This window comes from Tachypleus tridentatus, chromosome 12 (assembly GCF_004210375.1).
Source record: "Tachypleus tridentatus isolate NWPU-2018 chromosome 12, ASM421037v1, whole genome shotgun sequence".
NCBI classification, from domain to species: Eukaryota; Metazoa; Arthropoda; class Merostomata; order Xiphosura; family Limulidae; genus Tachypleus; species Tachypleus tridentatus.
The window spans coordinates 100,009,346-100,153,524 of record NC_134836.1 but is presented as its reverse complement, the minus strand read 5'-3'; the positions used below and the strand labels follow the sequence as shown (position 1 = coordinate 100,153,524).

Below are 144,179 nucleotides of genomic sequence, written 5' to 3'. Positions count from 1 at the left end.
ATCTTTTTTTTTCAACAATATAATGGTTACTTTATGATAATATCTTTTTTAAAAAAATCATCGTTTTATGTGTGAGTATTGTACTGTGTAAGTAGTATGAACTACTCCAAAGTGTATGCTTTCAGAAGTTGTATGTTAAAGGATACTTGTTTTTGCGTTAAAACATTTAAATTTTGAGTGTTTTTTGTTTGTTTGTTTGGGAATTTCGCACAAAGCTACTCGAGGGCTATCTGTGCTAGCCGTCCTTAATTTAGCAGTGTAAGACTAGAGGAAAGGCAGCTAGTCATCACCACCCACCGCCAACTCTTGGGCTACTCTTTTACCAACGAATAGTGGAATTGACCGTCACATTATACACCCCCACGGCTGGGAGGGCGAGCATGTTTAGCGCGATGCGGGCGCGAACCCGCGACCCAAGCTACTCGAGGACTATCTGCGCTAGCCGTCTCTAATTTAGCAGTGAAAGACTAGAGGGAAGGCAGCTAGTCATCACCACCCACCGCTAACTCTTGCGCTACTCTTCTACCAATGAAGAGTGGAATTGACCACGCTTTAGAACGCCTCCACGGCTAAAAGGACGAGCATGTTTTTAACAAGGATTCGAACCCGCGACCCTCAAATTACGAATCGATCGCCTTAACCATTTGACCATGCCTTAAAACAAAATAAAAACACTGTCTTCTTCATTTTTGCCAGTAGAATGAATAAGTGACGTGTGAATAAAAGCATTCTGTTTCGCCTTTTGTATCCTTCATAATATATTATATACTTGTTGGGCTCTTTGTGAGTTATGAAATTTTTCCTCCTTTAATATCTTGGCTTATTTTTATACATTTTATGATGTGGGTGCGTGTGTGTGTGTGTGAGCGTGCTCACGTGTGTGTATAATCAAAAACACCTCAGACGTGAAAAAGGTGCAGCCAAAACAGGATTTAGCGTGAGGCTTAAAGTGATGAAATCAGAATTGTCGACCAAATTGGTAGCTACATTTATAGCACCGATAAGTTGTAGTTGTTTGTTACTAAGCACAAAGCTTCAAAAGGGGTTATCTGTGTACTGCTCACTGCAGGTATCGAAACTCGGTTTCTAATGGTTAAGTCCGAAGACATACCACTGTACCACTGATAAGAATTCTACAGCATGTGTTCATTCATTAGTTATTCAGGCCGCGTGTTGTGTTCAACTTGGGACACGATGGTGGGTAAAACAAAATACCCGGCCTAGTTAAATAATAAATGAATATTTTATGTAAAGTTATTATCAATTCATCAGGTGTAGCTACCAGTTTGACCGCCAATTTTGGTTTCATTTCTTTAAGTCTTACACTCAATCTTGTTTGGCAACACTTTTGTTTTCACACCTGAGATATTTTTGATTACATATTATGATATTTTGTCGACACACACCAACAAACCACAGCAAGTAAGAAAGTGACACCCGTTATTAACCAACATTAGCTTGTTATTCGGAATAGACCTTTATTTTACAGAACAAACTATTAGCTTCCACTTGCTATCATAGTTATTTCATTTTATCTCTTCCGATCGTTTTTGTGCAGTTTTTGTTGTGAATGTTTGTTATGGGTTATAGTGTCTAACTGATACAGACGATCGCTTAGTTACGTAAGGAGAGAATGAGAATATTACGAGTATTCGATTTTTGAAAGGTAGACACACTTTTCTTCGTAAGCTCAGCGTAATGAGGAACACATACTGTATACGGTTGTAGTTTCCTCTGTAAAACAGTGTTAATGGTTTACTTGAAGTAACGCCATGAAATTTAGATTAACAGTTTCTTGTCATCACCCTCATGCAATCGGTACAGCCGTATCAAGCATCATTATTTATGCTAATTGCTTAAGTTAATATCATGTGAAGCTAACTGATCTTTAATTAGTATAATTTCATAAAATTTCGTGAATTTGCGCTAAAAAGTCCGCAATGAATAATCAACAATAATCGTTCACCTGTTTTTCTTTTGAAAACTTGAACTATAAACTGCTAATTTAGTTTAATTGGTCTAACCAATGGGTTATTTCACCTCATATTTTTGCTGTTCTAAATCGACTGTCTTTAATTCAAGTGGCACAGTACTAAAAATACTAAAAAATTATGTTGTTAGTTGAAGCTGTTGTAAAAAATGTCAGACTGTTAGCAAATCTGAAATTTTGTAGACGTGCGCAAAATGTTTGGTTAAATATGTGCAATTTTTATCGAATAACTTTGTGCGTGTGGCTGAAATTTACACCAAATGGGACTCCTAACTGTTGGTTGGAAAGCACGTGACGTTTTGCGTAGGTGTGTGCAAAGCGCTTTTTGTTGAATAACCTTTCATATGTCGCTTACATTTAAACCAAATGAGATTCCTAATTGTAGTTCGTAAAGATCTATCGGTGTATGAACTTAAAAGTCCACTGAAGTATGTTTCGTTATCAAATACATTTCCGCACTATTGGTGCGAAGATAAAATAAGGAAAGAAACTCAAACATAATTGTAGATAATATATCTCAGGTATTTTATAATGGATAGCTTTAAATTTGGATTGTGATGTAAGAGTTATGTAGAACACGTCCAGTGAAAATGTACAATACATTGGATAAGTACAGTCCGAAAAACAGAATGTGAAAAATCTCTAAACTGTTAATTACACACAGTGTAACCTGCGGGCTGGTCGTTTTTGCCACACGACACACTATCTTGTGTCTTCATATACGAGGTCTGTTCAAAAAAATACGCGGACTGTTTGAATTGCGCGGCTCCAGTTGGTTCCAGGGGAATCCGCTTGGTGTCGCTAGGTTTGCACAGATCAGCTGATTACGACGCCATTTCCCGATTGCAGATATCTTCATTTGTGTATTAGCTACGCGGTTTTAAAAGAAGTGCGATTTTTTCGTTTGGCGGATTTCAGAATGAATGACCTGAAGGAGCAACGACTTGCTGTGAAATTTTGTGTTAAACTTGGAAAATCTGCGACTGAAACTTTTGGTATGCTTAACACGGCTTACGGTGATGTTGCTATGAAGCGTACGGCATGTTTCAAGTGGCATGAACGTTTTAAGGATGGTCGACAGTCCATTGAAGATGATGAGCGTCCTGGACGTCCTTCCACGTCAACTGACGACCCACACGTCGACAAAATCAACACCCTGGTGCGGGCAAATCGACGTCTGACTGTCAGGGAGCTTGCTGAAGAGTGTAGAATATCAGTTGGATCTTATTACGAGAATTTGACCGAAAAATTGAAGATGCACCGCGTTGCTGCGAAATTTGTGCCTCAGAACTCGTGAGTTAATGGCCAAACACTCGATCACTGTTCTTTCCCACCCACCCCTACTCACCTGACCTTGCTCCTTGTGATTGTTTCTTGTTCCCCAAACTCAAAAAACCCTTGAAAGGAAGAAGATTTAAGACGATTCCCGAGATTAAGGCAAATGCGACGAAGGAGCTGGAGGACATTACAAAAGAAGCGTACCAGGACTGTTTCAACAAGTGGAAACACCGTTGGGATAAGTGTGTGCGTTGGGGAGGAGAGTACTTTGAAGAAATCCCAGACCTGTAACTTCTAAATAAAGTACATTTTGTTTTATGACGTCATTCCGCGTATTTTTTGAACAGCCCTCGTATACGTTCTAAACTTTGCCCATAAAGACTTGTCGAATGTAAAACTGCAGGTGTCCGTTCAAATTATTTGCTAATAAGTTTGGCATTCTTTCGTGTGGTTCGGCATGACCAGGTGGTTATGACATTCGACTCGTAATCCGAGGATCGCGGATTCGAATCCCCGTCACACCAAACATGTTCGCCCTTTCGACCGTGGGGGTGTTATAATGTGATGGCCAATCCCACTATTCTTTGATAAAAGAGTAGCCCAAGAGTTGGAGGCGGGTCGTGATGACTAGCTGCCTTCTCTCCCGTCTTACACTGCAAAATTAGGGACGTCTAGCGCAGGTAACCCTCGTGTAGCTTTGCGCGAAATTCAAAACAATCCATTCTTAGGTGAACTGGTTTCCCAAGAGCGAGAATATTGGATCCGCTATCTAACAAGAAGTATATTACAAAATAAATCCAAAATGTCCGACCTTGCCTGAGTTTGGAAAAAGAAAGAGGCTGAACGCAGTGAGAGCAATCTATGTATTTATGGCGGTGGACAATACCTTTACTAAAAAAGAGGTATTTTTGAAAGTGTAGAAGTTGTTTTCTCTTATGCTGTTGTTGAAATTACATACACGACACAGCAAGGCTATATTCCTCCAGACCCGCTTGAGGTACTCATAGGACTGTTTGCCATTTCCATTGAAGCATAAGAAAAGTTATAGCCTCGAGACGTTATCTGTCCTGCTAATGGAAAGTCATTGCTTACTTTAATACATAATATATACAACTTTACATAAACCTTTCCCACAGGAAAACAAAATGTGATAATTTTGTTAAGTAACAGAAAAATGTGTAGCTGGACTACATATTGTATGCTCTATTTTCGAACTTTTTTCCAGTATTAACACATTACTTGCCGCAATGTATAATCCGCTCTAGATAACTGGCAAAAGCTTTCTTGTGTAATAGTATTTCAAACCGCTGCATAATAGCTCATAAAACGGATCTGATTTTTATTTGTTTTTTTTCCAAGTACAAAATTTCTTAGCTTACTGCCCCGAAATATTTAGACCGATATCAGATCTAATTTCAGGTTTGGACTCAGAAGACCAAACCCTTTCGATTGATGTATTTGCCCACGGTCTCATGTATTAATTTACACTAATACTGCCAAAAATAATTTCAGTTTGAGGGTTGGCTGGAAGAAATCCTTATGAGTAATCAAATCGGTTATACAAGCGTCTCACGCGTGGTATTAATGGCGCACAAAAATGTTTGTTTGTTTTATTATTTGAAATTTCGCAAAAAGCTACACGAGGGCTATTTGCGCTAGCCATCCCTAATTTAGTAGTGTAATGCTAGAGGGAAGGCAGCTAGTCATCACCACCCACCGCCAACTCTTGGGCTACTCTTATATCAATGAATAGTGGGATTGACCGCCCCCATGACTGAAAGGAGGAGTCTGTTTGGTGTGACGGGGATTTGAATCCGCGACCTTCTGATTACCAGTTGAACGTCTTAATCCACCTGGCCATGATGGGCCCACAAGAATGTAACTAATAAAAAGAAACAAAAAAGTATCGCAGATTAATTTACTCTAACCTTGCCTAAAACAATTTCAAGCACTACGGCTATTGAACATTCTCTATTATTTTAATTAGAAATGTTTCACTGAAAACCAACATAGCTGCAAGTTATATTGTTGTTATGTTGTTGTTTAACAACATGATAAAAATCTCAGAATAATAGTTGACTTTCAAATTGGTTCTTAATAACTAAATTTTAAACTATCTATTACAAATTCACATTCTGAGAATATTAGTAAAGTGTTTTTGTATATTTCATTTTTTATGGAACTCTCTCTTCCTCTGTTTCGCCCACTGATTAACTAGTTAGACTTACCTAATGTAACAATCTCCCATAGCAAAATTCCAAATGACCAAACATCAGACTTGACTGTGAACACGTTTAGATATAAAGACTCTGGTGCCATCCAACGAACAGGAAGGGCTCCCTGTAGAAAAAGAAAATGCTGTTTAATATATTACTTTATATAACCTTGATTTCAAGACATATCCAGACCCCTTTTTTATATTTTTCTACGTGTAACTTCAACATCGTATATCGTGAATAGCAGCACTATCGTTGAACACTTTCAATGTTTTTGTAAAAAATTCACTACCACTTTTTGTTAACTGTGCTCTAAACCCCGCCACTCTGTTAACTCTCAGAAGGCCCGGCATGGCCAGGTGGTTGAAGCACTCGACTCGTAATCTGAGGGTCGCGGGTTCGAATCCCCGTCACGCCAAGCATGCTCGCCCTTTCAGCCGTTGGGCGTTATAATGGTACGGTCAATCCCACTATTCGTTGGTAAACTTTGCATGAAATTCAAAACAAACCTCGGATATTGGCGTTGGAAACCCGGAAGCTTACTACTGATACACCAAAGAACATTATAAAATGATTGAAACTTTTGTCAAACTGTAGAAAAAAAGTGATAATAGAGGATTATTTAAGAAAACTATTATTTCAAATATGTTTTAATTAACATTATATTTGAAGAAAGTATATTGTTGTTATTGTTTTCGTAATGCAAAGCTACACAAAAGGCTATATCCCGGATTTAGCGTTGTGAGTCCATATACGTTCCGCTGTCCCACTGGGGACGAAGTAGACTGATTTGTCTTTCCTTCCTCAGTTTGGGGGTATCTGAATGGCGCTGCTGACACACGCATACAGCTGTATATGAAAATTAACTAGAGCGAATAAATATATCAATTCCTTCTATTTCAGACACTCTGACCTACATTAACACGCAACAGGTTTTTAACCACAATAAGCAGTCTGCTTCGCTGCTCAAAACTGGATCAATCTCCAACTAATAAGTTTTAAAACCAGTTTGGATATTTCGCTAAATAACAATCATAAAACCAAGAACATGATAACTGCCCGTGTTTCGTTTGTACGTGGGAAAAAAAATACATTTTGTATACATTGATACAAATTTCTTATTGTATGGATTTCAACAACTTTAGGTGGTAATCAACTCTGTTTCTCACGAATGACTTGCACGTTCATTAGTTTATACGTCAAGGCTTTGTAAATTTGTGTTGCTTTACATCTAGTTTTAAGACTGTTTTTTTACTTCCATTTTGTGTAATGAATATCTGGTGGTTGGAAATAGAGAATGAAAGGTGTTGTACGTTATAGCGTTGTAATTAGCTACTACAATATAATACATTGTTAATAATGCACTGAATAATTATATGAAAAGCGTATGATAAAAGGAAAGATTTTTCTCTATATAAAAACATTTTAACATTTAAACCCAGGAATAAATGTAAAATAATTCACAAAATAAGCCTTCTAATTTAAGCGCATAAAAATAAAATTGTTGTTGTTTTGAATTAAGCACAAAGCTACACAATGGACCATCTGTGCTCTGCCCACCACGGGTATCTAAACCCAGTTTATAGCGTTATAAGTCCACAGACATACAACTTAGCCACAAGGGGAAAAAATAAAACTGATTAAAGTACATTGAAAATAAATATTGTTTCAAACACTTGTATATATTGAAATAGTATTGTATTTAAAGTCGTTTTTAATACTCATACGCTGGAAAAGCGTTAGATTTACGAACCTACAACACTAAAATACTGGGTTCGAGTCCCCGCGGTGGACAAAGCAGATAACTCAAAGTGGCTTTGATCTAAAACCACCAAACCAATCATTACTCATAGAAAGAATGAGTGTAATATTGTTGTAGGGCAATGTGTTCTTGTTGCTCTAACATTTGAACATACCTTTGTTTTCTGTTCATACATTTCACTGTCCTTATCACGAATGCTCCTGGAGAGACCAAAATCAGCCACCTTACACACCTTGTTATGGTCAACGAGGACGTTCCGGGCAGCCAGGTCTCTGTGAATCACCTACATATTCAGGTACGAAATGAGAAGTCGATTTTATGGTCATTAACTTATATACTTAAGGACTAGAATCAGAACTTTAAATCTGAACGACATCGTGAACCAGATGGCCACGTCAGAGGACCCACAGAGTTCACTTATAGTTTTCCATAGTTATGAGCTGCTGGCAACTGGTCAGCAATATACGCTACCACAAGGACTCTCTACAGCTCTTTATACCGCATAACGAGTATGACTGCCACTTTTATAACTCACCCATAACTGAAAGTACTGGGCATGTTTAGTGGCATCGCATCTTGAACGTAAGATATCTCAATCCTGTTTCGACACATTAACCATGATGAACCTAGAAATATCTGTATCCACATAATTGTTTTTTACGGCATCATTATTCACTAATTTGTTCAACTTATGTAAAATTACTTTGATTCAGTCTCTTTCTTGCTAAAATATTTCGTAATTTGCAAAGTTTCAATACACTCGTTCTCTATCATTTTAAAATATTCATTACTTATCTGTTTAAGCATATAATCCTTTAAATATCTAGTTATTAGTTGAACAAAATACGTAATACGAAACAAAAGTAATCAATGAAGCAAACCATTTTGAGTAGCTACTGAGTTTTCCAAACGAACTGCCAATTAGATTCAATACTCAAACGTGCATTGTCGTTTCGAAACAATTGAGTAACAAATTGTTAGCCTGTTGGTGAAGCTGTCATCTTTCCGATTCAAAAAGATGAAAAAAAACTCGTTCAAACATTTTCTGCAGATAAAAGTTAAACAATTGAATTATTGATGTAAGTTGTGTTAATAGTTTTATGATCGTACTTTAAATTATAGAAAGCTTTATTCAGATTATCTATCTTTATTGCTGGATCCAGTATTGAATTTGTAAGCTAATGCGAACTTTTAAGTTATAAAATGAAATGTTTAGTTCACAGGGAATATAATTAAAACAATTAGTTTATTTCTTTTGAATCCTATTGGCTTAACAAGGCCGACGATAGAGTATAAATGTATACGTTTTACAAACACCACACCAACATTATTTATAAAATACAATGTGATAACTGCCGCGACTTCTATATTAGAGAAACAAGTAGAAAAATAGAAACCAGATTCAAATAAACAAAAAGTCACCTTCACAAGTTTTCAACAGTGGCGGCGCCAAGGGTGGTTGGGGGGTTAGGGGGGTTTGAGCCTCCCCAATATTGTTACCTACATATATTCATAAAATATGGAAAACACTTTCTCTTTCACATATACGCATATTTTCATAAACAGATTATTTCTATTTTGTAATAATGAATTATTAATCAGAGTCTGAGTTTCCAATGAGAACTGCATTGAAAACGCAGTTCAAAATAGCATACCTTTCTGAAATGTACCTTGGTATTTACATTATTATTTTGGGAAGCCCCTCCACAGTTTACCTCAGCCCCATCAACCTCCCCAACGAAATATCCTGGCGCCGCCACTGGTTTTCGAACACTGCAAATCAAATAAACACAACAAAACCATAGAAAACACCCAAGTACTAAACAAAGAAACAAACCTAAACAAACGAAAAATTAAAGAAGCCTTACTTATACAATAACTCAAGCCCAAAATAAATCAATACAAAAGAACACCTTTATACCTATATTAATAAATATAATCAAACATCAAAGAACGCTCTCTACATTCCTACATTCAGTTACACAACCCCCTTCAAACGTATGATCAGCTATCGGTCAGTTACCTCTTTTTTTCTTTGTGAACCTGACGATGACCGAAGAACGTCGAAACGTTGTTTGCTCCTCTACATAACAAATTTCCTCAATCCATACCAGCCGTTTTTACATATATATATTTCTCTACAAGTGGGTTTTCTCGTCATCACTGATTATACGTTTTACAATGAAGAGAAATTTAATGTTCTGTTTAGTCGGATAAAATTAAACATTCTGGTTCAACGAAAAACAAACATAGGTGGACGAATAAACTTCAAAAATGAACTTGTATATCTTCAGAAATAAATACTATCGACCTATAGGTAGGTTTGTGCATGCTTAATAATGCTACACAATACTGTATACTGGCTATAATCTGCGTTCTTTCTAATGTGTATTTATATCACAACCTTGATTTTAGCTCTGGATATATTTGTTGATTTACTGTTTCTTATCTCCTTATCTGTTTGATATAAATACATATGGATTCATAAATTAAAAATATAGTTTCTGAAGTTGGTCGATGAAAAAAATATGAAAATAAAATACAGAATCGTACCCCTTTAGTGCTAACGTACTCCATTCCACGTGCTACATGGTAAGCAAACATGGTCAAGTCCCTGGAAGTAAGAGCTTGTGATGTGGGGGAACAGTTATAATAATCTCTTCTGGACCGATGGTCACGAAGAAAAGACAGAAGTTTCCCTCTCACGACGTATTCCATAATAACATAGTAAGGCTCTAGAAAAAAGAAAGGCTGCATCATTGACACAGTAAGTTTTAAGATACATTCAGATAGCTTTTCAACATGCACAAATGAAGGGTTATTGATTTAGACACAAGACCTGTCTCAGTATTTGGGGGGGGGCTGTTAACATTTTCTTTTAGTTCCTGTTTCAAGTATTCGAAGGTCCGACATGGCCAAGTAGTCAAGGCACTCGACTCGTAATCTGAGAGTCGCGGGTTCGAGTCCCCGTCCCACCGGACATGCTCGCTCTTTCAGCCGTGGGGGCGTTATAATATGACGGTCAGTCCCACTATCCGTTGGTAAAAGAGTAGCGCAAGAGTTCCCGGTCGATGGTGATGACTAGCTGCCTTCCCTCTAGTCTTACACTCCTAAATTAGAGATGGCTAGCACAGATAGCCCTCGTGTAGCTTTGCGCGAAATTCTATAACAAATAAACAAACACCAAGTACTCGACCGTGTTTCTGTTTTATAGGTTGAACAAGGATAATTAAAGGATAAGTAAAATGTTGCACATGAACGCAATGGAATTGCTGAACAAGGATTATTGTAAACAGTGTGTAATGAAATACTTTCGTTCTGGATTATCTTATTTAAATACTTAACTCTGATTAACGAATCTCAGTGAATGAACAAAGATCTCGTTAACGCGAAGATTGTTCCGGAAATTAATGTCTGTGATGTGTAACCAGAGCCACAAAACTAACTTTGACCTTCACCACTTCTTTAATTTATGCCTAAAATTCCATTGTTTTAGTTATATAAATTTCGGGTCCTCGCATTTGCCTGTGAATAATTAAAGGCAGACCTTTCTCAGAGGTTGTCTTAGAAGACATTTCAACCTTCATACTTAGATATTTGAATGTTCCGAATCCTAGAAACTTTAATACACAAAAGTACGTTATGCTATGGACAGTGCACCTAAGCCAGTATACGTGTAGTAAATGCGGCTAAATAATTTGGAGAAAAACTTAAAGCAGATGAATGTTTTCACATTAGCTTTCTGAACTTGTTTCACCTGACAATAAGAAGTATTTCACTTGACTTTATAACATTATACATCAGCTCAGCTGTTCTCTTGATTAAGTAGTCAGTTCCCACAAGGTGTCGTCTGATACACACATGACAATGTGAATTTAAATGAAAAAAATTTGGAAACGGTCAAAGAAATTTTTGATTTAGATGCTGATCACAAAATTTTAAGACTGTTATAGATTTTCGGTCTTACATTTGATGTGCAAAATGGGTGTTTGTTTTTAAACAATCACAAAGCTACAGAATAGACTTTCTGTGCTCTGTCCACCATGAGTATCAAAACCCTGTTTCTAGCATTGTAAGTCTATAGATATGCCGCTGTGTCACTGAAGGGCGTGCAAAATGAGATGTGTTAATTAAGGACGTCAAGCTTGTGTGTGTTTGTTTAGAATTGAGCACAAAGCTGTACAATGGGCTATCTGTGATCTGCCCACCATTGGTATGGAAACCCGGTTTCCAGAAATATGAGTCCGCAGGGGCGATGTAAAGTTATGGACGTTAAGAATACCATATGGTATATCTATATATAGATATTTATTTATTTTTGTTACATGGAGATTATTCTTAACTGTTGGGCTCGGCATGGCCAAGTGGGTTAAGGCGTTCGATTCGTCATCTGAGGATCGTGGGTTCGAATCCCAGTCGCACCAAACATGCTCGCCCTTTCAGCCGTGGGGGCATTATAATGTGACGGTCAGTCCTGCTATTCGTTGGTAACAGAGTAGCTCAAGAGTTGGCGGTGGGTGGTGATGACTAGCTGCCTTCCCTTTGAAATTCAAAACAAACCAATCTTAGCTATTGTTGAAAAGTACTTAAATATTTTATTTCCATCAAATCTAAAGGCTCTCATGTGACTTCAATATAGCATTAACATTACTATAATAATATGTTCAATTGATTAAAGTGACTTGTTTTAATCTCGAAAGAAGAATATATTTATTTTGCTCGATGAAGGGTCTAGCATGATCTGATGGCTTGGACACTCGACTCACCATCTGTGGTTCCGCATCCCATTTTCAACCATACGCGCACTTTCAGCCGTGAAGGCGGTTAATCCATTATTCGATTAAAGTATTCCAACTGCTGGCGGTAAGTGTCTATAGTCTATTACTCTTAAAGTAGGGCAGCGGGTGCAAATAACCTTCTACCAAACAGAGTAGACTAAGTAAAAAAAAAAAGAAATTACGTGCACACCGAAGAAGGTTATTTTAGCTGTGTGTTAATAATTGAGTCCACTATGGATAATATACAGTTGGGCAAAATCTCATTATTACAAATTCCAAATGTGTTACAACAGCACATTACTATAAAACGTTGGTGGTCACTAAACATGCTCTTTGTGCAAGAATTTAAGTGCATGTCTAAACATTGCTAAATCAAAGTCAGAATACCACCTACGTGAATCAGCAGAATGTGGATGAACGTAGAACAAATAACAACGTGGTGAATGACTCACAGGGAGTTACGAGTTGAGAGTCTGCTCAAACTAGGATGAATCATTTCTCAACAGCTGAGACATGTTTCGTTATCCGTGCTTTAAAATTCACGCAAAACTACACGAGCGTTATCTGCCCTAGCAGTCCATAATTTAACAGTAAAAGATCAGAGGGAAGGCAGCTAGTCACCACTACCCACCGCCAACTCTTGGGCTACTCTTTTAACAATGAATAGTGGTATTGACCGTAACATGAAAAACGCTCCCACAACAGAAAGGGCGAGCATGTTTGATGTGATGAGAATTCGAACCCGCACCCCCTCCGAATGCTAGACGAGCGCCCTAACCACCTGAAGTGGGGCGTGACATTACTCTAATTGTTATTTTAGTATTAGATACTTAGGTTATGATGACGGGACTCACCTTGCTCAGTACAACAACCTAGTATAGTAACAACATTTGGATGACGTCCAAGCTCTTGCATAATCTGGAGTTCTTTTAACAAATCTTTTTTGTCCTTTGAACTGGAACGTTCTGAAAAAAAATCGAAAGACTTCAATTTATTATAGTTTGGGATAAAAGAAACTTTAAACAACTGTAGAGAGTTTATTTTACTTAAGAACAACTCTTGACAACACGGGATCGCTGCCCAATATATTTCAAAGAAACTACATGTGCTTGGTGTTTTTTTTTAATTTCGCGCAAAGCTACACGAGGGCGATCCGCGCTAGCCGTCCCTAATTTAGCAGTGTAAGACTAGAGGGAAGGCAGATAGTCATCACCACTCACCGCCAACTCTTGGGCTACTCTTTTACTAAGGAATAGACTAACCGTCACATCATAACGCCTCCGCGGCTGAAAGAGCGAGCATGTTCGGTGCGATGGGGTTTTGAATCCACGACTCTCGGATTACGAGTCGAGTACCTTAACCACCTGGCCATAGCGGGCGGTGCCTGTTGTTAAGCGCTGAGCTGCACACTTCTGTACCAACTGTAGGAACTGAACTCCGAAATTGAGTATTATAGAAGTTTAGATAAAGTAATTATGAGTAATAAGTGTGGAAGTTATTTAGAATTTACACTGTAATTTAAATTTTCACTTCCTACAAGAATATTACTGTGATTTGAAAGTATAACATCTTATTATGAAAAAATATTTCACAATAAAATTCCATTTAATAAAATAACTTGTGAAGCAAATTTACAAAGGACTTACTTGGAAAATTGTACAGATAATCATAAATATCCTACTCTATCAAGTCTTAGAAGATTCTCATTTTCACATACTCAGGCGTTAAACATATTTCAACGAAATACTTTACTATATTCAACTTTTGTTAAAAGTACAGACAAGGATTGAAGGAATAATTATATGTGATATGTGGAGTTATGTGTGTCCTTTAAGGAAAGGAAGTTGGGTGATTAATTATTGTACTTCACCGCACATAAACAAAATTTAACGTACAATTAATTTTAGAAGACGCAGACTTTCTCTCGTTGCAAGAAATGTCCTTATCTTAATTGGACCTCGGTGAGTCAGTAAATATTTTCATAGCGCGAAAGCGTAATTTCAGTTTTCCTTCCCCACTCATTATCAGAACTTTTCCATAAACTAATTACTCGTGGTTTTCCTGTCCAAATTTTAAGCACTACTCTGTTAGATAAGATTATTTCCTTCAGAGTTTACTTATTCGTTTCTTCGTAAACGTCAGATGTCATCAAGTTTGTTGTTTGTTTTATTTCAACATTCACAGGCGAATATAAAGAAGCCCGTATCTAATATGATTAGTTTTTAAAACTATTCTCAGCAGGAGCGCATTTAGATTAATAAGGTTTATTCAGGAACTTTTGGGTAGGGTACGTAATGTTTTGTTTTTTTTAAATTTCGCACAAAGCTACTCGAGGGCTATCTGCGCTAGTCGTCTCTAATTTCGCAGCGTGAGAACAGAGAGAAGGCAGCTTGTCATCACCACCCACCGCCAACTCTTGGGCTCCTCTTTTACCAACAAATAGTGGGATTGACCATCACATTATAATGCCTCCACGGCTGAAAGGGCAAGCATGTTTGGTGCGTGCTGGATTCAAACCCGCGACCCTCGAATTATGAGTCGAACGTCTTAACATACTTGGCCATGCCGGGCCACGTAACGTTACAAAAGGTTTTAAAGACATTTTCTAACATTCTCAATCAGCATATCAAACTTATTCCTATGTGAAACTATTACAAGAATTATCTGTTCTTGGCTGGGTTAATTGATTTTCAGTTCCCTGTACCCTGATTTGTATTTTACGAAATTCGTCAATTTTGTACTTGTATTATTGAAACAAGATAAACAAAATGAATATTAGTTTGTCAGTAAAGGAAGTGATTTAGATATACAGACTGATTTCATTTCGCAGCATCCTGTACTGTGCCCAAACTTTTCTTAATAAAACTCGTAATTCGTAATGTGATTGTGTTATCTTGCGTTACGTAGTTTTAAAGTTTGTTCATTTTAAATATGGCCTTGTTTTATATTAATACTTCAGTTTTGATTACTTGATGAATATTGCAACACATGTTGCCTTTCTAGTGTATTTTTTCATTAGATCTCAAATTATTTGCACAATTTTAAGTGGACGATTTTTCTCTTTGTGTTGCAAGTAATCTTATTCGTATGGTAATACTGGAATAATAAATTAAAAGAACTGTCATTATCGTCGCTGTAACCAAAACTCACAAAAGGAAGCCATAACTTGCAAATTTTGGTATTTCAGTATCCAAGCCTAAACAGCACGAAATGAATGCAAAACAAACGTGATTATTGGAGCACGACATGATAACGTCACCTATAAAAAATATAAAACTGAAAGTTGGTTTAATATATTCAGCATATAATTTTCTCATACATTTCTTTTTTTTACCTTTTTAAAATTTGAAATAGGCCTAAAAATGTAAGACATAGCCTCTTATATCGTTCTTCTCATAGTTCTCGACTTAATATGAGAAACAGAAAAACTACAGCTGAGGAAAGCGATATAAGAGGATTTTTTTTTTGCCTATTTCAAATTTTGAAAATGTAAAATAATGAAATATATGAGAAAATTATATATTGAATATATTAAACCAACTTTCATTTTCCATTTTTTCACAGGTGACGTTATCATGTCGCGCTCCAATAATCATGTTTGTAATTTTCTCTTCCTTCTTTGCTGCTTCCTTACATGTATTCCTTACGTTCATTCACCCATTTTCAGGCTTGTAAGCGTTCTGGCAATTAGGAATTTTTAAGGTGGAGGCGTATTTTCAATTTACTAAAAAAGACCTCCATGAATACAGTTGACGAGAAAATAATATAATTTTCGTATTATATATTAAAATACTTATACCTTTCAATCATTATTATATTGTAATATATGAAATCATTTTTTATTTTTTATATATTTTTATTTATCTCATTTTTATTTATTTTACTTCGTAAAATATAGCACAAGCATATAGATGCATAACATGCATCTCATGGAAAACGTTTAACATACTAATGTAATGTACAGTAGTCTAGAATAAGGTTCGTGTTTTACGAAACCTAACATAAGCATATAATATGTATGAAAAATACTATTGTAGTTTTATAATAATTATTAATCGTGTGTAAAAAACGCTAAAAATTGCAGCATGTTAGCCAAACCGCTCTTTTTGTTGAACTTGAGATATGATGGTGGGAAAAACAAAGTACGTGGCATAGCTTAGCTACTTAATGAATGAATATTTGCTGTAACGTTGTTATCAATGCTTTAAGTATAGCTACCAGTTTGGCCGCCAATTTTGATTTCATTCCTTTAAATCACACTCAATCTTTCTTGGCTGCACCTTTTTACTTATCTAAAATGTTTTTGATTAGATATTATAGTATTTTGTCAATACACACATTAACCACAGCAAGAAAGAAACAAGCACTCGACAGTAATCCAAGTTACCTTTAGGATTATAACCCTATTATTCGGAACAGACCTCCACTCTACAGAATCATTTAGATTCTTTAAAATTTATTTTAGTAGTTTTTCCTCTCTGAAACAGTGTTAATAGCTTCTTTGTAATATCCGTCAGCGGGACAGCGGAAAGTCTTCGGATTTACAACGCTAAAATCAGAAGTTTGACTCCCCTTGGTGAACATAGCAGATATCTAGATGTAGCTTTGCTATTAGGAAACGCATTCCTTTATAGTAACGCCATGAAATTTAGATTAATAGTTTTTTATCATCACCCTCAAGCAATCGGCACAATGTTACCAAGCATAATTATTTATGATAATTGCTTAAACTAATATCACGTGACGCTAAACGCTTATTAATTAGTATAATTTCAAAACATTTAGTAAACTTGTACTGAAACGTTGGCAGTGAATAAACATTAATAACCTCTACCTATTGAGCTAGATACTGTTAATCTAATTTGCTTGGCTTAATCAATATTTATGTATCTGGACCTTATACGTTTGCTGCTCTACATCAGCCGTCTTTAATCCATATGACAAAAACTAAAATGGTTCACCTTTACTCTTAGGTGAAGCTGTAGTAAAAATGTTACACCGATAGTTCATCTGACTTTATGTAGATGTGTGAAAAAAAGCACCACCAAAACTTGGTTAAATTTGAGCGATTTGTATCAAATAATTTTTTATATGCGACTTATATTTACACTAAATGGAACTTCTTGGTTGGAGAGATTTATCGGAGTATCAAATTCGAATAAAAATTTATCAAATTTAAGGATGTTTTTCAATCGAATAAGATTTCCGGATTTTTTATTCGAAAAAAAAGGAATGATATACTTGGGTATTTCTTAATGGATTGCCTTGAAATATGATGCGTGAAAAAACAGACCAGTAGCGCACACCAACTGTAAAATATCGCCGAACTATAACTCGTGTTAATAACACACTCTGCTTTAAAACTAGTTGTTTTGGCCGCACGACACCTACCGTGTGTCTTGATATACTATACGCACCTTTGACCGTTTTCACGGCCACTAACCATGGTCTTGTTTCATCAGGATCGGAATGTAGAATCTCAGCTTTCCAAACACGTCCGAAGTTTCCCTCTCCTAGGACCTCAATCAGTTGGACGTTTGACCTGGGAACTTCCCATTGCGGATCATCCAACAAAGAATGAAGTGATGTGTTCTGGGTGCCTGTTTCTGTTATAGTCTTAACAAGAACAAAATGGAGGACGGAAATAAGTTACAGGAAAAGAAGTCATAATTTTGGCTAAAAAAAGAAGTCACGGGAAAAAAAGTTACAAATTTCTTAATACTCAAACGCAATGTAAAGTAACACATCCAAAACATTTTTAAATTAGTTATTTATTCTAATGATAGCATGATGCAATATATTTAACATTATATGAAAAATGCATGACAAACACACATTAATAATACAACTGAAATAACATTATGGCACCACATGTTTATTCAATTATTCAGTCTGTAATAAAGAGTCAAAAGCACTTTTCAAGTATGCATGAGATCAGTCATCACATGAATGATTAGAATAATTCAATAAATTAACTTTTATGAAGTTAAAAAAGATTATAAACAAAGATCTTAAAGTTAATTTTTTCCTGTGACTTGTCTCATACATTAGAAAAATAAATTATAATACACACACACATACACCCAGTGGCCATATCATTAGGTACACGTACTATTTAATGTAAATAGCCAAACAGCGTATCATGTGGTTGCAACTCAATATAGAAAGCAATCAGACATGGGCAAGATGTTCAACTGTTGTTCGTCCAAACATTAGAATGAAGAACATGCGTGATCTAAGAGACTTTCACCATGGAATGATTGTGGGTGTCAAACGTAATTATTCCAGCATTTCAGAAAATGCTGACCTTCTGGGGTTTTCACAAACTACAGTCTCTAGAGTTTACAGAGAATGATGCGAAAAACAAAAAATATTCAGTGAGCAGCAGTTTTGTGGGTGAAAACACCTTTTTAATGAGAGAGGTCAGAGAAGAATAGCCAGACTCATTCAAGCTGACAGGAAGACCACAAATATTCAAATAATCACTCTTTACAACAGTGGTGTGCAGAAGGTGATGTGTGTTATAGTGATTGCTTGTTTAATTACTAAAAATATACATAGTATGATAACTCTTCTACATATAATAATTTTTATACAGTTTCAGAAGAACCATTAGATTTTTGTACCTATCTGTCATTCATCGAGGTCAAATCTAAGCGCTTCCCCTTCCAGTGGTATGTGTGCAGACTGATGCTACTAGAAACCGGGTTTCGATACCCATGGGCAGAGCACAGATAGCCCTTGGTGTAGCTTTGTGTTTAATAACAAACATGCATACACAAACTTCACATTTTTAATTAACACATCTCATTTTGCACGCCTCTCGGTGACAATGCGGCATATGAGTGGACTTACAACGCTCGAAACCAGGTTTCGATACTTATGCAATATTACACTGCATTACAGAATAAGACAGAAGATATGCCTTTATATTGCAACTTAGAAGAAGTTTGTGAAATTGGGAAGAAAAACGGTGAGAAAGAGTACGAATGACGACACAATACCTCCAATGTAATAACCAAGTATTAGGCAGGTGGCAGCACAGACTATGTAGGGATGGCTCGGATTGTTCATCCAAATGGTATTTTAAATATCTCCTCAATATGTTATAAGAACTTTACAATAATATACAGTGTTTCCTTTATAATGATATCCGTATTGTAACCTAATAATGTACTCACCGAGTTACAGGTCATGGGAATGTCTGAAGATATCATAACAAAACGTTTTGGTAGAAATTATTCTTTGTTTGTCTTTGAATTTCGCGCAAAGCTATGCGAGGGCTATCTGTACTACCCATCTCTAGTTTAGCAATCTAAGACTAGAGGGAAGGAAGCTAGCTAATCATCACAACCCACCGGAAACTCTTGAGCTACTCTTTTACCAACGAATAGTGTGATTGACTATCACATTATAATCCCCCTCCAGGTTAATAGGGCAAGCATGTTTGATGTGACGGGAATTCGAACCAGCGACCCTCATAGTACGAGTTGAGTGTCCGAGCCATCTGGTGATACGGGGTTAAGAGAAATGAAATAAAAAACCATATAACCACAGCGCTTTCGGAAGGCGGACTTTTCTTCTTCAGGGGTAAACAGTTTATAGGTTTGTTTGTTTTTTTTCATTTATATTAAGACTTCTAAAATCTACGTGTTTTCTAACATCATGAAAAACAAAACGTTTCAATTTCTTGTTCTTCTGTTTCGGTTTCATCACATGATAATTAAAAACCAAACTAATGTTGTCGACCAGTTTTCACTGTAGTGACATAGTTTTAAATGTAAATGTTTTGTTAATAACTAGTAGTAATTAAAAGAACAAAAATAATTACGATGTGTGAACGATGTTATCATTACTTCTACAAATTAACTTTCTTACAGAATTTGGTGTTATTTAAAAAGCTTAAGTATAGGGTGAAACACGAATAGATAAACAATGAGTATTACAGCTGATACTTTACTGTATTTAAAACCTGTTCATAAGTACAACCTTTTTCCCATGACTACGTGACACACTGCATTAAAAAACAAGCAAACAAGTAATGAAAAACTTTTAAAAACGGAAAGAATACAGACAAAGTTAGCCAGGTGGTTGAGGCACTTGAATACAGACAAAGTTAGCCAGGTGGTTAAGGGATTCGAATACAGACAAAGTTAGCCAGGTGGTTAAGGCACTCGAATACAGACAAAGTTGGCCAGGTGGTTAAGGCACTCGACTCCTAGTCCGAGAGTCGCGTTTTTTAATTCCCGTCACACCAAACATGCTCGCCCTTTCAGCCGTGGGGGCGTTATAATGTGACGGTCAACCCCCACTATTCGTTGGTAAAAGGGTAGCCCAAGAGTTGGCGGTTGGTGGTGATGACTAGCTGCCTTCCCTTTAGTTTTACACTGCTAAATTAGGGACGGCTAGCGCAGATATCTCTCGCGTAGCCATGCGCAAAATTCAAAACAAACAAACAAATTTATGTAGGGACGGCGGAAATGCCATCTCTAGTTTTTGAATTTTTTACTTTTATTTTATCCAAACTATATAAGAATAGTTTATGTTTTCCTTTAGCTGAGTTTACCGCAGAATTCTGAGGTTTTATTATTGAAATAAAATAAAAAGCCCGTAAGGAGAATGTTTGTAACGGGGGTTCTAATTTGTGGCATCAAAACCAACACAATCAGCGTGTCAATACTACGAGAATCGGAGGACATGCTCCCCTCACAACAAATTTGTAAAAAAAAAAAAAGTGCTATGAGATTAAATCTGGAAGCGATTTTGCTTGAAATACAAGATAAACAATTGGATGGCAGTACACACAAAATCCACAAACGTCCAAAGATAAATTAGCAAATTGTCCTTCTGATGTAGCATTGAGTGGAAAGATAGACTTAAATGAGCATAAATATGTTGTGTTTTTTGCAGCAAAATACTGTACTAACTACATACGGAGCAGCTATTACTTGTAAAATGATATCATTAATTTAAACAACTCTATACAACAAGCATATCAGCTATATTAATCATTGGCTATGGTACGCGTACATGTATGCACTACTGAAATAGCATGTTAGCATGCTACATTCTTCTAGGGTGCTTTTCCATGAATAACTTTCATGGAATTTCAGTGTTGATAGCAGTGCCATAATGATTATTTATTAAGCACAGAGCACTGTGCATTGAGCATAGGTGATAATTATTCAGCCAATGTGGGATTTGACGAAGAAGTTCTGGATGCAACTATGATAACCAACCACCAAGAACGTTTGTATATATATTTAACTTGTTTTAGTACATTATTTCAAAACAGACTTGTAGTGTTGTTGCTTGTTTATTGTTGAAATTTATCGACAACAAGTCATAAACACCTACTGTAAAGAATCAGGCCAACAAAACCTTACAGAAGCAATACGGCTTCGGCTTCTAATTCTTACTTGAAGCCACAAAAGGCTAACGTAGACTAAATGAAAGCATTAATACCATAAGCAGCTGCGCTATACCTATACAAACTTAATTTTTACATCACAAAAATAGGGAGTTCGCCCACCCACCACCTGCTTGCTTGAGTGAATATCCACAAACAAACCTCATTTTCCACATTTTGCATCGTACAGTTACAAGATGTTGCCTGTATGGCTTATTAACGTTTTCAAGTGAAAATCAATACCTCTGTTGTCGTTGTTCCATCAGGGTTGTTCTGGTCAGATGACGTCACTCTTTCTCCTTCTTTTCTTTTGAATGTTGATTCTTGAATTTTAGGATTATCCGACGAAGAGTCTTCAGATTGCTTGTGTTTCTTCTAACAGCGCATAAAAATTGCCCTCATTACGTGATTAACGAGAAAATAATATTTTCCAAATGAATATGAAACTATACAGTTAGAATTAGGCTTTCGGGTTGTTTACAAAAAAATAATCTACAATTAAAAAACGACTATAATTTTTCTGATTCAACGCCTGTAATTCCTGAAACAAATATTGGGCATACGATAATTTTATTTTTATCTCCTTTCTTTATATCAAAATTTAGCTTTTTTTCTTTAAATTTCTGAACACATAAGATACAAACCAAAGCACAGTTTCATTAAATGTTTGATAACATTGTGGAAAACGTTCAGATACGTAGAGAGTTTCATTAAATGTTTGATAACATTGTGGAAAACGTTCAGATACGTAGACAGTTTCATTAAATGTTTGATAACATTGTGGAAAAAGTCCAAATACGTAGACAGTTTTATTAAATACTTTATAGCATTGTGGGAAAAGTCCAGTACGTAAACAGTTTCATTAAATGTTTGATAACATTGTGGAAAAAGTCCAGATACGTAGACAGTTTCATTAAATATTTTATAGCATTGTGGGAAAAGTCCAGATACGCAACCAGTTTCATTAAATGTTTGATAGCATTGTGGAAAAAGTCCAGATACGTAGACAGTTTCATTAAATATTTTATAGCATTGTGGGAAAAGTCCAGATACGTAAACAGTTTCATTAAATGTTTGATAGCATTGTGGAAAAAGTCCAGATACGTAGACAGTTTCATTAAATGTTTGATAACACTGTGGAAAAAGTCCAGATACGTAGACAGTTTCGTTTAAATATTTTATAACATTGTGGAAATAGTCCAGATACGTAGATAACCTTAATCCTTCAAAATATAATCTGATTCTGTTTAAATTATTATGGGAAAAATATATTTTTTTGTGAATAATAGTATGCATAGGTTTTTATTTACAACTTAAATAATAATTACAATATTAAGCGTGATAACAAATGCTGTGTTCGTTAGATTACTACCAGAAACAGTCGACATGTTGTTTACACGCAAAATATTCACCTTACAGAACCAGGGAAAAGTTCGCTTGAAACACCACAAGAGGGCCCCAGCAGCAGGAATAATACCGACAATCCCAATGATATACACTTGTGTTCGTCCAACTTCTTCTTCTTGGTTTTTCTCCGTGTTATTTGCTAAAAGCCGCCAATATTCCAAGAACAAAATGTTTTAGCACAAGGAAAGTCAGTTAACTATTCTATGAAGACAGTTTGACTATGTGTTAAAACCTCTTAACATTTTAAAGAGTTTTAGTAATAACATTGTATTTCTATCTTTAGTCCCGGACGCACAAAAACGCTCGCCCTTTCAGCCGTGGGGGCGTTATAATTTGACGGTCAATCCCACTATTTGTTGGTGAAAGAGTAGCCCAAAAGTTGGCGGTGGGTGGTGATGACTAGCTGCCTTCCCTCTAGCCTTACACTATTAAATTAGGGACGGCTAGCGTAGATAGCCCTCGTGTAGCTTTGGCGAAATTCAAAACAAACCAGAGAGTAATAGTCAATCCGGTTTTTTAGGTCACAGCTGGACAAATCCCTTGCACCGGTGGGTGTTGCTAACTGTCTGCCTTCTTTTTATCATTAGTTCAAAATCAAGGATAGTTATAACCTGGTTCTTTAACCTATTCGTCGCATAAGGCGCCGTTCAATTTGAAAATATTAATGCAAGTAATAAATCCTTCATTTGTACTAAACGTTATTCCTTTCCAGCTGACAATTATTTTGAACAAATAAAATTCCATTGCAAAATTAGACAACCATTTCTAATATCTTGATCATCCAAGACTGTAATATTCCAATTAATAAAGATATGTGGTTCAAGTATCTCTCAAGGTTGATCTCAGGTAAATATATTTAGCAATATATTATAATTTGTTTAAGTACAAGATACTTTAAAAATAACTATTCATTCATGAATTGTTATATGGTTGTTTATAAATATGGGTATATTGCAAATCACATGCGCAATACTTAGAGGTGAATCTACAGTGATAACTGTTTCAAAAAGCTTACACATTTCTGTTGGTTATTTTACAGGACTCAGATGATTGGTTGTAGAAGAATATTTGATAGACGTTTCGAAATGTAGACCAGAACGATGAAAACACACTGTTAGATGGCGCTATGTAAAACTTGTTTTGGTTTGTTTTGAATTTCTCGCGAAGCTACTCAAGGGCTATCTGCGCTAAACGTCCCTAATTTATTAGTGTAAGACTAGAGGAAAGGCAGCTAGTCATCACCACCCACCGTCAACTTTTGGGCTACTCTTTTACCAACGAATAGTGGGTTTGACCGTCACATTATAACGCCCCCACGACTGAAAGGGCAAGCATGTTTAGTGCGACCGGGATTCGAACCTGCGACCCTCAGATTACGAGGCAAGTGCCTTAACCACCTGGCCATGCTGGGCCCATAAAAGTGAGCATGTTTGGTGTGACGGGGATTTTAACCCGCGACCTTCAGATTACGAGTCCAGTGTAAAACTTGTAAAGGACTTTAAACAGATCAAACAATGAGTATTATAAGTGAAACAGCTGAAAGCCGTACTTGTCTTTTTATATAGCCAACCTACTCATGTTTCCTGAACACAAATGAATTGTAAAGATATCCTCAATGAATATTTATTAGATTTAGAAAATTTGAATTTCAACATCTATAATCATAACGGAGAAAAAAAACAGTGTAGTATGTGAATCTAGTAGAACATAATCAACACGTGAAGTAATAAAAGCTATGAACTATTTATATATACAATAACACTACTTAGATTTAATTACCTAAAAAACCTAATAACACTCACCCACAGAAACCTTACGTAGGTTTTCAACTGACGACAAAGTCTGATCTCCATTGAAGGTCACATAGATATATTTAACTCGTTCTTCGCTAGGTGGCGATTTAGAAGGCGATTCCCCGTTATTGTAGGCGTAGCCAAGGTCAAGCTTATCAGGAAAGAAGGTTGACGGTTCGGTGTTACCTTGTGTGTGAACTTCATCTACAGAATGCGATTTTCCAATAGAAGAGTGAAACAGATCGTCGGCTTCTGTGGTTACATCAGTAATCTCTGTGGTAAACGTGGATTGAATCTGGCTCTCGTTCTTGGTATCTTTGAACTCACTTTCGTGTTCAACTGAATTATAAAAAAAATGAACAATAATCACCAAACTTTTGTACCATGTATTATTATACAGAGCAGTTTATATTAATTATTCTTAATATGTCATGATTATGCACAAAACATTTGTACATAAACATTATGATGAAAACTTAAAGCTTGAAACACTTCTCTCTGAGACAGGATTTTCATTACGTTGTTCTGAGGTCGGTCAGATGCTCTCAATCTGTTTCCATACGTTATATTGGACAGCGTTCAGTAACGCGTGTATGTTTTGTAATATATACTTTAAAAAATAAATATTTAGTAACATATTTAAACTGGTTTTATTGTATACAAATTCTGGATCAAATTTAGTTGTTTTCATTGGTAGAGTTGTACTCAAACTCCTACGATGTTAAGCTCTGCTTAGCCAAACACATACCTTACTAGTATCAGTGTTGATTCGCGAAAAGCAAATCACTTAACACTCGTTCTCTTGAGGTAAGTCTCAAGACTGATGGCAGTTGGTTTAATGGTTTGCTAGTCCTAACCCGAAACGTAGACTTCTATCGAATAATAGTCTAGACTTTAAGCATTTGACTTTTCGCGGTCTTTATTTTTCTCTTGTGTTTAAAATACTTATATTGTATTCTTTGTTTTTAAACTCTCATAATGTTAACTGAAAACGAATATCAAATTTATAAATAATACAATCGATTCTCAGCTTACCTCATTCATCTGAATGTGCAGTCTTTACGAAATACAATGAAATGTACACAGCGGTGAAAGCACTATTTAAAATATTCTACTGGACACTCACTTCTTTTCAAAATTTCTTATTCGCCATATAAGAATTACAGTACTATGGTAAATCAGTTTATTGATGTTACATCTCCAGAGAAGTGATGTCTAACCGAAATACCTAATCATGACAAAATTGTACGTATAGACGAAACTCGAATGAGAAAATTGAATTGGGTAAAAGTAAACACGTGTGGAAATAAACCACAACAGAATTACAAGTCCTACGGTCCTAATGTGTCTGTTCAGGAAGTTTTTTTGATAAAAAAAAACCCAACTAGAATTAACGTTACGTGACATACATAATATTATTAAGCTAGAAATTGTTGAATAGAAGCAGCTTGTTGTTGTTTTGAATTAAGCACGAAGCTACACAATGGGTATTCAAGATAAAATTCAAAAGTAGATTTCTTGATTAAAGAAATATGACACAGTGAAACAGCCTTAGCAATAGGGTGTACAAGGGGCGAATTACCTTTTGACCACTGGCTCAGGAGACCGCTAAAGGCTGCTCCTAGAACCTAAAAAATTCTAAAAGCAATGGAATATTCGTATTTAGGACCTCCTTGCATCCGAGCTTCGAGATTTGTTGTCACAGCACTGAACAAGAAATCAAAAACTTGTAACGAATGTGGTCCTTACATCAAAATCTTTCATAGAAAACATTATGTCAGGATGCTTTCATCCATAAATGCATACACGATATTTGTACAAAGGTTTACCAAAACGTTACTTTGTGACTGTAATTGGCAGGACTTCCTACTATGTGGTTTAGTTTCCAGTGGTTGTAATAGGAATGGGCCTAGGTACCCTCTCAAACTGTTACCGACTTGCCATAATTTGTCGTTGAGGTACAGCTGAGGTGGTGCTATAACCGAAGGAGTATACATTGTTGCTAGATCCAGAGTAACTTATAGACAACAGATGCTATTAACTGGTCAGCAATTGATGCAGCTGAGCCTTGGTATCTATGTTCTGGTCGTAACGCAGAAGGTGGCATTTAGGTTGAGCTAAACCTTTGTATCTATGATTTGGTCGTAACGCAGAAGGTGACATTTAGGTTGAACTAAACCTTGGTATCTGTGATCTGGTCGCAACGCAGAAGGTGGCATTTAGATTGAACTAAATTTTGGTATCTATGATCTGGTCGTAACGCAGAAGGTGACATTTAGGTTGAACTAAACCTTGGTATCTATGATCTGGTCGTAACGCAGAAGGTGACATTTAGGTTGAACTAAACCTTTGTATCTATGATCTGGTCGTAACGCAGAAGGTGACATTTAGGTTGAACTAAACCTTTGTATCTATGATCTGGTCGTAACGCAGAAGGTGACATTTAGGTTGAACTAAACCTTGGTATCTATGATCTGGTCGTAACGCAGAAGGTGACATTTAGGTTGAACTAAACCTTTGTATCTATGATCTGGTCGTAACGCAGAAGGTGACATTTAGGTTGAACTAAACCTTTGTATCTATGATCTGGTCGTAACGCAGAAGGTGACATTTAGGTTGAACTAAACCTTTGTATCTATGATCTGGTCGTAACGCAGAAGGTGACATTTAGGTTGAACTAAACCTTTGTATCTATGATCTGGTCGTAACGCAGAAGGTGACATTTAGGTTGAACTAAACCTTGGTATCTATGATCTGGTCGTAACGCAGAAGGTGACATTCAGGTTGAACTAAACCTTTGTATCTATGATCTGGTCGTAACGCAGAAGGTGACATTCAGGTTGAACTAAACCTTGGTATCTATGATCTGGTCGTAACGCAGAAGGTGACATTTAGGTTGAACTAAACCTTTGTATCTATGATCTGGTCGTAACGCAGAAGGTGACATTTAGGTTGAACTAAACCTTTGTATCTATGATCTGGTCGTAACGCAGAAGGTGACATTTAGGTTGAACTAAACCTTTGTATCTATGATCTGGTCGTAACGCAGAAGGTGACATTTAGGTTGAACTAAACCTTTGTATCTATGATCTGGTCGTAACGCAGAAGGTGACATTTAGGTTGAACTAAACCTTTGTATCTATGATCTGGTCGTAACGCAGAAGGTGACATTTAGGTTGAACTAAACCTTGGTATCTATGATCTGGTCGTAACGCAGAAGGTGACATTTAGGTTGAACTAAACCTTTGTATCTATGATCTGGTCGTAACGCAGAAGGTGACATTTAGGTTGAACTAAACCTTTGTATCTATGATCTGGTCGTAACGCAGAAGGTGACATTTAGGTTGAACTAAACCTTGGTATCTATGATCTGATCGTAACGCAGAAGGTGACATTTAGGTTGAACTAAACCTTTGTATCTATGATCTGGTCGTAACGCAGAAGGTGACATTTAGGTTGAACTAAACCTTTGTATCTATGATCTGGTCGTAACGCAGAAGGTGACATTTAGGTTGAACTAAACCTTTGTATCTATGATCTGGTCGTAACGCAGAAGGTGACATTTAGGTTGAACTAAACCTTGGTATCTATGATCTGGTCGTAACGCAGAAGGTGACATTTAGGTTGAACTAAACCTTGGTATCTATGATCTGGTCGTAACGCAGAAGGTGACATTTAGGTTGAACTAAACCTTTGTATCTATGATCTGGTCGTAACGCAGAAGGTGACATTTAGGTTGAACTAAACCTTTGTATCTATGATCTGGTCGTAACGCAGAAGGTGACATTTAGGTTGAACTAAACCTTTGTATCTATGATCTGGTCGTAACGCAGAAGGTGACATTTAGGTTGAACTAAACCTTTGTATCTATGATCTGGTCGTAACGCAGAAGGTGACATTTAGGTTGAACTAAACCTTTGTATCTATGATCTGGTCGTAACGCAGAAGGTGACATTTAGGTTGAACTAAACCTTTGTATCTATGATCTGGTCGTAACGCAGAAGGTGACATTTAGGTTGAACTAAACCTTTGTATCTATGATCTGGTCGTAACGCAGAAGGTGACATTTAGGTTGAACTAAACCTTTGTATCTATGATCTGGTCGTAACGCAGAAGGTGACATTTAGGTTGAACTAAACCTTTGTATCTATGATCTGGTCGTAACGCAGAAGGTGACATTTAGGTTGAACTAAACCTTTGTATCTATGATCTGGTCGTAACGCAGAAGGTGACATTTAGGTTGAACTAAACCTTTGTATCTATGATCTGGTCGTAACGCAGAAGGTGACATTTAGGTTGAACTAAACCTTTGTATCTATGATCTGGTCGTAACGCAGAAGGTGACATTTAGGTTGAACTAAACCTTTGTATCTATGATCTGGTCGTAACGCAGAAGGTGACATTTAGGTTGAACTAAACCTTTGTATCTATGATCTGGTCGTAACGCAGAAGGTGACATTTAGGTTGAACTAAACCTTTGTATCTATGATCTGGTCGTAACGCAGAAGGTGACATTTAGGTTGAACTAAACCTTGGTATCTATGATCTGGTCGTAACGCAGAAGGTGACATTTAGGTTGAACTAAACCTTTGTATCTATGATCTGGTCGTAACGCAGAAGGTGACATTTAGGTTGAACTAAACCTTTGTATCTATGATCTGGTCGTAACGCAGAAGGTGACATTTAGGTTGAACTAAACCTTTGTATCTATGATCTGGTCGTAACGCAGAAGGTGACATTTAGGTTGAACTAAACCTTTGTATCTATGATCTGGTCGTAACGCAGAAGGTGACATTTAGGTTGAACTAAACCTTTGTATCTATGATCTGGTCGTAACGCAGAAGGTGACATTTAGGTTGAACTAAACCTTTGTATCTATGATCTGGTCGTAACGCAGAAGGTGACATTTAGGTTGAACTAAACCTTTGTATCTATGATCTGGTCGTAACGCAGAAGGTGACATTTAGGTTGAACTAAACCTTTGTATCTATGATCTGGTCGTAACGCAGAAGGTGACATTTAGGTTGAACTAAACCTTTGTATCTATGATCTGGTCGTAACGCAGAAGGTGACATTTAGGTTGAACTAAACCTTTGTATCTATGATCTGGTCGTAACGCAGAAGGTGACATTTAGGTTGAACTAAACCTTTGTATCTATGATTTGGTCGTAACGCAGAAGGTGACATTTAGGTTGAACTAAACCTTTGTATCTATGATCTGGTCGTAACGCAGAAGGTGACATTTAGGTTGAACTAAACCTTGGTATCTATGATCTGGTCGTAACGCAGAAGGTGACATTTAGGTTGAACTAAACCTTGGTATCTATGATCTGGTCGTAACGCAGAAGGTGACATTTAGGTTGAACTAAACCTTTGTATCTATGATCTGGTCGTAACGCAGAAGGTGACATTTAGGTTGAACTAAACCTTTGTATCTATGATCTGGTCGTAACGCAGAAGGTGACATTTAGGTTGAACTAAACCTTTGTATCTATGATCTGGTCGTAACGCAGAAGGTGACATTTAGGTTGAACTAAACCTTTGTATCTATGATCTGGTCGTAACGCAGAAGGTGACATTTAGGTTGAACTAAACCTTTGTATCTATGATCTGGTCGTAACGCAGAAGGTGACATTTAGGTTGAACTAAACCTTTGTATCTATGATCTGGTCGTAACGCAGAAGGTGACATTTAGGTTGAACTAAACCTTGGTATCTGTGATCTGGTCGTAACGCAGAAGGTGACATTTGGGTTGAACTAAACCTTGGTATCTATGATCTGGTCGTAACGCAGAAGGTGACATTTAGGTTGAACTAAACCTTGGTATCTATGATCTGGTCGTAACGCAGAAGGTGACATTTAGGTTGAACTAAACCTTGGTATCTGTGATCTGGTCGTAACGCAGAAGGTGACATTTAGGTTGAACTAAAACATTATGTTGTCGCTTTTTTCCAAGTTGAAATTACGTTTACACAGGGCCCGGCATGGCCAAGCGTGTTAAGGGGTTCGACTCGTAATCCGAGATGGCGCAGGTTCGAATCCCGGTCGCACCAAACATGCTCGCCCTTTCAGCCGTGGGGGCGTCATAATGTGACGGTCAGTTCCACTATTCATTGGTAAAAGAGTAGCCCAGGAGTTGGCGGAGGGTGGTGATGACTAACTGCCTTTCTTCTAGTCTTACACTGCTAAATTAGGGACGGCTAGCGCAGATAGTCCTCGAGTAGCTTTGCGCGAAATTAAAAAACAACAACAAACGTTTACACAACTTTAATCCTAAATTATAATAGTACACTAACATTTAGTAAGAAACTGCTAACGTGCAATTGACGAATTTTCTTCCGAAAAATAAATTGTTGTTGGTGAAAGCTTTGATAAGATATTTTATTATTTTCTACATACATATGTCTGAATCCTTTTTTTTTTTTTTTTTTCAAACATAAGCATTGGGCGCTTTTCTCATTGAAAAGTGTAATATATATAATTTCACGAAAGGGGACAGAAGGCCGCCTGGAAGGGTCACCCGTTTCAACCACTGGCACCACTTTACAGTAGTGTGTTGTCTGTCCGTTGATCAGTAGACACTAAAATGACGTCACATGGGGGAACGCTTGACGTCGCGATTTGCACTTTCGTGTAGTAAGTAAAACGTATGCATGCTATAAATCACGAGAAGAATTATGCACTCAGTAGTCTACACCACAGCTGTATGAAGTTCAAAAGCAAGAAATAAAAGTATTTTTACTCTTAATTTTGGTTTTATGTACTCCTCAAACAGGACACTTTGTGGGACCTTATGAAAGTACACATAGTATAAATAACAGGTATGTAGAAGTTTCCACTTCTGGTTACAATTAACAAAACAGTACAATCATTGCACTTTTCTTTTGTCGTTTTGGGCCTCGACATGGACATGTGGTTATGGTGCTTGACTCGTAATTTGAGGGTCGCGGGTTCGAATCCCCATCACACCAAACATGCTCGCACTTTCTGCTGTGGGGGCGTTATATGTACGATCAATCCACTATTCATTCGTAAAAGAGTAGCGCAAGAGCTTCCGGTGGCTGGTGATGACTAGCTGGCTTTCCTCTAGTCTTACACTGCTAAATAAGGGACGATTAGCGAAGACAGCTCTCGTGAACCTTTGCGCCAAATTCAAAAGAAGCAAACAAAATCTCTTCTTTGATTTTTACTGGTGGCATCAAAGTCACTCATCACGAATAATTTATAATGTCACGTTTGGAAATTTCTAATGATAACTATTTTAATACAATAAAATAAATTGATAGAGATATTTATAAACCTAGAGTTGTGAAAGAACTGCGGGTTAATATAATTTAAGTTATATTCAAAACGACTAAAATAATAAATATATTCTCTTTTTTCATTAACAAGTCATGTAATTGCGATCCTAGAAATGTAATATATATTTTATAATGTATAAATTGTGGTGACTTACATATTACCGAGGTAGGTAAATTAATATTAAGGATGTACATATAATAATATCCACCTAAATTTTCACACAAAAAAAAAAGCCAAACGTATATTAACAAACATTTTAATGGATGCATTTTGAATAAATTTAAAATTTTAAAAGAACCTTATTTTCACTTGTGCCATTTTTTGAGCATGCAATATGAAATATAAGATTAAATTTCGAAAAATATTACAATAATTTTTGGCGCCACTTTAAATAGTTAGAGGTAGGAAGGCATAAGTAAAATTTGTTTTATAAAATTAGTTAGAATCATGCAGCTGTACAAACCATTACCAGAAATCACAGAGAAGAAACTAAAGTGATTAACAGATAATTTGGTTTTGTTTTTGGTTTTTGATGTTTTGTTTATTTGTTTGAATTTTGCACAAAGCTACACGAGGGCCATCTGTGCTAGCCGTCCCTAATTTAGCAGTGTAAGACTAGAGCAGCTAATCATCACTACCCACCGCCAACTCTTGGGCTACTCTTTTATCAACGAATAGTGGGATTGACTGTCACATTATAACGCCCCCACGGCTGGGAGGGCGAGCATGTTTGGCACGACGGGGATGCGAACCCGCGACCCTCAGATTACGAGTCGCACGCCTTAACACGCTTGGCCATGCCAGGCCTTTGTTTTTGAATTTCGCACAAAGCTACTCTAGTGATATCTGTGCTAGCCGTCCCTAATTTAGCAGTGCAAGACTAGAGAGAAGGCAGCTGGTCATTACCATCCACAGCCAACTCTTGGGCTACTCTTTTACCAACGAATAGTAGGATTGATCGTCACATTGTAAAACCCCCCATGGCTGAAAGGGCGAGCATGTTTGGTGCGACCGGGATTCGAACTCGTAATCTGAGGGTCGCGGGTTCGAATTTCATTATACATATCTGTAATGACAAAAGAAAGTATAATGAAATATAGTTTTGATTAATTAAAAAGTAATAAAAAAGAGTGATCTGTGAAGTAACAAAACTGTTAGAGAACAATAAATAACAGAATAGCTTGAGGATTGAAATATCTTGTTACATATCTACATTATAATACAATTATTATAATAAAAAAACAACTAAAAACGTGTACTTGTTTTGACACGAAGGTTAAAGCACACTTGATAGTTATTTACATACCTAACAAAATAATACATATGTTATGATTCTACACATTTATGACGCTGGGGATACGTATACCACGAAAACACACAAACAAATAAAGCGGTATCAACTTTATACCCTACAAAAACATGTCAAACTTAAAGTAAATGTTTGACATTATGCGGATAACATCGTTGCTGAGCTGAATATCACTGTGTGTAAATTGTTATAGGTTAAAAGCCACGGAAAGGTCATACACATTATTTGAAATGGTGCACACTTACGCTTAAGTATTCTTACTGTTTGTAAAGGTTGTAAAATGTCCATGAAAGACTATTCGAAGTTCCTAGAGATAGAAATATCACACAAACCTGTGGCTCCAGCACCAGCAAGCAGAAATACAGTAAACGTTATCACTGCCAACATCTTAATATCTCACAACGTTGCATTTTCTTTTTTGTCGGCACCGTCATATGCAAAGCTCCATACTGTTACCCAGTTTCTAATGTTTTCTGTTGTTTTCTTAAGTATGGTTATAACACACACAAATCAAACAAAATTTGTAACCAGTCATCATTCGTTGATGTAGCAACAAAATCACCTGTTACGCTGAGTACAAAATGTCTTCTTTCGTACAGAAATAACCCGTCAGTTTTGCCACGAACCCACCGAACAAACAGGTTGATTCTGGCATTTACCTCGTTTAGTTTAGTTGCCTACCTACGTCAGACTCCTGTGAGCGCTCTTTCTTGATTGGTTGAATGTACTACCTCTGTATAGAAACTTTGGTAATATTAGTTTGAAAGAAAGCAAAAACTGTGCCAAACAAAATCAGTATTAACTTAGTAACACTTTCATAGAGATTTTTCATCAATATGCGATACTTTCTTGTTAATTAGCTTGTAACACACCGAAGTGGCCGAGTAATTAGCGAACTCGAAATTTTCGATTCATAATTTACGATCTGTTGTCACTAAACGGTACTTCAGGCTGTGAGTGTGGTATATAAAAGTTCAGAGCTCCCTATTCGATGGATTACAGTAGCCCAAGACGTGAGTGCTGCTCAGTTGTTGTAGTTCCCCTAGTCCAAAGTATTCCAAACACTCAGTTCATGGCCCCCTTAGTGTCTCAGCAATTTTTTTACGGCACCCTTAGGCAAAAAGAAAAACCTAACAGTTTCATTTATTGAGTAGTTAGTTCGAAACAACTTAATAAGTATTTATGTCCTAACAACTTAGTAACTGTTTGAAAGAATAATACAGGTAAATTGAAAGTAAAAACCAATATTTTTATTTCATTTTTAAATAATCACAATTACTAATGGGTTGTGTGCACCTGCTGGTCACGTGTACAGCTTCTCAAACCTTGGAATCAGGTTTGATACCACAACCCTCATTTCCTGTTCCACATTGATCTCTGTGTGGTACTTGCTTTTTATCACAGCAATCGCCGAAAACCCAGCTTTGCAGAGATATGACGTCGCATATGGAATTAGGATTCACTGAGCTTCAGCACTTAGGAGCAGATATTCATCTTTTACTTAAATCCAAAACTCAGTTAGTTCTATGCTGCCACATTTTGTTTTTAAAATCTTGTCACAAGACAGCTCAATAAAATTTTCTTTTTCTGCAAAGGTAAATCCAAATGGAATATCCCTTGGCGCCCCTGTGAATTCGTCGCAGCGCCCTGGGACGCCGCGGCGCACAGTTTGGGAACCATTGCCCTAGTCTATAAGTTCAAAATCTGAAGTGTCTTTATGTGCATATAACACTTGTGAAGATTGGTGTGAAATTCTGAAATAAATAACCATTAGCTAAGCATGAAATGTTGGTTGATTCTTTACAACCATACTTGCACACTGTAAGGGCTTTGTTATCACATGATACAGTGTTCAGAGCGTATATTAGACAAAGAGGACATTACATTTTAAACATTGACAAATAACTTGCCTTAAGAGTTTTAAACGCAAAGTAATAAAATTGGTTATCTGCGTCGAGTTACTGTAGGAATCGTACCTCAAGTTCGAGCGTTATAATTCTTCAAACTTACAGCCAATCCATTGAGATACTTTATTCTGAGAGATCAGGAACAATTTTGTTAATGAGTTCTAAATATCTAAGCTTTTCCAGTACACTTAAAAGTCACTTCGGCAAATAAAACAAACAACAGATATAATTGTTTATTAAAAAGATCGAAGAATTGTTTGTTTGGTTTGGTTTGAATTTCGCGCAAAGCCACACGAGGGCTATCTACGCTAGCCGTCCCTAATTTAGTAGTGTAAGACTAGAGGGAAGGCAGCTAGTCATCACCAGCCACCGCCAACTCTTGGGCTACTCTTTTACCAATGACTAGTGGGATTGACCGTCATATTATAACGCCCTCACGGCTGAAAGGGCGAATATGTCTGGGGTAACTGGGATTCGAACCTACGACCCTCAGATTACGAGCCGAGTACCTTAACCACCTGGCCATGCCGGGCTACTAAATTTAGTAATTGGTCATTTGATTCAGATTGTCGTTGATATACATAAAATGATAAGAAATTCGTGAATGGTTCATCAAAATCAACAAGTTATCAGAGTCGTTGGAGGTTAAATTAAAAAGATATGTGTTTATAAAAAGACGAAACGTGTGGAAAGTTAAATATACTTTTACGGATAGCAATCTATTTACATGCTTAACGAAGACGATTAAAAAATTCTGTTGCCTACGTTACCAGATTATGAAACCATTTTGACAGCAGTGACTACAAGTATGATGCAAATACAGTTAGTAGGTGCTAAAAATATGGCAAGAAAAGTTCTGTATTGAAAACAAAACAAAATGTGAATACTTTGAATTTTCAACAGCTAGGAGGAATAAATATACTGAATAAATATTAAGGGGTTAAGTTAAAATAACGAAAGTGGGCCCAGTTGTTGGAATATATATGAAAATTTGTGAACAAATGGAGAAGGTCCTGGGAAAGGGACACCAAACAAGCAGTGGGGAAATTTTACAGTAAAATAATTCTTATACAATTGGGCAATAGCAGGGAAACTGAAAATTTCGAGATTAAATGGGACACATCATCTAACAGAATCTAGATAAAGAAACTACGTCTATAAAATAGTGCAGCTGCTGTTTTTGTATAAAATGGGCTGTGTCACAAAAGTTTGCCTCCAAATAAACTTTTACACTTATATTAGAAATGTCTTTTTATATCAACTGATACCCGTAAGATATTTTCGGTCATATTAGCGTCTTTATTCCAACAGTACTTCTTTAAATACAGGATTTCCAACATAATATAAAATAATTTTAAGCGCAGATATTGAAATTTATAAGCCCACTTGTCTAAGGCTTAACGTTAGTTATCCCTATAAAGTGGCCCCACGCTAGTACAGCGGTATGTCTCCGGATTTACAACGCTAAAATCAGGGGTTCGATTCCCCTCGGGGGCTACGCAGATAGCCTTTGTGGCTTTGCTAAAAGAAAAACACAAACACACTTTATAAAGTGTGGCCTATATTCGATAAGGAGATATTTTAACACCGTAACATCTGTAAGATTATTGCATTCATTTAGTTCGGGCTGAATTTTACTATATAGACTTATAATGTATATTCTACGACCTATTTTTGGTTTAGAAACTTTGATAAGCTTTTAATATGTCGTTATACAAAATGTTTATTAGAACATATATACATACACCTTTTATTTACAGCCATTGTAACAAAATGCGTGCGCTTGCGCAATTAGATAGTATTGTGCGCGAGCATTTGGAGGACAAACAAAAACAGTGTTATTATCATTACAGTTACTATACACAACACACACGATCTGTCGCAGTGACTTAATACAAACGTCCTTTATCTCCCGTTTACGAAGGCGTCTTAACCATAATCAAGTAAAGGATCTCATTATTTATCCATAAATCGTTTACAAAGTATGTATGTATTTAGTATAGAAAACAATTTCATGCATCTATCTTCACGAAATCTACGTTTACATATTTTCTTGAAAACTAAATGTAAGCGATCGTAACTCAACAAAGTTGTTGCGTTGCCATGACATTTTCAGGTGGAACGACGATTATATCTGACTGGACTTTGCTATGTCCCATTTAATTAATACCGAATGAGGTTATTGAGTGTATGTATGCACGTTGCTCGTGCATGGCGTGCACGAGGCTGAGAAACCAAATCGTGAGGAATCCTTCCATTATCACTTTAGCGCTCGGAAGACTCTTTACACAACACACACAAACAACCATCAGAAGTAACAAGTTTCGGGGTACAACCATTAAAGCAATAAATTTCAGCATACGCTATCAGAAGTAAGAAGTTTCAACAAACAAACAAACGTCAAAAGCAATAACTTTTAGCAAACAACCAGAAGGAAAAGTTTCAGCAAGTAAACACCAGACGAAACAATACACAGGGAATAAACATCAGACGAAATAATATGTGTTAAATAAATAAATAAACACCAGACGCAGTAACCTTCAGCAAATAAACAACATAAGCAACACGTTTTCAGTAAACAGATTAGTTTCACTAAAGAACTTTGTAATGCCAGCTAATTTTTCAGTACTATATGAATTGGTATACAGCAACTGTTCACTGCCTCGTGCTCTTCTAGCTTAATAAATAAATATTAATTAAATAAAAAAATCATATAAAGAAACTAAATATTATTCTAAGACAACCAGTGACAACTTGGTTTGTTTGTTTTAAACACAAAGCTATACCTTAGGCTATCTGCACTATACCTACTGCGGTTGTCAAATTTAACTTTTTATCGTTATAAGTCCGAGAGGTGCCTCTAAGTGTATAGTTAACACATTCTTTTGGTTTATGTTATTGAAAAAAAACAGAACTAGTATACCAAACTATCTGAGCATACCTTCGATCAAATTAATTCCTTTTATGAATTTATAAGATATGAGAAAAATATTTTTTCACCTCCAAAGCTAATCTTAATGTATCGGATGTATCCCTTTGAGTTTAATATATTTAATATTGTAATATATATAAAATTCAACATTTACCCTTTTATTACGATGAACGTTTTTGTACCTTTCGAGTTTCTCAGGTAGATCCAACGCTGATGTTTCCTTTATTTTGAAGATTACAGCACAAAATATAAAGACTACATGAGGTAACTAACCAGATACCAAATAAGAACATCAATATCCCCTAGATTTTCCAGCTATATTCGACTTTAACGGGCACAGTTAAGCAAAATACAAACAAAATAGTATATATTTATCATATGGATATGATCTCATAGAGTTTATGTGTACTTAGATTGGTGAAATCTGCTAATTAATTTTTTTATAATCTTTACACAACTTTAATCACAAAAGAGTTTAGAGCTAGTGATATATCCATCTTCATCCAAGGTACTCCCGTTTCTTTAACGTTGAATTTTATAAAAAAAAAGCTGGTATAAATTATTATTGCTAACTATTTTAAATTTGATCGAACACAGTTTGGCTTCTGACAGACGTAATTGCTCAAAACGGCTGTATTTAGTTACTCATGGTCACAGGAGTATAGTGTGTAATACATTTCAATTGGTTATTCAAATCTGTATTTTTCAAATTAATTTACATGTATCTGCAACTGAAATTTAAAGCTGGATCTGAATGTCAAAGGCTTGAATCGTAATACTTCTTTAAAAGCTTCGTGTTTTATGTTTCGAGGGAACTATGAGATTGAAAACGAATAGTCAAACCCTTTATTCAGTTTCAAGACGAGGCAAAGACATTATGGAAGCAGGTTGTGCAAATTATATCCTTCGTCAGTAGTTCAAAATTACAAATAACTGAACCTGAATCTGTGAGAGCTGCTCTCTGACCTGGGCGTTTAGCCTAAGTGTGTGCAAAAGGTGCCATTAAGTTTTCTATTTCTAGTACTATATCACTTGAGTTTTTATTTTATTTATTTAAACATATTTTATAACAATAGTGATGTTATAGTGTGAAGGCATTTTACCGACACACGCCATTACAGTTGATAATATTGGTCACAAAACTTGTATTACGATTATTTTGTTTTTAAACACTACAGTCTTTATTTGGTCTTTTAGGGTTTTTTTCTGAGAAATCTGTTTGATTGATGTAAAGCACAATGCTACACACGATACTATCTGTGTTGTCTCCACCATGGGTATCGAAACACAATGTTTTGCAATAAAAGCCCTTAGATATGCCGATGAACCACCTGAGGGTTTTTCCAGACATATAAGAGTGGATATAACGGGCATAGTAAGATTGGAATCTGAGAGTTTACAAGATAACTCCTATCATTCCTTTAAAGATACAATTTGATTACAAATTATATATTTAATTTTAAGAGTTGTCATTTATTTTTAAAATATGATGGAATATGTTATGAGTAAAACTCATAATTTTTCCATCAATAATGTAATTTTAATAGGAAAAGGTAAATAAATCAAGTTTTTTATTTGAAAAAACACAAAAACGTTTTTACGTGGTTTTAGGCTCCTTTCAAGCCTTGTACCGCAGTAAGTCGAAAAATTTAAATCGTTTAATTGTATTTTTATAAATTAGCTGTTTTACTAAGGTATTTCATCTGAAATAAAGCGTAGCTATATAATTATTTTATCAGTTATATGCATGTATTTATTGTCTGTTTTTGAATTTCGCGCAAAGCTCCTCGAGGGCTATCTGCGCAAGCCATCCCTAATTTAGCAGTGGACGACTAGAGGGAAGGCAGCTAGTGATCACCACCCACCGCCAACTCTTGAACTACTCTTTTACCAACGAATAGAAGGATTGACCGTAACATTATAACGCCCCCACGGCTGGAAGGGCGAGCATGTTTGGTGTTACGTGGATTCGAACCCGCGACCCTCGTATTACGAGTCGAACGGGCTGCATGTATTTATATATATTTATACATACGTATTCACACATCCTTATATACAAAAATTAGTTCTCTCTCTTCCCCTCCCACCATTGATAGAGTGGTATATCTTCGGACATCCACCACTAGCAACCACGTTTCGATACCCCTCGTGGGCAGACCACAGATAGCTCATTATGTAACTTTATGTTTAATTACAAACAATCTTTCCAAACTTTTATAAATCGTATTAGGCACCTTTATTCATATTTCTCAGTTTATTTTGTGTCATTGTATGGTATACAGTTAAGGCATCAGTGAAAACAAAAAAACAAACAAACTTAGAAATATGAATAAAGGTGCCTAATACGATTCTTATTTTCGAAATAAGAATTTTTACTAAATTTTACTTGCTGTAAGTCCTGTGATTAAGAAGAACAACTGTTTGTTTGTTTTTGAATTTCGCGCAAAGCTACACGAGGGCTATCTGCGCTAGCCGTCCCTACTTTAGCAGTGGACGACTGGAGGGAAGGTAGCTAGTCATCACCACCCACCGCTAACTCTTGGGCTACTCTCTTACCAACGGATAGTGGGATTGACCGCCACATTATACACCCCCACGGTTGGGAGGGCGAGCATGTTTAGCGCGACGCGGGCGCGAACCCGCGACCCTCGGATTACGAGTCGCACGCCTTACGCGCTTGGCCAGGCATAAAGAAATCAGAGCTTAGATGCAGTTTTATTTGTTAACTTCAAAGTGTGCAAGTGGAAATAACAGTACCATAACTTTTAAAATGAAGGAACGGAAATAATAGTACTATAAATATAGAAAAAAATTATAGTCAAACTATATCTTAAATTGAACATTATTTCATCACTGTGAACTTCCGGTTGGTTGAATAAATAAATACAACTTTTTTTATTCAGCCTTATCAAGTTCATGCTATCCTTGTTAGTTGCTAATAAGTTATCCATCATCTTAGTTCAATAATTTGGAATGACAGATCTTTAGTTGCTCATCAAAGTAATTTGTAGCATTGTGTAACCATTTTCCATCTTTTGTGTTACAAACTTCAAAGATGATGTTATTTTGAGTCAGGGTAATGAAATGATAAAAATAAAATGAGATACGTTTAAGCCACTTTTATGCTTAGCACAAACTATTATGAACTCTTGAAATATGCAACATTCAACAAGAAACTGTTTTGAGGTTAAACGTCGTTACGTTACTCAAGGCCTTGTAGATTCTAATTGCTTAATAAATAAATTCGAAAATTTAACCTTCACGTAGTTTGTAGTAAAGCAGTCGTCCCTCATCACATGTTCAAGGAGAACTGGTCACACGACTTGAGCCCCGTAGGTGCCGACAAAAACCAGGATTCCGGAAGAAAGGCCTTCTTCACGTTACTTTAAAAAGAATAATTTCATAAAGACCAGAATGTAAAAAAGTGTTATAGTTCTTTATTCATTAAAGATTGAATGGAAGTCAAGTGCAAAAACGAAAGCCAATATCGTGACCTATTGTGTGTCTAAGAAATTTTTCAAACAACACAACATTGTAGTGAAACTTAAAATAATAAAATGATTTGCTGTAAGACTAATATGAACATATGTAAAATAAAATAAGACATTATAATGAACAAAATAAAAAATAAATGAAATGAAAGATGGAGGTTTATATTTATTTTAAGATCAAGGTTATGTGCCTGTCGTCACCGTTAAATGTTTATAAACGTTTTTAGATGTTGGTGAATAAATCTCTTTTATGGTGCCACTTACGGACTATGGCGATGAATATTAGTACCGAACTTCAGACTTAAAGTAGTTAAGATATCAAGTTATCAAATATACTATTTGTCTTAATACCTGGAAACTCCAACATATGTGAGAACATAGTGTTTTGGTCAAGATAAACAGGGTGGCCTATCGTTAATACAGGCAAATCATTTCTGTGGTGAGCAGAACACAACTTTTTTGTGTAGCTTGGCGTTTAACGACACATAAACAAACCTTCATGGAGAAACACTTAAACGATATGAAAGAAGCAAAATTACTAATTTGTTCGTGAGCGAGTACAAAAGACTGCATATTAAATATACAAAAATTATTTAAATAATATTTAAATTAGATTCATTTGAATATAAGGTTTTTAATGGAACGTCTACTGAACATAGACTCGCCCTGATGATTGTAACTGCGTTGTGAAAAATAGTCAACTGTAACTCATAATAAATACTTCACTCTTCATTATACTAAAAAACGTTGATTTGTGTGTGAGTGTTTAATGTATGTAGTAAATAGTAAAAACCTTCTGACGCCCGCATTAATACAAACAAGCACATCATTGTTTTTCAATTAACGTCTAGTTATCACTGTTAACTTCACAGGTTGGGGTCTCAATATCCTGATCAAATTCTCCTTTTCTCATTCAAAGATTGTCTTATGGATCTATATGTTTATGCGTAATATCGCATACATGTAGTAAAAAACATATCCTTTGTAGCGAATTAAATATAGGCAACATCAATAAAACAAAATTTATTTCTTGGAAAATCACTCGTTCTATTTTCTCTACCCTTGAAGAACACAGTTCTGTTACTGCACGTGGAAGAGTCACACACAATTAAATGAACATTAGAGTCGTTAATAAGGTGAAGCGCGCGTCTTAACTAGTTTTAACACTGTGCATAATAGCTGGTGTTCCCTTAGTAGGGGCACCAAAACTTGCTACCCATTGTTCTACCAACAAATCAGCAATGAGTATTCTAAAGTGTTAATCAGTGGGCGGGTGTTTTAACCCGATTAGAGAAGTAGTCAATGACGAACAGCAAATATCAATTACTTCACATGGCTTTGTGAAGGAAACAATAAAATATCCAGGATGTATTTTCTGGAGGGAAGGACTATTTATCCTGTCTTGTCCAGTTTTACCCGTGAATTACCATGTAGTATATTAGTGACACCAATGCTGAATGTTGAATTTCAAGTCTGATCAGTAGTTGTATTGTCAGATGCTGGGAGTAGTGTGAATAACACCCTAGCTTCAAATCCTTGTATCATACAAAGCCTGGAAAATTTGTTGCCCCATGGCTTGGATTACCACGAGCCGCAACACAGGCTGAGATACATGTCTAATAGGTCCATGAAATTGTACGATATAATGTTAAACATCTGTAACCGCTCATATATTTTCCACAGATTATGTTTTTCAACCTTTGCTGGCCATGTCTTTTCTCATTGCTTGACCAGAAGTGCCATGCTGCTTCTGGATCTCTCAGTGCTCTTATGGATGTGTTTAGTAATCAGTCATACGCAAAATCAGGTACTGCATAATTCTGCAATACAATAATTAAAATTTAGGATATTTAACAGGTGGCCATGCTGTAATTCTGCATTATTGTGATCCCTCATGTGATAATCCTCCTTAAATTTTAAAATTTACGAACCATTTAACTGATGCATGATCCACTCTTCGAGTAAATTTCCTGCTGTACAAGTAATGCTGATAGTGCTTAAGTACTGTAACTGCAAGCATTTTTTCTTCATTGTTTATTTTTCTGTATTCAGGAATTACTGTAATTCTACAGCTCCATCCTGTAAATACAACAGCACTGCTCTAATTTCGTTATTACTACTGGCATTGGTATCCAATAGGAAGCAACACATGTGCAAGTTCAAGTTTGAGCACTTACGCTAAAGTCCATTTCAATGGCAGAGATGTATTTTTACACTGCTTGGGCCATTTGAAATATGAATCAAATATAGTGAGAGTGGACACTGGTGTGGCTGTCTTTAAAAATGTCATCATAAAATACTGGCAATATGACATAAACCCAAGGAAATTTCATACTTTACTTTTCATGTTATTATGAGCTGTGTCAGTTTCAGACAGCTTTTAAACAAATTTTTAATCTAGGATATAAATAAAAAACCTCTTTGTATATGTTTAGATGCACATTTTCCAAGTTTTAACTTCAATTTTTGCATATTTATCTAACTATAAAACCCCTGACAGGCTTATATTGTAGGTTCAAATGTTTGGATAAATACCAAGACACCATCCACATATATCAGAAATTTATTCTTCTATATTTTACAACAGTATCTAGAGACTGAATGATATGATTTGTAACTAAAAACAATCATACTGTGTGATAAAGGCAGTTTTGATAATGCTGTAGTCATCAGGTTTGACTTGCTCGTAACCAAAGGCCTGGCCTAGAGTAGAGAACCATTGGACGACTTCAAATACATCGAAATATTTCGTATTAATACATCCCATCGCCATCACTCTCTATCAATCAACACAGAACTTATTATAATCCTTTTTATGTCAATCACTTCAGAATGCGACCATTCTCAGAAGATTCTGTGAACCAGTTACTTAATGTCCATTTTATTTCCATAATGACTAAACTCTTATTGCTTCACAGAAGTCTGTGGGGAGGGTTATTTTTATGAGATTCGCTACCTTAGTTTTATGTGGTTCTACGCTGGTACAGCAGTAAGTCTAAGGACTTAAAACAATAAAATCGTGAGTTAGATTTATCTCGGTGGACTCAGCAGATAGCCTGATGTGGCTTTACTATAAGAAACCGCACACAATTTTATGCAATGGTGATTAACTGTAGTTCTTCCTAGTTGGTTCAAGAAATATACTGACATAATTAGCACAGCAGGTCATTTATACTACTTTGTTGCTGTGTTGAGCCTGTACTGCTGCTGTAATTCTCAACTAGTTGTGTAAAGTGCACTTGGAGCCAAGTTTTTCAATTCTAAATGTTGTGTGACAAAAACAACACTAATGATAAAGCTAGTACTGTTCACCTGCACTTCAATAAACATTACAGCAGTAAGCGAGATTACCAATTTTCTGTAATTTAAGAGTGTAAAAAGAATTTTGTGCAACTTCTGCCGTTTTATGGACATAGGAGAGTTGCCTTGTGTATTGGCTAGATAGCCAAATTACATGTTACAAGTGCACTTTATTACGTCCGTAGTAAACCACATCATACCACTTACATGCATAGAGGCACTGTTCTTCTCTACACAATGTACTTTTGAATTGGCAACTATTTGTGTGTCAGTTCTGACTTGTACTAGATGGATTTTCCATTGAAACTCAGTTCATTGATGCATAGCTAAAGTTAACAAAGAGCTTCTGCATGTCCATCACAGGGATATTAATGCTAAACTGGAAGAGTATGATGATGATCTTCATTATATGGTATATATGCCCTAGAAGTAGGCTTAGACGTGCATCTCCATTCCTACTAAACATGCCACCATTTACCTGAATGAAGTGGATATTCACTTGTTGGAGTATTAGCTTTAAATGGAGTACCTGATTCTTAACAGTATTCGCCAGGATCATTGCAGCTTTTGTATTAATCAGAAACTCCATTGCCTTGCTGCATATTCTGGCTGGAATATACCAAGCACAATCCAACCCTGAAAGAGATGGGCTTACTAGCCACATGAATCAGCATAAAGTTTTTGTTGTGTTTCCTTGAGCCATACCCAAATTGGACCTCATTAGGTTGTTGAAGCCTAAGCATCAGCTTTCTGCTAACCTTCCTGCACTCGTTGGGAGCGAGAAATTCAACGATCGTGCTGTAAAGTAAGAAACAGAGACTTAGGTCAAGAATTCCCCTGCAGTATCATATTGTTGAATCCTTCGTTTTGGAGTGATATCCAGGTGTACTCACTGGTTAAATTTGTTGGGACAGAAACATCAGGGAAGGGCCTATAAAGCCCTGCCAAGGTTTTGAAAAACAGTTACTCTGTGCTTTAATACCATGAAGTGTTGACTGAGCCTCTGTTCATATAGCCCAAATTCATTGGGAAGCATTGGATTGTAAAAGTTGAACTTGGAAGAATAATGAAACTTGCTATCATTGGTTTTCTTTCCTTCTTTAACAATTATTTGAGCTCACCACCTTAAACTTCATTTTTACAGGTACCTACCATCAACGTACAAATATCTCACACTCGAGGTGGTGCTTCATGTTTTCATTTAGCTGTACATAACGAGAATATCCTCACAATTTCGCAATACCATTGCATAATAAGCTTTCCCACACAACGGCACAGATCATCAAACAGCCACCAATTGGAACTGAATCATTGGCAGGTGAGACAATATCACTTACAGATAGTAATCAATGTAATAGGAAATAACCTTTCTATGAAGAGAAGCATCCAGCTACCTCAAGAGTCAGGGATGAAGTATTGCTGATGAATAAACCCCACCAGTGCAAACTGTATCACTGGACAGTACTGAAGTCAGCACTTGTAGAAGAGGAGAATAGAGTGTGGGGTAACAGGGACCTTCGCTAAGAAGAAATGAGAGTTATATAGACAAATCCCTAAGACGATTAGGGGAGTGCATGATCCATGGATGACATTGAGCTAATATCTTGTCATTCTGAAAATAATTTAGGATCTGACACTCGCCAGAGTGTGAGACTTATAGATCTCACTCACTGAAAACCACCTCCATCAACCAGACCTCCTAGTCAAAAGTGAAACACGACTGTACCTCGATGATTTTTAACAAGAATATTACCACAATGTCACAATATTTGAACCAATAAGTTGTAGAGAGAGAGAGAGAAGGAGAGCTTCTTATTTGAGGGGAGGACCACTGGAATGGTGGAAGGCTTTCAGATCAGAAACGGCTTTTGAACATTGGTGAGAATTTAAAGAAATATCGACTAATTTGAAGTCAGTGGTGTTAGATAATATGGAACTGGCTAAGGAATTATCTAGTAGGAAGCACCACGTTAATGCAGGAGGGACAGTATATAACATAACAACTCATGTTTTTTTTACGAGAATACTTGAAATACCACTTTGTTATATCTATTACTGATGAGCTTAAATTTACTAAACAGTATGGTCATCACCAGAACAATAAACGTCTAATAGTGAAGTTATTAAAATTGAGCACCGTAATAGGTCAGTTTGATGTTATACTTGTAATCAAATAGGGCAGTTATTTATGTATTGTACCCAGAAAAAGAAAACATCTAAATCAAAAACAGCAGTCGGAAAACGAGAGCAGCTATGAGTATTAAAGAAGAAAGTTTTGGGTCACGTTAAAATAAAATCTTCCATTAACTATTCAACAATAACTAAAAATACATCTACCACACTTAACTCTAAAAATTAATGGTGTGAAAGTGGTAGGTTGTATAGATACTGGGTTAGATTATTCAATGGTAAATGAAATTATTTGGCAACAAATCAGAAAAAATAACCCAGCACTTCAACTGATAACTTAAAATAAAGAAAACATGTACCTTGTGGATGGAATGACAAAGTGTCGAATGTTATGATATTTTGAAGCAAAACTATTAGTACGAATACTACTGTGGGCCAATTTTTTGCTGTCAAAGATTTAGCTGTAACTTGTCTTATTGTGTTATGTTTCTTTCAATAAATCCAAGCAACCCTTAACTTTTTCACAAATGTTCTTGAATTAAATGTGTCTTGTCATTAGGTATTACTTTGAGACTTAAAAGAAGTAGAATTTTCACATTTAAAGAGTAAAAACTGTGAATAATTAAAGCAACTTGTGTTATAATTGCTGATATTTTTAACAATACACCTGACCTTACAGATTTTTTTTTAATATAGTATTGTAATAACGACAGAAAAGTCGGTGTTTGGTAAACCTTATCATCACTTCTACTAAATTACAAGTGCTACATGATCAAGCGGATGAAATGCTTCGTAATGGGTCAACTGAACCTTCCACTTCTTTTGGGCTTCTCCACTAGTTACAATCCAGAATAAGACTAATGATTTTAGGTGCTGTATGGACTACAGGAAGTTAAATAAAGTATCAGAATCTGACCATTATCCACTGCTTCATATAAATAAGCCCCCCTGTGGCTCAGCGGTATGTCAACGGACTTATAACGCTAAAAACCAGGTTTCGATACCCGTTGTGGGCAAAACACAGACAGCCCATTGTGTAGCTTTGTGCTTAATTAAAAATAACAACAACATATAAATAATATTTTGAATGCTTTGTCAATATACTCTTATTTGGAAATGGACAATTACCAGATGATTCTATTTTAAATACAGTGATTGTAAGTAAATCCAAACATTATATTTTAAATGATAATGTTCTTTATTACACAAAAATGGTCATTATCAAAGGTGAATTCAGACAAGTTATGCTAAAGACACTTGGACTAGCAATTTTAATCAAAATACACGATCATTCTGTGAATGCTCATCTGGGTGTCCGACAAACAATATACAAAGTGTCCAGACATTGTTATTGTCCTGGTATAAGGAAAACATTTAAAAATTATGTGTTGTCAAGTTATATTTATCAAATCACTAAACTGGATCAGAAGAAGCCATCTAGATTTATGCAAAATAGTAAACTAATGGAACTTGGTGAGATAATATGAGTAAATATCATAAAACCTTATCCTAAGTCCAGGATAGGAAATAGTTGTTTGTTTGTTATGACATATAATATTTTAGTAAATACGTTGAATGATATCCTCTCAAACAAATAACTGCGAAGGCGATTGGCAAATTAATTAATAAATACTTGTGTCAATATGGTAAACACATCTTTACAACTCCATGTCGTCCTCAGTTTAACATTACTTAAAAACTAAATAGAAATATTGGTAAAACGATATCTGCTTATATTTAAAACATAATAATGAAACATGGAATAATTATTTATCTGGATTTTCTCTAGCCATTATTCACGAGTTGACAGTTAAACTTTACTTGGGATGTGAGATCTTCCTTTCTTAAGCCTGACTGACAAAATACCTAACAGTATATCAAACTATTGATGAAAAAACAGCAGAACTGTACGATGGCATGCAAAAGGAAATATCCAATATTGAAGAGGCTCAGAAGTGACAACAATAAGCCTGTAATCGTAAGACGTGTCGAGACATATTTAAAATAGTAATTTTAGTATTATTTAGAACACATACTTTATATTCTGTAATAAATAATTTTACTGCTGAAACTAGTTCCGAGGTGCAACGGACCTTTTAAAATTACGAACTTTATTACTCCATTAGTGTATGAATTAAAAAGTCCTTGATGAGATGCAGTTATAGGACAATTTCATAATTCTAATATAAAAAATATATATATATAATAATTCAATACAGTTTCTGGTTTGGTAATTTATAATCATAACAGATTAATTGATAATTACTGAGCTATCTATATATATATATTTTCCCACTGACAATTTTCTCGACAGTAAAGAAGACAGTTATTCTGGACAGTTGCAGTAAAATGGCAATGTTGACCGCGTAAGAGTTGATGGTTATTTTCATCCTTCAATGAATCCTGCTGATCAGGTACCTCTATTTCTTTTTTGAAAAACATTGTGACCACATCACACAATTAATTTTCGTAATTAGCTGATCTTCAAAGTACTAAACTTTCAGTAAGCCAAATCAGAACCAGAATATAGAGGACCTGGCTGAAGATTCAAAAACATGAATTGTATTTTTGTAAGCTATTTGTACTTTAGCTAATTGCAGTGACGTGATCATTTTGTACTATTATACTAGATATATAGGATTAAAACCAATATTTATTGATTAGTGTGGCATCTGTACGAACACCCAGGTAAATGACAACTTTCTGTGCATCAACAGCGATAAAATTAATAATTTCACTTTAACAAAGAAATGACAGAAAATGAAAACTTTCTGACAAAGATTCAATGTTACAACAAACAAAATGCTACATAACTCGGACAGGAATTCAATAAACATTGAAATACCTTTTAACACCGATACAAAGTCATTTAAGCATGAGAGAAATACGACACAAAATAAACGATGGTAAAGTATATAATTTCAGTTAACATGGATGTGACACATAATAAAAATATTTTAACAAAGATGCAGTGCAACAAAAATTACATTTAACAGAAGTTTTGTTTGTTCGTTTTGGGGCTACTTGCTGTGTCCACTATCTCGGGGTCGTCAGGTTTTGATTACCTCTGCATTAAGCTGATGAACTTCTTTCAACTAAGAAGGTGGTGTTGAATGTTGGAACAACTGATTTTCTTCCCACTTGGATATAGTCGAGGCCCTGACAACTTTGAAGCCATCTCCGAGAATGATACTTTAACAATTCAATCTAGAGTTAAATGCTCTTCATTCACTGAGGGCTCCTTGCAGCTAAAAATAGTGGAAGATTTACAGACCCCTAAAGGAAATGTTATTTTAATAAGCTGAGTGATGGTTGCATTCAACTCTTTGGCTACTTTTTACCAACGAATAACGGGATTGACTATCACATTATAAAGCCTCCACGGCTGAAAGGGGATCATGTTTGGTGTGACGAGGATTCGAACCCGTGGCTCTCAGATTGAGTGTCGAGTGCCCTAACCACTTGGTCATGCCGGGCCAATTGATGTTGATCTAAAAAGTTCCACGGATGCTAAGGAATGGAATCTCTGACTGCTGACATTTGACAACTTCCTGCAATCAATAGCCAAGCTCTCTATGGACGAATTAGCAGTCTTAGTGAACTATGTTGCACCAGTTGTATATGTATTCATAGCTGATTGTGATGCTTATGGAGATGCACCCCTCAGTAGCACAGCGGTATATCTACAGACTTACAATGTTAAAAATCAGGTTTCGATACCCGTGATAGGCAGAGCAAAGATAGCCCATTTAGCAACTTTGTACTTAATTATAAACAAAACAACCAGCTAACCAAACTATGGAGATGCTATATCAGCACTCCAAGACTCATACATAAGCAGCTCAGAAAGGACTGCAACTTCCACGATTGTTCAACTGCACAATGCCATGAGGATTAAATCTGGGATTCTTTTATTAGTAGACTTCAGTCATCAGTGATCCAACAGCAACAATCAGAGAACAAGACATTAGACCTTCAAAGTGCATATCATGAGGCACACATTCTAGAACCTGCACAACAGCAGGCACAGTCGTATCAAAGTGATCCATCTTCAGTGGCTGCTCATATGAAACTGAAAATAATACAAGATACTCTAACGTCAAAGTAACGAGGTTTAAGCCAAACCACTGATACAAGCCCTTCAGAAAACTCAACAGAAATCTTTGGGATCACCACTAAACTAGCTCGAAGTCCTCGGAGTAAATAGTCAGCAAGAGATGTTTGTAATTGCTGCGACAAAAAGGGACACTTCGCTCAGGAATGTGGATAATCAGTCTCTAGACTTATCTCTGGTGCCACACCATTTCTGGCTGTAGTGTTTGCATCAACCCAAACTAGCTTGTCTAGAGCTCTTATATAGGTCCATTTTAATGATATTGAACAAGGTTCCTGTTGATACTGTTAGGGTAGTTCTGAAAGCTTCGTCAATAGAAACTACTGTATGCATAGTTATATACATTTAATTTCGCATTCTGTTAAGATCTTCATGACCTTTACATATTTTTTCGCTCTCCTCCCCCGCCCAATGCCACAACGGTACGCCTACGGACTCCTATCGCTAGAAAACAGTTTTCGATACCTATGGTGGGCAGAGCATAGATAGACCTTTGTGTAGCTAGCTCTGTGCTTAGTTCCAAACAAACAAACATCTTTTTTTTTTTGTCCAAAGGTTGATGGGATTTGCCACGTTCAACTAGAATATAATAATTGTGGTTTTTAGAAACTCATCCTTTTGAAGGACTTATGTGCAGATGTGATACTTTGCCAATCATGTGATGGAGACTAACCATCACTCAAATTATGTGAACTAACGACTGCTTCTTCAATACCACTCTTACTGTTTTCTCATTTAACTCCCAACTGCCGAACTAGTGGAGATAAAATTAGGCAGTACTCTAAACCAGGTATTTATTAGTAAATTCTGAGGTAAGAAGAGTCTTGAAAGAGTATATTATTGAATCTAACAATTTTCCGCGGCAAGATCAGGTGCTTGTTACAACCACTGAATGTATATGCTGTTTGGCTTGAAATTGAGCAGGTAAATCACGGGCCAGTTAACAATAGGTTAGATGGCAATAAGGGATGTCTAATATGAATATAATGTTTATATCACCAACATTATATCCTTCATCCCCCCTTCATTTTAGGTGGGGGTTATGGTTCATACAATCATCCCCCTCTACAGTTTGGTCTGTTGAATTGTTTTATTGCATCACAGGCCTACAGATTGTGTGTTTGTTCTTGTGATTCTCGTGTTCTTACCAATCGAATTACATAATTAAGCCTAGACGTAGGCTTTTTCAGTAGCCGAAATGTACATCTTTAATATAGGCGTGCTTCTAAGCTTTTCGATCTAAGCGATAGTTCGTAAGTATCAGTCAGTAGGCCTAAGTAAACATGCAAGTATCGTGGCAACAAGATTACTCTGTGACTGCATGTTTACAGCTTTCAGGTTCACGTAATCAGAGATTACCAATTTGCAAATTAAATAGTTTACATAAGTGGTTGCAAAAATCATCCCCCCATCGGGTGTAAAAAATCTACGTCCCTGACCACGTATAAATGATATGATTAAGAACATCTCACATTATAATGTCTATAGTATGCTGGATCTACGAAATGCATATCACAAAATTCCTCTAAAGGAAGAAGAGAATATGAACACTGTTTTTGAGGTCAATCAAAGACTCTGTTAGCTTCGATGGATTCCCTTTGGCATGACAAATGGCCCAGCTAATTTTCAACGTGCCATGGACAAGAGCAACACTAAAGAAAACCATAACGGCGCTTTTGCCTATATTGATAATGTTACCCTTATCAATGTAGTGTCACTCAAGAAGAACACGACACAAATTACAAAAAATACTTGAAGTTGCTGAAAAGTATCATTTTACCTTCAATTATGAGAAACGTTTATTTTCATGAGACTTCTTGGCTGTAGCTTTAGTGGTGGAATGATAAAGCCAGATCCTGAATAATTTTTCCTACTACTGGAGTTACTACTGCCAATGGATCTTCCGTCGTGCAATTAGAATTTTCTCATATTACTCTAAGACGAATTTTCTTAGAGAATCGGAAAATTCATCTGCTTACTCAATGCAGGCAATTTCCACTACCATCTGCTGCTCAAACATCTTTCTAATCTCTGAAAAAAAAATATATATAGAAGAAGCACAATTCTTGAAACAGATCATGCAGTCATGGCGCTGTTTAATCAGATGACCAGTCCAGTGGTGTTTTTGTAACGAACACATTCACTATCTGGACAATGCCACGCTGAGATAAAGGCAGAAGCCTATGCAAAAGCAGAAACACTGCGTGAATGGAAACAATACCTTATTGAACATCATTTTCAGTTAATTACAGACCAAAAATCAGTTGCATTCACGTTTAATAATAAACGTAAAGAATGAGAAAATCATGGGATTTCATCTTGAGCTGTCATCATACAGTCACTACATCGCCCATCGACCTGGTAAGTGCAACGTGGCTCCTGATACACTTTCACGGGGTCATTACTCAACTATTAACACTAGCTTACTGCACGAACTTCATGATTCTCTGTGTCATCCTGGCGTAAGGAGAATGAATCACTTCATCTGTTGCAGGAGCTCCCATTATCTGCAGATGAAATCAAGATAATGATTAACTCTTGTTCAATATATGCTAAGATCAAGCATAATTTCGGTAAGTCTCCACAAACTGAGCTGATTAAAGATATTCAGCCCTTTAAAAGACCTAATTTTAATTTTAAAGGTCTTTTAACACCTGCAACTAGAAACAATATTTACTCGTAATCGTCTTTGAGTTTTTTTCCACTTTGTATTCGCTCATCTTAACATCTCCTCTGCTTCAGTTGTCATATCTTTGTGCCAGCTCGTCTAGATTTTTGGCATGCCTTCATATATACATGGTGACCTCGGTCACATTTTATGTCATCTGAACTTAGGAATTTCCTTCACGAAAAAGGAAACGCCACTAGTCGTTCCACTCCATATAATTCACAAGATAATAGTCAAGCCAAGTACTATAATGGTATTATCTAGAAGGCAATAATTCTGTAAGTAAAGTTCGGAGGTCTGGATATCTCTCAATGAGAGATGATACTTCCGAACGCGTTACATTCAATTCAATCACTGTTATCCACTGCGACTAACACGACACTTCGTGAACGGCTCTTTGGATTCACTCGTCGATCCTCCAGTGACAGTATAATACCAACCTAATTTGTGATGCCGGCAAATCTCCTCTCAAAAAACAAATACGTCACCATAAGGATGAGCCAAAATTGGATGAAGTTCAGATTTTAGAGGCTAATCCGCAAAATGAACATGTTCTTCTCGCAAAATGAAAGGGAATGTACGATTTCTGTTAGACATTTCGCACCACAAGATAATATTCATTCTACTGTGAAACCTGTGGTCGTTACACCTTTGAAAGTGACACGAACGGAAATGGTTATTGACGCCTGCGTCCCATCGTCTAGTCCCTCAAGCAGATTCTTTTGCTAGACTACTAACAAAGCACCTACAGTTCTTAATGTTAATGTACGTTTTAGTCGTCGTTCACTGCGTAGCAGAAAGCTTCCTAATATACCGAATTATATTATGATGTTAATGTTTTATGTCATATATTTTTTTATTTCTGGCACCTCCGATTTTTCTCAGGGGCTGTGAATGTTGTGAATGTTTCGTAATTATTCTTTAAGTTTAACGAAACAATATATCGTTATCTTATGTTCTAAAACTGCAGATGGCGATTAAACTGTTAGTAGATTTCTTGAATGTTATTTAACGCTATCACTCTGATGTATTTGACGTAGTTGAATAAAACCATATTGTGCTCTGATATTATTATGCTCACAGCCTAAATCAGTTCATCCTTTCTTTTAGATTTTTAATATACTGTAATTTTTTCTTGATTATCTTTATACTGATTCATGATTTCCATTTAACCCAAGCAACGCTAGCAATTGGCCGAAAATCTCGATTTACTCATCACACTGGGAGAGCGTCCAATAACATTTATGTATCTTTGGTTGAAACTGATCCAAAACATGTTATTATCCACCTTTTATGAATAGACCAGAAGTTTTATATGGTATGATGATAATTAATAGGACATCACGAGAATAATTGTGGTATTATTCCCAAAACATTATGAGTTAAAAGAGTTAAACAACCTAATGAACCAACTCTCACTTTACTTGCAATTTTATGATTCAACTTGCTTCGTAAACGTAAGAAACTCCGAAACATTAAACCATGTACTCATTAAGTTGTATCAAGATTCTTTCTAGCGAAGCAACAGTAAAACTTATATAGTGAAGATCCTGGCAGTATTTTTTATCTTGAACAGTTTATAGATGGAGGCGGGTCAGAAGAATACGATTTCATTAATTCTGAGCTCGTTAGGAAAAAAATTGGAAAGTTTAAAGAATGATAAGATTCTTGGGCCAGATAATATTTCCCAAGGGTTTTAAAGAAGGTTAAGGATAAGATATTTAAGACACAGGTTACTGTTTTTTTGTAAGTCCATGAACAGTGAGCAGGTCCCTAAGGATTGGAATGTCACTCCTCTTTTCAGTGGAGTTGTACTAGTAATGATAGGCCTATTAGTGTTACATTAGTTCAGAGAAAAGTTTCGGAAAGTCTGATACGAGATGTTTTGCAAAGTATAGAATTTTATTTTATATCCAACATGGTTTCACTAAGAGAAAACCTTGTCTTAAAAATCTTTTGATATTCTTTGAAGTGGTTACTGCTTATGTAGATGAGACTAGGTGTGTATATTTGACAAGTTGTCACATAACAGGCTTGTGGAAGAAATTGTCTCAAAAGGTGTGTAGGAAAAGGTTAAGTATTTTAAGAGAAAATTGGCTAGATGGAAAAAGCAGAGTGTTGTTTTAAATGGCGTTCAGTCAAACTCGGTTAACGTCACAATCGTGGCACCTCAGGGTCTCCTTTGTTACTTTTTTTATTTACGTAAATGCTGATAATATTAAGATATCTTATGTTGCGAGCAATGATGAGGATGCTACTACTTTACAAGAGGATTTAGATCGTTCAGTGAGTTGTGCAAATAAATGGCAGATGGGTTTTAATTGTGATAAATGTGAGATAATGACTATTGGTTGTCATTATTTGAATTATACAGTATCATGAAAGAAAGGGATCTTACTATAATGGTTCATCACTTTTTTAAATTATCCAAGCAGTGTGCTTTTGCAAGTGATAGGGCAAATAGGATTTTAGGTTTTATGTACAAAGATATTGAATACAAGTCTAGAGGTTATAATTTCATTATATGGATAATTGATTAGGCTACATGTGAAGTATCGTGTTCATTCTTGGGCTCCTTACTTAAGAAAAACATTCAATTGTTGGAAAGGGTTCAGAGGAGGATTACTAGAAAGTTCACTGGGATGAAGGATATTTGTCGTGTGAGGAGAAATTAAAATATTTGAAATTGTTTTCTCTTGAAAAAAAATAAAGGGTTTGTTTGTTTTGTTTGTTTTTTGAATTTCGCGCAAAGCTACTCGAGAGCTATCTGCGCTAGCCGTCCCTAATATAGCAGTGTAAGACTAGAGGGAAGGCAGCTAGTCATCACCACCCACCGCCAACTCTTAGGCTACTCTTTTACCAACGAATAGTGGGATTGACCGTCACAGTATAACGCCCCCACGGCTGGGAGGGCGAACATGTTTGGTGCGACCGGGATTCGAACCCGAAAATAAAGGGCATGCGATTGAAGCATTTAGGATTGTAAATTAAATTAATAGTATTGATGCGCCATCTTTGTTTTTCTTTTCATACCTAGTAGAAGTAGGAGGCACAAATATAAACTTTGGCACGTTAGGAGTCATATTTAGCAAAGACAGTTTTATTTCTCTAAGAGGTTGGTTGGCCTCTGGAGTTGGTTGCCTTTGGCAGTAAATATAATTGAGTTTAAGATAAATCTTGAAAACTACATGAATGATAAAGGCTGGCGATAAGATTTTAAAATAATTTTAGTCAATAGGATGGAACAGCTGAGCTAGATCACTAGTTCTCCTTGTTGTCTCTAAATATTATTATTCCCCGCTAGACAGCGGTAGGTCCCCAGATTTCCAACGCTGATATCAGGGGTTCGATTCCACTTGGTTTGCTCAGCAGATAGCCCGATGTGGCTTTGCTATAAGAAAACACACACTAAATATTATTTTATAAATATGTTATGGTGAAAACACAACTATAATAATAAATGGTCAAAGACCACTATAATGCAGCAATGTTGTTTTTTCACAGGCGGGTCAGGCATGGCCAGGTGGTTAAGACGCTCGATTTATAATCTGAAAGTCGCGGGTTCGATTCCCCTATAACCCCAAACACTCCCCCTTTTAGCCGTGGGGGCGTTATAATTGTACGGTCAATCCCACTATTCGTTGGTAAAAGAGTAACTTACGAGTTGGCGGTGGGTGATAATGACCAGATTCATTTCCGCTACTCTTACACTGCAAAATTAGGGATGGCTGGCGCAAGTAGCCCTCGTCTAGCTTTGCGCAAAATTCTTGAAACAAACAAACTCCCAGATGTTGGCGACTTTTTCATATACATTTTACTTCTCGTAAGAATATTACAATGAGAATAAGTGGTTTCACTAAATTGTACTTCTTTTGGTTTGTTCTTTGCAAAGGGTATTACAACAGATAAAACATAACATTACACAACATGATGTAATATGTAGATCCACTTGTAATGAAAGGTGTAAAAACATACAGACGATCAAAATACTCGTGAGAAATGACTAGTTGTGTAAAACTAAAAGAGTAGCCGAAGAGTTGGTGGGTGGTAGTAACTAGCTGCTTTCCCGAGGGCTATCTGCGCTAGCCGTTTCCTAATTTAGCAGTGTAAAACTAGAGGAAAGGCAACTAATCATCAGCACCCACCGTCAACTTTTGGGCTACTCTTTTACCAACGAATAGTGGGATTGACAATCACATTATAATGCTATCGCCGGTTTAAAGGTGTGACGGGGATTCGAACCCGCGACCCTTGGATTATAAGTCGAGCGTCATTACCACCTGGTCATATTGGGCCTTATTAATATGGCCTGACCCTCTTTCTAGCTGTGATCTAATCAGATAATTTAAGATTTCAAAAACTATCATGTATTCATTAAAGAAACGAATAGCATGTTTTTAAAAAAAATCAAAGACGGCTTGAGTACTTTGAGTTATAGCAATCAACACTTAGAACTAATGTTTCTTTCTGAGTTTGAACAACAATGATCTTTTGTTTTTGTTTCAGAATAGTCAAAAGTGATTCGTGAATTGTTTGGAGCATGTGATTTTTGTCAATTGTTGTTGGTAAAAATGATACTGGATTTTTATTTATAATTATTTTCTATATGTTTATTGGTTTTATTCCAGTTGATGATGTGATTTAGATAATAATACATACACGAAGATTATATTGTTACGACATCACCAGTGGCTCAACGGTATGTCTGAGGATTCACATTACCAACTGGGTTTAGATAGTAGTGGTGAGCAGAGTACTGACAGCCCTTTGTGTAGTTTTGTGTTTATTACCAAACACACAAAATATTGTTAAATGTAAAACATTCGATTTAGTCCTTGTGTAATCCAATCACAGTTCGCTTTCACAGACGCTGGGAGAACGAATATTTCCGAGTAATGTCGAATATTTCCGTAAATCTTAACCAATGAGCACCTGAGTGTGATACTATTGTTTAATTTACTGTTGAATTTTGTTAACTTTAGGCTTAAGTATTCAGTTGTTGTTACCGTGTTACTTAGTGGTGTAAAAAGAGTGTGATATTTTGTTCAAAGAATATCATCTGAGACTATTCAAAATATAACTATAACTATTAGACAAGCCTGTTATTGTTTCAGGAAATAGTAACAATATATCTTAAAGTAAGTCGTAATAATGTTACGGACCCGACTAAATTAGTAATTCTAACAGTAATAACAATAGTGTGTGTAATTCAATAATTGTAAATTTCGCAGTCAAACATTTTACTTTTTATGTATTTGTTATCGCATTCCTAAACGGATTCATATTTCTGGGCGCAAAGCAACGACTTCTCACGTTTATTCTACTACGTTGTACCATTATAACAGTACAAGTACTACTTTTTGTTAGTCTAACTGCTTGTTGTTTTAGTGCCATAACTTTCTCCAAATTTAGTTTTTCGAAAGTAATTCTTTTAATGTATTTTTAATTTGTGTAATCTGGCGTTCAAATTCTAAAATTTATATGTAAGTTGACATTAACGATTAGAATTTAGATTAAGTAGGCTTACATAGAAGGAAACGATTATAAATATGAGAGTTGTAACGCTACTAGTTCAGTGAAAAATGGCAATAGCGAGCAGAGTCGCTCAATCTAGGTTAAATGTTTTCAAATTGTATATAGTTAGCGTTATAGTTATATTGACTTACTATCTTAGATTAGCATTTAAGAGTTATTAAGTTTTGCAGTTTAACTTTTACTTTTAATGAAATTAAAGCAAAGTTATAGCAATATATGTGATTGAGTTTACATACATGTTTAAAATTTGTGCCTTGGAGTTGATGCAAGTCAGTGCATTTTATTATTTTCATCAGGTTTTGGTACTTAGATTATAATATATTTGAGATTTCGATTATTATTTTTTTTTTTGCTGCTTTACCTCTAAGAATAATTCATATTGTATTTCAACACAGGTGTCTATAGTAGGGTACATGCAAGATAAGTATACCAACATTTAATTAAGGAGTTTGATGATTATTGGTCATATTACATGTGTTTTTCAGCAAAATTATTTCTTTAAATAACATTTTTTTTAAACAGTAGTGAGAACTAAATAAACACAGACAGCAAGTGGAGTTTATATGATTAAGAGGTTATACAAGTGAAGTATGAGATTCTTGAGACAAAGAAAAGTATTTTTAATCTCAGAATGAAGATCACTTTGCTTTTGTACTAGTTAAAAATAATCGACAGTTTCATGAACAAATATTAATAAAAAATTCTACATTAAAAAATCTGATTTCATATGAAAAAGCCATGTAATGTTTACTAAAAGTCTGTCAAGTTTTGTAGAGATACACTAAATATATCAGAAGTTACTAGTATGTGAACTAATAAGTACAAATGGTTATGGATTTGGCCCAAAGGGCCCAGGTAGTGTTGGTAAAGTGAAGGAATTTGATGAGTGTTGTTCATATAACATGTGTTTTTCAGCAAGATTAGTTTTTCAAATAATATGTATATTTTTTTAAATGCAATAATTATTTGTCTTCCTAAATCCACTGAGAATTAAATAAACACCTGAAAGATAATGTAATTCTTTATATTTGTACAGATAGCAAATGGAGTTTATAAGAAAACTGGGTATTGGTTCTGGAAATAGTCTTTGTTATGTAAGATATAAGACTGTGATCAAACAATATTCAAAATTGTGTATCATGACTCTGTGTAGACATTCTCTTAGCATTATTAACTTATTTTGTATTACTTAGATGAATGTTGTATTGAGTCCCACTGATATAAACCATGTTTAAAAAGGGGCTTGATCTTTCAAGGCTATCCTTGCTAAACCACTATTGGAAAAAATAAAATCATCTCACTTTTCTTACCACCAAAAGAATGATACCATGATGAATCAGGTTAATTCCAATGTTTCATATAAGATGCCAAGGGTCAGGAATATTAATATTTTCTCTTTTAAAAACATTAAAAAAAACTTAGCCATTGGTTTTCAACCAAATCTTACCAGAACTATCAATATACTTTAAGGGTACATTATCCATTTTAACATTGTGCTTTAACTTGATTTCAAAAATCATTATTATTATTTTTTATTATTACTGCCAAATGTTGCTCATAAACCCTCAATATCTTTTTTTTTTATCCAAATCTCTGAACCACCTTAAAATTCCATAAATTTTAACCTGTCAGTAAATTTTAACTTTTTATAATAAAATTAAAGTTATGACATCTCTGGATTTTTTAAATTATGTCCTTAATTTTCCCGATAGGTTTGATCCTTCTCATTATCCTTTTAATCTTTTAAGGAATTTGCTCATCAAGGAGTGAAAGTAGTTTATTCTTAAAAGTGATTCAGATCTGTTTTGCACTGACTGCCTTTTAACTCATTATCCTAATTTATTGATATTATTTTTTATGGCCAAAGAATTGACTTTCCAAAATAATTAGGAACTTAAATTTCGTTTCTTTATCTCAATATGAAACAAAACAACAAATGTAATTTATTTAATGACCACTTTCCTAAAGGTTCCCCAACCTCAAATTATGTAACAGTATCCTCAAGAGTTGTTAAGATTATAAGAAACACTCAAAAATGTGATAGGAAAGCTATTCTACTATCTAATGCTGTTGTCATTAGGATCTGTGAAACATAGAAAAGCCAACTGTCAGTTTTTTTTAGGTGGTAAAATGAAAACTATCAATACAATTTGAGCATGCCAGATAGCTAAGTTGGTTAGGTCAAGATATATTTTTAAGGTTCAGATGAGCTTATGTACACACACTGCATGTTGTAGAGTGCAGTGAAATAAGTTTAGAATAGTGTCAAAGTTTTTAAATAAAAGTAAAAATGAAACTTTCATAATTTTCTATGACTGATATTTGCATTCTTGAACCAAAACTTTCAAATAGCTATTATGGGACATTAATAAAATATTTTTTTATTCTAAGACCTACAGTTAATAAACTGGTCATCCAAGTTCTATGGCAGAAATTAAATTCTCTTAAATTCAGTAGTTGTAGTTCTGATGACATTCAGATTTTAGTATTGAGTAATTTTTTTGCTTTTAATTTAAGTTGAGAATATTTTAGATTTTGTGTTCAATGCCATTCATTTGTAAGTGTGACGTTCTGAGAATTTTGAATTGAAAATGGACTTACTCTCAGAGGGGTTTCAGAGGCCAATTTTTGGAAAAAATATTTTTATAAGCTTTTTTTAGGCAAATAATTTAAATCAAAGGAAACACTTTTATGTAATAATGAGAGTGAATTGAACAACAAAAAAGTTCCTCTTATATCTTGAAATTTAATGGTTTTCATAAAGCTTGTATTTTATACATACTGCATTATCATAGTGAATGAATTGATCATATTTGAAACCATAAAATGTAGCATATGTTTGTACAACAAAATGGAGACTTTATTTTAGGTCTCATGCTGGTACAGTGGTAAGTCTGCAAACTTACAATGCTAAAATCAGGGGTTTGATTCCCCTTGATGGACTCAGCAGATAGCTCGATATGGCTTTGCTATAAAAAAAAGAAACAAACAAACTTTGTTGTAGTCCTTCATGTTTGAAGAATGGACAAGGGCTCTAAACAGTTCCTGCCAGATAGTCCATGAGAACTTTTAGCAAGCTGATATTGTATCTTTATTATTTATTTAAAAAATTGGACAATAAAAGTAGCATTGACTGAATTGTACTGTTTTTTACCAAAAGAAGAGAGTTTTACTGGCTAAACTGAGATGTCCAAGATGTTCAAAGTGTGCCATTAAACTAAGACAACCAACAATCTGTATGGTGTTCCACGTTGTCTCATGTCTCAAGTTGCTCATAAAGAGCAATTCAGATTGCAGATGAATTTGCTAAATCTCTTCTTGCTAGTCTGAATTTGCTTACAACTAGTATCCAGATTTGTAATATAAATCTTAAAACACTGACTTGATTTCTCAGTTACAAATATTTTGTTTTTGTGTACAAAATGAAAGAAAATGTTGTATTATTGTATAACATCACCAGGCCAATAAAAACTACAAATATAGGCCTCATAGCAGTCAAAAGTGTTCAAAGCTATCTGAGCTTGCATGTGTATATAAACAACAGTGAATTGTGTGGATTTCTATCATGATAAATAACATTAGGGTTTGAATTTAAAAGTGTTTTTTGCTTAGTAAGAATGTAGAACCAGATGTAGACCTGAAACAGTGGGCAAAACTCATGGGTACTTTTTAGTATCAGTGTGATGGCATCTATTAAACATGAAGGATTCTTTTCATTTATTTTCAAGGCACCTAAATCCTGGGCAGTTGTTGAGCACTGATATTTGCAAACAACAATATTGCTGTAGTGAGGCTATCTTCACTGAGCTGAGCATTTATATCCTTATATGGGCATGAAGAAATGTATTAAAATATGCAGTAATATATTTAAACTATCCTTATATAACATTCTAACACAACAGGTTGACAAACCTTTTCCTCAGTTATATTAGCATTAACCTTGTCATAATGTCAAATGTAATTGTGAATTGCATTTTGATAATGTTAAAAAAGAAACAATTTTTGAAGTACAACTGGAGTTAAACACATATTTCAAAAATAAAAAAACTTTGCCAAAAGAAATATAAAACTATAATATTAGGTTTAACTCTCAGCTGTTGACAGTATTTCAGTGATTGAAACTTACAAGATAGAGTTAACCTTAAAATACATCTCGTACTTGAACAATGCACTTATTTTCATTTGAAGTCAAATGGTTGTTGCACTTTATGCAGCATGTTTTGATGTACTTACTTAGTGCAATTTGAACAGAGTTCTCTGAATAATATGTTGTTGTCAACTGTACTATAAACATGTACTAAGATTGATTTAAGCTAGAGGATGGACGTGACACAAAAATCTGTTGACGACAGTTTACTAAAATCGGTAGATATCAATGTGAGATAGCTGTTTCATTTTCTTATCTTTGAAGATGGGTATAGATATGTTTCAGTTTTTTTCTTTTCAGTGACCATGAGAACAGATTTATCCCAAAGTAAAAATTTGAATGAGACTTATTGTATTCATCTTTTAACTTCTCATTGGAATGATCACATTAAACTTTTTATAAAATGTTTAAAATATCTTTTATGTTTAGTTGAATATTGTACTGTTTTGAGCATTTTGTAATTAGAATATACTGGTTTTTAAAGTTATAAAAATTTTCTTGATTTTGTGTTTTTTCTTTGTTCAGTTGTTTTAAGTACAAAAACTAAACAGATGAATTGTAAGAACTTTTTTTTTTGTCTTTAGGTAGGTTCAGGAACACAGACAAAATTCTGCCAATTAAAGCAATGTCACAATTTGCGGCAGCAAGTAAAAATCCACCTTGGGCAAGAAACACTGGTAAACATTTGATGTTGCAAGACTTTATTCATATTATTAATATTGGAATGAATTTGTTTTATATAATTGTTTTACAATATTTGTTTCTTTATGTGAGTATATCATAATCCACTATGTCATTAGGAACTGTGAACATGAAGGACTGGCTTATTTATGCCAGTTATATTTAAAAGTAGGCTTCTATTACATTAACTTTATAGGTACTCAATGACCTGAGAGTGTGAGTAATTCACACACTGAATTTATGTGTGAGGGGTATTTTTTATGCAAGAAAACTTGAGAGCACACCTAATAAGAATGCTTTCTATTGGTGAAATTAGTTCATACTGCATGTGACCACTGTCAATCCTATTCTGTTATTGCATCACATCATGCTTTGTAAAAGTTAGCTGTGATTAATGAACAATGGATGAAAGAAATACGATGACCTTGGCACAATAAGGACCGTCTGCATTTACTGAACAACTAAACACATATCACTTAAAATTACATGGAGTTTGGAAGGAAATGTAGATATGTTCTCAGTGTGATTATAGCTAATTAACTGTATATGTTTTGTATGTTCAAGTGATTAAACGGTTACTTTTATTCCCTGTTAGTTTTTTGAGGAACAGATATTAATGACTCAATCTTTACTACCAGTTAATATCAGTTTATTTTTTAATTATCTTGGAATGTAATATTAAGTTTAACTGAATTGAAAAGCTAGATATGATGATGAAAAACAAGCTAAAGAAATAGGAAGAGAAAAGAGGATCTATTGCTATAAAGTGTATGTATATATAGCATATTTTAAAAAGACCATAAGGAAAATATTATCCTTAAATTATTATTTTTGCTCACTTTCAAGTCAGTAACACAAGGATGTAGTTGAAGAGTGTGGAGTCATGATAATTGAAAATTAATAAGTCATTCTTAAAAATTAATATTTCACATTCAAATGTTCAGTTTTTTTTATCCCTGCATATTGATTCTGAAGATCATTCTGCCATCATCGTTGAAACAGTGTTGAGAATCCTGGCTGTGTTGTATACAATAGGGCTTGAAATTAATGGTGGATAGTGTGCAAAGAACCATTGACTGTCAAGGAGCACTGGCATTTATTTAATAGTTGAAAATCTAGGCAGGGTTATGAATATTCAGACTAACTGTAAAAAAATGGTCAAGATTATTAAGGAAATATGTCTGGCTGCAAGCAATAAAATTTATGGGAAAGAACACACTACAATAACACAATGTAACACAGATTTTGTTCCTGGATAGTATGTGTTATTTCTTAATTGCTTATGTTGTCAAAGCACAGAAAATATCTATTATTTCCTTTGAACTTTGCTTTTGTGACATGAATAATGAAATTTAGAAATTATCCTATTTTCCATGTAAAACAGGCAAATAAGGTCTGAATAAAACAACACATGAATCAAGATTTACATGTATTTATACTAAAGTTATTCAAAAATGAAGAAAAATGTTTAGAAGTGAGTAGTTTTTCTTGATTTGCAACTGTAATGTAAATCACTTTCATGTATCAGCCCCCAAACATAGTCTCCCATCATGTTTTTGTTATATGCGCCTTGGTATAGGCATTCAAAGTCTAGTATATCTTGGTGGAAGCACTTGTCTTGCTCCCATGTTTTGAATTTATCAAGATGATCGTCAAGGATATGGACTTTCGGGGACATCCTGCAGCTCATTTTGCCGTAGTTCTTCAACAGAGCCTCAACCAGTTCCACATAATTTTCAGCCTTGTGATAAACCCTGAACCACTGTGATAAAGCTGCCTCAAGCTTTTGTTTTTCCTTCCTACTGAGCTTCTTGGGGAATTATGTGCACTCCAGTGTCTTCTTTATTTGTGGTCCAACAAAGACACCAACTTTAACCTTTACCTCGGACAGGTTAGGGAAGAAATCTCGAAGGTACTTGAAGGCTGAGGACTTCTTATCAAGAGCTGTGACAAATTGTTTCATAAGATCCAATTTTATGTGCAGTGGTGGTCCACTAGTGGCTCACACGTAACATTGTGCTTCCCCACAGAGAACTCGGTTTGTTGTGGCCAGTGTTGTAGTCCACTACAGTGTCCCTGCTGTCCCAAAGGCAGAGATAACAGGGAAACTTGGTAAAGCTTCCTTGAGACCCATCAGGAATACCACCATTTTGAAGTCTCTGATAACCTCCCAGCCATACTCATCACACTTCAAAGCTTTTAGCAAGGTCTTGACGCTGTTGTATTTCTCTTTGAGGTACACCGAATGAGCCAGGGGAAGAGATGGATGCTTATTCCCATTATGGAGCAGCATAGCTTTGATGTTTCTGGATGAGCTATCAGTGAAGAGGCTCCTCTCATTCCCATTGCCTCACACAGACCAGGTACATTGTAGCAGAAGCAGAGCCCATCTTGATGAGTGAAGGGGCTTAAAAATGTCAGTGACACTTCCTCTGACTTGCGACTTGCACACTTTCATCTAACAAATACCACTCCTTGAGCCTAGATGTCAAAAGCTTGACATTTGACTTTATTAGACCAATATCTCTGATTAAGTCACTGATGTCTCTTTGGTTGGGGTAGTATGAGTTTCTCTCACTAGCTGCACCTCTGAAATTGTAATCTGGATCTACAGTGTCTACCTCCTCTTCTGAGGATGGCTGCTTTCTCTATGGCAGAGTGGGTACAGGGAGCTCAGGGCAGTGTGGCACTGGGGCGATGGACAATGGAAGGTCTGGATGTATGATAGCAGATGCATTCTTGCCAACCCGACGTTTGGAAGGGTTCATCATGCAGAAGTAGCAATTGCTTGAGTAGTTAGTGGGTTCACACTTCATGGCTCTCTTTTCCCCTCTGTACCATCCTGCAAAAGAACAAAATAAAATTGTTATGAAGAATAAATTTATTTCATCCACAACTAATGTGTGAGAGATCCATGCAAAATATTTTGTGCAATTTTTTTATACTTTTGGAAATTAAAAAAAAAATAAATTAAAAGATATTTAAATTTTAAAAAGTCTAAAATTTGTATAGTACAAAGTTTTACTATTCAATAAAACAAAAATTGTCTGTCTTACCTTCTAGAGTTTTTTAGCAGTGCTTGCAGGTGAAGTGATGTGCCTAGTGTTTGTCTTGATCCCTGACAAGCATGCTGAAATATGCCTTGTAGGCTTCACACATTTTAGCAGGTGCTGTCACAGAGTATGTTTTTGCTCTTGTCTTAATAAATTGGCCACATACATTGCAGAATGTGTCTGGAGAATGTTTGCAGCTTCTTGATGCCATCTCTGACAAAATCAGATAGGTCTATGTGTTCACTTAGGCAGCTAAAACTAAACTGAAGTGGTGAGTGGTGAGCCCCTGTATATATATTACTATGGAAATTTCTAGAAAATTCTAAAAGGTAATTTAAAATTCTCATAAGTTCTACAACATTCTTGAAAATTCTTGTAAGTTCAAGAAAATTCTCCATCAGCTACTCAGCACTGAAAATACCTAGAATGTTCTGGAAAATGGGTAATTTTGAAAATTTCATTAACCAGATCACAAAGGCAAAGTTTGAAGAGAAAAATAGATCTTTTCCATTTACTTTAGGCATAAGCAATTGGAATATAACACTTTCTGCCCAGGAACAAGAAAAAGTAAAAATGTTGTTACATAGTGTAATTAGTCAATAAACATTTTCCAGTAGCTTATTGCACTTTGCTCTTGTGCATCTATCATAAGTTTCAGCTTTTTATTTTATCTTTTCCATTAGAAAACGTGGTTGTTATCATAATAATTATTTATTTTATGTTTTAATTTATCAAAGTGAAATTCGTTTCATAAGACTAATTATATCTGTTAATGGCACTCAACTTCTAGTAACTTGAAAGTAACTGGCCAACATTTACCACCAGCAAAATGTTAACTTGAAGCACTGTATGGAAATAAACTTTTGAAAAATTTTACTAGTATTTAAAAAATACTATCAATAAATGGAATCTTGAAATTAGTCTTAAGCTGCAGAATTATGAGCAGCACACTGTGGATAAGAAGAAAATTTTCAAACAAAATAATTAGCTTATGAAAATGCTTCATCGGAAGATAAAAGTATTTGTTTAATTATTTATAATAACTAATGAAATAATTATCAGCAAGATTCAAGAGCATTCATGATTTCAAAATATCTACATTTTTTAAGCTGATTTTTGAGCATTGTATCTTTTTAAATTATCTACTATAATGGATTTAGTTCTGGAAGTTAAAATTTAACACTATTTCAGCTTAAATGTTAAGAATTTTTGAATGTTGAAAGTACCCTTTTTTAACTCTCTGCATAGGTTTGGTCTTTGGGACTGGCCTCATAACCATTTTGTGCTTGTTATAATTTTAATTTTATAACTTTTATATTAGTTAGTATATTTTGAGTATCAGTAAATATTACGATGCTTTCATAAGCATTAAGTTTGAAGGTTTAAAAGTTTTATCACCCATACCAGTCATTTTTAGAATACATTTAAATGTTCAGTGTTAGCACCATTATATTAGTGATGAATTATTTGGATAATATTTGACAAACAGATGAATATATATATATATATATATATAGTTTAAGATCTGTCTTTGCAAGCTATCCTCTGCAGTACACAAGAAATAAAAACTTTTATTTTTGTTTTTTTCTGTGAACTATTTCAGGCCTTTATTTATCCAACTATAGCCCATTTTGGCCAGATTTGGTAACTTATAACCAGTGATAATACTATTTTTAATTGTTTGGCATACTGCATAAGTATCAAGTTCACAAAATTGTAAAGTAAGGATATAACAAAAATATAAATCAAAATATTCCTGAAAAATAATACATTTTAACCAGCTATAATACTGATTTTGGAAAATCACAAATGCTTGGTTATTTGAGCTTAATGATCAGTTTTTAATTATTCTGATTATCATTACACAAGTACTCTGTATTAATTGAAAATTAAGTGTTTTTGCTTAGTTTATTCAATTAATTACTGAAAGGAACCATGTGGACTTTTTGTATAACTTATTTAGACCAAAAATATTATTTTGTACTATTTTTACTCAATTCTTTGGGTGTTGTTATATATTAATCACAGCACTTTTTTTTTTTTACAATAATTAAATGGCAACCTTAAGGCAATTCAAGTATATTTTATATACTTTTTAATGAATCACAAAGATAAGATTTTGTTTAAATTAATGTCTTTTAATATGGACTCAAATTGTCTTATATTATTATTGCTCTGTAGTAGTTGAGAAGTGGATGGTCCAGATTTTCAACAACTTGCTAACTAGTTTTTTTTGTACAGCTCGGGGGTGGGTTTAGAGTCAACTTTGAGCTCCTCCATTATTATTTCAGTTCATGATTATAAGATTCAAAAGTATTTTTGTTCCATGGTGATTTCAAAAGTATGAGAAAAAGTTATTTGGAGCATTGTGTTCAATACATTTGTAGGTGAATTTTTAATAATTGTAAATGCTCTAAATTATTTAAAATTGAACTTTGCTTACAAGGAAAAAGTTATAAAAAATTATATATTGAAAGGCCTGACTTCTTTTTCACGGGCTGTAAACAAATTGTATTATTGTGTATTATAAATGGACAAATCTCTCTCTCTTATTTTTGTCCACTCACGAACACTCATTCTACAAGTGATTAGAAGCCACAAAAGAAAGCAGTTGGAGCATGTATATCATCACAGGAGTTGATACAAATCTGAACTCTCCTGTTGTTGAACAGAAGTTGAAATGCATGCATATGAGAAGTGATCAGTGGGAGAAAATTATATATTACTTGAATTTTTATATTTTGTAGCTTATACAGTTGGAAATACGTTCAGGCTAAAATAAAACTTGTGTCCTGAAGTGTACATGCAAACCCAAACAGTATGCTGATAAGTGAAACAAAATGTTTTGAACCACCTTGTTATCTTTGTGTAAATTATTATTAGTTTGTCAAATAATTGTATAGCCAAATGTAACTACTTCAGTGGAGTTTATTGAAAGTGTATAATTAACAAAGTAGTTATTTTTTAATTGTACTGCTGTTTTTATTATTTCTTTCTCCTGAACCTTATGGAAAAAGTTGCAAGTTTGGCATGAAATTTCTAGTATTATTTTTAGCTGTGCTCTTTTGAAACATAATTACATAAACTCAGGGAAAGGTTTGGCATTAAAAGAACCTATTTTATTCAATTTTTCAAATATCCTTACATTCATTATGTATAACTGATGAATATGTTGAAATTTGGTTTTAGTTGTGATGAGAAACATAGCTTGAACTTAAAAAACATTATAGTAGTGATTTTATAATACCTGAAACCAAAACTGCCAGTGTTCTATTTTTGTCATAGGTATAACAATAAAGTGTTAAGATTTTAATGAATTTCTATTAGGGATTTTATTTTTCATTATTTCTTCTCAAAAAAGAACATTAATGGTTTTAATTATAACAGAATGAAAGCAAATCACATCTGGGGAATATATATACATTAGGCTTAAGTAACTGTTATGTTTTTGTTTTATTCTCTTTTGTTAAACTCTTTGTCAAAAACAACAGTATTACTTGGTTTGGTGTTGAGAAAACCCACTTGTAGAGAAATATATATGTAAAAATGGCTCATTTGGGTTGAGAAAATTTTTTACGTAGAGGAGTGAACAACGTTTCGACCTTCTTTGGTCATCGTCAGGTTCACAAAGAAAGAGAGAGGTAACTTCCCGGAAACTGACCACATGTTTGAAAGGGGTCGTTTATATATTCAAACATCTAAGCCCACCTTCTACATTCCGACACTCAGTTACACAACCCCTTTCAAACATGTGGTCAGCTTCGGGGCAGTTACCTCTCTCTTTCTTTGTGAACCTTACGATGACCAAAGAAGTTCGAAACGTTGTTCACTGCTCTACGTGAAAAAATTTTCTCAACCCAAACGAGCCGTTTTAAATATATATTGCTTGGTTTGATTTAATTTCATTTCTCTCTTGTGCTGTATCAAGGCAGTGGAACATGTTTGTGAGAAAATGTCATTGTCAAAATTTCAGTGGAAGAGTTATTCTTTAAATAAGCTAAGTTTTCGTAAAGCTTTATGATAAGCAAAGAAAATGCTTGCATGTAGTTTTTAACTGTGAATAAAACCGTAATTTAATTTAAGTGAATGATATGAATTTTTATGATGTCAGTTTGCAGATATTTGTATTTATTTTATACTACACTATATATTAAAACGATTGCTGTGTAATGGATGGATATATATATTAAAACGATTGGTGTGGAATGGATGGATATTTCAGTATAAGTAGTTAAGTCAACATATTTCTTAAATGCTTTAGTAAATTACATAATTTTATGGCAGAGTTTATTTAAATGATAATGTATTTATGTGTGTTTGAAATAAAAGAAAGACTCGTGATCACAAAACTACTCTTCAAATGATAACTTGTATTAGTTTGTGGTTTCCTAAGACATATACAAACTAATATATATTATACTGATCCTGTTGCAAAAGGGCTGAAATATCTTGATCTTAATGTTGATAAATGTGCAACACTTTAAGTATTTATACAATAACTTTTGATGCAATATGTGTACCTTCACAAAATGTGGCACACTTTTAGTAAAGATTACAGACATTTTGTACACAGTAAAACAGATTTATACTAAAGATTTGTTTGTGTAAATATTGAATTTGTTTCATTATTAGTGTGAGTGCTAATTAATTTTGTGTTATGATTACACACTTATTTGTCCCAAAAATCCCAAATATTATTTATGTAATCTCTAAAACCTACTAAGTAGATTTTAAAACATTTGTTTTCAGTGAAAATGTTTATATTTTGTCTGATATTTTCTCTTCTCTAACTGTGTGAGACCTGTTAATTTGACTAACCTCATAACCATCATAAAAAATAGTTAAGAAATATAAATTATGCTTTTTATAACACAAAAATACAAATGCTTAGGCAAAGTAGTTGAAGTATCATAATGTTATATATTTATTACTTTTTTATTATATTGACCTTCCAGTCTTGCCCTGCTGATGTTACATAACTTGCATGGTGCTCATGCACTTACGTTACTGTATTCAGTTACATAAAACTGACCTTTAGTCTTCACAAAATGATTTTGTCTTGGCCACGTTTAAGTAGACTAGTATTTTGTAATATGTAGTCACATTTCAATTATTATACATTATATAGGTATATAAATTATATTACTATTTAGAAATAAGTTATTAAACTTATTTTTCCTAAAATATAAAACAATAAATAGAGAAGCAAACAATTCTCTTCTAGCCAATGACCTTTGAACTCTGTTGCTGCTGGAGAAATGTTGCTAAGTCTTTTAAAATTTTGTACATGCAGGATATGAAAAAGATATGTTTTCAGGTTTATATATGTGTACAGTTGAATAACCAAAAACATCATGAATTGTTATATTGAAACCATAGTATTCCACTATAATTTATCAAGCTTAATAACCAAGTTGTATTGTGGTCTTAAAAAAATATGAACCTTGTAGCAGACAAAAGACACAACCTACCTCTTTGAAATCTTGGTCTGAAGGAAAGTGGTAACCATTTAACAGATTAAAATGACTGAGAAAACCACAAGGGGGTGATTCTAAGCTGTTAATTGGTTATTCACATCATATGTTGAAGTAAGTGTGTTTAAGGGATCGTTTCCAAAAATTGAGAGAGAGGCGAACATGGCAACTGTGTTTGATTCAGTGCGTAAGCCATATCTCAGCAAAGTAAAAATACATGAGGTTTTCATTTCATATTCTACCTTGTTAATATTGGTAATTTGATTTCCTATTTTGTACCAAAATATAAACCTAGTACTTTGACATCACAGGTATCTAATTTTAACCAGTCAGTGCTACATTCAACATACCACTTGACTCACAAAAATCAACATTTAGGAGTGTTCTTTTAATATTTTTAAATATAAAAAATTAACTCTTATATAGAATTAAAGTTTGAATTATAAATTACAATTTGATACCATACTTATTGTCATAAATTAATAAAATAATATTTCATTAACATTTTGAATGCAAGCCAACAATTGCAGTGACATTGTCTTTGACCCATTGTGAAAGGGTTAAATTTGAAATATCTAAACTCTTTGTTTTATTTTAGGTCACAAGGTAGTTTTATGAGAAAAAAAAGTGGTAAATGAACCATTCTTTTTTCTCTATGTGACCTAAAAAAAATATTTAAAGTGTAGATGCAGATATAGTTCTTAAATTTGCTTTATGTAATTTTGGTTTACAGGTTTCTATGTGTTTGTGTATCTGTTATTTGTTCAAGATATACATCATAAACACTACTTAAAGAGTTCTCTTAGTTATGTTAATTAGATAGTTACTTTTGTTTGGATACTGTTAAGACATGAATCTATCACTTAAATATTTAATTAGTCAAGGGGAATAAAATTGTAACGTTTGTTACAGTAACAGAATTTATATTATTTTGAACTTTTAATACGAAGGTTGGTGTTTGAAGATTTTATAAACTAAGTTATTACAGTTACAGTACATGTTGTTAAGGTACACAGTTTTTGTTTTTGACTTTATTCAGAGTTACTTTTTTTACCTGCTTAGACAAAAATAAAATATTTTAGAACTTTAGCTGATACATACCATGTTTTATTGTATTATTTTTTCTTCATTTTTACTTGTTTCAGGAGATACATGCACATACAATAAACACTTAACTTTATTACTTAATGCTATTGTTGATTTTTCAGTGACTCCAGGAGTTAGTCTACCTCAGTCAGCTGCACCATCTCAAACATCAGCACTTGCAAATTCTCTGATTGCTGCCCAAGCTCACACATCAGTAACTGGTGCAGCTAGTTCAGTTGTAACAGGACCAGGCTTAGCAGCTGTTCTTGCTGCCCAGTCTCAGTCAGCAGGTCAACCCAATCCAACAGGTACAGCTTTTCCAACAGGGTTGGCTGCACTCAGTCTAGCTCAGGTAATTTGTCCATGTCAAAAGTCAGAACCTATATTTATAAAATTCCTGTACCAAAATACAGATTTGTGTATTTGTTAGATCTGTTGTGAAATAGAAAATAATGCTGGCTTCTACTACTATTTAGTGGAATTTTCTTATAGATACTCCAATTTTACATTTCATGTGTGTTAAAACTTGTAGAAGTGTATATTAAACAATTGGTTTGTGATTGAATGACATTACAGAAAATATTGATGAAAAATTGTTCAACTAGGTAGTATATTAGAAATACAAGAACTTTTATAAGTATAGCTACGTTTTGCAAGTACAGTAGGTTTTGGCAAAATATTCCAATGACCCAAATCCTTTCTTATTGAATATAGATTAGTGCTCATCTGATAAAAGGTTAACCCTTTCCATGATAAAACAGTATACTTCATTTTGAACCATTCTATGCTTAATGGTGAAAACTGACTGTACATTTATAAAAGGTGGTTACCGTATGTTTGTGAATATTTTTAAAATTACCCAACCACTGAATAAATGAGCTACAGGATATTACAAAAATGACTGTACTTTATACAAACATTAGAATATCATTTCTTTAAGTGTCATAGATATTTACTAATTCACATGATGAAATTGCTTTTAATGTTTCATTGTTATGGAGATATATGGACTGTGAGCATAAAACTATGCTGTTCTAATGAAAGAGCTTTTTGATTAACTCAATCTATATAAAGATTTTGGACGTGACCTATCTAAAACCACTCCATACCCATTAAACTATATGTAATATAACTATGAATCTACTGCACTCATCTTTATTAAATTTGAAAAGCTTTTAATAATAAATACAAAACTGTTGTACACAGAATATCAAATAATCTAACAAGACATTTTTACTGAAGATTTCTCTGTAAACTTAAGAAACCTTCACTGAGTTGGTCTGACTGAAAGAAAAGTTTCACATTAAAAATTAAAATATTTATTTTCATCTTATAGTTTTCATATTTCATTTGCATAGTCTGTAGAACCTCCTAAATGACAATCAAAAAGTTTAATGATAAAATTTTGTTTTATCCATTTTCTATATTTTGACATGATTATATAGAAGTCATCAATGTGAAATATTAAAAACTATGAAATAAAATGAACATTACCTATTATCTTTTTTAAGTGCATTTTTGATTTGAGATTTTCAAATTACTTATTTTCACTATTTCAACTTTTTTTAAAAATTATTTCATGATTTTTTGCTTTGTTTTTCTACAGAAGTATTTTATACATTACCCATTGCTCTCTACATTTTTGTTTGTTTTACCTCTCAAGTTTGATGTGAAAAAAAAAAATCCACTTTAGATATGCATCTTAGAACACTAAAACATATGAATCACTAGTGAATATAAGAAGGATACTGTATAAATTTGTAGGTTTATGTTAATTAGAAAATAATATAAGTTCTTCAGTTTTGTTCTTAAAATAACTATTGTAAAGTTAGCCATGATATCTTGTGATTTTAGAGGCATTAACCATGTCATTTTGATTTTGAATGTAATTAACAATAAAGCAAATTTCCAGAGAGTGTGTTACAATTAAAGGAATAGGTTTACTAAAACGTGTAGAGCTTAGAGGCTTCAGAAACGACTATTTAACAGTTGATAATCCTCTATCTGTAATCCTAATAGGATGATAATAATTCAGTGAAAAAATATATAATTAGTGATGTCTTCATTCAGCAAGTTTTAAACTAAAGTAATTGGAATGTTTACACATGTTCATGCACACACACAAATATATATATATATATATATAATGGGAATTAGTGTGTTATCAAACATATCAATGCCCAGTTCTTGATTTTCTGTAATAAAAATTAAAATATCTAAAAATGAAAATAATAAAAAGTTTGTGATTCATACAAGTTTTAAATTTGGACAAGTATTACTCAGAAAGCCAAAAATTCATGAGGTTCAAAATGAAAGTTCCAAATAATGTAATGGTAAGTTAAAAACCTTTTCCAAGAAATTTTGAAATAAGAGTTTGCTTCAAAAATAATGGAAACTTAACTACATATTTGATATTTGAAATTTCTTTTTTAGTTGTATCGAAAGTGCAGCTACACACACACACTGTCTGAATGGAACACAATGTAACTAAATATTCTAACATGATGTTACATGATAAAAGAATTTATGCTTCTTTCAGATTGTAACCCTTGGTAAAGGTGTAAGTTGGAATCTCAGATACTTTAAAAATGTATGTTAAGATATCTGGTATGGGTATTAAAACTTTATTAAAACAAAGTAGAGAATAATGTTTCAACCTTTGGTCATCTTCAGGTTAACAAAGAGAGAGTTTACAGTGGACTGTTGTTGGGCATATGTCTTAGAGATGAGAGTATAAACATGTACAGGATTTTAGGTAGTGTTGCAGTTAAATGTTAGGTTATTAATTTGTATAGGTATAAAGGTGTTCCTTCATGTTGGTTTAGTTTTAGTTTTTGAATAAGTAGGTCTTTGATTTTGCGTTTGTTTATATTTGTTTCCCTAGTTGGTATCTGGGTGTTTTCTATGGTTACGTTGTGTTTATTTGATTTGCAGTGTTCAAAAATGTGTGAAGGTGTTATTTTGTGTTCTTTAAATCTATTTTACATTTTTCTGCTTGTTTCTCCAATATAGAAGTTGTGGCATTTGTTGCATTGTATTTTATAAATAATGTTGGTGTTGTGTTTGCCAGTGAAGTTTTTACATAGTGTGGACTTTAGTTTTGTTCCTGGTGGTAGAACTTAGTATATGTTGTTAAGCTCTAAAGGTATTATAGTTTAAAAAATTTAAGCTTATTTTGCTGTTAAGGTTTTTATTTCTTCCTTTTTAAAGCTTTATACTTTTTACATTATATGTTATAATCTTGTAATTATTAATTTTGTTTTATTTTGAGCCACTTTTATAAAAATAGTGTCAATTAAATTTTGCAGGTGGCCGAAGAGCAACTTTTGTCATGAACCCAGTGGAGTCTTTGGCTTTACTACTGATATTTCTATGTATTTAATTCGTATAGAAATGACTAAAGTGAATTTTTTCAGTTATAGAATGTAGGTGTGTGTGTATGTGTGTGTGTGTGATTATGTTATTTGCATTTATGTATTTTTTCTCTATCTCACTCGCACACACACAAACAGGATGTAAAAAACACTGGATAAATTATTTTAGGCTTACAGGTACTGCCCATACTGTTTTTCCATGAGTGATGTGCAGTGCCCCAAGCATTAATGATGTTTATTTGTTTAATTTTTCATACTTTGGAATACTTTCACTAATTTTAAGCCTCTGCCTCAATTTTCCAATAGTTGATAAAATGGTTCAACCATACTGTAGATGAAATTCTATGGTTATTTTCCATAAAGTTGTTGGCTTATCCCATACAAGTATATCATTCTGATGTTCTATACTTTTCTGTAAAGATCCTTAAAAAGAAAGAGTGAACATTTATATTCAGTGACATTTCTGACAATTTATGTATGATTAGAAGCATTTATTTTTACATGTTTCGTTTAAATCGAATTTTAGCTTTTAAATTTTTTTCTTTCTTTTACCAATTAGAATGCCCTTCAGAGTGGAGCAGTTCTTACACAGGTATGTTTTTTTCTCTTTTAAGATAAAAATAGTCATGATTTTTGAGTAATATTTTGTAAAGTTGATACTTTAAAAGAATACCAAGTCTATTATATATGTTCTACGTTTTGTCTTTTTTTTAGCAGCCTGGTATTGCTTTGCCTGTTTCCTTGACTACAACAACACCTGTAGGAACAGTGAGTGTACAAACTCTTTTCAAAATTAAGATATAGGCTGTATGTATTTTTCTTCCTGAGTCTTGCTTCTATTTGAATGCCATATAGTTTACGATATGTATAACATAGTTCTCTAAGTTTTCTCAAAATATTTTTCTTTTTCAACATGAGTCTAGAGTTACTTTATCCCTTAAACAACAGGGATGTTGTAGGTAGAAGCATCAGCTGATGATGGCTGCCATTTAAGGGTTAATTATTGTAAAATAGGGAGAACGTAACTTTTCTTACCATTGTGTTAGGTGTGGCCTAGATGGTAGCATTTTTCACTGTGGATTCTAAGGGTACATGGTTCATGTCTTTTTGCTATAAAATTGAGCTTCACATATTTGGGACCAGGGGTGAATTATAAGAATGACAGTCAAATCATATTATTCAGTTAAAGTAGCCCAAGAGTTGATGATGGGTGCTGTTTGCTCACTGCCTTCCATCTGATCTGTAAGTTGAATACTAGGGATAGCTAATGTAGATAAACTGTGTGCAGCTTTTTGAGAATATCTGAAAGCAAATCAAACCAAATTAAATCTATATTTACGTGAGTACAAATTTTTCTTTTTTGAATATTTGAGTAATTACATATACATTTTTATTTTTTTTATTTACAGTTGCTTGACTGTGCTGTAACTTTAGCACCAGTCTGGTTAACATTATGAACTTGTATGGAATAATCAAAAATGAATAAAAATGTGAAGTTGTGACTACAATTTTTCATTTGAAAAGGCAGAAAAGCTAAAATTTCTCTATATTTATTAATGCTGCACCATTGTTTTGCAGTGTTGCCTAGTTGTTAAGCAGAAGTTTAGTCTGTAAGTACTGAAATCCAGATTCAATTCCCTAGGACATACAATGCATAGTTAAACCAGTGTTGGGTCCTGTAGCAGATTAGTGATAAGCTTATGAATCTGATGTTAGTTTTTGAAATATCAAAATTTCTATAGAAAGAAATTATTAATTATCATTTGATATAATTCAGCAATAATTTGGCTTTTATTTGCCATTAGGTAGCTTTTATTTTGGACCTTTGTTGCTGAGGTAGGAAAGATAGCCTTCATTTATTTTAACTCTCTCAACATGGGGTCAGTAAATTTGACCAATTATGTGACTTCTTTGTATTTGTTTAAAGTCTTTATAAATTTAATACTTCTCACTTTCAATGTAGTGTGTATATCTTCAAAATTTTGCAGTCTTTCAGTTGAAATTGTAAATCTTGCACATACAAAAGATCATATTTTTAGACGAAGTATTTTTAATAAAGTAAAATACTTGCCCATTAATATTATGAGTATTTATTTTTAATAGCCCATGTGCAAATAAATTTTCATGTTAGGATTAAAAATATTTTTTCCTCATCTCAAAATTCTCAAATTTTCTTTGTGTAATCCTCAAAACCTCCTAAAGAACTACAGACAAACAACTAAAAACAACAGAAGAAATCTTAAATTACCCTTTTTACCTTTCTAAAATGTCTTCGAATTGTAACATGAAACTACACTCATTTATCCAAAGTAGCTTTAAACTTGTAATACTATACATCTATTTACAATAAAATTTTATTGTTTTATTGACTTTCCATGTCTGACTGCTGTCAACATCATTATAAATTGTAAATTACTCGGGTCATGTGCTGCTTGTGTTTGTGTGCCTTGTGAAACATTTTTATTCTGTTATTATTTATTTTACTGCATTTAATCTTAACTAACCTAAAAAATCCCAATTTTTTACATTTTAGTTACTTTTTAATAACAAGTAAAGAATAAGGATGAAAAAGTACTTACTTAGTCTTTTTTTCTTGCCATTGATTGTAGAGAAAATTTAAGCCTACTTTTTATAGTAATGGTAGTAGTAATTTTTATTCAATTAAATAATGCATCAGTGAACATAAACTGATAATATGCAAAAAAAAATTAGACAATTTCCCCTGCTTTTACAGTCTTTTGGCTTTTTAACTTTGCAAGAAGAGCTGTTACAAATTTCATCTAAGCTAGTCATTAAGTTTCTCACTGGATGTTGCTTATACTTTCAGTGAAATTGACTATTTTATGTTTAGAATATAATATTATATAATACATCATTTGATAGATGAAAATCTTGGCTTTCTATCAGTTGTATGTAACTTATAATTAAACATAAGAGAACTATGAACATATCCTGAAGTAGAGTGCGTGTTAGTAGAGGTTCAATTTTTTATTTGATTGCTATATAATTGAACAAATTTGTTGAATGTTATTAAAATTATGATTTGTTTGAGTAATAATGATTTTCTAATGAGTAACAGATATTTCTTACTCTTTCCAAGGGTGGTGGAAAAAATAGAGAAGACAAAATGCCAAGAGCAAATATGCTATTTTTGTCATATTAAGGGAAATTCAGGATTTAAAAAAAAAATATTGCCTTGTAGAATCAGGAACTTAAAACTAGTTTACAATTAAAATATGGCTTATTGTATTGGGTTAAGTGTCATAATAAAAAGAAAAAGTACTTTAATAAACTTTGTGTCATGCACAACAAAGAACACCTGGGTCAAGATGGTTAAACCAATTAGAAAAACTTAAGAAAATTTTGATAGTTTTATTTTGCTGTTTACAATGAGGAGTGGAACTGAAAGACATTCTTATCTGCATAGAAAGTCATTATGGTTGAGCTCAGTGCTAACAATAAAACTTGTCTTTAATGTATTGTACTGTTTTGATCAGTGGTTCTTAATCTGGGTTCAATCGAACCCCAGGGGTTTGGTGAGTCAGTCTCAGGGGTTCGTATGATTCATGTCATGCTCCACTTGGCCATCATTGGCTGTGGCTGATCACATCACATCACTTGGCTTTAATATTTGTGCTGCAGGGAACTTCATGCACTTAACAGTCGACTTGTGACTGTAGTAATTGTGTGTCATTTGTGATTTTTTCTCCAATCTTTCAATTCCTTCATACAAACTATGTCGATCAAAAATAGAAAGTGGTAAGACAAATACGTACAATATGGATTCATGTGTATAACGGAACATGATGGGAGTCAGCGTCCTCAATGCATGATTTGCAATGTCAAGTTGAGCAATTCTAGTGTAGCACTGGCAAAACTAAGTGAACATTCCCTAAAGCTGCATGGAGATTTTGAATTTAGCAAGGCAAAGAGAGCTAGGTTTTGATGAAAAGGCTACTTTGCATTTTTTCAGCTTTATACCCATCGACAAACTGATCCTCACAGCATCGTACGAAGTTGCTATTTGATCGCAAAGCAGGGCAAACCACACACCATTGGTGAAGCACTCATAAAACCAGCTGCATTGAAGATGGCAAATATCATGCTGGGAAAAGCTGCTGATAGTAAGTTATCCCAAATTCCTCTTTCAGTTGACACCATCAGCAGCATAATAGGTGACATGAGCGATGACATCTTGGCTCCAGTAGTTGCAGATCTGATTTCAAGCCCAGCAAAATTCAGTTTTCGACGATACCACCGACGTTTCTAGTCTAAGCCAGCTTGTTGTATTTGTGTGCTGTGTGAAGAAAGATGAGATAAAAGAAGATTTTTTATTTTGTAAGCCTCTTACAACAACAACTAAGGCAGCCAATGTGAAGAAACTTGTGGATGACTTCTTCAGAGACAATGATCTTTCATGGGATATGGTTTCTGCAGTTTGTTTGGATGGAGCTCCAGTCATGCTGGGACGAAACTCTGGTTTTGGTGTGCTGGTGAAAGCCAATGCACCGTGCATAATTGTAACACACTGTGTTCTGTACAGGCATTCATTGGCAACAAAAACCTTGCCTTTAAAACTGGCAGAAGTATTAAAAATTGTAGTGGAATGTGTGAACTTTGTGCAAAAAGTGCCCTGAAGCACTGCATCTTCAAAGTACTGTGTAATGAAATGGGCTCTGAATTCGAGGTATTAGCCCTGTTTTTGTGAGAGCACCAATGTTGTCATGCAGATTGCTTCGTAAAATATGAGTTCATTCTCATTTTGCGTACATGGCCGATATCTTCAATGCTCTCAATCATCTTAATCAACAAATGCAGTATGGTGGAGTCAACATCATCGAAGCGGAAAAAAACCTGAAGGCTTTTCAAAAAAAGCTACTGTTATGGAAACGACAAACAGAGAATGATAACTTCACAGACTTTCCCCTGCTGGATAACTCTGTAAGTAAGATCAAAGATGTGTCTGAAATCGGAGACATTTCTGTACTCGGGGAACTGAAGCAAGCAATTGCCATGCACTTAGATAAGCTTGCAAAGTCTCTTGACTGATACTTCCCCACCAGAGAGTCATATCCAGAATGGGTGGGACAGCTGTTCACGTTTAGTGTTGCAACAACAGATGTCAATGATGAATACCTCAACGAAATCATTGAACTTCAGCAGAGCCAGATTCAACAGCAACTTTTCAGAACAACAATGCTCTCAACATTTTGGTTTCACCAAATCGTAGCGTACCCTCTTATTGCTAAGAAAACCCTTGAGATACTCATACTGTTTGTTACAACGAGGATGGTAGACATAAAATCGAAGAAAAGGAACAGACTTTGTTGTGAAAATATGAGAGTGGCACTTGCCAAGGTGAAGCCGTGAATTTTTGAACTTGTCTCTGAAAGACAACAGCAAAAGTCACATTATAAAATGTGTCTGGCAACCTACAAATTAAACTATTAAAGTTTGTGCATTGTGTATTTTTGAAATAATAATATTTTTAAGTATCAAAACATATGGTATAAATTTCAAGTTATCCACAGGTATTCATCAGCAAAAACAAAATGTACAAATTTTTTTTTCCAGTACAAAAAAGTATATAATGTCTAAGTACTTTAATTGAAGTCTGTGATGAGGGGTGATTTCATATCTATCAATAAAACAAACAAAAATATATGTTTTCTACAGTTGTAAACTTTCTGTTCTTGAGGCTTGGTATAACTGTAATAACCTAACAGAAATACAGGTGACAGAATTTTGTAGTTATAGTTTTGCACATAAGAATAAATAAATATATACTATATACATACGACGTATAGTACCACCAACCTGTATGTGTGTGTCTGTATATATATAGACACACACACTCGTGTACAACTTGTGAATTAACCAGTTAAGTTTATGTACATTCCAAAGCCTTGTATTTTTGTTTTAATGTTATTAGTAAATCATAGTATATAAAATTTTAGCTAAGAATGTTTTAAGTGATAATATATTCAATTATCTAGCCTGGTATAGCTCTTCCGACCACATTAGCCACAACACAAGTAGCTACTGTTAGTTATCCGGCTCCAAGATTAATTGGGCAAGCCACTGTACCATTCTCAGCAACCCAACCTCAAGTACCAACAGCTATTCCTCATCAACACTCATCACAGGGCCAGCCACAGCACCAACCAAAGCAGAGAGTTTTCACAGGAACTGTTACTAAACTTCATGATAATTTTGGATTTGTTGATGAGGATGTATTTTTCCAAACAAGGTATAAATCCAACAAAAGTTACAGAAGATTATTTTGATTCTTAAGAAAATTTCTTATTATATGTTCCCTTTGATATCTTTGTAGAATTGCTGTTAGCTTCTTATTTTGATTTTATTACTCAGGACCTGTCCTAATTTAATTTTCAACCCCAATCTAATACTGTGTTATCACAATATTGTCACATTTTCTTAGTGTTTTAGATACAAGTAATTTACTGAAAATTAATAGGAAATCCATCTGTATGGTTTTATTTTCACTGGTAACATTTACAATGCTAAATCTGAATCAGCATTATCTGGAAATAATTAAGATTTAGTGTAACTTAATTTTTGTACAGGATTCAGATTAAACTTGTATAACCAGTTTTATTTATATTGTGAATAGTAAATGAACATGATATATATATATCATTTAGTATGAGTAATTTTAACACACAATTACACACACACACACACTCACACATACATGTGTATATGCTCATTTACATTTTAGATTTTAAATTAATTTAGTATTTGTTAGAACATTAATATGAACTTTTAAAGTACATGTATAAATTGTCAGTTATTACATGTGAGTAGTGCAGTTATACCAATAACCTGATGTAAGAAATTGTTTTTAATTTTGTAGGAAAGGTTACATATTTCTAGAAGAATACTGATGTTATTTTACAAGCTCACATTACAATTGTGGTAAAAACATGTGCTACATTCCAAACTTTTCACCTGTCTTTCAAGATTGAAAGCTGGGTCACTTCTCAGTTTTTTGTTTGTTGTCTTAAGAAACAAAAAGGATAATATTTAAACAACAATAACTGCTTGTCTTTAATTTTATAAGACTTAAACATTAATAAGGAATATTTCAATGTTGTTTAGAACAAATGTTACAGTTCAGAAATTTGTTGACCGAAGACCAAAACTGCTGACATTGGTGGTTTATTAATTATTAATCACATTCTTTGTGTGAATTATAAACTTGAAAATGTATAGGTGGATGCTGTGGTAAGTAAAACATACTTTACTAAAAGTTTTATATATGCTTTAAGAACTCAATTTGAAGATACTAAACAAAAATTAAACTATCTGATGGTCAGTATGATTTTGTAGGAAGAGGTAGTGACTAAAGTAGTGGTGGAACAGGTGCTTTCTCTTACCTGCTTTCAACACACAACTGTTTAATGTTCTTATACAGTGTTTCGTGTGATTAATTAATTAATGGTCATTTGCTGAAGATGTGTTTTATGAGTCAAAAGCGAAAAGTCATGTGTCAAAGTAAGAAGTTGATATAACTAAAAACAGTTCTTCATATCTGCCTTATAGTGGCTGTTGGAGTAGAAACTCCAGTTGAGCTTGTGTATTATTGCAACAAAGGTGGCCATTTTTGCCATTACATTCTTTGATAGGGTAATCTGTAATACTGTTTGAGGTATGTGCTTATGTGCCGTCCCCCCTCATTTTGTGTTTGTTGTGTTATAGAAAAATATAATAAAGTTTGTTTTTTAGTGCAAGAATGTGTTACCATTTATGAATATAGTTGCCTCTAACTTACATTAAAGATAATAAGTGCTCAATAACAGAAAAAATGGAGGGTGCAGTAGGTTGTGAACCCCTAATTAACAGTGCCCCTAATGCCAACATGTATTCTACAGTTTGGTTGAGATTGGCCCAGTGATGTAGTAGTAGTTGGATAATTGACAGACAAACAGACAGATACAGATTTTTGTGCTGTATATATATATATATGTGTGTGTGTGTGCATTTCTATAGATAGATACCAAAGGAAAATATTTGTAGCAGTAATTGTAACCTCAAGGTAATATTCGGGGCAAATTTCAGTTGTAGCTTTAATTTAGTAAAGCTTCAAGTCAAGTAGTCTTGTTGCTGAACAAACTAAACTAGATAAGCTTTTCAACTACATTTATTTTTGTTATAAGCTTGAATCTGAAGGGTTTGTCTGGATAGTTTAAAATTTTGTATAAATTCTCAAAATGCCACCTTTTAAACAATAATGGTGAAACTCAAATTTGCAAAGTTAATATCAGTTCCTTTTGCTTCAGTTATTTTGCTACCTGTTGGAATTATGACTAACTGTAAAAATTGAACAGAAATATTTCATTAAAGTTAGAATTGTGAATGCCCTTGATTATGTTTAATTATGAGAATTATAATGAATATTTAGTACTTTTTCTGTCAGTGTTAAGCTTTGGGAGGCATTGTTACTCAAGTAAAATTACAAATTTAGTTTCATGTAAATGAACCAAAAAAACAGCTGAATCTATGAAGGTAAGTAAAGTTGCCAAGACAGGATTTTTTAAAATTATTTTTACTCGTATGTTGGAATAAATAATTGTTAGAGTGAATAACTACAAAAGAGAAAAATGTATGGCTAGATTTATAACATTTTTTAATGAAGTAACTAACCAAAGTATGGATATCTATGTATAGCAACCTTAAAGGGGAACATTTTTTGATTTGTAACTTAGAATGAAAAAAATAATAAATACTTTTGTGCTTCTGTTGGATTTTCGTTGAGAACAATAGGAATATTATTGTCATTGCTGATACATAATTTCAACTTGTAAGGACAAAAATCTAATAATAAGATCAGTTGTTTTTTTTAAGTAGCTTTACATAAACAATGAAATAAAGTCCTGTTTTAATACTAAGAAGAAAAGATAGAGTAAGTTATTGTATCTAAAAAAAATTAAGTTATTTTTCCATGATTGTTACTTGGTCACAAGTTATTTAAATTGATACAAAAAATATATTAGTACAGATTCTTTTAAGCATGATTAGCTGCATATCATTGTTTGTATAGCATACATACATTGCAAGGAGATAAAAGGAATTCATCAGCATATTAGAATTTTTTAAAACTTTTTGCTTATTATTCTGAAATCAGATTAATTCAAAAGCTCCTTTTCATTTGTAAAAATTACAGTTTATTTCTTATTTCAAAGTACTGTTCGAGGAGTCATGCCTAAAGTTGGAGAGAGAGAGTATTGGTGGAAGCCACATACAATCCCAACATGCCTTTCAAATGGAATGCTGTTAGAATTCAAGTGTTACCAAATCAGGTGTGTGTGTGATATAAAATATCAAAATAATCACCTTGATTTGCCTTTCAGTATTTATTGTTAACAAGTAACTTTAACCTGTTCAGTGCTGTAGACAAGATAACTCGTCCAAGCCAATCAGTAACACAGTGCCACGGACGAGTTAATTCGTTCTCAATACTATGTTCTCAATGTGTTTTTAGAGACATGCATTTGACCTACTTACAAATTGTTTCACTTTTGATCCAAAATGGCATCACAAAAAAGTTGCAATATGAAGAAGCATTAGAGTTGTATTTTGAACTTGGTTCAGAATTGCCATAGCAGTTGAAATACTTGGCAGTCAACAGGTTAACGATAACAACTGAAATTTTGTTCAGTTATACCACATAAGGAAATATGGTGAATAATGTTGCATATTTCTGATATTGGATCAGTTTCTGATAGATTCTGAAGGTTTATATATTGGGTCTAAAACATACAAATTTACATGTTCTTACCTTTAGACCAATGAATGTCCACATCCTAAAAATAAAAAAACTAAAAACTGCTTGATTTATGTTAAAATTTTAAGATTTATAGTGACTTTCCATTAATCTGTACTTTTAACTATTAAAAGTAGTAATTGTATTCTGAGCTTTGACATCCTTTTCATATGTGCAGCTTGTTCAGTCAACGGGTAATAATCGAGGAGTAAGCCTTGGGGCTCCTGGTGGGATGATTTCTTCAGGAGGTATAACGTTGCATCCTAGCCCCTCTGGTCTATCTCAGAACATCATTCCATCCATGCCTAGTATGGGTAATCAAACTACAGGACAATACAGCTCAATCACAGGTGGAGGTAGATGTATATCCTTTGTGTTGAAATATTTTGAATTTAAATAATGGTTCTGTAAAGCATCTGGGTAAAATCAAGTGAATGTCACTTCTCTTTGCTTCTTAAATACGTAATACTGTACATAAAAAGTTGAACTATCATCATAAATGACTCGTTACAAACCAAATACTCATTATGATAGTCTTTTTTTTCCTATTTCTTAAGACTGTGCTTATAATTAGAATGTTTTAGTCATTTTCCTTCTCTGATTAGTGGTCTGGTCTTTGAGACACACTTTGAAATTTATAGGCATTAATATTTAGATAAAACATTAGAAAGGAAAGCACAGTAAAAGTGAGAAAATTTTATTTTCACCATATCTTAATATTGACATCTTAATTTAGGATAGAGTATACCATTCAAGAAATTCTATGAAGTTTTTCTTTTAATCTTTGTAGCTGGTGTCATCTCATTGTTAAAAAATGTTGCTAGATGGAATAAATGCATGAAATGGAGATTTTTTTCTCATTTATCTTGTATATGTGACAACAGAAAAATAAGTAGAATATTGGAACTGGGTGTCAAAAAATCTTTTAAAATTGCACTTTTAGATGATAGTATCAGTTCTTTTACTATTTAACTTGTTCTGGGGGCTGGATGGAGGGTGCCACTGATATCCCCTGGCTTATTTCCTTTTTTTATAGTCAAAACAAATAACATGAGACTTGGTACAGACTTACTGAATGTTATTATCTAGTTTCTGGTTAAAAGAAATATTTATTTGTCTTTGTATTTCTATAATCTTTCAGGTTGAGAAATTTCTAATTTTTTTATTGTAAGTCACTTCCTTTTGTCTTAGAATTACAGTTTTGTTCACTGGTGATCATAAAATTCTATTTTTTTTATAAGTTAAATGTTTCTTTTAATATTATTTTGCCAATTTCAGTAATTGTCACTTCTGTTATAAATCATTAAAAAAACATGTCATATGTTAACTAAGAGTTAACACAGATTGAAAAGAATGAGAAAAACACTAGGGAACATTTTACAGGGCTATTTTCAAAATTTAAAATAAGTTTGTATAAATTTTTGTCAATAAGTGTGGAATGGAAAACAGTTTGTAATTCATATTTTACTACATGTTTTAATTTTTTCAAGGACATATTTAAATACGTTTTAGTATTATGAGATTTCAGTTGTTCTGAATGATATATTTTAGATTTTCTTTATACCAGACAAAAGAAACCACCCTATTATTTTGCATTTCTGTACTATACATTCATACTTCTTACCTACTTCTTTTATTTTAAAACTTGCATCATGGATAGGTCAAAGTGCACATGTCACAACTTTTTGGAGACTGACATTCCAAATTTAATTGAACTATTTTAGTATCATTGTACAAGAATAAACTTGTCATTAAAACATAGTTAATAAATCGAATTTTAATATGATATATGTTCTAATATCTTAATTATATAAAGAAATTTGTATTAAAAAAATTCTAAATTTCCTTTGGTATTAAAATTGTAACATATGTTCTCTATGTTTTAGCTCTTCTCTAATTTATTTAATACCTTTCTGATAAATATGGAAACTGAATGTAAATTACTCAAAATACAGACATTGTTAAAGCAAAGCATAATTTTTATAGTCTACAATCTTATTTATAGATGAAGTCATAAACTAGAAATTTAGACCCACATTTCACATCCTCTCTTTCACAAAGGGTCAGTAGTTCTCTCCTGACACTTTGTACTACATTATTTATAACTAATAGAAAGCCAAAAGTTTAATATACCAAGTGATGCATTATATTGCTTTGTTTTTGACAAAGAGTACTATCTCTATCATCTTCATTTTCAAAGTTTCTCTGATGGTGGTCATATCGATGAACTTAAGATTTAAGCACTCATAACCGCAGATAGAAAGCCAAATAAATTATGAGAGTTATAGGATGTTGTTTGCTTTGTGCATGCTATTATTATTATATTTTCTTAGGTGCATTATTTAAGTAAGTAAAAAAAAAATATTTATTAAGGAGGTTTTGGAGATTATGCAAATGAAATTGGACAATTTTCAAATGGAGAAAGTCATTTTTAATTTTAATATAAAAATCACTTTACGCTCAAAGTTGATAATTGTGTTAGTTAAAATACTTGATTGCAAATTGATTTTTTGTGTACATAAAAGTGTTGTTTACTGAAAGCTTAATGAGTTTCATGATATAATACATGAAATGTACCAAAAGCTAAAGTAGGGACAGTCTGATGCTCACTTTGGGTTAAATGGTTGTTCACATTGAATGAACCCCTTGTAACAAAGTTAATGTATAAACTTTGTAATTATAAACTGAAAATAGTTCTGATAAAGTTGTGAATGAAATGTATTTTCTAAATATAAATAATTATCCTAATAAATGTAAAACAATGTTGTGCTAAGAGTCATTCTGTTTGTCTCACTGTCACTACTTTTTGCTTGTCATTTAGTTCAGAGTATAAGTAGAAAACATTTTGTTGCTTTCTGTTTTATTTATTATTTTCAGAATATCAAGTTTGAAAGCTCTTTAGATTAGAATGAAAGTTATGTATTGATTAGTTCCTGGTGAACAAAAACTTAAAAACAGAACACAATTTATTCAGTTATTTTAGAAGAGAGTGAAATCTTCTAACATTATACAATATAAAGAATTGGTAAGCTGGTACTTTTGTACTGCATGTCTAACACAGGTGAAAGAGATAGGTTGATTTAAGAATTCTGAACGAGATAAAATGGATTCAGTAAAAGGTTACATGTGAACTTACAAGCCCTGTTTTCAGATGTTAGGTGATAAATTGTGTATTTCAGCTAGAAATCTATCAAAAGGAATTATTATTGGAGTCAAATGCAAAAGCCTCCCAGTGACTCTGCGGTATGTCTGCGGACTTACAATGCTAAAAACCGGGTTTTGATACCCATGGTAGGCAGAGCACAGATAGCCCATTATGCAGCTTTGTGCTTAATTCAAAACAACAACAAATGGAAAATCTGATATTCTAGTAGTTGCTTCTATAAGAAGGTTTGTGATGGGGATTGTTTTAATAAAAACATAACCCAAACATATTTTTCAAATATCTGTAGGAAGCAGAATAAGCTCTAATTTTCCACCTATTCGACGACATTCTCCACCTCTCAGAAGAGATAGAGATAGAGATATAAGACGAGAAGAAATAAGGAGGGATGACAGAAGAGATCGTTACAGAGAGCGAGAAATTGAAAAAGAATCATTTCCATCCTCTTTATCTTCAAGAAAACGTTCTAGGTCTCCAAGACGAGCTAGCCACAGTCCTCCACGAAGAAAACCAAGAGTTGTACTAAGATACACAGTGCAGATCCCAAAGATCTCTCTTGACCTGTGAGTATCATTGTAAAGCTTGAAATCTTTCACTCTTTTGTGCTTGATTTTATGACTGAGAAAGTGTCAGGGTTATAGAACTGTTTGTTTTGCTATATACTTTTATGTAATTTTTTAATGTATCTGTATGATTCAGTATCATTGGTCCACAAAGTCTTATAGTTTTTATTGAATTTTATTTTATAATAAGTTATAAAGCTTAAAGTAACAAACATGTACAGCAGAGAATTAAAATTTACACTATACATGGTCACTTTTTGTTTGTAGGAAAAGGTTATAGCATGAAAACATCAAGGAAGGAAGGTATTATTGTTTTAGTTCTTAGATCAATTATTAAGTGCTTATATATAATCCTTAATTTCATATAATGCTCTAATTTATTCTCAGAAGAAATTTTCTTTTTCCTTAGTCATGAAGGAAATGTCATGGAACTTCGAAAACGCTACTCCAGTCTCTATATTCCATCAGATTTTTTCTCTGCCTCTTTCCTGTGGCAAGATGCATTTCCTCCCCACCGACCATTTAGTTTGGACCATACTTGTACATTTCACGTAATGAGTAAGGATGTAGATCCAGTTGGGGAGAATGATGCTATTCTAGAACCTACTGATGTTGATCATAGATTTAGTGCTAAGGTCAGTAACTTTTTTTTTTTCTTGTGACAGATACATTTATGTTTTTAACATTTAAATTGTTTTATTGTTTTTGATTGCTCTGTTTTGCTTAATGTGTAATTTTTTTATCATTTTCAAATAACAGTGCAGATTTTTCCATTGTCAACAGTTTGGTCACTCAAAAACATCATGTCCTGGTTCTTTAAAATGTGCTCATTGTGGTGGCAAAGACCACGACATTTATGAGTGAAAAATAGAACTATGCTGTGTTAACTGTAGTGGTCCACATCCCTCTTACTTTTTTCTTGCCCTAAGTGGGTAGAGGAGAAAGAGGCTCAACACTTGAAGACTATAAATAATATCTCCTAGCTAGAAACTTGGAAATTATTGTCTCCAACTCTGTCTTGGACATGTACTGCTGTACTCCATTCCACTGCCATAGTGGGAGTACAGACAGTCTCTCCATGCCTTCAGCAGAGTCATTTGGAAAACATCTGAAGAATCTTTTGCCCTCTATGATTAAAAGAGTCGACAAATTTACATCTACTTCCATCTCTGTCCCTGCCACTTCTTCCAGTGACTGCTTGGTTCCACTTCCTTTTGCTTCTGGTTTGGATGTTTCCTTGGCAACATCCATTTCTGCAGCGTCGAGAAGTAAAACAACCATTCATTCACACTAGAATCTTTATCCACAGACAGAGACCTGCCTACTTGACCCAGGGCAGGATCCATGGAGGTCAGTAGACCTTCATCTAATAAAGAAAAAAAATGTGGTTGAAAACAGAAGGGCTCCCTGCAATGCTTTCCTCCATGTAAATAAAAATGGCCACTTTAATCAGTGGAACTTTTGGGGTTTTTTGTTCAAATATAGATGACATAAAGGATTTGATTGATTCTTACCATCCCTTGTGTCTCTCCTTACAGGAAATGTTTTTGAAACCTGCCGATACAGTCACCCTTTGGCAGTTCTCTTTGTACAGAAATGACAGGTGGTGTGATGGACAAGTGCATGGAGGGGTGGCACTGTTGGTTGATCATCATGTGCCCACCCTGTCTTTGCAACTTAGTACACCCTTGGGTACTGTAGCCATCCGTGGTTCCTTGGGTCGTATCATCACTATTTGCTCTCTCTACCTGGCTTCTGAAGAGACCTATCATCAGTCATACCTTGATGCCCTTATTGAGCAGCTACTATCTTCCTTTTTAATTCTAGGGGATTTTAATGGACATAATCCCCTCTGGGGTGGTGCTGATATTGATAGGGGGGGTCGTTCCATAGAGCATATGCTCTTGAATTACAACCTATCTCTCTTAAATACTAGTTCTTATACTTATTTTCACAACTTAGTTAGTCTTTTACTGCTATTCATCTTTCTACTTGCTCCCCTTCACTTTTCTCTTACTTTTCTTGGAGGGTTGACAATAACCCACAGGGCAGTGATCATTTTCCAATCATTTTGAGAGAGACTGGCCATGCTTGATGCTACCCTTCTCATGTGCCTTGATAGAAGTTTAACCAGGAAAATGTTTTTCCTGATGCTTAGTGCCATGCTGTTGTACTCCCTTTTCCTAAGCCTGGATAAGGTCCCAAAATTCCTTTGAACTACCATCCAATTGCTTTGATCTTTCTCTATAAGATCATAGAAATGATGGTTAATGCTCCTCTTGTTTGGTTCCTTGAACCAAACAACCTCCTCTCACACACTTAGTGTGGGTTCTGACAACAGTGCTCCACCATAGACCACCTGATTCAACTTGAAATGTTAGTCATGGAAGCCTTTCTCAAGCGATAACATCCTTGTTTGTTTATTCTTTTTACATTGAGAAAATTTGATACAACATAGAGGTATGGCATCTTGCGAGACCTCCACTTTTATGGGTTGTGTGGCCCTTTACCCATTTTTATTGAGCATTTTTTTAATGAATTGGTGATTCCAAGTCCATGTGGGTTCAACATTTTTCCATTCTTTCCCTGAGATCTGTGTCTTTAGTGTTACACTTTTTATTATAAAGATTAATGCCATCAGTAGACAACTCCCCTCTACAGCTGCAAATGGTCTCTATGTTGACAACATGACATTTTGTGTCAGTTGTTGAGCATGAGGTTTAATGGATGGCAGCTACAGACTTCCCTCAGTCACTTAGTGAAGTGGACCACAGCAAATGGTCGCACGTTCTCTTTTTCCAAAACTTTGGCTTTGAAGATGTTAGACACTGTTCATCATCAGGGGCTTTCTGAACTTCTCCAGTCCAGAGTTTGTACACTGAGCTTCATGAACCTCCTCTGTACCTATGTCATTTGCAACTGTCTTTATGGTACCATTTTAAACATATTTTTACCATGGGTTCACAGTGTCACTATCGTCAGTGACACTGTACACCTCAGTTGTGTTTTTAAATTTTTAAGGGCCATTGGTCTTTTTAACTCTATTTAAGATTTTAATTTGAAAATTGGACTATGTTTTGTTTTAGCATGATTTCTTTTTACATAATTTAATTTTTTACCTTTAACCAGTTGTTTGGTACAGATAGTCCAGTTGCTTGCACCAATAAACTCTAAACAACCAACCAATCATAACCACCAGAAAAAATTAGGAAATAGATCCAAATTACATTTTGTTTGCTCTAGAATGGCTACAGACACAGCTATTCTAAGTAGCTTAAATCTCATAAAATTATACACACACACAGACACGGTTTTTTTTTTAATTGACTTTTCAGCTGTGTCTGACTAATTTTACAGAAGTTGCTTGCAGGTAACTTCATGCTACCATATCCAGTATTATAAAACTGGCTTTTATGGAGTGCAACTCTCTTACCTTTGTTCTAATACCAGCATTTTGTAGAATACATTCACATTTTGGTTAATAATACATAAGTGTATATATATATTATTATAATTATTGTAATGTACAAATAAATTCTTAAATTTTAGTTTTCTTAAAACATAGAACTGTAAGTAAATATAGATAACAATGGTCTCTTTGAGTTATGAAATTTGTATTTGTTTGCCATAATTTGCCAGACCTTTTTGAGTTAAGCATGTGGATTATTACAACAAAGTTATTTTTATGTTTGATATGTGCTTTTTTATGAGGATAGTTAGAAACAATTACCATTTTCTCAGTAACTGCTTTAAAATATCAGGACAAAACCATCCTCTACGTCAAATTTCCTCAATATTTTTGATAACAGGAGCTTTTTGTCACTTCACTAAATTGTTGCAGATTGTTGAAATGCAAGAACAGTATTGTTGTGATTAACATGTTTACATAAATACATTGTCAGTTTTGTTTATTTCTTTGTTTTTGTGATATCCTGTTGGCTGGCGAGGTGATTTTAGAAACATAGTTCTCGATAGGATGTTGGTAATCAATTTAAGGACTATGGAATTTAGAGAAAGAGTTCATACAACAGATTATGTTCTAGTTTCTTGTTTATTGCATTGTAGATAAACTTTAGAGTAAAATTTAGTAAATATTTTTGTAGTTTATTAATGATTTTTAGATGGAATGTGAGAAAGCTAATTGCTATTTATGAGGAAATATCTTGATCTTATACTTAAATTTTTTCTTAAGGTTATGTTAATGGCAAACCCCTCCTTGCAAGATATATACCACAAATCGTGCGCCTTGGCAGAAGATCCAGAAAGTATTAGGGAATCCTTTGTCCATCCAACACGTTTGATTAGCTTTCTTGTGGGATTAAAAGGAAAAAATGAAACTATGGCTATTGGTGGACCATGGTCTCCATCCGTAGATGGACCAGATCCAGACAAAGACCCTAGAGTACTGATAAAGACTGCTGTCAGAACTTGTAAGGCTTTGACAGGCATCGACTTAAGCAAATGCACGCAATGGTGAGGAATGTTTGCTCCATATCATCTAGTTCATGTTTTTTGTGTTGAAAGGCTTACAAAGTTAATTATGTACTTAAAAATCTTGCACACTTAAGTCTTTGTTTAATTTACTATCAGTCAAATTTACATACAGTTGAAAATAAAAATGTTATTTACTCAAATTACTTACTAATTCAAAAATACTTCATTAAGCTTTCGTCATATCTCTATGTGTATGTTCTTCCCTTTTACAAAGTTCTAATGCTTTGTGATTGGTCAAAAATGCTCCCCATACCTCTAAAGTTTTTAAAACAGATTAATTTTTACTTAATGATAAATTTGTGTATACATGTTTGCATTGCACTCTCTATTCAAGCTCGAGATAAATTCAGTTGAATATTATCTTCACATAATTATTCCCCTAATTATATAATTTTTAAATCATAGTATTTGGGAACAAAATTTATAACATTTGATTTTAATTTTTTTGTAAAAAAAGCACCTATAATCTAACCTTATCAGTTATACTGTTGTTAAATACAATGGATTACATTTTATTGGCCCTTGTGTAGTGTATAAATAACTCCAAATTTTTGTCATTTGGAGAACACATTTTACAACATTGATCTGTTTTAAATCCTTTCTAAAATAGGTGTATGCTGACAGTTTGAATTCTCATGGCAGTTTTAAAGACAAGATAGTTTTTTTGTGTTTGTCTTTTGTGGAATGATAATTGGACATAATTTATAAAATATTTTATTTGATGTTTGGAAGTATTGCTCTTCATTCCTTTCCAGAGGTGTTGTGAAAGATGATGTGCCAGACTTGATGAACCACCAGAGAAGCATTTGACTTCATTTTACAGAAACACAACACAACCTCTGCTAAAGTGTTAATGTTTGCTTATTTTATTTAAAAATTTTTTTACTTGTACATATTACACGTAACTATGATTGTGTATGTATGTAAAAACTAAACTGTAAGTACATGCTAAATTTCTTAACCTATTGAGAAGAATAGCATAGAGTTCAAGATAGGAATCAGAATATTATTTCATTGGTGATATTTCCTCATCAATTATTTTACATCAGTGTAGTAAACATAATAATATACATGTAATCATATTTGAGGAAGATTTCTAATGAACCTAACAATATGTACAATTACACACATATTTTGCAGCTCTGATTGCCAGTGGCACAAGTTGCAGGACCTGCACATTTGGGTTTGGTTCTTTGGATCTTTAATTTCTACTGTTTTTCTTTTTTGTTTCAAAACATACAGTTACCTTGTAGTGTCCTATAGAATAATTAAGTAACTTTTCTCAGAAATTCTTTTATTTTATTATTGTCCCTTAATAACATATTAGGGCATAATTTGGAATCTTGTTGGAAGAATGTCATTACCTACTTCGTGTTTAGGAAATTTATATATATTAAACTCTTAAGAGTAATGCATGTGTTATGTATCATGATAAATGCATTTTATATTGAATTAGAAGTTAAATCGTATCTGTGATGTTTTCTTAGAAGTATGCTTTAAAGTTGTACACAGAAATAAGATCAGCATATTGTAAGTTTTCAAAGGATTTAAAATTCATTAAAAAAGGCTAAAAAGGTAGCCTTAGATTAAGTTCTAATAAGGAATGTATTAGTTTGTTACATAATTACTTAAAGGACAAAATATTACTGTAGTTACATATTTAATAACAAATAGTTTTATATTTTTTTTTCTGACCATCACTTTTATTTTGTAGGGTGGGAAACATATAAGTTTCAATCATTAAAAAAAAGCAAGTGGCACTCAGACTTGTTTCTAAATGTTCAAAACACTCACAATTGAACTGAAATTTCAAATTTACTAATTGAAATTAATGTTTCATCAACTCTTACTATGTTTTTTTCTGATTTAAAAAAATTTATTTTATAAAATGAAATGGACATACTATATTTGTACAAGTGAATATGATATCAATATTACAATTCTAACCTTTTCACTTACAAAACAGTTCTGTTTTTTCTTAGTCTTTCATAATATAGATCTCATGATTATTTAAGAAAATTCTATTTTTGAAATCTTGATGATTGAAAGCAGTTAACTAATGCATTAATTCAGTTGGTACATGGGCTCAATAAGTTAGCTATAAACCTACTTTAATATAATACCATGTTACACTTGTCTCAGGTTGATGGGGCTAGGTATAGCCTAATGGTTAGCATGTAAGACAATGGATTTAAGGGATCATAGTTTATGCCTCAATTATTAAAAATGAAATTGTGATCTACACTTTAGGGCTATGGTTATGTTATAAAAGTGGTAGTCAAATTTAAAAAAAACAACAACTTAGAGTAACCCAAGAGGGTTTTAGTGGGTAATGTTGATTAAATGCTTTCCATCTAGTCTTACATTAAAATTAGGGATGGCTAGCGTACGTTTCCCTTCAGCGTGTATATCAAAAGAAAGCGAAACCTTAAGGTTTGTGAGAAAAAATTGTTTCGTGGAAGTTTTATTACTAATGGAATTTATTAAACATGTCTTTATAGTATTTTTCCTGTGGCTTTTAAGTTTTTAAAATATCCTTAATAATATAGCAGTAGATACATCAATAGCCATTTGATTTATATTATTACATTATCACAGAACTTCGGTTATTTCAGTTAATATTCATAGTAAAACCTTGTCAGCTACTGAGTGTTTTTTTATTAGGTTAAGATCACACAGACATTAAACAGAATTTTACTTTGCTGTTAAACACTGACATTGTGTATCCAGTGTATTCTAGTTGGGGAAACGTAACATGTGAAAGCCTCTTTTTTACTTACTGGAAGATCTTTATGATGTTAAAATCACTGGTTTTATTTATGCTTGAAACTCAAAATGGCTAAGGTCACTGGCTGTACTTTTAGATTTTTAAATAAATATGTATAAATTTTAATTAATAAACTAATTTTTACTGGTGAGTTTCTGCCCACAGGACAAATATCAGTTTTAGTTTGTGATTTACACTTGGTAGTGTAGTTTTCTTGTCAGCTTACATACAATGATGTTTTTATTTTGAATGCTTTCATCATTTACTACATAGGAATATAATGTTACCTGCAAAAAAGTAAAAAAATAATAAATCAGAACATGTTTAAAGAATATAATGATTTATTCCTTGCCAATAAGGGATTGCAGTGTTACCAGAACAATGTTTTGACTACAAAGGAGACAAATTCAGATTTTTCTTGTCAGGAAAGCAACTGAAAAACTGTAACAGATAAATGTACCATAATTGCATTTACTGATAAGGTTTACCAAACACTCCTATGCACTTCTATAAGTACCTGATTTGTTAAAAAATAACAAACAAACTTGTGTATTCTCTGTGTGCACCATATGTAATTTAAAAAACTACAGGCATCAAACACGTTCAAAACTACATTTACATGTCTAAATGGGAAAGGATTAAATATCTCAAAGATTAAGTTTATTTATCATAAATAGAACAAGATATTTATTTTGAATATCTTAGTAATAGAAAGCATTATTTATTTATAACAAAAAACTAAAGTTTCATTTTAACAGAAACTCTTTGCATTAACTAATAATTTGCATTAATAAGTGATTAGCTTCAAAAATGTAAGTATTATTGAATAAAAGGAAATGTAGCCATACCTCTTTTTACTTTTATGGTATTTTATCTTGGGTAAATGAAGTGAGAAGTTACTGTAAATTGCAGAAATAACACCCTGGCAGTTTCTCTTCTTCATCTTTGGGTGTAATTGATTTTGCCCTTTATTAGTAAATATGTAAAAGTCAATTAACACTGAATCACACTGAAAACGTTTTGGCCGGTCGTTTTTTTATTTTTTTTATTTTTCTTAACCCTTTAGTGAAGGTTATTCACAGGGACAGTAGGCTTTATGTGGGTTCAGCCAGAATGAAGTTCCAAAACAGCTGGTATTGGAGTAACAAATATGGTTGTTGTCAGAGAATTTTCTAAATTTCAAACACGAGTTTTATGTGCTTTCAAAAAATTCTTGTTGAACCCACTGAAGTACCTAATGAAGCTTGCCCTAGATTTAGGTTTTGGTGAAATAGCTGTCCCTCTATCTCTCTTTGACCCTACTCACAGGTATCGATTTGCTGAGATCTACTACCGACGCGGAGAGTCCAACCACAAAGGCCGCTTGTATCCTGCGCGTGTTGAAACAGTGGTGATTTTCTTGCCAGACGTATGGAGCTGCCTGCCCACCCAGCTCGAGTGGGATGGCTTGGTTTTCCAGTACAAAAATCAGCTTCAGAGGAAACTCCACGAAGACACGGAGGAGGCAAATGAGACCCAGGCAGTGATCAACCCTGTTTTCTTCTCTGTATCTTGAACCTCTGTCTCTAGACAGGGTTCATCTTTTTAAATACTGGGCTGGATAACTCTGATTATGCAGCTCACTTTTCAACTAGCCAAGATCTTCCAAAATTGTATAGAAAAGAGAAAAAAAACAAATTTTTCTTTAAAAGTATGGATTTCCCCAGTTATACAAGTTAAATGTATTTGAACTTAAATTTGTTTTTAAAATGTGCTATTTTGTTGGTATTTGCTAGAAAATTGTAGACCTTGGCTGGTTCTTATCTATACTTAAATGAACAAACAAACAGTAAATTAATCTTTCTTACTTTCTTAATCTCTGAAAAGGTTGGGTTTGTGACAAGGTGGACTTTAGAGGAGATTTCCAGCATCTTATAAGATAGATATCTAGTACTTAAGTTTAGGCTGTTAAGGTTTTTACAATAGGATGAACGCCGTGGTGATGACCTTGGATTAAAATAGATCCCAGGAGCCATTCTGGAGGTTGACAGCTGCTGATGTGAACCTGTTATGTTATCTCTTACCTTCAGATTTAGTCATAGTCATTAGTTTTTTCTAACACCAAGCCTGGATTATACATACATCAACATTTACACAGTCTATAACTTATATACACTTTTGCTGGGTAGCTATGCTGGATTTTGTTTAATTTGACTTAATAACGACTTTAACCTGTACATAAAAGAGAACAGTTAACATACTGCATTCTCTGACTTCCTAATACACACTTTAAACAACATCTCTTTAACACTTGTATTTTTCTGAATAGTAATTGAAATTTGTCTGTTAAATGTTTTAGGAAGATGAAGAAGGTAATCAAGAAGAGCAGAGCAAGAAGGAACCAACACATCATTCTGAACTGGATCCAAAAACTATGAAGGTATGGTTTTAGCTTAATTCTGATACAACTTACACTGCCCTCTATAAGTACAAATGTTTATTTGCCACTAACCTTGATATTCCTAACTACCTTTAGGTGTATTCATGTGAGATATTTGCATGCTATCATGTAAATAATAGTGCTGCAACCTTCCACCAACAGTAATGTGACACAACTGTTGTCACTAGTGCCTTCTCTTCCATGCAACTCTTAATTATTTCTTACTTAGTAGTCTTACTGTTTGGACTTGTGCTTGCTTGTTTACTGGCTGTTTTGTTTTTCACAGAGTACTTGGAACAAATATTCAACTGAGATTAGGAAGAAACCAGTCAGCTTGATTTTTAAAATGAGAACTGGTGTTCCATCATCACTATGTTGGCTCTGAACTCATTTTTTCACATCTCCCCTGCATCCCAACTTTATCATAATTTTTTCATTGGTTGTGTGTGTGTTCAGGCTCTTATGTCCAAACTCGCTTCAATTCTTTATGGTATTTGTCATGTGGTTTGGTCATTTGCCAGTCTTTTTTTATTCCCAGGGCTTTCATTTCAACCATTGCATGGATGATTGGCTTCTTCACAGGCCAACTCTGTCTTTCATACTCTGTTTATCGTAAGAGAAATGGCTCAGGTTGGTTCGTTAGTGGAAGTTGAAATATTTTTTTCTACCCCCCATGCACTACCTATTTCATCTCGGGGTGTTGTTTTATTTCTTTCTCATTTGGGTCTGAATTTCTCTTCTTAGGTTGAGGGCTATGGTGCTTTTAGTTCAAAGCTCTCATTCTCCAATAATGCAAGTTGCTCTCACTATTTTGGGAATATGGGCTTATTAGGAAGCCCTCACCCACATGACCACATGTCTCCATCAGTGGGTTTTATGGGTACAGATGATCTACATTCAGGATCCCATGAATGCTATTCTCATTTTTCCTCTTTCATTACTGATTGAATTTGTCTGGTGATTGGATTGGACATCACCCTTATGGATGATCCTTGACCAGACTGCCACCTTTTATTCCATTTTTGGGTGAGGTTACTTATCTGGTTGCTCAGAAGGTTCATGGTGATGGATTTGCTTGGAGTCCTCTCTCCTTTGCAGTCCCTTGGAGGTCCTTGCAGTTCATAGGGATTTGGTGCATTTTCTTGAAAGCCAGTCAGTGATGGTACTTTCCCAAACTTGACTGACATCTCATGCTTCTTCAGACAAGGGGGCACTCAGTCATGAGACATGTTTTTGAGCATTTTTTCTCCTATGTGTGGGCCACAGCCATTGAATTCTTATGTTGGCTTGTTATATTTCAGGTTCTCTTAATCTAATTGTGAATTATGTTCCAACAGGATTTTCTCTGTGGAGTGCTCACTGGACCCCCACAAGTGTTTCAGTGGCTCTGTGCCCATGTAGGTGTTCCATATCTGGTTGCCTCTGTCAGTCTTGTAAATTTTTAGTTCCTCATCCTTTATTGGTTACTCTTAGTCATGATTGTATGGATCCATCCTTATATTTCTACCCTACCATTTGTTTGCTTCCTGGCCCTTTAAATATCCAGACCACTCTGAATCAGGTTCTTTAAGTGGTTTTGTTATGGTTTTTACTTTGTACTAACTACTGGGGTCACCTTCTTTTATTCCATCACCCTCCTATGTCCACCCTGGTTTGGCATGTTTTATCAGCCTGTTCCCACTCTTCATCTAAATGTGTTGCTTTTGTATGGTTTGTGGCTTGTCAGGCTGTCTATTTGTGAAATGAGGCATTCTTCTTTTCCCTTTATATTCATCTTTCTTCCATGTGCTGTTTACCATCTAAGAATGTTTCAATTTTCCAGTGTGTTTTTTTTTTTTTTTCAGTTTGTCCTTTTTTGCTCAACACTGTGGACCCTTGGGCGGGTAACTCTGCCTCCACATCCACTTCCCTTATTTTCTTGTCACACCTCTATGGCCATTATGATCCTGATTATGTCGTCTAACTGGTCTGGGCTTCTCACAATTACAGAGCATGTTTTGATTCCTTCTGGTGTTTTTGTTTCCACTATTCATGCTTTGGAATCTTTCCCAGTCCCACAACCTTTTCCCATATACATGTATTTATCTGGCTTGGTATTCCTTTTTTTGCTTGATGATTACAGTGTTTTCCATGTTTCTTCCCACCAGGTTTATCACTTTGGAGGATATCGTTAGTGCAGACCACTCTTCATATTTTTTTCTTTGTAGGGGCTTTTGTCACATATTTGAATCTTGTTCAATGGCAAGTATTGGCAAACCAGATATTTTTAAATCTGCACTGTAAGACATGTGTGTCATGTATGTTTACTGTTGAGATGAGATGTTCCAAAAGACTACCAGTAGGTAAGCCTTGTGGTATTTTGCTTCATATAGTTGTTTATCCCAAGTTGTACACTTGTGGACTAACATGAGAAAAGTTGTTTCATGCATATCTCAGATGATCCATGTACTGTAGGTTACAGATTGATCTGCTTTTCAAAATAATAAGTTATTGTGGTTACCCAGTTCCACTACCTCTGGTGTGGTATTCTTCCAGACTCCAATGTGCTGTGTCTCCCACTTCTTCTAATGAGACGCTGGAAGTTTTGCCATTTTTCAGTTCTTAGCCAATAGGGTGGTGCAGTGTAAAGGTTTCCACCTGAGTATGCTCAGTTCTATTCAGATGAGAGTAGAATGTTGATGTTCCGGTGTAGATAGTGTTGGTGGTCTTTCCACTGTGGACCTGATGTACAATTCTAGATGCTGTCAGGTGTTGGACGATGCATTCAATAAATATGCAGTTCACTGAGGCACCTTCTTTTTACCATCTTTTGGATATTAGTTCCTGGCAGACATTATTAGAGCTGGACCAGTCGCATAAACCCTCACATGTGAGTGGCTGGGTATCCTACTACTACCAAGGACTGAATGATACATTCTGAGTGCAAACTGATGATGGATTGGAGATGTACCCTCATTTTGCTGTCTACCTCCCTACTGTTCCTCAGATCTTGGTTTCTAGTAGAAATGGTTATGGTTGTGTTGGATTCATGCAAATGCTGAGATGGGTCCTTGGTACAGAGGTTCCTCTTCTCTGCCAGTACACACATCTGAGTTGAAAGGTAAAGATACCTCTTCCTAACATGAGTTGGATATTCTTTGCATGGTTTTCTAGTGTTGGTTGAGGTAGACCCCTCATTTATATTCTAATGAACATTAACTGATGTACCTGGGGGTCCCTTGATTTCACCTTGTGTGGCTGGGTATCCTCTTCCTATTAGAGACTGGATAAAAACATTCCCAATACAATCTGGTTCTGGTTTGGAAATGCAACCCACTTTATTGTTTATTTTTATACCAGTCCATGAATGTCCGTTCGTAGTAGATATGGTGTTGGATGTGCACACATGATAATATGAGGAAGATCCCTTCTCTGTTTGTACCCTTATTGTGACACATTTTCATGTGGGTGAAGAGTATACTTGGCTCAAAAATTGTTTAGTCTCCCATGGTGTTCTTTGGGAGTTTTCTGAAGAGCAATCATCTTTTCACCAGACCCTCTGACAACTAAAGGCAGGATTCTAGATACTTATGAGTGGAAATAAGATATCGTATCGGAAGTTAACACTTTTCTAAACTGGAAATCTATTTCTAGTAGATAGTTGGTTCCTGTCACATTTCCCAACCAGCCTTCCTACTTGTGGTGTAGGTTGTGTTTTTAAAACCTAATCTCAAAGTGATTAAAGGCTGCATGGAAAAGAGGGTGCTAGCATCAATAGAAGTTGTGTTACACTCCTATTGGAAGAGAATTGAAGCATGATAACTTGTTCATTAGCATGTAGGTGTCTCACATGAATACAGTAGGTTGGAGTATCAAGTCTAGTTGCGAGTGAAAATTTTTGCTTATAATTTGAGAAAAGCTATGTGTGAGGGGTTGTAAGCATTTATTTGAAACACATTTTCAATTGAGGAAAATGTTAACTTTATCTTACAATGAAGATGTAAATATGACATTGATTTAGTTCTTTGCAATGTTTGTCATTACATTCTTAATAACAAATTATATGCATTATACTTTCACATAGAAAACACACACATACCATTTAGAACCACTGTATCAGAGTAGCCATAAAAGTATGAACTCTAGGCTTTCTTTAACTGTGAAAAAGTCCATTAAATTTGTAAACCTTAATAATAAGTACAGGTACAGGAGGGCTCAAAGAAATAATAAATAATAGATTCTCTATTTTTGTGTGAAATTAGCAGAGAAATGCGTGTTCAAGCAATAAATAATTTTGACAGCAATTCTGATATAAATACAAGATTAAAGTCTATAGTTTTTACTTTCTGTAGGTGAATGACCTTCGTAGAGAGCTCGAAGCAAGAAACTTAAGTACTAAGGGTTTGAAATCCCAGCTGATAGCTAGATTGACCAAAGCTTTACGATCTGAGTCGGAAAAGGAAGAGCAGGAAGAAGCTGAGCATGATGAAGCTATGGAAGATAGTGAAAAACAAGACTCCACTGAGGAAGAAGAGAAGAAGAAAAAAGAGGTTTAATATATGATTATAAAGTTGTGTTATGGTCATATCATCATGCATTCAGTTACAAACTTTGAAAATTGTATAGTGAGATATAGATATTTTGTGAATCTATTTTAGACTGTCCTGCTTGTCTTAACACTTTCCATGCGTTTACCTCTTTTCTGCATGTGTCACAATCTTTTTTGCTGAGCTACATTCAAGTGTAATTAAACTGTTATTAGTGTACAAGAACAAACATGGCATCAAAATATAGCTGCTAAATTGAACTTTAATATTGTACAAGTTTTAAGTTTTTAATTTTATAGGAAAATATTTTAAAATATCCTTAACCTCTGCTAGTATGTGAATTGTGACATTTGCTCTCTAGGTCTACCTTTAGTTCATTCGCTACCCTTTTGAGGAGCATAGAATTTAACATAAATTACTTATTATAACCTGTGTATCTCAAGACAGACAGCTGGTATGGGTATTAAAACTGTTATTAAAATAAGGTATAGAACAATGTTTTGACCTTCTCAGGTCATCTTTAAGTTAACCTGAAGAAGACCTAAGAAGGTCAAAACGTTGGTTTCTACTTTATTTTAATAACAGTTTTAATTCCCATGTCAGCCATCTTGAGATACATTGTTACTTGAAGTGGGTTTCTCATCATCGCAAATTATTATAACCTAGATATTAATTCAGGCAGAGCAAAAATTTTGTAGCCTTTGATCTTATTTGTTTAGTGAATGATAAACTCGAAAATGAAATCCAATTGCCATTGTCACATTCTATCATTCACAAATTGCTATTAGTGTCCCCTGACGTTTTATGCTAATTACTTACAGCAAACAGAAAACCAAAGTTTTAATCTATTAAATGACTTGCTAATGTTGTCTTCCATACAGAGAACTGTCTTATTCCTTCTTCAGTTCAAACTCTATTCTCATGGGAAGCACATTGAGAAGCTTAGTCAAATTTTTAATGGTTCTTGTTGCATCATTAAAAAGCCAAAAAAATATATTATTGCTTTGAGCTCTTGATTGCATTATTTAATTAAATAAAAAATTTAGTGTAGTAGTACCATTGGTATGCAAAAGTAAGCTTAAATTTCATCAGTTAACAACATAAAGAAAAAGAAAACTATAACAACCAAACTAAATGCTGTATTTCTTGTTTTTCATGTGTATTTTTTATTTCACATTATAGGAATTAGAAACTTAAGTTAAATATCATTAGATGAAGTGATGAAAAAAATAATTTTTCACAACATATGGTTTTGAGTAGTTCATGCCATATAATTATAAACAGTAACACGAGCTGCATGATCACCAAATCATTTACAAGTTATTTGGTGGGATTGTTTGTCAGACACAGTTCAAATGTTAGTGAGCCCATAAAATTAAGTATAGACAGATATATACCATTATAAGCTTTACTCTGTTCAGGATAAACAACTGTAGTTAACTGTTACAAATTGTAGTCATGCCAGAAAGAACAAAAGGTAATTTTAGTTTAGTTCCAAACTTTTTGAGGTGGTCATGTTGATAGACCTCATATAGAATTAAGAGTAGAGAAAATAACAGTTAATAAATGAAGTTTCTCTGAAAAAAAATTTTTGATATTTATTTGTGAAGTTTTAAAGGTTGTGCAAATGAACTTTGTTGAATTTCAGATGAAATTAGGGACGGCTTGTGCAGATAGCACTCGAGTAGCTTTGTGCAAAATTCAGAACAAACAATACTGAAGCAAGATAATATCTCATTCCATCAAAATTGGCTTTCCTGTAATTTAAATGGAAGGGTTATTGTGAATTAGGAACGAACAAGTGTCACGTGAAGAGTGAGGATTGAAAGTGTATTTAATTTCCTTTTGAATATAATTTTAAAATTTGATTTATTAACTGTTTTGATGACAAGTTTCTTAACATATGTTGGTAATAAATTATTTTAATTAAATTTGCAACATAACTGTATAAAAAACTCTTGACATGCACTGTTACCTACTCTCATTCAGAGAATCAAGTTTCAGTTTTACTTTAAAACTCAAATGTGTGGTCTGTTTCAATTCAAAAATACAAACTGTACACTGCTTCATTCGTTTGAGTAATTTTTATGCGACTAATTCTCATTATGACTTCAGTGGATTTCGTGTCGATAAATAAATCCATTTTTAATGAAAATTCCACATTCTTCATGAATGCACAATAATTGCTAAGAGAATTAAGGGTTATTTGGTATGCATTTAAAATTTTATTTGGTAGTTTATTCAGTGATTCATTTGAACTTTGTTGCATAAAAGTTATGGATAAGACATCTTTATCTGTGGCTATAAAGCAGTGTTAATATAATATTTGTATACATCTTTTTGATATAATTTATGTAATTTGAATTTATGTTTGAATAATTCTAATGGAAGGGAGGACACCTTTTTCTTCCATACAGCTACTGTTCTGACTTATTTGTTGTGACACAAATAGTTTAATCTATATGATTAAAACATTTTAAAAATGTAATACTGTAAAGATATTTCATTTTACAGCATGTAATCAGAAATAACATGAATTTAACACTCCTACGAAAAGTGGGGCCCAATAGGCCCCAGAGCAACTTGAAAGGTTATTAATATTAGGCTAATAATTTTGTATTTAAATGAAATTGCCATTTAAATCCATTAATGAATGGATTAACGAGATTCCCACTGTCCCTATCTACTATCTAGCGAAACCACAGCCAGGGGAACGGGCTTGGAGAAATCAGGACTAGAGACGTCTTTTCGTAGGAGTGTTAAATTATTTTTTAATGTTAAGTTTTTAACTCTAAAGGTGAGTGTATTGAAAAGCTTTGTTTTGCAGGAAGAAGACAAAAAGCAAAAAGAAGAACAAGAAAAAGCAACATTAGAAAAAAAATATTTTCTTCCAGACTCTCCCGCTGTCATTATTCATCCTTCACGATCAGCCAAAAATGGAAAGTTTGATTGCACTGTGATGTCTCTTTCTGTTCTTTTAGATTATAGGCAAGAAGATAACAAAGAAAATTCATTTGAAGTGAGTGTATTTTAAACAGAAGATATTAGTGTTTGATAACATGACTGTACAAGTTTTACATTTACATTAAATTACAGCTTTGTTTTAGCTTGTTTTAATGAACACCATTTTCATAAGTATTAACTTAAAACCAAAGTTTCTTTATGTATCACATGGTAAACTTAGTTATTACTTGATGATTTTGGATGTTATGGTCTAATAATAAGAAAATTATATAGAAATAAACCCTCAACACCATTAAAACATTTGTAATTATTTGTTGAAAACATAAATTGTGTTGTTCTTAGCAGAGTATTTTGCTCACCAATTGTAGATTGTGTTGAGAAAGTACTGACCAATAAACTCTTGTAAAAAAAATTGTACTTGTTAAATATTGTTTCTTAAAACCAGTAAATATAAGATTAATTCAAACACAAAAACAAATAATAACTGAAGCCAGGAACAAAGGAAAACTTTCTCTAAACTTCCACCAAAAATTAGCTGGGTAGACCCTGTCTTGGAAAGCTAAACTCAACCAAGGATAAATATATCTTCTGAGAGACATCTACTCTCATGTATTCAAATTTTCAATTTTCCCAATATAATTTGGTTTAACAAATTTTTGCCATCCATTTTTGCTTTAGTGAGTCAAATTATCATTTTCTTTAGAAAGGTCATTGTGCAGGGAGATTAAACTTCATTATTTTGCATTTTTAAGCATTTACTTCAGTATTTTCATAATATATGAAATTTCAGTTTGTAACTTATGTTAATTATTTTTAAAAGGTTTCCCTTTTTGCTGAATTATTCAATGAGATGCTAATGAGAGATTTTGGTTTCCACATCTATCGAGCTTTGGTTGATGCTCCAGAAGTCAAAGAAGAAGATAAGGTAAGCCTAAAAATATTAAAATGTACACAGTTTGTAATAACATTTTGTGGAAAGTTGCTTATTTAAAAATATAAAAAGGGAAATGTTTTTCACTGATAATAGGATGAAGAAATGGAAAGTAATAAATGTGAAGTTGTAATGAAAATGATAAGATTATTTATTTAATAGATTTGGTTCATTAAGTGTTTTATTAACATGTTAAAATTCCCCCTTCCTCCCCAGAAAATGGGGTCTTTAAAATATTGGTGTGTTGAAATTAATCATAATATCCCTTTTATTCACTATTCTTTTGTATTTATTATATAACTATATTAATTTTGCTTAAGCTCTGTAACATAGGTGTAAGTGTTATTTTATTTACCTGTGAGGTACAGTACAGAAACTTCATGATCTGTGGTAAATATTTTCATATCCACTTGCTTTTACACATAAAAGCCTGACTGTTGCATTGCAGTTGAGCTCAGATGTGGTGATGTGTAAGTCTATGTGGTATCTAAAATTGATTCTTTTGAGGAGAGTTTTAATTAAAAAATCTTTACACAAAGGTTTTCTATTCAGTAATTAGAATATTATATAGATGTCACAACATTTCATTTGAAGAAAAGGATATTGATGGTAGTGTTCTTTATGACAAGTAGACACTAAAGTAAAAATGAGACTGAATGCTATGACTGGATCTATTATTCTCTGAAGAAGACACAGTCGAAATGTTGAAAATAAAAGATTCAGTCATAGCATTCATGGTCTTGTTGCTTGCTACCTAAGTATCTGATACTGGTGGTGTTAAACTGTTTATAAAAGAAGACATGATTCCAGAAGAAAACAAAATTCACAACAGGCTGTTACTTGTATTTAGAAGACAATGAAGAAAATAGAAAAAATGTGTTATTGATATTAGCCCAAGAACACAGCAGTCCATTGCAGCTAAAGTATAGAGCTTTCTTGGAATTACAAATAATAATATTCACAGGAATTTATATTTGCAAAAATTCTAAGTTAATCAGAAGGTCAACTGTTGAAAGTTGTACCACAGCTATCTGGCTTATGGACAAATGGAAGTATGTTGTGATATTGAACAAAGCATATGCCTGCTTAAGTATGCCAAAATCTAGGTGATTCATTATTGTCCTGCTGATGACACAGTATTTAAAAGCAGTACACAGTACATTGCACTCATTTTCAAGAAATATATGCTGGTTGCAAGGTAAGTTAAAGATTGGGAAAAATGCCATGGTAGACTGTGCCTCCTGTTAAGGTAACATAATGACATCACTGTTCTGGAAGCAGGTGTTGTCCTTGGGTGAAATGGATGTTTATGTGATTGCTCCATCAAGACAAAACATCAAGCCAAATCCAGTTCATTTACAAGATGCATTTGCTAATGGGAAGTTATGCTTAAACCACTTGCAAATATCCCAGTGATTTCCATGTTCTTGGTTTGTTCAACAATTATTTCTGCGTTAATGACTGATGGACTTTGGAAAGTGTGTAAAGAGAATGGGGAAACAAAATTGTCCACAGTGTATTGTGAAACACTTCCTGTGCTGGAAATTGCGTAGCAGGACATTATTTTATTAACAGTGCCATCATTAGAGTGCTGCCAGTGATGGAAGAAAGAGACAAGGTTCTCATTCTTCTTTTATTATCATAGATCATGAATATATGTCTGTATTTCACTTAGTGTGGCAATAATTGTCAGGAATGAAGTGGTTTGCAAAGGAACAGTGTTAGTGTAACTTTGATTTAAGAACAAAAAGTTGTTAAAAAAATGGAAATATAGTGCTTTGGTGTAGAAGCAAGGACAAGTTGTTAATGCAATGAAATAATCATTGTGTTTATAAATTAAATATACCAGAAGTAAGACAAGTGAGATGGACTAGTAAATAGTAAATTGTCTCATTTTGTATATCATAATTTTAACATGGATATTTATAAAACTTTGAAGTATGTAATGAATAAATGTAATGAACAGAATGATGAGGTAGTTGTTGAAACTAATGTAACAGTATTGTATTTTGTATAAGAAATATTCTTTCCTTATATTAGCATATAAATTTTATATTAATTGACAACTGGGGGGAAAGCATCTTATTAAGCTAGAAACCTCATATTGTAGAATTTATAGTACCTGAAACAGTTAAATATGGGAAATAGGTACCAAAAATACAAGAAAAAAAAAATATATATATAGAAAAATGTTAACAGAGAAAACATTACCATCATTACACGCAATAAACATTCTTTAGAGACAGTCGTACTTGAAACTTTGGTTCTTTTGAAGAGCTGATTGTTCTTTAGTTATGAGTCAACCAATATTTATAGTTAATAAACATTACAGAAATTTCACAGCCTTATACTTTATTTTATCATGTTTTAAACTTGCTTGAAAGTAGCGTGTATATATGAGCTAGTTTTACCCAAGGTACTACTGAATCATTATATTTGATATTTTTAAAAATATGCTATTGGTCCAAATGCTATATTTAGGTTAAATGTGTTAGTTCCATGGATAGTAAAACATGAAAGTGGAATTAGCTGTATTAAACCACCTTTTTTAAACAAAATATTTAACAGTACCAAAAGAATAAGAGGCCATAAAGATTAGTTTTGTTGTTCCCAACTGTCATTACTTTGTGTTTAACACCTTTGGATCCTGTGGTATCTCCTGAAGTTAAAACTCATAGGTATGCAAATATCCTTACCAATATAGAAACATGCATTGGTTATTATCAAAAAATTAGTAACAGTATGATTTTAAAATTAATTATTTGTGGAACATTTAAAAAAGAGGAACTGGTATTTGGATGTTACTTAACAAATTGAATTTCAAAATAATCCAATTATACTGTGAATGTAAACTTCATATGTTCAAAATCCTAGTTTCAGTGTTCAGTCATTAGTAATCACAAAAGTTAATACACTGTTATCACATATATTATTTATTAGATCATCTAATCATTACAGGAAAAATCATTTACATCATGTAGATTTTATGTTATAACAACGTTAAGTCTAATCTTGATACTTGTCCATATTCAGAGTTGACCATATCTGTGGTTAGTTTTTGGGGATGAAAGCTTTCAGGTTGCCTTTTGACATTAAACTAGTTCACATCTATAAGTGTGGCTATTCATTTTAGGAACTTGTGTGCTTGATTGTCATTTTCCCATTTATTGTAAAATGGACAGTATTTGGTAATAGATGAAAAATGTAAGAAAGGCCATTTGTATTCAGTATGCCCACACAAACTGTTTTTAAGGCTTACATATAAGGACAGTAATCCATCATGGTAGGTGGTTCATTAGAAAATTCCATGCTATAATGTTAACATTTGTTACAAATATAGCCATAAACACAGATGTGCAATTTTATATGAATCTAAATCTAAAGTTTTGTGCAACTTTCACTCATGAGCTTGTAGTTTATTTTCATGTGGATTTTGTTGGTTTCGTCTTTTATGAAGATGCAGTGTATGTAGCAGTCATATACTTAATTGCTTTGATTGTACTTTCTTAAATCTCTATAAACTATGTAACATTGTTTATATTGTATTAATTTGGCTTTTAAGTGGTTTTCCTAATTATTCAAATAAATTGTGTCTGTGTGTGTGTGTGTGTGTGTGTGTGTGTAAAAGTGTATGAATGTATATGACATTGATATCCCATTTTGAATAGCAATTCTAGGGTAAACATTTCCATTCTTAATGTCTACACTGTAAACACATTTATCAGAAGTTCTCGTGTATAAAGAAAATGTTGACAGTGCATATTTTTGTGTGACCTTTTAAAAAACAACAACAACAGTAATACACTTACTATTTGTTTTCACTTGTCTTGATGAGTACCCCTGATTGGTCAGTGGTAAGTTTATGGATTTACAAATCTAAAGTACTGGGTTCAGTTTCCTGCAGTGGACAGAATGCAAATATCCACTTGTGTGTACCTGTGTATTAAGAAAACATCAACAACACTTACCTTAAGAAAAATTCACAGTCAATACAAGCATTTAAATGTATTTAGATCTTGTACAAGAATTATTACAAGATACATTTAGTTTCATCATGAGACATTAACTTTATTGAAATTACAGTTTTACAGAGGAACACAAATTTACTCATTACTACCATATTTGCTGTATTTGTGCTTGCCAACATAAAATTTGTGTACTCTTACCAGATTTTAATAAAAAGTATTTTTCTGAATAAAAGCTGTTAATATTAAATATATCTCTTGTGTATTTGCTTTATCTCGAGTTTGTATATAAATTTCTGCATGCAAGTTCTGTCGTAAAGATAATCATAACCAAACAGTCTAATTTTGAAAACCTTTTCAACACATGTACTAATCTGGTGTACTATATGCATGAAAGTATTTATTGGGCCTGTGGTGTTTGCTGCTTTATTTTGAGGCCTGAAAAGTGTTTTGCTTTACAGGAGAAGAAGAAAGAAACCAAGAGGAATGAAAAGGTTAAAACCATTTAGTGTTTTTTGACTAATGATTTTTTAATTTAACGTATTATTATTGCATGCATTTGACATGCTTAAACCTAATCTTAAGTATAACAGATTTATACATTATTTCAGTAAGGAAGCATTTTAAAAAAAATTTTTATATTATCTTAATGCAAATGTTCAGTACAATTTATTTTCCTTTATTTTGAGGATTGAAGGTTGTAAGTTTGTAGTAGGTTCTGGATTTAATTCACGTGCAGTAGATTTACTGAGTTGAAAGATTTCAAACAGGCTTTGGCAGCATCATTTTCATAGTTTCTGTTAATCTTTTCTCTCTCTCAAGAAATTCTCAGTTTATATAGGTTTTAAATTCTTAGTATTTATAAATAGAGAATATTCAGTCTTTCAAGACTTTAATTTGCTTTAGAATGAAGGAAATGGTTAGAATAAATTTTATATGAAGAAAGCTAAATGAAGAAGAAATCTTTTTAATTCCTTACGAAATTCTGATGCAATAGTTGTATTGATGGCATATTCAAGAGCAAGTGTACTTCATTCTAACTGTGTGTGTGAGTTTAACAAATTTAAATAAAAGTACATATTTGTAGCTTATTTATTCTTATTTTTATCAAATTTTTTACTACTTCCACTTTGCCTTTAGTACTTACTACTATTTTTTACAGAAGTATTGTAAAATTTTATTTGTTCTGAAGAAATACATACATTTAACCTAGTTTTTATGAAGAATTATCTTTCTGTATTAATTGCTCGTGGATAATTTTAAAAACTAATTTGTAACAGAGATGTTTGAATGGTATTCTTAGAATTATGTTGAAAGTTGCAGAATATTTTTCAGACACGCGTGAGAGAATTACAGAAACTCTCAATATTACTGTTCGTATTAGCTCATGAGACATTTGTTCATGTAAACTAACACAACCAAACAACCAACTGTGTAAGTAACACTGGTGGCATATTGTTAGAAACCATACTTTGAGTCCCACCAAACATATTTGATATGCATAAAACTGCTGTTAACATTTCCTGGGTATCATAACAAACAGATGCATTTCATAATTAGTAACTTTATTCATGGAAAATGTGCTGAGCCTAAAATAAAATTGTAGAAACTTGTTTTGCTGTCTTTGGCTTGAACTGTTCAACCAAATCCAAGATATAGAAATGATCTAAAAGTAGTCATTGAATAAAGGTCTGTTTCGTATTGTACTTACTGACATACATTTTACGGTTACTACCTCTACATAAAGATATATTTTTATACTTTAAATACTTGCTAAGAATCTCTCTTACATTTTCTTGTTTGCACACACTTTTGAGGTTATACATTACATTCTTACTTGAATGATGCATATTTTTGTGAAATTATTTGTTGCAATTATAGAATTATAGATCTTTCAAATAGCTGTGTGAACTTTATTTTTGAATCTTGCTGTGTCAGTTACGTGTGGTTTTAAACAAGGTTTAATAATGTAATTACAACATTATCTGTAACTTTTAAATCTTTTTTCTCAGTGGTTTTTCATCTAGTTCTGAGTTTAATTGTGCTTTATAAGAAATTTATTCCAAGATCTGTGGTGTCTTTTGAGGTACTTCCTTCATGATTGAGCATTCTCTGTCTGATGGTTGTGAGTACAAATTGTTTCCTGACACAGCAATTTACATTGTACTAAGTTTCTGCCTGGAATAGCAAGGCCAGAATAGGTCACAAATGTTGACAAACTTTCCACAAGCTCTCTACCTTATGTGGATGTAAGCTTCCAGTACCATGCTAATGCAAACTAATGAGACAGATTCATTGGAGTTGTATCAGGAGTTGTGACAAGTGTGTGGTCAACTGTGAGTGCTGTTATTCCAATATTTTTCAGTTTTCAGTCTTATCAAAAGCATTGTTAAATCTTGCTTGTAAGTCCTTATCAACTTCAATTCCTTGTTTATTACTGTGATAACTTTGCCAAGAGATGTACCTAACTTTATTTCAAGGCCTTTTTTGGTTTGATAATTCTTTTTTTTTTGTAATCATTGCTTTCATGTTTTGGGTGAAACCATTGTTCTGGATATAATTGGGATGTGATATAGGAGCCAATTGCTATTACTTAAGGATTCCATTTTCTCAGAATTCTGTGTAACTTGTCCTTGCATTATATAACAGTCTTGGTGTATGAATATTTCTTTTTGGTAAGGTTTTATAATTCTTTATTTGTATGGAAATTTTGGAAGTATTGCACTGTTATATGGTGAAGAATTTACCAAAAGTTAAGTGTGTAAATGTACATGTCACCTAGGGCTTCGTATTATTGAAGTGTATTATATAAGTTATTCTAATACAGTGTAGCCTTCTGTACCCAACTCAATTTTTTTTTAAGAGCAACTTTTTTCTTTTGAATTTTCTTTGCTAGTTAAGGAAAGAATATTTTCTTCTACTGTTTTTGATAAAAGTTCAAACTGTGTTTCTAATTTTCTTATGTTAATGTGTTACCTAATGCTGTTCTCATGCTTGCATCATGCTAGTGAAAATGTTTTATTATTATTACTGATTTAACCTAATTTAATCTTAACTAATTTAAAAAGACCCTAATTTTTACATTTTAGTTATTTTTTTAATAAGTAAACAATAAACATGATAATGATAAGTAAATAATAAACATGATAAACAAGAAATAAAGTACTTACCCTTTTTTTTTTTCTTGCCATCAGTTGTCAAGGACATTTAAGTCTACTTTTTCATACTAATGGTAGTAATGCACTATACAATTTTTATTTAATTAAGTAATGTACCAAAGAACATGGACTAACAGCATCCAAAATGTAGACAACTTCCCCAACCTCTCACAATTTTTCCAATTTCAAACTATGTGACAAGAGAAGTTACATATTCATCCAAGCTAGTCATTAAATTTTTCACTGGAACATTGTTTGTACTCTGAATGAAATTTACTGCTATCTTATCTGTTTAGAATGTAGCACTATGCAATAAATCAATTGACAGATGAAAACCTTGACTTTCTCTCAGTTATACGTAATATATAATTAAATGTAAGAAAGAACTATGAACATATCCTGAAAGAGAGGATGGAGCTAGAGGGGTTTGATTTTCTCTTGATAGCTGTGTGACCAAACACAGTTAAAGGTTATAAAAATTGTGGTTTGTCTGAGCAATAATGATTCTGTAGTGTTTACATTTAGTTTCTTACTCTTTCAAGGAATGGTGAAAAAAATAGATTAAACAAGCTGCCTAGAGAAAATGTCACGTGTTATACTGTGGGAAATTCTGGATTTTTAAAAATATTTCCTTGTAGAATTAGGAACTTAAAACATATAAACAATTAAGAAATGGTTCATTAGTTAATATGTTAAGCTACAGTATTTGGTATAACATAAACAAAAAGCAGTTTAATAAAAGTTTGAATTTAAGATGCTAAAACTTTGTCATGTGTAGTAAAGAACACCAGGGTTGAAAGAGTTAATAATGATTTTGTTCAGTCTTGGGCCTGGAGCATCTTCTTTTGTCATGTTTTATTTTCTTTCATTTATTACCATGAAATATTACTTTTCACTTCCCATTCTCTGTGTTTTCTGTATCATAAATCTTGTTTGAGAGGGTTTTTTTTGTGTGTCATATTTACCTGAAAGACTGATCTCTTTAGTTTTGGTTTATACACCTACTCTTTTATTTTGTCATCAGTGTTTGGTATTAATGTTTTACTTGTTTAACCATTGTGTAGGATGAGAAGGATGAAAAAAAGAAAAAAAGTGAAGAGGCTGAAAGTATGAAAGATGATGATGATTCTGGTGAGGATAATGGAGAAGGAGATAGGAAGGACACAAAAAGTGGTAATTTCCAAATTTTTGTGAGGAGAACAGAAATTAAAAGAATAAAATTAATGCTGCTAAAAACATAGTAATTTATAATATATTTAAGTTTTAATAATCTTAGTTCCAAAAATATCTTTGTATTTCTTGAGGACTTGAAGGGGGGGGATGTGACTTTGAGCAGTTTATGCTAGGAAGGGTGTGAAATGAATGGATGGATTCCACAAAGGAATCTTCTGAACATAATTGTCTCTAAATGTAAAACTATTAATATTCAATATTGGAGAACTGAATAAAGGTACCTGGGCCAAATAATATTTGCCATAAAATTTTTGTAGTAAACAAGACAACAACTAGAAGGCAGTCTCATGGGTTGTTAACTTTTTATTATTAAATTATTTTAAAAAATGTTATGATTGTGCTGGAAGAATGGAGATTAGTTGATGCATATCTGATCTTTACTGGAGAGGGATAGACAATATCCAAGTGCTTACTTGTTAGTAGATGTGTGGGATACAGAATGTGTATCTGGTAAAGCAAGAAACTTTGTAGTAGTATGTGTGTAATGCTACATAATAAGATGTAGAGAATCCTTGAAGTCCCATAATTTATAGTAGTATATGTGGTATATTTCCATCATTTTATGACATTTGACTTTTGTATGTGTGTTGTTGTATTTTTCTTTTTTTACTACTTGCATTCCCATAGCATGAGATTTTAATCTTTAGCCATTTATCTCTTTCCATACTGGGTTAGTGGATTGTACTGACTTTGTAACTGCCAAGTAATCAGGAGATTATCTATACCATACCTTTGTCATGTGTAGTAAAGAACACCAGGGTTAAAAGAGTTAAAAATTTGTTTGTGAACATACGGGTTCAATGTGTTGATAACTTTGACTGAAAAGTGGTATTCATATTAAGATTCCAAATACTTTTCTTTGTCTGAAAATTTTCAAATTCGTTTGTATGACCTTTAGTGCGCCCTGAACAAATGTTTTTGTTGCCAATTACACTTTATATTTATCTGATATTTTTTCTCTTCTATCTGTATATGGGCTTGTTTATTTGACAGACCCTGTAACCACCATAAAAAAAGTTAAATGAATCTAAATTACTCCCTTTTTTTTATTATGGAATGACTGCAAATTGTAACAGGAAACTACAATTGTTTATCCCAAATAACTTAAGACTCATAAAAATTTGCACCTGTTTCTACTTAGTAGTTTTATTATTGTATTACATACAGTATACCTTGTGAGGAATATTTCTTCTTTTATTGTCTTACCATATCTAACTTAACAAGTTTACAACTTTTATGCTTTAGTTGCTTTTATAACAATAAGCAAATGTACATGAATAACAAGAAGTGTAATAATGATGTTCAACATTTTGTTTTTTTTCTGTCAGTTTCTGGTGAAATTTAAATACAATTTTGTATATATATATACATATTTGTGGTAGCAGCACATTAAAGAATATTTTATTTATTTAATGAATGGACCTAAGAACTCAGAATAATAGCATACAGAAATCAAACAATTTCCTTTTACTGTTATCTAGTTTGATTTTTAATTAAGGCATAATATCTTTAAAGTAATTCCCTCAGATATTTGATCTGACATAAACTTTCAAACTCTTGATGAAATAGCCAGTATTCTGTACCAAAAACAACATAACTTTATATGCCATTTGATAGATTAAGCCTTTGTCTTTCACTTGGTTATAAATAGATGAACATGTCACACAGAATTATTGACAATGCATGAAAGAGAGGATATAACAGGAGGCATGGTAAATGGGTCTGATTTTTTAGTTTGTAAACAAAAAAGACTGAAGGACCTGAAAATTAGGCTTTTCTTTGGTAATATCTGTATTATAGTGAGTAATTTGCATTAAATTCTGTACTAAGGAAAGGATGACAATTAAAGAATTGGCAAAATCTAAATAAAAATATCACTATTTTCATACAAGGGGAAATTTTGTTGATTTGATTTATTAGTTGTTGATGCCAAGTTAATTTGTATACATTGATAACGAAGTAGTTTCACTAAATTTTGAATGAAACTCTGTAAATTCTTGTAAAACGCACATTTGATGTACCTGCAACAAGATGGTCAAGAAGGAAAGAGACATTACGTGAAATTCTTGCAATATTGATAGCTTTGGATTGATTCAGCTTTAAACAGTTTACCACAAGTAAGTTCATTCAACCAATCTTGAAAGATAAAATGGGTTGTTTTGCCAAAACTTTAATGATGATCTCAAGGTTAGTTGAAACAGAGGTGACAGAAATATTGTCCACAGTAAGAAGGTTTTTTTTTCTTTAGACAAATACCCATCTTTGAACAAGAATGGATAAGTATGTTTAATTTTGAGCCAGTTTGTACAATTTTAGAATCATTTCAACACACATCTGGAAAGATGATAGCAAAGATTATGCAATTGGTGAGTGAAAAATTGGAGAAATACATTATCTGTGTCATTATTAATGGTTCCTTGGTAGCAGTTAGGTTTGGTACAGCAATTTAATCCAGTCATCAGGTCTGCTGTACAAGTATAACAAAATAGAACTAAAGGACTGGTAGAGAGGAAGGGGGACAGAAGGGGACCATTTCAGTGATCAAGAAGAAGTGGTTGAATCTTCAGTAGGTTTTGAAGCATATTTTGATAAGTCCTCTCCTATACCTGAGTTGAAGCAAAGGTTTATGGAAATAATCTGAATGGTATGCAGAATTGTTAACATTTTCTACTTATTCCTTAAGAGAAGTGAAACCTTACAAAGGAACTTCGAAGAAAGTTAAAGCATCATCTCATGTTGTGTTCTAAAATAAGGTAGAACAATTTACTGTTGATGCTGGATTTTTTCTTGGACACAAAATGATTGGTCACCAATGCATTAATTGATCTTGAAATCAGGATTTAATTGTAACCAGAGTACAGCATGAGTAATTGTTAAAAAGATGTTTGTTTGCGTTTTTACTACGTATTTTACCATGTATAGTTGAATCTCAGTTTTGGTTGTACTCATGCTTAATGTTAATTTTTGACATGGTGGTATTTTTGCCAGGTCTTTAATAACTTGATGTTTATTGTTACAAGCATTCAAAATTGTATTTTAGGTGCTGTGCAGATGTGAAACTACCTTACTTTTGAAAGAAGTTGTTTATAGTTTCTTTTTCAATGAACTGAAGAAAAATTATTCTAAGATTTCAAGATAATTCAAAGACTTGGTTTGACAAGATTTGTCTTCAGGATACAAGAAAACATTGTGATATTGTTAAAACACTTGCATAATTGGCATGAGTTGGATAAAGGTACAAACATTTCCGTTTTTTATAGCTTTAAAAGCCTGCTAATCAAGTTAACCATCTGACTTGGATGAATGAATAATTGAGCCAGAAAAAGATTATAAGTTGCAGATGACAAGCAATGACTTGCAAAAAATCTCTCAGATAACTTCCAGGAATAATCCTGAAGTCTGCTGCTGAGGTTGTAATGGCCAAATACACAGAAACTGACAAGAAATGAGAAGCTATGAAACTTTTCTTGACAGCAAGTTTATTCACCAAAAACATTTAATCTAGGCTGAGTGACAAAGTCCTGCTTGATACTGTTTTCTTTATTAAGAGTTATTGTAACTAAAAATCTTATTTTTAATTAGAATTGTTTTGCAATATGAGAGAAAAATACATCTTTTAATGTTTGCTGTGATTATTTATTGTCAGACTGCTTAAACTGTATGGAAAAACAGATATTTGTTTTATGAATAAAACTAAATGAATAATTACATGGTTTATGAGTGGGACATTAGTAATTCTGCATAATACACTGCTAAAATCTAGGGTTTGATTCCCCATAGCTAACATAGCAGATGATCCACATAGCAGCATCCCCAATGGCACAGTGGTATATCTGCAGAATCGCCTGCTAGAAACTGGATTTTGATATCCGTGGTGGGCAGAGCATAGATAGCCCATTGTGTAGCTTTGTAGTTCCTTCCAAACAAACTAGAACAAACAAAAAGTTACATTAGGGAGAAAAAACAACACTTTCCAGTGTTTGATTTTTATATGGGTAAATTCACCTTTGTGACTTCTTAGTCTCAAAATTCAATATTAAAGTGCCCCTAGAGTGTGGAAGTTATCAAAAATTTGTCAAAACAAAGTAAAATATTATCTCTTTGAAGAATGTAACACATACTAGTATTGGAGGTGAATACTTTTTTAAAAATATTACACTGTAAAATTATAATTTTTAAATGGTGATTAGTGGAAAATGTTTGGTATTTTTTTATGTTATAAATTTTAATTATAAAGTTTTAACTTGTTAAGCCTTAAGTTTCTGCATTATCCCAATCATTATGAACACTGTTTTACAATTCTGTCAAAGATTTGAGATTCTTGATTGAGTTTGACAACTTTTTAGAAAAAAGAATTGGATAATTAAAATGAACATGGTTATGGAACATTGTACATAACCAAAACATTCTATACACCGCATTGCTTTAATATATGATACTTCATTTATTTTTATTATTGTCATATCAGTTACAGATATCATGCTATAACTAAGATATTCTAACAGTGAAAGTCAGTGTGATGAATACTTAAGCAAGCATATAGATATTGTTTGTTGATAACAAAAACAAGAGACCTGGTTAGGGCACTTAGCTCATACTTTGAGGGTCTTGGGTTCATATCACTGTTCCACCAAATATGTTCACCCTTGTAGCCATGGGAGCATTACAGTTTAATGGTCAATCCAACTATTCATTGGTTAAAGAGTAATCCAAGTGTTGGAGGTGGGGAGTGATGACTAGCTGCCTTCCCTATAGCATTTCACTACTAAATTAGGAATAGCCAGCACATATACCCCTTGTGTAGGTTTATGCAAAATTCAAGAGAAACCAAAAGCAAAAAGTTTAAGATTATTTAGGGGAATATGACAAAAAGCTGCTGTAATAGATTGAATTGTTATTTCCATATAAAGTCAGACAGGAGGATAAAGACAATTGTATCTTTCAAGATGAACAAAAGTAACCATTCAGAAAAATCAGACTACTTGGTGTGGTGTGCTATTGTTATGTGAGTATGTTCCTCTTGTAAATGTTTTGACTGAAGAACCAACTTTTCAGGTTTAATTTTTTTGTTAAATGTTGTTAGTTTAAAGTTTTGTTCTTGTGTTTTAAAACTACAAGGACCATTTTTCTTCTTCATGCTGAGTTAATGCATTGAAGATGATTTACAAGTTTGGGGTGTTTTGTTGTGTTGGTGCAGCCATTGTAACAGAAAAAAAAATTCATTTATAGAGAAGATTTTATAAAGCTTGCAATAAAAGCAGTGTGAAATTATGATTTTTTAAAATTGATTTATGTAAAATTAGTTCTAAATTGTTTATGTAAAACTTTGGTTGTAAATTGGTTTGTGAAGACTGATTCTTTTTTAAACTAGTAGTTGTCATATATTTACAGGAGACAGGAAAAAGAAAGATAAAGAAAAGAAAAAAGATAAGAAAGTTCAGATGTACACAGTAAACCCTCACTTGCTGCTGTCCTGTGTTTATTTTGATCAAAATCACTGTGGTTACCTTTTGGAAAAGGATACAGAAGAAATACTTCATACCCTAGGTCTTCACCTCTCTCGTGCACAGGCAAGTTGTAACATGCTCAAATTGTTTTCCTGTAAACTGTTATTATTCGTGTAATAAATTTACAGGAATTTTTTTTCTTATTATTCATATACATTTACTTTGATTCGTTTACCGTCTGAACATGGTAGTATTTATTTACAATTATTATTTCAGATAAAATATCCTGTGACATAATTAGTATTTTTATTATGTTTTAGTTTAAGCTAGGAAATTTATAAAGTTTGGATTTACATTATTTATTTTAAACATTTCTTCTGTTCATTTTATAAAAAAAATCTGTGGTGGGACATTTAATGAAAGATGATTTCTACAGAAGCTAGACTAATTTGCTTAATATTGTTTTTTGTATCAAATATTAAGACTAAACTTTGCTTGTTGCAAACTAATTCTGGTGTCCTTTGCTTGACATGTAATAGCAAGGTAAGGTAAGTACTAGCTGTAATACAAGAAACTGGTTTCCTCATATTTTATCTTATTTTTCTCTAAAGATTAATTGACTCTAATATTTTCTTGTAGTATTATTTTGGGAATCTTTTTATGAGAAACAACCTGATGTATTTCGTTTGTTTTTTTTTATGACATTTTGGTATCTATGCTGAGACATTCTTCAGGTCAAATTGTCTTTGATGGTGTGATTTCCATAAATAGGAGTTTGGAAAATGCTCCCCACAGAGAGCTGCATTTGGTTAGGTCTTATTGGTTATGTAGCACAGTCATTATTGAGGACTGTGTTTGAGTGTTGTTGTTAGTTGTACCTAGTTGTACTTTTCTTAAGTCAGTTGGGATTTTACAGTTTGCTGATTTCCTTACCTAGGCCTGAGAGTTGGTTTTAAGGTTTAGGTGTTAACTGCTTGTTTGATTTTCCATGTTTTTGTCATGTTATGCTATATCTAAAATATGATTTTGTCTCATTGTATGGTGTGTCCAACTCTATTGGCATATGTGTGTAAAATCTTGGAGCATCTATGTTTCCCCCACTTTTCTGTATAAGCATTCTCTATGTTTCTCAGTACAAAACAAGGCACATTACAGATTAGATCTTTCGGTCATAGTTTCTTGTGGTTGACTACCTTTCATCAGTAGGTTTTTGAGTATTCTGTTTTGAAGAAGATTTGGGTGTTGACTTTTTTGACAGAAATTTATTATTTTGTAATTTAGTTTCAGGATGTATAGTAAACTGGTAGTAGTGGTTGTAGATTGTGCTGGCTGTTTTAGGTAATTTTTGCAATTTACTGACTAGCCTATGAAACTGTTTTGGCAACTATTTGATTTTAGGATTTGTTTGAGGTTTCTTTTTCCATTTCAGAATCCTTGCATATGTTTGTTCATTCTATCATAAAGTCTTCCTTTCTATTAATGTTTTACTACATGTAGGTGGTTAAACTTGAAGTTGAGATATCTCTTTTTGTGGATTGGTTTTATGGAGGTATCTGTGGTGATTTTGTCTTGTCCTTAGCACATCCAGAAAATGGTGTGATCTGTTGGTTATTGTTTGAACTGTGAACAAGATATTTGGATTCATAGCATTATGGTGTTTTAGAAATTGTTATGGTGTCGTATCCATGTGGCCAACTACTAATTATTTAAGAAAATGAATGGGGTGTCTGCATGTACACATAGGATTAACTCGCTGCAGACAGTAGAGAATATTAATATTTTGTAACATTTATTTAGAGTAATGAAAATCTGTTTTCTCTGATATTTCTGTACAGCCTCAAGGAGTGTTGTCTGTATGTAACTCTGTGATTTTTGTTTTTGTTTGAATTTTTCTTCATCTCTAAGTAGAGGATTTTATTTGGTGAAACACTATCATTACCTGAAATTACAAGTAATAAAATATTAGTTTCTCTCTCATGAATCCCTCTCTGATACAGCTGTAACTCTACTGATTTATAAATGCTAAGATCAGGGGTTGAATTCCCCTCACTGGACTCAGCAGATAGCTCAATGTGGCTTTGCTGTAAGAAAACACACACTCTCTCATGATCATTCTTCTCTGTTTGAGGTTTTATTATTACATATTTTTGCTCATACTGATGACTAATTGTCAGTTAAACTTAGCATTGAAAATAGCTACAAGTAAAGCTCAGTTTTTATTACTGAGAGCAGGTTATAAACTTTATATTGACATAGAATGAATAAAGTGGTAAGAGAAATAATTCATTGTTATGTGGAAAAGTTACTAGATGTAGATCCTGCAAAGAACAGTGGATTTTAATGGGTAGCCCAAAATACTTAGAATAAACCACAGGTTTAGGATTTTGTATGATTTCTTGGGATTTTCTTCTATGAAAAGAAATCAGGTAAATTTAATTATGTTTATTACGTAGGTGATAAACATATCCATAACTCAGTTCTTTATTTATTGAAGAATACACATAAATAAAAGAAAAAAAACATAAAAAAAGATTTATTGGAAAAAAATTTGTTAGATCTATACTTACCTTCACTAGGAATGTTATTAGCAAACATATTGTTACCCAGTCTGATATGATGCCACTTTGAAAGTTCAGAACCCAGACCATCAGTAAATATTTGTAATGTTTCATGTTTTATAACCATTAATAATGATCACTGCAGCTGCCAAAATAAAGTTTCAAGGGTATTTTGTTTGTTATTATTAATCTAGTTAAAAGTGATTGGATATATAAAATGGAACATTTTGACTGACATTATTAAAAAATTAGAAATCACAGAATGAAGTATTTTTGATATCTTTTTCAAGACAGTGTATCATAAAATTTTGGAAATTTTACAACATAAAAATCATAGAAAAACAAATTGATTTTTTTAAACTGGAACTCGGTACTATTTGAAAAATGTTCTGTGTTGCATGCACTGTTTGGTTAATTATTTCTAAGGTGACAAAAAAAAATCAAGATATTGACATGTCTCTAGTCTAGAACAGAGTAATAACTTAAAACATATTTGGAAAATGTTAACTGTGTGTATTTGTGGTTTGTAATCCTGTTTACTTCCCAAAAACATATTTCTTTTATATAATATAACTATTGTAATGAACTTTTTTCTATTTGATTGTAGTATTGTATTTAATACTATGTATAAAACAGAAAATGTAATAGTTCAGAAAATGGAACTTTGTAACTTAATTGGTAAAACTTTCCATTCATGTTGTAAATGAGCTGTTACAAAATATTGTGGTGTAGAAACAACTAAAACCATTAAAAATACACTAAGTACAATATTTGAAACTTGAATTATTCCCAGGGTTTTATGATTTTCCCAGATTAACTACAAATTATTATTTTTCTTATTGTTTCTATAAATGGTTATATCTTAGCTGTTAACGCTATTCTTTTAGGTAAGAAAACTGCTTCAGAAAGTTATCAAGAAAGAGAATTTTTATTATCGCAAATTTACTGACAGTTCAGAAACCATATATCAGAAACTGGAAAGAGCAGCCATAATAAAACAAGACTCTGAGACTGATGATAACTTAGAGAAGTTAGCTAAAGGTTGGTTATGATTATTAAAGATACAGACAGTACTGTAACACAGTTCATGAAATCTTTCAAATTCCATGTTGATACAGTTTTACTACTGTCATCGTAACAGCATCAGTGTGTATGTTTGTTGGTAGCATTCACCCTTGTGGAAAAATGCTGGTCAAACATTAAAGCATAATATGTGAATAAATATGGATCTTATTTTTCTGAAAATATGAGAAATAATTGAATTTTCTTCTATTTCATGGCAATGCTGATTGTAATTTGTTTTAAAGTTTTAGTAATTGTCTAAAGAGAATAAACATTTTTATTGGACTGGTAAAACATGAATAAACATTATAACCAAGTGATAATGGTAGTAGGTTTGTAATACATTTCCATGTACTAAGGTGGGTTAAAGGTTTAAGTAAGATTTTGAAAGAAAAATTAATGTACCTTCGACCAGAGGGTGAACATGTAGTAATCTTTACCTGACAAAGGAATTTTTAACGTTGAACTAACTTTAAGTAAGATATTACCTTTCCTCATTTTATGTGTAATTTAGTTTTTCATGCAAGTTAATACTTACTTGCTCACTGAAGTAATCTTTCATAACCAATGGTTTTAGTTTCAAAGAAATTAAAATAAACATGAATTTTTTTCATTATATTTATTTGTCTCTACTAAACATCCAGCTGGTTGATATTCATTGTTTATGGCATTTGTATTCATTCTTTGAAAAGTGATGTTACCAGATCTACCACCAGTTATAACAAAAGAGGTTAGATTATTTGGTTTTTGTATTGGAATATTTGTTATTACTATTACATAAAAAAATTTTTTCAGAGATACGAGAATGAACAAAGAATTTGAATGCTGTGTGTAATATTTATTGTTCTGAGCAGTTGAATAATGTTTTTTTATTTTGTTTTAACAAATTCTTATCATATATAAACCCATTTTATATAATAGGCAACAAACTCTACCTTCCACTTGTTAAATGGAAGCCAGACGAAGAAAGCAGACCCTCCTTAGAAAATGGCGATGTAGAATCTTCTGACATGAGTACAACAGAAAGTAAAAATCAAGTTCCACCAATGGTAATGTTTCAGGGGGCGCTGTTAGACATTGAAAAACTCATGGAACAACTGAAACGCAGCGAAAGGGCTCGGGCTGATACTGAGCTACGAATGAAGGAACTGCTAGTTGAATTAGGTGAGCAGCTCGATTAAACTGTAATATGAGAGACAGTCGAAAGTGAAACAATTTGTAAGTAGGTCAAATGCATGTATGGTGCTGACATCTAGCGTTGAAGTTAGATATTATGGAGAACGAATTAATTCGTCCGTGGCACTGTGTTACCGATCGGCTTGGACAAGTTATCTTGTCTACGGCACTGAACAGGTTAAACTGTAATACGAGAGACACTCTTACAGTTTTAAACGGTATGTGGGTAAATGATATTGTAGCTTTTAATACAAACTCGATTAAACTGTAATACGAGAGACAGTCTCATAGTTTTAAGCAGTATATGGATAAATGGTATTGTAGCTTTTAATACAAATTCGATTAAATTGTAATACGAGAGACAGTCTTACAGTTTCAAATATTATATGGGTAAATGGTATTGTAGCTTTTAATACAAAGCCTTATATAATAAACTAGTATTATTTAAACAGTAATATAAATATGACATTTAAGTGTTTCACATGTCGCCAGTGATTTTTGTTATAAAACATTTTGAAAGTACCTTAAAGAAGTGCTTATTTGGTAATGACCTAAGTACATTTACAAGCCAAACTTAAATTTTTTTTGTACATTTTAAAGTGAAATCGAATGTAGTTTTTATTGTTTTATGCTTAATATTAGGCGTATGAAAAGATATATAACTTACCACATGAGTTTGTATATAGTTTGATATCAAGAGTAGTATATGTTTCTTCACCGTTTCTTATTTTTTTCATTCTCTATCTAGATGAAACAAAAGAATTGGCTACTTCTGTTAAAGAATTATCAGATCAACTTAGTAAAGACCTCGACAATACTAAGCAGGTGCTGAAAAAGACAAGCGAGGAGCTGAAATCAAGTAAGCAACATTCAGACAAGTACCAGCGATCACTGACCGTATGTATGAACCACGTACGAACAATGCAAGGTGTTATAAACACAACTCTGGGAATCCAGTCGTCTTCAACAACAGGCTCAAATAACACTTCAGGGTCGTCTTCATCGAATTCAGTGTCTCTTGATGAACCTTCAACCAAAGTTAAAAAAGAAATACAGGAAGATAAAAGTTGAACAAAGCTTTATTTTTCAGGATGTAACTGAGTTGTCTGTTCATCATCTTTCCCACAGATTATGCTCTGTTTATACACTAAGGTGGAAGATGTAAAATAGTTGTGTGCACTCTTTGTTTATAAGATAAAAATGAAGAAACATTTAAGTTTGATTTGACAAGCTCATAACATTTTGCCCTTTATTTCCGTAAACTATTATTTGGTTTATGACACACACACATGTACGTTTTACATAAGAGATTTTTTTTTTCGTTTATACTGTTGCCTCAGTTCTGCATAAAACTTCTTGCAAGTATAGTTATATATTTGTTAGATTTTCCAAAGTTTTGTAATACTATTCATACAAATTTAGCAAATTTTAATCTAAGTATTGATATCTCAATAACTTGGTGGATTTAAAATTGTTCTTAAAGTGCCATTTTTTTCTGTCTTGAAATTTCAAAAGTACTCACTAGAGGGTAGGGTTTTAACAATGTGTTAAGTGTGTGTTATAAATGATACGTGGAGCTAGAGCTTTACGTAAACCTTCAACTCGTATGTATAGTACACAGTCACTCCTCTTGTTCGTGTATTTGGTTCCAATGTGTGTCACCATATACATACTTATTGTTCAGCTGCTAATGTTAAATATATTTGATGAGAAAACAACTGTACATCTTGGGATTTTTAATCTACATTTTGTCTGAGTGATTAAAGAAAGTGGACATTTCTTGTGAAACTAGTATGTTGTTTTTTTTGTTCAGTGAAATGCACAAGTGTACATTTTAAGTTTTTTATTGAAAAAATCAATTGAAAACTTCGTTTATACAGTGATTGGTAAAAATGAATTTTATTATTGTAAAGTGAGAGATACCTTTTTATGTTTTTTTTTTGTGTGTGGTTAATTAAAATTGTTTGGTATGTAGGAAATAAAAAATTGTAGAAAGAATCACCTTTTAGTCTTGCCATAAAAGGATTCTACATAGTCAAGTAAAATTGCTTGAAAATTAGCCAAAGAACACTAATTATTATTATAATATATATTTATAATTGATGTAGAATTTCACGGTAATTGAAATATAAGTTGTCATCACATAAATGACAAATTTCAGTTACTATATGTTTAAATGATATTTCACATGCGGTAAGTGTTTTGGTTTCTTTAAAAATCTTGACCACGTGTTGAGCTTTGTGCACATGTCTTCAAATATCTTAAAATTGTTTTTGGTGAAGTAATGCAGTCATATACCTTTTGGGTGTTTCACTGTCAAAATCTTGAGTTTGTGTGTGTGTGTGTGTGTGTGTTTATTGCTTTCTTTTAAAATAAAATTTAAATATATTCATTTAATATTACTTAAGGTTGATTTGATTAATATGTTCGATATTAGTGAAATATAATTTGAATATTTAGTTTGTATATAGTAATAATTTCATGTACCTGTTGTGGTAGAATTTGTTTAGAATAACTTTAGCTGCATACTTTACTTAAAATAGTTGGTTTTTGACATTTGTTTAAGAATGGTCTCTAGAAGCTTGTTGAGACAAAATATGTAGATTTTTGAAAGCAGTCAACATTATATAATTAATGTTTACAATTATATCCAATTAAACTTTGTTAAGAACATTTGGAAGCCCTTGAAAGGATTATCTTTCAAAATATATAGAAAATACGAGGTGATGATTGTATCATAAATCCTCTCGATGCAAACAAACAGTAATCGGAGAATTTGAGAAAAACTCCGTTGATTTAATAAGTCGTAAGCAACCGTAAAGCATTTGATGCTTGATATGATTTAGTAACCATTTCTAGAGCCCTGTCTGAATTTACTGGCTGAAGTTTGACTTTCGATGTTCTTGGATGTATACAACATCAAAACTTATTAATTATGCATCAGACATAGCCTCGTTCTCACTGTTGGTCTCGTGTGTTTAAATCTCCTCGAACTGTAACCCACTAATTACTTTCCATCCTACATTATGTTCTTTTTATTCCTTTTACTCCATGAAATGAGAGAATACGACAAGCTAGAATATTTATATTACATGAAGAGGGATTCACCCAGTTAAAAATAAGTAAACTACATTTCTTAATTTAATACATTGTTTTCTTGGAGCCCTGGAAGTTTTCCTTCAAACGACATTTTATCTCGCATTGGCAGATTGCTTTGTAACTCCCTGTGAAAAGGAACCTATGGTAAAAAATAAAAATTAAGGTTAAAATTAAAATGTTAAAGTATGATTTAAATGCAAATTTTAAAACGAAACGTATATGCAACCAGTATATATTACTTTTAAATGTATGTATATATATAAATACACTTACAATGTGTAGAGATGCTGCAGTACTGGTGATATTTATACCTAATTTTGCATATACAAGTGTGATAAGTTTATGTTAATCCTCTCAGTGTTGTGAAAAGTGTTATGGAACTATGAAATTCCAAACAGGAACCAAGTGATACGGAAAAAAATAACCGAAACATTGGCTTGTGAACATTCTTTCTTTAAAAAAAAATATTTATTTTTATAACAGCTGTTCTCAAGAGTACTAATATTTGTATTCTTTCTACTTGGGATGACAGCTGATAACACTTAAGTCAACAAACACCTAATGTCCATGAACGATATTTGATATTTTGTAGTAAACGGGTTAGACTGAAAAAAAAATAAAAAATTGTTAGTCCATAAGAATAACGCTGCCAGCTCGTACCAGCAACGAAGTATCGCTGCTAACGAAAGCACTGTGTGTCAAATTTGTATAATCGCTTTAAGCAAATAAATTCAATAAATATTTGTACTAATTAATAAAGATGCCAGGCAAAAAATTATTCAAGTACGTAATGTTGATGTCATTTAGCCTTTGAAGTCATGAATTTGGCTTATTTCACGCAGAAGTAGCATGTACGTACATCATTAACATGTATATGCTATGTCCACAGATTCCAGTGATGTTGTGAAAATGGAATTTAAGCGATTTGATGTAGCAGTCATTTATTTCTGTGGCCATTTTTATTTGCAAATGATAGTGAGAAACGGACAGCCTGCCAAAAGTTTCAAACTCGGAAAACATCTTTGCCATTGTCATTGGTGTCGTTATTTTAATCTTTAGAAACTTAACTGTTTCTGAAAGTTTTGACTGAAAATGTAGTTGTGAATTTAAGGGTGTGTAGGTCCAGGAACTAATCATTTTTGTGGGCCCTACATCCCATATAATATTACATTGAATACAATTATCAGTGGACTCCCATTAAGTCTAAAGGCCCAAATCTCTACCTAAATTCGCCACTGTGCAAACGGTTGTCATTTATAACTTCCAGCGACTTTATGAAGCTTTTTGGTTTAAACTAAACCTTGTATACATTGCGCAAAGTTCAGTTCTCAATTTGTCTTTTTCAAACATTGAATAAGCTTTAACTGCTTAAACAAGTTCGTTATTAGAGAAATTATTTGCATACGCTTAAACGTTGTTAGCCATAAGTAGCATGTTTGTTTTTAATTGATTATCAAAGTTTAATCTTTCTCTACGCTGGACCAAAATTACAACATAGACTTTCTTAGCAATAGATGATTCATCTGGAGAACATTTTCTTTCTTGTTTTTTTTTTTCTTTAGAGACATTTCCATGACTGGATAACATTCATCTCTTATTTTCTGAATTGTACACTTAAACATTAAAAAAAGCATTGACCTGAGCAGCATCAATATTTCTTCACTGAAGCTGAGAAAACAGAACGGCAATACGAGGCGTTACTTTGGAGAAAAGTTCAAAATTAGGCTCTATTAATCCAAGTTGTTTCATAGCCAGTGTCTCTTGAGTGGGATTTTTCTAAAGCACTGCAACATTCAATTAATTCAACTTTCATTTTATGTTGGACGTTGAATGTTCTGCTTTTGAAATTTCAACGTATTGCAGGTGGATGACGGATTCGATGGCTAGCAACATTCGTTGTGGAGACCTTTTTGAAAAGACAGGTCTCCGTGACAGACTATTGAAAATTCCCTAATACTGCTAATCTGTAATGTTGGCTTTTCCATAATCAAATTAATTTGGTATGCATAACAATGGATAAAAATGGCATTGCTATACATTTCTATTAATCTTACTTGCACAACTCTTTTAGCTCCATTTATAGCAGCTACGTCATCATTATTGGTTTGTGCAAAAACTTGTCTGGGCAATTACCAGTCAAAGTACGGAGTTCATTTGGTAGCACAACGGCTAAGGCTTTTGCCATCTGGTTGAATTATTTGAAAAATCTATAGAATCTTTCAAGTGGCTTCCCTCGTAGCTCATATCGTAGAACACTAACCATTTTTTGAAAAAAAATTGCATTATTTACTCCTTTACTTGACAGACGGCCAACATAAATTGCAAAATTTTATTCTGTATTGTTTTAGATATTCTCTTAAAAACTTGCTGTATTTAAATGGTCGTCTAGACTAGAATTCAGTCCACAGACAAAATCCAATAGACACGAAAATATTCCTGGATTCTCAGAGGTCGTGGTTTCATCATGCCCTCTAGGTGGCGGCTCAAGTTTTACACAACATTTCACACAGTTTATGATTTTGATAGCACGTCTATGTTTTTTCTTACTATTTCATTGTGCTTTGCAATCGAAAGCTTATATCCTGTGTTCATTTGAGCTGCAATATTGATTTTGAATTAATCATGTTATCCATATCTTTAGTTGAATGTTCATGTCTTCTAGTTTTCAATGGTAAATTCCTCAAGATATTTACTTCACTCTTTGTCCAAAATGATTCCCCACCAATACGAAAGCATGGAAAGCAAAACAAAACATTTGCATCATCACAACTACATAACCACTTACATTTTATAAACGTTACTGTTAAACTGATGCGAGAATTCGTTGCTCCTGCTTGCGCTACGTTGTTGAGAAGATAACTTTGCTGTTGGCCTTGCTCTAGCTTAGATTTTTTTTTTCATTTAATGTGACGTGAGAGAAGTTAAGACTTTGTAAATATTTAACTTTATACTCCACGATTCGGGGTAGAATAAACTGATAGTCCTACACTTTGATTACACGCCTAGTTCACACGCACGATAATCACGACTTTGCCACTGTATCTGTACTCACTTCACTCCAATAACCAAATTCAGCCTAGTGTACAAGAACGACCCTCTCAGACAAAACCCTATGAATGCCACCTGATATTTGGTCTATTTACATTAAAATTATAGTTGTTAGAATGTAAGAAAACGAACGAATTATATAAACAATATTAATTGTCAGTAAATAATTCACCATCATCCTATCATTGGGAAATAAATCACATGCTTAGTAATGAGTGGCAGGGAAGAGGGTGAAGCTGATAGAAGCGAGCCGTCACTGGTTATAAATATAGACTTAATTGTTACATTGTAATACTAGAAGCATAAGAAATAAAATAGATGACTTCAGAGTACTGGTAGAAGGATTTTGATATAATGAGAATAATAGAAATATGTTTAAAATTTTACGATTTTAAGGACATGAGGTTATTTAATATGGACAAAGTATTTTATTTGTAAAACCTGAGTTACATCATGTTGAAATTGATTTTATCAATTACAACAGCAACAAGACTGAATTCATTTGGGTTTCAATTAGTGGATATAAAAGGAAATGGCTTTTAGTGAGAATATGTTACTACCAAATGACACAAATAAAACTTAGTGAGAAATTTTTGAAATGAGCTTAAGATTTCAGCTATTAATAACGTCATAATTATGGGTGATTTTAATGTCATGCATACACATTGGGTATATGCAAGGGAGTAAGGTTTTTTGAAATTTCAGGATGGTTTTCTTCACTAATTAGTCAAGGAAACTACAATAAACAATGCTATTTTAGATTTATTATACATAAATAATGAAGAGGGTGAATATCGAAAAACATTAAGGTGCAAATGATTATTACTTCATTAGAATCGATGTACTGCTTCATATGAAGATAAGAAATAACGATATTTTTTATCGAAATTTAAAATAAGCAGATTTTGAAGGAATTCGACAAGAATTATCTGTTGTGAATTGGGCAGCTGAATTATTTGAAGAGACTGGTGAAGTGTGGAAAGTTTTTAAATATATTTGTTTCAAATATTCTAGGTAAACATATTCCTTATAAAAGGAAAAGAGTACCTGCAAGTAAAAACCAGGATTGACTTGGAAAGAGTTTTAGGAATCCGTTAAAATACGCTTTGCAAAGTCATTCAACAAAGTTTAGAATTTTATTGGATAGTCAGCATGGTTTCATTAATGGAAAATGTTGCTTACAAATCTTTTGATATTATTTCAAAAGGTTACTGTTTATATAGATAAGGGTGTGGATTTGGTATATCTGGATTTTTAAAAAATATTTGACAAGGCGTCACATGAAAGGCGTGTAAAATCATTATCTCTGTAGGTGTGGGAGGTAAGTTAGCAAATTGGACAGAAAAATGGCTGGATGGAAGAAACCAGAAAGTTGTTATAAATGTAATTCAATCAAACTGGATTAATGTTGCAAGAGGTGTACCTCAGGAGTCAGTCTTAGGACCATTGCACTTTTTGATTTACATTAATGACATATATGAAGAAACTATCAATAAATTACTTAAATTTGCATATGATATTAAGGTCTTGTTGTTGCTGGCAGTGAAGTGGATTCTGTTGATTTACAAAAAAATTTAGATAATTTGGTGAGTTAGGCAAATAAATGGCAGATGGATTTTAATCATAATAACTGAAAGATAATGCATGTGGGTTATCACAATTTGAATTGTAAGTATAATTTTGATGGGAATATCCTTAACAGTATTATAAAAGAAAGGAATCTTGGTGTAATAATCGATCAGTCATTAAAGCCATCCAAGCAGTGTGCTGTTGCTAGTGGTAGGGCAAATAAGATTTCAGGTTGAATGTACAGAAATATTGAATAAAAGTCTTAACAGGTTATAATTTAATTTAATTTGTGCTGAATTGTTGGAAATGGCTCAGAGGATGGTTACAAGAATGGTGCCTAGAATAAAGGGACTGTCATATAAAGAAATGCTGAAATCTCTTAAATTGTTTTATCTTGAAAAAACAAAAAAGAGCTGAGGGGGTCTGATTGAGATATTTAAGATTGTAAAGGGAATCGATAGTGTTGATACATCATCTTTTTCATATTTAATATTGAGAATAGTAGGACTAAGGGACACAGATGTACATTTTGGCAAGGGAGGAATCGTATTCAGCTGAGACTGTTTCATTTTTATAACAGGGTGGCTTGTCTTTGGAATTGGTTATCTTGTGGTTTTGTGTAGGTAGTAAATTTAAGTGAGTTTAAAAAGCTTAATAGGCATGTGAATGATAAGGGTTAGCTTTAACATTTTTTAAAATTATTTATTTCAAATTACTTTAGAAGATGAAACAGCCGAGATGGACCGATAGATCCCATGTTGTTTCAAAACTTTAAGTTTATACACTATCAAATGAAACAATAGTGTCAATGTATTTTGTGAAATTTGATGAATACTGAAAAATAAAATTGTCAAAAGGCAGTTTGTATCATCAAAAACCAAAATTCTTTATTAGAGAGGCCAATAAGAGTTCGATATGGATGTGCTCGTTTTATGCTTCTTTTATATCGATTATGTGGAACACTCAGTCATACCTCATACACAACTATTCATAATAAAATGTACTGAGTATATTAGTCACTGGTAGATTACATAAAGAATTAATTATATATATATATATAACATATATGTTGAAGCCAATATTGTTTGTATACTTGATTAGGAAGGGATTTCAGAGGTTAAATATTTATGTTGGGCATCTTTTTTGTTGTAGTTTTATGCCTTTCTCTAAAAAAAGTATTTAGATAATTCTGATACTAATATCCGAGTAAATTTTTAATACAGACCCTGAACGGATATAAGGAAATGTGGTATGCGATAATTAAGCTTGAGGGTAGCAGTAACTAAACTTTTCAAAGGAATGCATAGTACGTATCTCCAAAGGATTTGCTGTTTAAACAGTTTTATGACCCGTGGCAGAGGCACACTAACCTGCAGTAAATTATCTTACAAAACAGGGGAGTAAGCTTTCAATCTGAAACCAGAAGCTTTATTTCTTTACAGTTACTCAACTGTTTGGTCGCTCAGTTGTAAAAGGTACCTCCTTCTATTCTGAATCATGAAATGAATAGCGTAGAAACTTACGAAAGCAAGGTTCCAGTTTCAAAAACAAGATGTTGATACAATTTAAAACATATATAAAAACGTTCAAATAAGATATGTAAAAATTCTATTTTCAGATCATTTCGTCCTCTTGTTAACAGTTTCACATAGCATACAAATTTACAAACATCATAACGTATCAAACTGCCCTCTTTTGAAAAGTACATTTTATACTTGGAAGTATTTCTACAATGCGTTTCTATACCGCTTCCCAGAGTAGAGAAAAATATAGCGCCACCATTGGCTAAACTGTAAACCACGGCCTTACAAAACTCACGAGAGTTCCAGGACTGTGTTGAGTGAGCGGTTTCACTGTAGAAATGTCTAATATGTAATGAGAAGTGATGCCGTGTATCACTGCCTGTGGTAAACGCTTGCACAGGGTTGGTTTTCGGAATAACTGTTTCGAGATTTGTATTTTTCTCGAGATCGTAACTAAAATCGTTTGATATCAAAGGTAATGTGGACCTACAGAACGAACAGAAAAGACAAAAATGAAGTCGGGGATGATTCTCGAGAAATAGGTAAAAAAAACTTTATTTTTTTAAAAAAATGTAAAATCAGTCTGAATGTTATTAATATTATGTAAGCTATTATTTAGTTATTAGTCTAATAAATTAAGTTGTACTCTGCAAAGTATGTTTATCACATATCGTTTACATAAATGTACTGAGGCACATTTATTAAAAAAAGAAAGAAACACTGTTAATAAAATCTAAGGAAGCCTTAATTCTACATAATATTTCGGGCCTAAACCCATCTTCAAGCGATGCAAAAGTTAAAACTTTTCATGCACATAAGTACCATTACCCTGGCTAATTTTCACTTATACACAACCAATGAACCGAAAAATAACTGTTAAAAATCAATAAAATAAGACCTATTACCGAGAACTGAATTAAAGATACCGTCAAAAAGGTAATTATTAATAATTAAAAATATTAATTCAACAACTATATTTTACTGCTATATGAATATCATACAAACATTTTGTAAATAATAAACTTTGTAACTTATCTACAGTTAACATTCCCACAATACTTGCAGAAAAAAAATACTGTAAAAAAACAAAAACAAAAAATTGTTTACAGATTACTCTAAAGAATTAACTCAAAGTTTTTCAAGTACCCAAGGATAAGAAATGTTAACAGTTGTCTCTTTTATGACTTAATGTTCACATACCATACAATAAATACAAATAACAGGAATATAACTAGCCATAGCCGTAAATGCTAAGATTATTCTGAAATTTAGTATTACAAAAAATTTATAAATTATATCACTTATTTGCGAACATTTATTTCAAGATTATCGTGTGTGCTTCAGGATCTATCACTGATAGATCAATGATGACAATAAACATATCGCAACCACGAGACAATGAGTAATATAACACTATTTTCTTCTTAAAAACATACCAGCAATTATATGACATATCATTATGCACTCTCTGTCAATTTAGAGTATTTTGGAACTGAAGAATAAGCAGTTGCTTGTTTTATTCCCCCTCTAGGTGGCTCTTTACGAACATAGGAGTTGTAATCCTCATCTAAAACTAGTATTTATGTTTTAATAAGAACTAATGCAAACAAAATTACGCTAGTTCATCTTTAGCATTGAGACGCAGAACTCGTGCAATCCTCCGTAACACCAACGCGAGGCTATACCCGTTGGTGGAGGAACGAGTGAAATAAGAAAACAAACATCTTCTTTGAACATATGTGTATGTGTTTCCAGCATTTCGTAACCCAAAACACATTTTTTTCTTCCTTTCGTTCCTCACTTTCCATCCTAATACGGCATTTACAAAACTTAGTCCACCATTGAAGCAAGCATGTGAAAAGTTTTTGAATGAAATCTCGAAGGACCAGAAAATGTAGCTTTTAGGTAGAGGGCCTCTTAGTGACAGTTTCTGGCAAGATGAAATTCTGCCACGTACATCATAAAGTACTTATTATGTGGACGTAATCCGATACACCAAACGTGACATCATTAGAGCTTTGACGCGACATGTGACAGTGTAAAGTAGAGAAAAAAAATACAAAAATTAAATTTTCTTAACGTGTTACTATTATAATTATTTTTTATCATAATAAAGTTCTTGGTGAATGTTAAATAAATCTTCATTTTCCGAATACGCTTAAAAACTTGTCGGTTGAAAACCAAAACGAACCGGTGAGTACATATGGTAGGAATTAGGCTAATGTGATATTCTGATGCTAGAAATTGCTCTAGCGTATTTGACATTGGTTGGAAAAGAGATTTTTCAATAAACCAACGTTATGTGTTCTATAGCGTTAGGTTTTATTTAATAGGTAACGAAATAGGTTTTTTAGACGTTAAAATGTTTTACGAATGTTCTTTATTAATTCTTGTCGACTTACATATAAACAACATCTTAATTTTATGGCGTTAAATGCCGAAATTTGGCGAATCAGTGAAGCATATGGGTCTAATATTAAAATCATTTGAAGTCCGTGGTAGATTAACCAAGGGAATATGGAAAAAATATATTGCAGTTTAGCACTAATGTTTTAATTATTGTACATTTTTAGTATTCAAAACTTGTTTTTTGATTCTTACAGACAAAATATTGTTGTGAAAGAATCAATTAATTTTACTCAAACACAGTTCAAATAGTCAGTGCATTGAAGTAGAATTTTATGCAGTTAAAACAGTGTTCAGCGAGTCGAGCGAGAGTTACGCTGGCACAGTGCTCTTGTCCCATTACTACAAAAAAATACATAAATGTATATGTAAGTTTTGGGACAGTGAAAACGTTGTAAAAGTGATATCCCACTATTTGGTTAGATAAGTGTAGCCAAAGAACTGATATCGGGTCGTGTTATTTGTCAATTCTCCGTCTCGTCTGTCACATCAAAATTAAAGATTGCTAGCGTACATAGCTCTTGAGTAGCTTTGCGCAGAGATCCAACAACAAATGAAAATCAGCCAGCTAGTGGCAGCTTTATGAAACCATCTAAAAACGAAGCACAATAAAATCCGTTCAGAAATTGTACTTAAGTTTTAAATATCATAGGGCACCACTACATAGAAAAAATAATACAAATACATCAAAAGTAACGCTTATTATAGATAGAGAGAACAAGCAAGAAAAAAGTTTGCATTACTAAATTCTTTTTGTAGAACTTAGGATAAACAGAATTTCGGTTTGGTCAACATAGCTGTAGATATTTTACAGGTTCTTCCATACAATACCTAACGCTATTTTAAAGTTTTTAACCCTCTCTATATGCCCCACATTTTTCTCATAAACCTTCTAAACTATTACATAATAATGACATTAATTTATAAAGATATGATAACTTTTTAAATATTCAAAGCACTCCATGGAGAGGGTCAAAACCCTAGAAGGATTCAAGAGGAGAAGCCATAGATATTCTTTGATTTTAACCGTTTGCAAGAAAAAGCTGTTTATTTGGATATAATTCCTTGGAAAAGGTTTTAAAGAAGGAATGTAAGTGTGGCGTTTTTATCGGTCTAGGAGGCTAAAGATACATTAGTGCGCTCATTAAACTATTTGAAATCTATACCCAAGATTAACAGAACTTACAAAATTCATTAACGCTTATTCAACCATACTTATCATACATGTGGTGGAGTGGATTGTTACTTTTATTCCTAGTGATAATTAGTGTATCTTGGAGGTGACCCCACCAATTGCTGAATTAGTTCGTTTTCTGATATTTTTAGGGCACATTTGAACGAGATTGTGATGGGTATCCAAACTCGTGAAAGTTGTAATGTCTATTTACACACACACACAATTAAAAGAAAAAGTATTTTATCTTTGTCTCGGTTTATTCACTGTATTTTTATTACATTAAAATAATACGTATCTTCTGTTAATATATGAATTCTGATATTATTAAAATGATTAATTGCTTTGAGAAATTATGATGTCCTTTTTGGTCTGACGTTATGGATACAGCAAGTGATAGGTACAAATGCGCAGTTGGCATTGGGTTATTAAGATTGAGAGGACATTATAACTTTAAAAACAACCAATCATACGTTTGTTTTTGTGGATACTGGCTCACGCGCTTCTGGAAACTAAAACTTTGTGAATAATAAACCAATCAGTAAGATCTACAATGTACTACTAAAATGTTAATACATGCAAAATATACAGTTTAGTGTGTAATGTATGCAATAGTGTTGCTTTTACGTACTGGTTAATTTCAGTTTGACAGCATACTGAATACGTTTTCTTCACCACTTTGTGCAGAAACTTCAGACGTCATGAGTGTCTACCTAGGTACGCAAAATTCTAATTTTTAAATTTTGAGGACAGACATGATAAAATATTTTTTTGCATTTAGTATTCATTGTTTTAATTGTCATTGCATAACTCTGACCAAAATACCCTTTTAAAAACATTCATCCTTTATAACACATAGTAGCCTATTTCATTCAAACGCAAACGAACTTTGCAGGGGTTTAGTTTATAGAAAGAGAGGTTTTAAGAATTCCCTCCCCCACTGGGGTGATCAGGAACATTGTGGTTCCTTTTCGTCCCCTCACGTGAAATATTATTTAACTGTACTTGAAACTTTGCCTTTTAATTTTTACTTGTTTAAGGTATGAATTGGCCTATCTCATTCACTCATTCAACTCTTTTAAAAACCCGGCATGACCAGGTGGTTTGGGCGCTCGTCTCGTAATTCGAGGGTCGCTGGTTCGAATGCTCGTCACACTAAACATGCTCGCCCTTTCAGCCGTGGGGGCGTCATAATGTGGTAGTCAATCCCACTATTCGTTGGTAAAAGTGTAGCCTAAGAGTTGGCGATTGGTGGTGATGACTAGCTGTCTTCCCTCTAGTTTTATACTGCTAAATTAGGACAGCTAGCGCAGATAGCCCTCATGTAACTTTGCGCGAAATACAAAAAAAAAGAAAAAACAAACAACTTTATTTAAGAGTTACTTGTATTATGTGTGGCCCCTAGAGTGTGAAAACTAAAGTAATAAAATATGTAGTTGTTGTCTATAGTACGATAGAACTGTACAAAAAAAATGTATAATACAGCATGCTTATTTTTTTAATTCTTCTAGGATGTGGGTCTGTGTTTTCTCTACATAAATCTACAAGGAAAAAAACCTGTTTTTCCCTACATTCTCGGCACTTGTTTTTGACAGTTCATACTTCTACCATATTCGATTTTCTTTTGTTCCTGTGATGCTTTTGTTCTATATTTTACGTTGCAGTCACTGTAGTTTCTTATTGGTTGCTTTAGGGACTTTCTTTTTGTTGTTGGACTTCATCTTGCACAACAAATGGAAGCTCGATATTTCTGATACGAAACACTGTAGGAGGCAAACAGAACAAATTAAATGATAAAACGATATCTGTTTTACTCCGGTAAAAAAGTAAAATAAAAAGGTTTTAAGCGAGTCATAAGACGACTTCGTGGCGACAATTGTGACGTTTGAGTTGTCGCATCCTTCTTATCTGCTCGGTGTACGATTCCTACGTCTCTCTACGTGTGTCTATCTCCTGGCTAAATGATATCGTTTTTCTAATGTGACTTTAATGCTTTTGTTCTATATTTTACGTTGCAGTCACTGTAGTTTCTTATTGGTTGCTTTAGGGACTTTCTTTTTGTTGTTGGACTTCATCTTGCACAACAAATGGAAGCTCGATATTTCTGATACGAAACACTGTAGGAGGCAAACAGAACAAATTAAATGATAAAACGATATCTGTTTTACTCCGGTAGAAAAGTAAAATAAAAAGGTTTTAAGCGAGTCATAAGACGACTTAGTGGCGACAATTGTGACGTTTGAGTTGTCGCATCCTTCTTATCTGCTCGGTGTACGTTTCCTACGTCTCTCTACGTGTGTCTATCTCCTGGCTAAATGATATCGTTTTTCTAATGTGACTTTAAATCTCAATAGTATTAAGCCATAATTGAAATGATACTAGGATGTTTTAAATTAAAATTACAGGCAGCATATCATACAGATAGGTTGTAAAATAGCAGAGAAATTGTTTGTTTTTTTAATTTCGCGCAAACTTTTCGAGCGCTATCTGCGCTGCCCATCTCTAATTTAACAGTGACAGATTGTAGAGAAAGCATCGAGTGAACACCACTCATCACCAGCTCTTAGAATCCTTTTTTTACTCACTATTCGTTAGTAATTATAATGCCTCCTACGTTTGAAAGGGCGAGCAAGTTTGGTGACGGGGACTCGAACCCTTAGACTACGAGGTGAGTACTCCAATTAAAAGGCCATTCCGGTAGAGTAGAGTGGAAAAGATACAATCAAACAGATCACAACATACGTATCTACTACAGCAGAATGAATATCTATGAATCATGACGACAACTAAAAGATCAATATAAGATCTCGGAGATTAACCGGACTATGTGTTCACTTACACACTAGGATTCTGATGCAAATCCACACAGCTTTGCAACGTTTTTCTATGTTATGTTTTTTTGCACCGCTTCTCGTTCGTTGTGTATTTATGGTTAAAGTAAAAATCACGAAAAAATCTGTTTCCTTCTTCTTTCTAATCGATAGAATATATTTCTTAATGTAAGTACATAAAGTCATTATAATGCCCTCACCGCTGAAAGGGCGAGCATGTTTGGCCCGACGGGGATTCGAAGCCGCGACCCTCAGATTACGAGTCGAACTCCTTAACCCACCTGGCCATGCCAAGCCTTATGAAATATTTAACTTAATAAATAAATAAATAACCGTTTTTTGCTTTTTTTTAATTTCATACCCTCGAAATATTATTTACTTTTCCGAGTTTCCCAGACAGAAAAACAACAACAACATTTTCTTAGCGAAACCTAGTTGCTAGTTCTGATATTTTGTATTATTAGAATGCACATAAGAAATCTGTGCAAGTAAAATCAAGAGCTAATGCTACCGAATTTTTTACACATTGTATAAAAAATGTTTCTTTATCAATAAAAACGCATTTAGAGTTTTGTTTCGAATATCTCTAAAAATCATATTAAATATCAAATGCAATCGGAGACAAAAGTACTTGGACAATTAAAAAAATAAGACAGGAAAAAACCCGGTGGGTCAGCGAAAAGTTTACGAACGCTAAAATGCGATACTCAATTCCTCGTGGTGGACAGCGTGCCCATAATCCATTTTGTAGCTTATTACTAAGAAAATAACACACACGTGTAAAAATATACAGGAGTACCATAATTAAATATATTAGTTATTTTTAGAAGATCTAAAAAGAAACTTCCTGATGACTCAGCATCTCAGAACTTCTAATACTAGAAACCGAATTTCGATTCTTGCGGTTGGCACTGTTCGTTTGTTTGTTTGTTTTGAATTTCGCACAAAGCTACTCGAGGGCTATCTGTGCTAGCCGTCCCTAATTTAGTAGTGTAAGACTAGAGGGAAGGCAGCTAGTCATCACCACCCACCGCCAACTCTTGGGCTACTCTTTACCAACGAATAGTGGGATTGACCATCACATTATAACGCCCCCACGGCTGGGAGGGCGAGCATGTTTGGCGCGACTCGGGCGCAAACCCGCGACCCTCAGATTACGAAGCGCACGCCTTAACGCGCT

The 144,179-nt window shown here is 33.5% G+C and overlaps 2 protein-coding genes and 1 pseudogene across 3 annotated transcripts in view; 2 read left to right on the top strand and 1 right to left on the bottom strand.

Moving 5' to 3' along the window:
- LOC143234151 (tyrosine kinase receptor Cad96Ca-like) overlaps nt 1-33,779 on the bottom strand; it is a 37,811-nt gene extending 4,032 nt beyond the window's left edge. Inside the window, exons 1-9 of the mRNA XM_076471277.1 lie at nt 33,577-33,779; nt 24,643-24,972; nt 22,846-22,979; nt 21,677-21,808; nt 17,442-17,640; nt 12,879-12,989; nt 9,800-9,981; nt 7,401-7,529; nt 5,497-5,608 (exon numbers count right to left, since the gene is read on the bottom strand). Coding sequence (XP_076327392.1) covers nt 5,497-5,608; nt 7,401-7,529; nt 9,800-9,981; nt 12,879-12,989; nt 17,442-17,640; nt 21,677-21,808; nt 22,846-22,979; nt 24,643-24,972; nt 33,577-33,631 — 1,384 coding nt within the window. The 5' untranslated portion in view covers nt 33,632-33,779. The remainder of the gene's footprint in view (nt 1-5,496; nt 5,609-7,400; nt 7,530-9,799; nt 9,982-12,878; nt 12,990-17,441; nt 17,641-21,676; nt 21,809-22,845; nt 22,980-24,642; nt 24,973-33,576) is intronic.
- Nucleotides 33,780-58,739: 24,960 nt separating this feature from the next.
- LOC143235703 (cell division cycle and apoptosis regulator protein 1-like) lies at nt 58,740-129,347 on the top strand. Its single transcript, XM_076473916.1, is given in 23 exon segments — nt 58,740-58,924; nt 64,053-64,145; nt 73,885-74,114; nt 77,696-77,728; nt 77,851-77,904; nt 83,133-83,386; nt 86,343-86,373; nt 86,376-86,459; nt 87,102-87,279; nt 90,376-90,649; nt 91,059-91,284; nt 94,842-95,122; nt 99,219-99,429; nt 100,249-100,329; nt 104,661-104,858; nt 107,683-107,874; nt 108,640-108,744; nt 113,177-113,209; nt 116,938-117,046; nt 122,498-122,676; nt 125,999-126,152; nt 127,095-127,337; nt 128,098-129,347. Coding segments are annotated over 22 exon segments (3,525 nt in total). The 5' UTR covers nt 58,740-58,924; nt 64,053-64,093; the 3' UTR covers nt 128,421-129,347.
- A 7,446-nt stretch (nt 129,348-136,793) lies between these two features.
- Nucleotides 136,794-144,179, top strand: part of LOC143234145 (chondroitin sulfate N-acetylgalactosaminyltransferase 1 pseudogene) — a 12,074-nt pseudogene continuing 4,688 nt past the window's right edge. The window contains exon 1 of the transcript XR_013018526.1: nt 136,794-137,130. The product of XR_013018526.1 is annotated as a chondroitin sulfate N-acetylgalactosaminyltransferase 1 pseudogene (transcript). The remainder of the gene's footprint in view (nt 137,131-144,179) is intronic.